The sequence below is a fragment of the Lepidochelys kempii genome, chromosome 1, assembly GCF_965140265.1.
Source record: "Lepidochelys kempii isolate rLepKem1 chromosome 1, rLepKem1.hap2, whole genome shotgun sequence".
Taxonomy (NCBI): domain Eukaryota; kingdom Metazoa; phylum Chordata; order Testudines; family Cheloniidae; genus Lepidochelys; species Lepidochelys kempii.
The window spans coordinates 336,757,800-336,864,268 of NC_133256.1; the positions used below are offsets into that span (position 1 = coordinate 336,757,800).

The following is a 106,469-nucleotide window of genomic DNA, read 5'->3' on the forward strand; positions in this document are numbered from 1 at the left end:
TTCTCCCCCTTCCCCGCTCTCCTGCTGGTAATAGCTCATCTTCAGTGATCACTCTCCTTACAGTGTGTAGGATAACACCCATTTTTTCATGTTCTGTGTGTATATAAATCTCCTCACTGTATTTTCTACTGAATGCATCCGATGAAGTGAGCTCATGAAAGCTTATGCTCAAATAAATTGGTTAGTCTCTAAGGTGCCACTAGTACTCCTTTTCTTTTTGCGACCACAGACTCGTTTGCCAACTACCTGAACAAGACATGTCCATGCTACTGCTCCAGAGCAGGGATAGGACAACACTCTCTGGACAATGCTCTCCTCCTCCCCTGAGGAGCGGACCTTCTTTACGCCTTTCCTCCTTTTCCCCTACTATTGAAGGTCCTGCTGAAAATAAAAAGAGATGAAGCGCACATCATTCTGATCACTCCTACTTGGCCGAGACAGACCTGGTACCCTTATCTGTCACAGCTCATGACGTTCCCGCTGATCCCTCTCCCACTCACTCTGTACCTCCTCTCCCAGGAGAGAGGACATACCCACAACCCAACTTGGGGTTTCTCCACCTCAAGGCATGGCTCCTTCTTGGTTCAAACACCTAGAAAGCTCCTTTTCGAAGGAGGTGCAAGAGGTACTATTACACAGTAGAAAGTCCTTGACATGACATATTTACCTGCAAAAATGGTTCAGGTTTCAGATTTGGTGTACTTCACAACAAATCTCCCCTACATCTGCAACTCTTCCACATATCTCAGATTGTGCACTGGCCCTAAAAAGATCAGGGCTGTCTCTAAAGCTCTCTCATAATCCACCTAGCAGATATAACAGCCTTCCACCAACCAGTAGAGGGATACTCAGTGCTGTCACACCTGACCACCAAAAGGCTCCCCAAGGGTATAGTAAACCTCTTCTCTCAAATTTGACTTCCTACTCCCACATGGGACCTCAACCTGATACCGAAAGGACTGACTAGGCCTCCCTTCTAACCCATAGCCACCTGTTCGCTCACATACCTCTCAATGAAAACAGCCTTCCTGATAGCAGTGACCTCAGCTAGGAGAATAGGATAAATAGTGGCTCTGATGGCACATCCCCCACAACACAGTATTCTTTCAGGACAAGGTTATGCTCAGGCCACATCCAAAATACCTTCCTAAAGTAACCTGCCCATGTCACATGAACCAATTGATACATCTTCCAACCTTCTACCCCAAGCCTCACAAAGACAACAGGGGGACTGAATTATACATTGATGTCAGGAGAGCCCTAGCCTTCTACCTGGACAGGACAAAGGTTTTCAGGAAGTCCCCCAGGCTTTTCCTCTCCATTGTGGAAAGACCCAAGAATTCAGCAATATCAGCCCAAAGACCCTCCAAGTGTGTCTCGAACCGTGTCTGACACTGTTACCAAATTTGCAGATACTATTCATACACACTCCACAAGGTCAATCTCCTCATCTGTTGCCTTCTTCAAGAATGTTCCTATCTCAGAGATCTGTAGAGTAGCGACATGGGTGTCAGTCCACACTTTTGCAGATCATTATGCGATCACTGGGGACTCCACCTCCGATGCCATCCTCGCTTCCACAGCGCTGTCATCTGTAACTTACACGATTCCAAAGTCCCAGCCCTCCAGAAGGGATACTGCTCAGGAGTCACCTACAGTGAAGCACCCATAGGGACATCACTCAAAGAAGAAGTTACCTTGTGCAGTAACGATGGTTCTTTGAGATGTTTGTCCCTGTGGGTTCTCCACAACCCACCCTCCTCACCTTGAGCTGTAGCTCACGAAAGCTCATGCTCAAATAAATTGGTTAGTCTCTAAGGTGCCACAAGTACTCCTTTTCTTTTTTGCGAATACAGACTAACACGGCTGTTACTCTGAAACCTTTATTTCAGCATTCTTGTCAGTGACTCTGCAGTAGAGCAGGAACCGAAGGGAGTTAGCCCATGTGTGCTGGCTAGCCTCGTGGCCAGGGCCATCCCTAACTATTCTGGGACCCTATGCAGCCCCCCTGCGGGGGAGGGTGTGGGGGCCCAGGCCTCCATGGGGCTGGAGGGGGCTGGCCCCAGGTCTCCACAGGGGGGGAGGGGCTGGCTTGTGGGGCAGGGGGGAACCACCCCCCAGCACTCACTGGCGGCGCAGCTGGGGCCAGGTCCCTGCACTCACCGGTGGCGGGGAGTGCAGGCCCAGCCCCGCTGCAATCCTCAGGGGTGGGAAGAGGTGGGGCGGGGGCCGTGGGGAAGAGGTGGGGCAGGAGCTGGAGCAGCACGCACTGCACAGGGAACCGGGAAATTTGGTGCCCCAAGTTTCCTGATGCCCTACGCAGCCGCGGACTTTGCCTATGGGTAAGGACAGGCCCCGCTCGTGGCCCAGCACAAGGAGAGACAGCACATATGCAGTGCTAGCAGACGCTGCTACTGATGTTCTCCAATCAGCAGTGCAGGGACACAAGCACACCTACAGCGGAGCACCCATAGGGACACACATCTCGAAGAGCCATCGGTACTGCACACGGTGAGTAACTTCCTCATGTTGGGCATAACATTTAAACATAAACTAAAAATATGTTCATGTTTGCAGGTCTCCAGCAGATGGTGCCAGTGATCTTTTCAGGTCAGTTGCAACAGTGTCGGTCAAATAGAGCAGTTTGGAAATACTGGAAATATTTAAAAACAAATCAGGACATATCTGTCCTTTCCCTTTGCTCTGTCTGAGTGTGAAATTTGGACCCAGAAGGCAACAGACGGAGAAAATGAAGTTTTTGGAATGCAGCACTATTGCCAAATACTGCAGTGTAATGAAAATAAAGACAGATCAATCAATGAATATTAATTAATATTACAGGGGGAAGGAGGGTAGTTGGCTTTTTGCTAGGGAAGATCACCGGGTAAAAGCTGGGATATTTTAGGGATGTATTAAGAAGAAGTGAAGAGGCATCTGTACAGGAGCATGAGGAAACAGTGTTCCAGGCCAGACAGAGAAATGTGGGAAGGGCAGGAACAAAGAAATTGCCATATTGCATCAGAACATTTGTCCATCAAGTCTAGCATTTTGCCTTTGGTAGTGGCCACTGGTTGATGCTTCAGAGTGTGAGGATACATGCACTGTTTCTTTAAAACAGGAATAGGAAGCCAGGCAAGAGTGGGGTTGGGAAAAGATACAGGCAGAAACTGCAATGAAGCCCAGATAGTGAGAGAGAGAGGGAGAGAGAGAGAGAACAAGTATGGCTTTAGGGCTAATGCAGTTTTTCCTTTATGCTATTAATGTTCCTTGTTCAGCGTTAGAAGAAAACAACTCTGGGATTCTTTACCACCATCACATGGCACATAGGAAGATGAACCCCTTCTCCCATAGCCCATGTTGACATGCAGATGGTGGAGAAATTCCTTCCTGGCCAGCGTGGGGATTAAGTTATGTCCAGAAGCATAATATGCAATTAACCTTATCTTAGAAGGCATTACATTATACATTATGGCTAGGAGTTTAAAAGGAACCTAAGAGAGTTAGGCACCCAATGAATTTTGTTGGAGTTAAATCCCTTTGAAAAATCCCAGCCTGTGTTATTGGTCATAAACGTATCCAATCTTTTCACAAATCCAGCTACAATATTTGGTCAACAACCTGCTGTGTCAGTGAATTCCACAGGCTGACTACATGCTGGGTGAATAAATGTCACCTCTGATTTGTTGTAAATGCAGTCATCATGACTTTCCATGGGTGAGTCCTTATTTACATGGTGAGGGGAGACACACAAAAAGAGGGAATGGACAATAATGATACCATGGTGAAGAGTGCAGTATGAACATTTTAGATAGAATGAGTGGAAACCAAAAGAGCAAAGCACATATCAGAAGAGATTGCAAACCACCAGGAAAACTATATTACAATACAAGCAAAAGATTGTAAGCTTTTACTTAGAATGTCGGCTCTTTGGGGCGGGAACCATCTTTTCACTAATATGCATGTACAATCCCTAGAACACTGGGGCCCCAATCCCCAGTATACATAATAAATACTGGTTTCAGAGTAGCAGCCGTGTTAGTCTGTATTCGCAGAAAGAAAAGGAGTACTAGTGGCACCTTAGAGACTAACCAAATTGGTTAGTCTCTAAGGTGCCACTAGTACTCCTTTTCTTTTTATAATAAATACTGTGTGAGATCCTGCAAATCACTAAGAAAACTTTCTGATCTCAGCTAGTGATCCAGATTATGGATAAAGTTTTCAAAAGTGCCCTAGTGAGCACTTAAGAGCCATTGAAGTTCATAGATTTTAAAGCCAGGAGAGACCATTATGATCAAATTGGACTTGGCAAATAGGATTAAAACTTCTAGATCACTTAGGCACTTTTGAAAATGTTATCCTATACAGCTCATCATACTGACCAATTTTTTCCTTGCAGTGATCTGTCTGTCCGTATCCATGTATTGTCTCGTGTCGTATTCTTAGACTGTAAGATCTTTGGGGCAGAGACCATCTTTTTCTTCTGTGTTTGTACAGCACCTAGCTCAGTGGGGGTCCTGGTCCATGACTGGGGCTCCTAGGTACCCCTAGGTACAAATAATATATAATAATAAAAGGACTATTCATAATGTATAACATCTACCACCTCTGGAGCAAAAATCCAAGGTACAAGTACAAGGACAAAAACTACCTTTACCCTCCCATGTGGAGAATGGCACACATCAGAAATGATAGGCTTTACAAGAAAGAAAAATGGAGATTTTCCAGAGACTATTTCTTCAAGGTAGCAAAACATACAGAAGTTAGAATTTTTCTGTGAAATCTTTCTCTGGGAGTTGAGGGGGCTCAGCACTTCTGGGCAGTTCTCAGCACATTAAAGCATGGACCCTGAGACATACCACCAAAAAAACATTGAGACTTGAATTAAAGATAACACTGCTTGGTTCACAAACCTCTACCAGAGATTAGAATCTAACACTATCAACAAATGCAGCTAAGAAGTAAAAGGCCTTAGCTTATTATCTCATTCTTGGATCAGTGTGAATTTAACACTTTAATTTTTAACACCATTTTAAAAGAACTCTTTGATCACTTACTTCCCTTAAGCAGCAGAAGTGCTTTCTTTTTCTTTTCTTTTTTTCAATTTTACAGTTTTGAGTCTCTCTGTGTGAAGTTAGCACTGAAGAAAATTGCCGGATTGACACCCCTGGATATTTATACTCTGAAGAAGTGTAGCCGGCGCTGTGGCAGGGTAAGTCTCTTTGTAATGTCCTATCAATGTGCTTCAACTCTCTTCTTTAGGGATCACCTCTAGGCATAAGTGTGTAGGGACCCACTCTTGGAATAGGAATCACCACGAGGAGAAGCAGCAAAAATGAGAAAAGGTTTAGAAAACCTGACTTATGAGGGTTTCAGAGTAGCAGCTGTGTTAGTCTGTATTCGCAAAAAGAAAAGGAGGACTTGTGGCACCTTAGAGACTAACCAATTTATTTGAGCATAAGCTTTCGTGAGCTACAGCTCACTTCATCGGATGCATAAAAGTGGAAAATGCAGTGAGGATATTTTTATACACACAGACCATGAAAAAATGCGTGTTTATCACTTCACAAGGTTTTCTCTCCCCCCACCCCACTCTCCTGCTGGTAATAGCTTATCTAAAGTGATCACTCTCCTTACAATAAGAAAATGAGTACTTGTGGCACCTTAGAGACTAACCAATTTATTTGAGCATAAGCTTTCGTGAGCTACAGCTCACTTCATCGGTGAAGTGATCACCGATGAAGTGAGCTGTAGCTCACGAAAGCTTATGCTCAAATAAATTGGTTAGTCTCTAAGGTGCCACAAGTACTCCTTTTCTTTTTGCGAATACAGACTAACACGGCTGTTACTCTGAAACCTCTCCTTACAATGTGTATGATAATCAAGGTGGGCCATTTCCAGCACAAATCCAGGTTTTCTCTCCCCCCACCCCACTCTCCTGCTGGTAATAGCTTATCTAAAGTGACCTACGAGGAAAGTTAAAAAAGCTGGGCATGTTTAGTCTTGAGAAAAGAAGACCCAGGGGAGACCTGATAACGGTCTTCCAATATGTTAAGGGCTGTTGTAAAGAGGGTGGTGATTCATTGTTCTTGTCCACTGAAGAAGTCAAGTAATTTGGAGAAAAAGTAATGGGTTTTAACTGCAGCAAGGAAGATTCAGGTTAGATATTAGGAAACACTTTCTAACTATAAGGATAGGTAAGACCTGGAATAGACTTCCAAGGGAGGTCGTGCAATCCTCATCATTGCATTTTTTTAAGAATAGGTTGGACAAACACCTGTCAGAGATGGGCTAGGTTTATTTCGTTCTGCTTTAGTGCAGGGGGGTGGACTTGATGACCGCTTGAGGTCCCCTCCAGCCCTACATTACTATGATTCTATGTACATCAGTCCTGGAGATGCCAAACCAGACTCCAAGAAAGTTGGAATACCAGCTATGGTGGTGGATTTTGTGACATGGACACTTACCACTAGGAATCCAGACTGATACCTCCCAAATTAATTTTGCATTGGCCACAGATAAGGGTTTTTTTGCATTGCAAATGCAATGCTCCTAATTTATCTTCCATACATTTATATAAGTTACTATGACCGCTAAAAATCCTCTGTGATCTTTCTTCATTCATCGATATTCTTTGGAAAATGCTCAGTTAACTAATCCTTGTAAGGCACTTTGGGATCCTCAGTGCTACAGAGGTGCAAATTATTATCAATCTTATTTCTCTTTGTACAATTGCCACCAGTTTCCTGTATAAACAACAAAGTTAAAATTATACTTGTTTCTTTTTTTTAAAAAAAGAGGTAAAATAATTAATTTTAAAATATTAAAAGATCTGCCTAGCTGGGCATTTCTTTCTGAGTCCTCAGGAAGAAGGATTAATCTAATTATAATGGCAATTATTTCTATTCTTGTTTCAGCACCAAGGGACAACTTATTTTAGGAAATGAAGTAATGAATGTCCCCATTTCTAATATAGTCTGGGTCAATTGTGACTGTGGGCTTAATTTTCAAATGCTGTCCAGTTTCATATCTGGAATAGAAATGATCAAATAGGCACTCATTTATCTCTTTCAGGTACTTGTGTACCAATTTGAGTACCCTAATGCAGAACCAGTCGAGGGGTTCAAGTATAAAAACTGGGTTCTGAAAATCACTTCTGTCTGGGAGTTAAGAGCTCCATGTAAAGAGTAGCACATATGTAGCCATTTTATAGTGCACAATAACAAAAAGTTTTATTGGCCCAACAAAACCCAGGAACTACGCTATATATTCTTAAGCAAAATCTACTGGCACATTACCTAACTATTTACATATACACGGAATGGAGCACTCCTGGGCTATTCTGTGCATAGAGAACTTTAGCCTTCGGGGCTCTTAATCTTAAGCATTACAGTGCATTAATTTAAGAGAAAAACTGTGTAAATGTTTTTAATGACTTGGGGTTCCAGAGGGTATGTTAGGGATCATGACAAACATTTTATTCATTATGGGATCTTTTGTCCTCTTTACACAGGGCACATAATTAAAATGAATGGTCACTTAGGTACAAGTGATCATGACTCAGTCACATTTATAATGAGCAAACAGACTAAAGTCCAAACGAGTAATATATAAACTTGGTGCTTTAAAGGGGCCAGCTTCACGAAGCCGAAAACAATTATGAGACAAATCAGCCGGGAGGATGAATTTAATTTAAAAAAGTGAATAATACTTGTAAATTGTTTAAGAACACTTTACTAGTTGCCCAAAAAGCCACAATTTCACAATCAGGAAAGGAGGCGGTATTGGTTTTAAAAAAACTGATTTTTTAATGAAGTGAAGGCAACTATAAAAATAATATATATGAAAAATACATATATATTAGGGCTGTCAAGTGATTAAAAAATTAATTGCAATGAATTGTGCAATTAAAAAAATAATTGTGATTAATTGTGCGATTAATCACACTGTTAAACAACAATAGAATACCATTTATTTAAATATTTTTGGATATTTCCACATTTTCAAATATAATTTATTTCAATTACAACACAGAATACAAAGTGTACAGTGCTCACTTTATACTTATTTTTGATTACAAGTATTTGCACTGTAAAAAAATAGTATTTTTCAATTCACCTAATACGAGTACTGTAGAGCAATTTCTTTATCATGAAAGTTGAACTTACAAATGTAAAATTATGTACAAAAAAACTGCATTCAAAATATAAAATTTTAGAGCCTGCAAGTCCACTCAGTCCTACTTCTTGTTCAGCCAATCGCTCAGACAAACAAGTTTGTTTACATTTGCAGGAGATAATGCTCCCCCTTCTTGTTTACAGTGTCACCTGAAAGTGAGAACAGGCATTCTCATGGCACTATTGCAGCCCACGTTGCAAGATATTTACATGCCAGATGCACTAAAAATTCGTATGTCCCTTCATGCTTCAGCCACTATTCCAGGGGAAATGCGTCCATGCTGGTGACGGGTTCTGCTCAATAACCATCCAAAGCAGTGTGGACTGACGCATGTTCATTTTCATTATCTGAGTCAGATGCCACCAGGAGAAAGTTGATTTTCTTTTTTGGTGGTTCAGGTTCTGTAGTTTCTGCAGCAGAGTGTTGCTCTTTTAAGACTTCTGAAAGCATGCTCCATACCTCGTCCCGCTCAGATTTTGGAAGGCACTTCAGATTCTTAAACCTTGGTAAGTGCTGTAGCTATCTTTAGAAATTTCATGTTGGTACCTTCTTTGCATTTTGTGAAATCTGCACTGGAAGTGTTCTTAAAATGAACATGTGCTGGGTCATCATCCGAGAATGTTATAACATGAAATATATGGCAGAAGGTGGGTAAAACAGAGCAGGGGACAAACAGTTCTCCTCCAAGGAATTCAGTAACAAATTTAATTAATGCATTATTTTTTAACAAGCTTCATCAACATGGAAGCATGTCTTTTGAAATGGTGGCTGAAGCATGAAGAGGCATATGGATGTTTAGCATATCTGGCACATAAATACCTTGCAGTGCCGGCTACAAAAGTGCCAATGCAAATGACTGTTCTCCTTCCTGCTTGTTTATAGTCTGGAGCAGTTCAGATTAGGATTCTCAAGGCATAGTTGACTAGTTTCCTGGATAGGCTGTGGCTGCACTTAAAAGTGAAGCGTCCCTCTCAGATATCTCTTCTTAATCTGTCATTAGGGTGACCAGATGTCCCAATTTTATAGGGACAGTCCCGATTTTTGGCCGGCACCCAGGAGTTGGAGGTATGTATCCCCATCTCTGAGTGCTGGGAATGGGGCTGCATTATAAAAGGGCCCAGCAACCCAACACATTTTAGGGGCAGGAAGCAAAGAAGAATAATGTACAGTATTTAGTTAAAGCAACAGAGGAAGTTGAACAGATGTGTGAAGACTGAATACAACTTTATAGATTAATACGGTAAAATAATTCAGTGTCAACTTGGACTATGTAGAAATGAATCGCTTTGATACTAGACCTTACTTCTTTGCTCCTTTGCATATCTGTTCAGTTTTTCATTACCAGGCACAGAGAGCAGAAATCAATAGTACTCTTGCATTAATTATTGATAGTAGCAGCCAGCCAACTGAATACAAAACTTCCCTAATTCAGAATCAGATCCATGACTCTCATAGTTTGAGCTAACATATCTGAAAAATAAGTGCAGTAAGAGGTCTAGATTTAAGGTGCAATAAACAACACTAACCCCCCCATAAAACCCTGCAAAGCAGTCAGAGCATGCTGTGATGTCATAGCGCTCACAAAAAGAGCTGCAGAAGTGAATAGTAATGCAGTCTCATATTTATTTATATAGCTCCTTTTCTTTAAAATGATCCCATAGAATTTTAGGCTGGGGAAACGATCTCCCACAGGATTTAAGAACCATCTCAAATGTCACCACATTCTGTTCCAAGTGCCAGGCACTCTCCTTGGATCTCGTCTTCGGTAACAAACACGCATAGCACAGTTCGCGTAACGTAAATTAGAAAACCAAAACCAACACTCACATAATTTTTGACTTGGAGAGAAATTGGGAAAAAAGGGAAAAAGAATCTAGTCACATTGCTTAATGCACTTCTGGAGGTTCTCAGATATGACCCTGATCAGGGTAGTAGATTTTACAGTGCATATGGGGTGGAGGTCACTTCACACACTGAAATGCAGCCACCTGTAGAGTGGAATGCAGCAATCCTTTAATATCCCACTGTAAAGATGCAAAACAGTCTGAGAACAGGCTGTCCTCTCCAAAACAAACTATGGGACAGATGCACAGTGCAGAAGGAGTGTTAGGTCATTTTAATCATGATACCCTTTGCAATTTGTGTAGATATTTCACTCATGGCTTGAGAGTGTGGAGGTGCTAAACCTGAAGGTTTTGTGGTTGATCAGGTTACAGAGACCGACATTTACTACACTACGTTTAAATAAAAATGTTGTAAACAGGAGATTCAATGAATAGCCTGGATTTTTAATGAAGGATTTATTTGGAATGTATGGATTATTCTCTATTGATGATTGTATGTATTATTGAATGTATGGATTCATGTATGGATTATTCTCTATTAATGCCAAGATGGCTATGACATGTGTGATGCAGAACTAAAGGACAAAAAGTACCAAGTAAAGATTTTCTTTCTTTCATGGAAAAACAACAAGGGGCACAAGGACTCCTCGTTGTTTTTGCTGATACAGACTAACACGGCTACCACTCTGAAACCTTTCTTTCATGGGAATCCCAGGAGGGTTTCTGCACAGCCTAGGTGGAAAGTGCTTAGAATTCTAAGTAGCTTTGGTGAAGGGGCCACAGGACCAATGGAAGAAATGGCTGAGAGAGCCAGAAGCTTCTTATGGCACCAGTCGAGAGGGACAGCAGAACAACTGAACAGCAAATTGGAGGTTACTGAGCGCCACAGATGGTGGTTAGCCTGCACCTGATCTGCACCTGTAGTGATCAAGGAAGTAAATGTGTCCAAGCACTGATGAGAGATGGGATGAATGAGCAGAATCATCAGACACTCTAGAGAAAAACTAAGGGCTTGGTTGTGAGAGATGTTAGTGACTTCAGTTAGGCAAGCATTTTGGGGTAAGGTATGTGGTGTACTGGTGCAATTCTTCCATAAATTCAACTGGTACACAGTCAGTGTGGTCTATAGAGAATCATGTGTTATTTCAAGAAGGAATAAGAATTGGAAAACCTTTTGCATTTGAGTATGCAAGAGTTCCACTTCCTGAGTCTCTAAATTCCACCTTGAAAGGGGAAAAATTGAATGAAGTTGTAAACTCAGTTGACAATACGTGGAGTTGATATACACAATTAGGGTGAGTTTCATGGGACCTCAGTAAACTATCAGTGTAGCCCTTCTGCTGGTTGAAGTTTGCATCCCCCTCTCAAACAACAGCCAGATCGGATTCTTTAATTTTCTTTTTGTGGTCTTTATTTACTGTCTGCATAGAGACAAGAATAGATGAAGATACTGTGATTTTAAACAAACACAAAACAAAAGTCTTGTTAGACACAACCCATCTGCCCCTCCTGTCACAATGTATTTTCTTCCAGCTTTCTTCCCATGGCCAGATGGCAGTGTGTACAAGCCCAGGAAAACTCTCTGTAACCCATTGGTATATCTACACTGTAATAAAACACCCTTGCTGGCCCATGTCCTCTGACTCAGGCTGGTGGGGCTTGGGCTCCGGGGCTATAAAATTGCAATGTGCTGCAATCGTTTGAGCTCAGGCTCGAGCCCAGGCTCCGGGACCCCACAAAGTGGGAGGGTTCCAGAACCTGGGCTCCAGCCTGAGCCCAAATGACTACACTGCAATTTTATAGCCCCACAGCCTGAGCCAACTGACTCAGACCAGCCACAGGTGTTTTACTGCAGTGTAGACATACCTTGAGTTATTTCTATGGCCCTCCTTTACAGTAGTAACTGAGCAAATCACATTCTTTAACATATTTAGCCTCACAACATCTCTGTGAGGTAGGGAAGTGCTGATATTCCCATTTTACAGATGGGGAACTGAAGGCACAGAGAGACTAAGTGACTTGTCCAAGGTCATACAGGAAGCCTGTGGCAGATCTGGAAATTGTACCCATGTCTCCTAAGTCTAGGGCTAGCACCCTAGTCATGGTCTCCAGTCCCTTTGCCTATGAATTTCCAAACTACACCAAGCACCGGCAAAGAAAGAGGAGCTAAAGGGAAGCAAATTTGAAAATCAAGGACCCGTCAGAGAGAATGGTCTGTCAGCAGCTCCCTCCATTATACACAAAGGGTCTTTCACACAAAATGCCTCTTCTGACCTCAGTTGTGGATGTATGGCCCAGAGAGCTGATCCAACTCACTTTGAAGTCAATGGGTGTCTTTCCATTGACTTCAGTTGGGGTTGAATCAGGCTCTTGCAGATTATTAAGATTAAAAACTCCACACAAGAGACAGTACAACTCGCCAAGTTCTGAATAAAGTGAACCCCACTCCATCCTACCTATAATATCACAACTAATCAAAGCCAGAGGGAAGCCTATCAGGAGGCAAAATTAAATGTGGTTGAAAGCAAAATACTGATTGTTAACTGGAATGGGACCAGAAAAACACAACTGAAAAGAGGAGAGAAATCTCAATTTTTAAAACTGGCCCTTGGTCCTATATAGCCAGTTTCAACCTATATAAAACTTGGCCAAAATCCTGTTATTAATTTTGATTTAACACAAGCAGACCTGCACTTTTTGAATACAAATTTTACAAGGTGAACAAAGCATTACCTATACACTCTGCGAGTCAGATTATACTATTGAGTCACATGGTCAACTCCCATTGACTTGAGTTTACACAGAAGAAGCTGGAAAGCTTGTCTTTTTCACCAACAGAAGTTGGTCCATTAAATAATATTACCTCACCACCTTGTCCCTCAAAAATCTTTGAATCTCTACGGCTACAACACCACTGCAAACAATGATAAAAGATATTACACTTCATCCACCTTGTCTTTCAAAATATTTTAGTTTCATTTGTAACAAAACAAATATTGGCCCATGTATGATCTGAGCCTGAACTTTCTAAAAATTAGTTTACCTTATTTCACTTGATGATAACCTGTCTGTTCATTCCCTCTGGGGCACCTGCCATTGGCCACTGTCGGAGGACAGGATACAGGGCTTGCTGGACCTTTGGTCTGACCCAGTATGGCCATTCTTATGTTCTTATCCGCAGGTGTGAGTCAGCATGTCTCTCCATTAGCACACAGTTATTTCAGCAGCATAAAGACTAACAGAGGTGTAATGACATTAAAAGATGCAGGATATTAGATATTGTAGCAACAAAAAATAACATCTGCCTTTATGATGGAGACTTAAAAACAAAGGCGCCATCTGCTTAATGTGGCCGTTAAGCACCCCATTGCCTAAGAACAGAGGTTTACTCAGGCCGGTCCCGTCCCCTGCTGTGTAGCTGGCTGACTGTGCTGCTTCATTGGTGCCCTCCACCCAAGAAGTGGCTGCTGTTCATTAGAGTTGTGTGTAAATGACCTGGATCCATCCCTAGGTTTTTCTGCCTTCTACTGGCATGACATGATTTTGGCAATTAATTAATCTTTAACTACTCATGGTAAATAGGCCCAATGGCCTGTGATGGGATGTTAGATGGGGTGGCATCTGAGTTACGACAGAGAATTCTTTCCTGGGTATCTGGCTGGTGAATTTTGCCCACATGGTCAGGGTTCAGCTGATTGCCATATTTGGGGTTGGGAAGGAATTTTCCTCCAGGGCAGATTGGAAGAGGCCCTGATGGGTTTTCACCTTCCTCTGTACATGGGGCACGGGTCACTTGCTGGAGGATTCTCTGCACCTTGATGTCTTTAAAGCACGATTTGAGGACTTCAATAGCTCAGACATAGGTGAGAGGTTTATTGCAGGAGTGGGTGGGTGAGATTCTGTGGCCTGCATTGTGCAGGAGGTCAGACTAGACGATCATAATGGTCCCTTCTGACCTTAATATCTATGACCCAGGATGCAGTGCCCTCAGCAGCGTAAATTCTGCATGGGAGGACTGTGCTGGCCCTTGCTGTAGTTGGACAACCGCAGCAGCTAGTACAACCCCTAAGGTGGGTGTGGCTAGCTGTTGAGGGGGCTTGGTAAGGGTGGGCCAGTTCAGTGAACGTGCAGGCAGCCCCTGCCTGCAGGGCTTCACTGCAGCCTAAAGTTAACCTACCCTGTGGAGGGCAGGAGTAGCAAAGCCACCTGACTTCCTCCCAGGAGTAGCTCCTGCCCTGGGGTGCAGCAGTCCCTGGTGTCTCAAAGGGGTGAGAATAGCCATTGGCAAGGCTGTGTCAACCAGAGTGAATGGAGCACAGTCGGCAAGATTTTCAAATGTGCTCAGCTCCCAGAGGCTTCAGCTGCTGGGAGCTGGGCACGTTTGAAAATCTGGCCAGTTGTTTCCAAAGCACTTTGGGATGAAAGTTTCTACGTTCATGAGGAATATTCTTCAATCAAATGTTTCTTTGTTTCAATGGGACAAATAGTAAAAGAGGATACAAAGCTGACCCTAAGGCTAAAGGATCCACCTAAATCCCATTGTATTAAAAACCCACACCAAACTTTCGATGCCTTTTTTAAGACACTCTTGCGAATCGCTCTAACGAGGGAATGAACCATCTGCCGCATCAAAGAGCAGTTACTATGGTTCCCACAGCAGGTAGCAGGACTGTACAATTTGTCTGTTACACTTTCCTCTCTCGAGTATTAATAAGACTTTTATCAGCACAGTGATAGACCTAGAGAAGCTAATTAAGCTTAAAGCAGAGTGAAGGAAATTGGGTATCCATGGCCATTCACAGCAACCTTTAAAAAAAAGAAAAGTTAACACCTGTGCCTGGCTCAACATGCCGTTTTTCAAGTTTGCAGTTGTTCTCCGGGGTATCAAAGTGACAGATTTATGCAGAGCTTCAGTTTGCATCTCCCTCGAGCAACACTTTTATCCAGTGTTTCTTTCCCCACCCTTAGTAACTCTTTTAAGAAGACGCTGACGAGAAATACATCAGATCTGAGAAAGGCAAAGAAAAAAAAACATCTTTCACAGCTGTTCCTAGCAGCTGGGATAAATCTAATGAGAATTGGAAATTAAAACACATCACAGCCAAGGAGAGAGTCTTCTCTTTTTTTCTCTATATAATGTTATCACATATACAGTGGGGTGAGATTCTGTGCAGCAATTGCACAGAAATTGCAGTCCCAGCGGTGGGGTTGTTTAAGGTGGCGTTAAGTCACCTTTGCACCATCCTGATCCCAGGCTGCTCTGGTGTAGTTTGGACGGTGTCTCAGGGCTGTCTAAATTATGGAAGCCTTGCCTGGCTGGCAGTGCTGTTCAAAGCCCCCACAATGCTACATGCTAAGACCCCGCACTTCTCCTGCCCCAGCCATGCCCCTGACATGCCCCTCATGCCAGGTCTTACAAAGGGGTCCTTCGAAGACAGGCTTATGGCCATCTTCTGCAGTTACGGTGCTGGGGAAACCATTTCCTGGAAAGATGCAAGACTTTTAGAGACCCACAGTGCTGTTCTTGCCCTTTTACCTAATTTTTGCGTGTTTGATTTTGCAACCATAATAACGTTCTTTTATCTAGCTTTTCTGTGTGTCACTTCCTAGATTTGTAAAAACAAACTGAAAAACCCCCTGAAATTCCATCATGTAGCTTCATATTGTCATCCACATGGATTATCAGCAGGATTGGAACTTTTAGATCCACCACACAGACCTCTTCCACTTGTGCTAACGAAGTAACTGAGAGCAATAGTAGGCTGCCGTCCTTTATGTGGACCAGCACGAGAGAGGGATGAGATACACTTTGCCCGTGGGCTTCAACGGTATTTGCTGACAGTAGAGGAAAGGTGAGATTCAGGAATCTTGGGTTCCAATCCAGGCTCTGGAAAAAGTAACAAATCCATATGTGACGGCCAGTGAAGACACATGTGCAGCAACAGAGACAGAATGCTGGACTGTCTGCTTCAGCCACACAGCCCTCCATTGCGTGAGCCAAAGGAGAATCTTTGTTAGGAAGCAGTAGCGTTAGGGCTCATAGCCTTGCCGGCCAGCTACTAATATCAGAAATTATCACACACTTAGAGCAGCTCTGACATTCCATCCAGCAGAGGGCAGTGGTGCTCAGTGCATTAGCCAGGAGATTTCAAAAGGAAGAATGAAGAATTCATATGCGGAACAGTACTGGACCGGTTCCGCAATGTTTGTTTCTGCTACATCGCACGTAGTGCCTACCGCATTCAGTTTCCTCTGCTCAGATTTGTGCTGCAGCATTACAAGAGTGCCCCATTTGGAGCCCTGATTGTCAGCACAGCGCGCTAACCATCATTTATTGTCCATTACACAGACCAATGCAGCTACTATGGAAGTACAACTAACCCCACCACATATAATAATATAACCGGGGTGAGTGTATTGATAAAGTGAGTGCAAGGACACTGTGCCACAATCTGTTTTTTAAACATGTTTTCTTTGTAAAGCACCCAGTGAACCTTGTTTAAAGGTGCTCTACACAAGAGCGGTATGTATTCCTGGCACACAAAGTAACAATAATACACCGCTCTCACATATAGCATCTTTCACCCAGTAGTTTCAAGTCCCTTTAGAGATATTAACGTCCTAAGCCTTGCAGGGTTTAGTTTTGTGCATCTCTTCACGCAAGAGATATTCACAGATTGGAAGGAGTCTAGAGAAGTGGGAATGATAGGAGGCTGGAGGGATAGATTATGAGGAATGATTACAAGAACTAAATGTGTGTAACTTGGCTGAATAACAGCCCAGTCCAGGTGGCAGAGGTGGAAGTGGTGGTGATGGCTGGGTGAGTAGGCGGAATATAATGAGTGCCAAAAATATTCAAATGCTGTCAAAACCAGTATAGAGGAGCTTCCTGACATTGAGATCTATTGGGTTGTGGAACAGTCAGCCCAGAGAACTGGTGGAAACCCCCCATCCTTTGGGATTTTTATTAAAAACAGACTGGGTCCAAACACTGGAGATGGGAGTAAATCTAACGATAGAGAGAGGCCTATGAGGCCACAGAATGTGGGGAGAGCAGGGCCATGGTAGGGCCATGTTCAGGATTTATGGGGGAAATAGACAGTGAGAGGTGGACTGCACATCTGCCCCACTCACCATGGTGCTCCCTCTCCTTCAATTCTGCCTGCCTATGTCTCTTTACTACAACCACTCCCCTCTCTCCGACAGAGATGCTTCTCGCCCTGCATTCTGTGTGGCTTTTGACCCTCCTCAGCCATCCACAGACCAGACACACGGACACACAGGCCTTTGTGCTGGAACCAACTCCAGTCAAGGGCACTTCCATTAACTTCACAGGCAATGGATAGTGCCCTTTGTGTGTTGACTGATACACACACATGACACATGTTAGTCACATTGCTCAATGCACTGCTGGAAGGTGCTCAGATAGTATAGTAATGAGACGGTCATAAGAACCTGTGTAGAATAGAAGAGCCTCTGCTGCTGGGTATGAAACACAGGCTGTCTTGGAATCTGAAAACATTTTAATAAAACCTTTAAGCATAATGTTTTTATTAAAATGCTTTCAAATTCCAAGGTGTTTTCAAATTCAAAGCACAGCTTTATAAGTAGACTATAATATGCTATGGGACAACTTTATTGGAAAGAACAACTGTAATGAGAAATAATTGTGGCTAACCATTTCTGCAGTGCTTGAAAGCACATTTCCGTGGAGTTAAGGGGATTAACTTGCACTCTAGCAGTGGACAAATTAAAACTTTTAAAATTTAACATAAACAAAAAGAGATTTAATCCTGATGCAAGCGTATTTGCTGCTCACTTAAAAAGTTCAGTAATTCCATAAGCAAGATGGACACTTAGGTTATTTGAATCTCAGCACAGAGGCGGGCAACAATATAAGGGACATTGAATGAAATTAGCTCACCAACAGTTTTGAAAACTGAGCACAGTTTGAATTCAATTGCATTAACTATATGTTGTGCCAAAATCACTCTAGCGATGCCTCTTCTCATTTTTAATCTTTTCCAGTCTGAGAGTAAGTGAAAATACTTGTTTGTATAGGCCAGGGTTGGGTAAACCTTTTGGCCTGAGGGCCACATCTGGGTGGGGAAACTGAAGTCAGGGCCATGGATGTAGGGCTAGGGCAGGACGTTGGGGTGCGGGGTGTGGGAGGGGGTGTGGTGTGCAGGAGGGGGCTCAGGGCAGGGGGTTAGGGGATCAGGGCAGGGGGCTGGGGTGCAGGAGGGATGTGTCAGGGGGCTCAAGGCAGGGGGTTGGGGTGTGGGGTGCAGAAGGGGTTTAGGGTGTGGACTCTGGCCCGGCACCACTTACCTCGAGTGGCTCCAGGGTGGCAGCGGCGCACAGTGGGGCTAAGGCAGGCACCCTGCCTGCCCTGGCCCTGTGCTGCTCCTGGAAGTAGCCAGCATGTCCAGCAGTGTCTCCTGGGGGTGGGGTGGGGCAGGCGGCTCCACCATGTGCTGCCCTCACCTGTGGGTACCACCCCCAAAGATCCTATTGGCTGCGGTTCCCTGTTCCCAGCCAATGGGAGCTGCGGTGGGTGGTGCCTGCAGGCAAGGGCAGCACACGGAGCCCTCTGCCCCCCACTCAGGGGGCCGCAGGGACGTGGTGCCATCCGCTTACAGGAGCAGTGCAGGGCCAGGGCAGGCAGAGAGCCTGCTTTAGCCTCGCTGTGCCATGGGGCTGGCAATCCCGTGGGCCGGATTGAAAGCCCTGACGGGCTGGATCCAGCCCACAGGCCGTAGTTTGGCCTCACCTGGTATAGGCTCTGATTTTCTGACTTCATGTTAGTGCACAGACACCTATCCTGAGCTCAATGGGAGGCCTGTACATACATATTCCAATCTACCAAAGGTTGTGGTGGATTCTCCATCACTGGCAATTTTTAAATCAAGTTTGGATTTTTTTCAAAGATATGCTCTAGTTCAAAAGGAATTATTTGGGAAAGTTCTCTGGACTGTGCTATACAGGATGTCAGACAAGATGATCACAATGGTCCCTTCTTGCGTTGAACTCTATGAATATCTGAGGAGGAAATTAATCTCAGTGCAGGGGCCCACACAAGGATCCCTGAGAGCAGAATTTGGCTCTTGGTGATGGAGGAGGAGGCAAGTGAGTGGTTTCTTGTAGAAACACCATTAGTTAGCCTGTAAACTGGAAGGCCGGCCTATCAGACCTACCATACATAGCCTATTCCCCTCCCTACAGAATGACAGCAAAATATCTTTCATCCTTGCTAGCACAGCATTCTACGAACAGCCTCGGCACAAAGGCAAAGATGGAATGGGCACAGAGACTTTACTCTCTTGTCCCCTTTCAGAGGTGGTCCCTCCCTCCAACTGAAATTTGGGGGGCAATTTGTTCTGCTGCTGCTCTTGCTATTCCTGTTCTGTGGAAAGATACAGAAATGAGAACTGTCAATCCGGTGCCATTTATAAGCACTCAATTCACTTTAAAAACAAGCAGTGTCAAGCAGGTATCTAAAAACTATAACAGTTTCAGCTCTTTGAAAATAGGATAATGGCAGGATATAAATACTAAAAGCTTGAGCAATAAAGACAAATGCAAAACACTACCCAGCTATGCTTTATGAACTCCATTCATTTCAGAACAGAATTCAGGGTTGTGGACTCAATCAACAATACTATAGATGGATTGCAACTTAAGTACTTCAGATACTGCTTTGTCCTCCAAGACAATTGGGGTGGCTAAAGAGAACCAGTAAGAACTATCCGATCCTGGGGCTACAGCTCTGGAACTCTTTGCCAGAAGGGGTTAGAATTGCCCTAGCTAGAGTGGATTCAGGTCCAAATGCAAAAGGCACCTTTTCAATAAAACTCAGTAATCTGGGAAAAACCCTGGGTGCCTCCAGAAGGCAATACTTCCCCTCTCGCAACCGCTGAGTCTGTGTAGGAAAAAGAAAACTTTTAATAAAAGGGGAAAGGAACCTGGCATTAATTTGGGAAATCATCACAAACATGATTAGAAGACATATGACCACGAGCCAAACACTCACCCCAGCATATGTTGGGCAATGTCCTTTTCCTCAGTCTCTTACCTTGTGGTGTGAAAGTCCAACAAACAAAGGTCTCTTTAACACACCACTCCCCTCTGCCTCCACCTCACCCTACTCATGGTTGTTGTCCTTGGTCAGAAGCAACCCAGAGTTCAGAGGTTCATTCGCATGAGCTCACTTCCCACACTGGAGGGTAGGGGGGAAGGCGTCGAGCAATGCATCATCTCTGCTGCCCTGCCGTTCACTCTGCATCGCTCACCCAGGCATCAGTCGCTCTGCTGTCAGCTGCTCCGTCACCGCATAGACTCATAGACCTTAAGGTCAGAAGGGACCATTGTGATCATCTAGTCTGACCTCCTGCACATTGCAGGCCACAGAACCTCGCCCACGGACTCCTGTAATAGACCCCTAGCCTCTGGTTGAGTTACTGAAGTCCTCAAATCATGGTTTAATGACTTCAAGGTACAGAGAATTCACCATTTACACTAGTTTAAACCTGCAAGTGACCCGTGACCGTGCTGCAGAGGAAGGTGAAAACCCCCCAGGGTCTCTGCCAATCTGACCTGGGGGAAAATTCCTTCCCAACCCCAAATACGGTGATCAGTTAGACCCTGAGCATGTGGGCAAGACCCACCAGCCAGACGCCTGGGAAAGAATTCTCTCTAGTAACTATCCCATTTAGCATCCCATCCGCAGCAGTTGGGGATTTTTGCTACTGGTAGTTGCCAATGGGCCACATGCCATTGTAGCCAATCTCATCATACCATCCACTCCATAAACTTACCAAGCTCAGTCTTGAAGCTAGTTAGGTTTTTTACTCCCACAGTTCCCCTTGAAAGGCTGTTCCAGAACTTCACTATTATAGAAAATAGTGATGGTTAGAAAATGTCAAGCCTAAACTTGTGGATGGTCAGTTTACATCCATTTGTTCTTGTGTTCACGTTGGCATTTAACTCAAATAACTCCTCTCCCTCCCTGGTATTTATCCCTCATAACTCCCTTCAGCCTTCTTCTGGTTAGGCTAAACAAGCGAAGAAACTCTTTGCGCCTCCTTTCATAAGGTAGGTTTTCCATTTCTCAGATCATCCGAGTAACCTTTTTCAGCAAGTGTTCCTGTTGGAATTTATCTTTCATAAACATGGGAGGCCAGAATTGCACACAGTATTGCAGATGAGGTGTCACCAGTGCCTTGTATAATTGTATTAACACTTCTTTGTCTCTATTGGAAGTAGCTTGCGTGGTGTGTACTAGGTCTGCATTATCCTTTTTCATGGCCACATCACATTGATGGCTCATAGTCATCCTGTGATCAACCAATACACGCAAGTCTTTCTCCTCCTCTGTCACTCCCAACTGATAAGTCCTCAGCATATAGCAAAAATTCTTGTTGCTAGTCCCTAAATGCATGACCTTGCACTTTGCACTATTATATTTCATCCCATTTCTATTACTCCAGTTTACAAGATCATCCAGATCTTCTTGTATGTTATTTCGATCCTCCTCCATATTGGCAATACCTCCCAACGTTGTGTCATCCGCAAATTTTATTAGCGCACAACCATTTTTTGTGCCGAGGTTAGTAATAGAAATGTTAAATAAGATTGGTCCGAAGACCAATCCCTGAGGAACTCCACTGGTAACCTTCCTCCAGCCTGACAGGTCACCTTTCAGTATGACCTGTTGTAGTCGCCCCTTTAACCAATTCCTCATCTACCTTTCAATTCTCATATTAATCCCTATCTTCTTCAATTTAACTAATAATTTCCCATGTGGAACAGTATCAAATGCCTTACTGAAATCCAGGTAGATTAGCTCTACTGCATTTCCTTTGTCTAAAAAAATCAGTTATCTTCTCAAAGAAGGTGATCAGGTTGGTCTGGCATAATCTACCATTTGTAAACCCATGTTGTATTTTATCCCAATTACCGTTGACCTCTATGTCCTTAACTACTTTCTCTTTCAAAATGTGTTCTGTAATCACTCATGCCTCTGCCTGCTCCATTGTTGTTCACTCCACCTTTGCCCTCTTTGTGAAATCTTTAACTCAAGAATGAAAGTCTTTCTAAGAGATATGGAGGACTTGTGGCACCTTAGAGACTAACAAATTTATTTGAGCATAAGCTTTCTTGAGCTACAGCTCACTTCATTGGATGCATTCAGTGGAAAATACAGTGGGGAGATTTATATACACAGAGAACATGAAACAATGGGTGTTACCATACACACTGTAACGAGAGTGATCAGGTAAGGTGAGCTATCTTCTCCAACCCACCATAAAGGATCTACAACCTATCCTGAAGGACGACCCATCACTCTCACAGATCTTGGGAGACAGGCCAGTCCTTGCGTACAGACAGCCCCCCAACCTGAAGCAAACACTCACCAGCAACCACACACCACACAACAGAACCACTAACCCAGGAACCTATCCTTGCAACAAAGCCCGTTGCCAACTGTGTCCACATATCTATTCAGGGGACACCATCATAGGGCCTAATCACATCAGCCACACTATCAGAGGCTCGTTCACCTGCACATCTACCAATGTGATATATGATTATATGCCAGCAATGCCCCTCTGCCATTTACATTGGCCAAACTGGACAGTCTCTACATAAAAGAATAAATGGACACAAATCAGACATCAAGAATTATAACATTCAAAAACCAGTCGCAGAACACTTCAATCTCTCTGGTCACTCAATCTGTGACCTAAAAGTCACAATATTACAACAAAAAGACTTCAAAAACAGACTCCAACAAGAGACTGCTGAATTGGAATTAATTTGCAAACTGGATACAATTAACTTAGGTTTGAATAAAAACTGGGAGTGGATGGGTCATTACAGAAAGTAAAACTATTCCCCCCCACCCCCGCGTTGTTCCTCAGAAAGTTCTTGTCAACTGCTGGAAATGGCCCAACTTGATTATCACTACAAAAGGTTCACCCCCTGCCCCCCACTCTCCTGCTGGTAATAGCTTACCTTACCTGATCACTCTCATTGCAGTCTGTATGGTAACACCCATTGTTTCATGTTCTCTGTGTATATAAATCTCCTCACTGTATTTTCCACTGAATGCATCACATGGAAGTGGGCTGTAGCTCATGAAAGCTTGTGCTCAAATAAATTTGTTAGTCTCTAAGGTGCCACAAGTCCTCCTTTTCTTTTTGCGGATACCGACTAACACGGCTGCTGCTCTGAAATCTAAGAGAGATGTTTTAGATCAACCAGAAGTTACCCGCTTGATACAGCAATTACTGGGTAAAATTCTATTGCCTGGGCTATGCAGGTCAGACTAGATGTTCACAATGGTTCTTCTGGCCTTAACATTTATGAATCATAAGAGTCCAGTGCAAATGGTATTTTCTCTCTCAACTCACTTGGATTACGGGGGAGCGTGACTTAGACAGTCAAGGATCTTCATCTGGCTCCATTCCTCCACAGCTGTAGGAATGATATGTTCAGATAGGTTTCCCCTTGCTAAGGCTGCCAGTTGTGGAAGTGATTTTTGTTATGTCGATGTCTGTCCACTGGCATCTAGGCTGAAACACAAACTTGGTTCACTTTGCTTAATGAGTAGACACCTGATTGCAACAACCTCCTGTCTCTGCTGACTTAGGCTGGATTCAATCTGGGAAAGTATAGGTAGAACTGAAGAGTCCGGAATTCACTGCCAGTTCCCTAATCCATCCTGAGCACTTTTACATTCAATTCTAAATTGTTTTAGGAGAAAGTCTGTTTATTGTCATTTATAAAATCATGCTCGGCTTTTTGCATTGCTGTTCATTGTAACAGGGTATTACAGCTGATCCCCAAAAGGCAGATCTTATTTCACCAGGTCATAAATATTGTCCAAAAGAAACAAAAAAGCTAACAGAAAATTTGGGGCAGCAGAATGTTTTGTTTGATGGGGGAAAAAATAACAGATGTTGGTAGAAAAATCGTGAAATGTAATGGAACAAATTTTAAAATGCACAAGAAGAATGAACCAAATTACGGAAACATAGTCATAAGAAGGTAAGGAAAAACACCACTTCCTTTTGGGAACTAAGAAAGCCAAATATTCATCTTTCTAGGTCACCCGGTTTAAAGGGGGGGAAAAAATCTGGGTCTGATATTTTGTACCATAGACTACAAAGGAATCGCTGAGGATATATAAATAAAAGACAGCTGAGTTGAGGTTTCAGGTCACCTACACTCATCCATAAGACAGCCAGAGTCTGATACTGTGCTCTTTTGTTTGGTACCTGGACTAACGCTCAACTCAGTCAATGCTTTAGAGACAAAGAGAGCAAGATCAGAGCTATGTTTATACTAGAATTCCTAAATCACCTGTATTGCCATAGAAACAGGAAGTAAAATGACAAAGCCCTGAGGGAGAAATCCTTGGCTTTAATGTTCATTAAAATGTGTGAAAAGGAAGGAGAGTTCCTGCCTGGGAAAACCACAAATCTGTTTCAAAGTCTACAAGACTATCTAAGAGGAGGAAGTGAATGAATAACCCATGGCACATGCATGAGTGGTTAAAAGCATGGACACAGCTATAATTGGCTCTATTGATGCTACTTTGATTAGTTAGTTTTGGCTACAGTGCTTGTCAGATCCATTCTGAGTTCACAGAAAAAAAATCACACTGCACTGAAGAATGTCTCAGATCAGCCTTAGCGTCCCTGAGGAGAAACAGCAAACAGGATCTTAAAGATGCAGACTCCTGGCTGGATTTCTTAATCTTTGCTTTATGTCACTAAAACCTTGTTATCCGGAGCTAGAAGAAGAGGAACCCTGGTAAGAATTTAGAAGGTCTCGCTACATTTCAATACATCTGCCGCTTACAAAAAAAAAAAAAAAAAAAAAGAGCTGCAGTGAAAAAATTAGAAGGAACATCGCATTAATTGTCATGTCCTGAGTCCAGAGAGCTAAACATATCTACTAAAATACTGATCTAAAAGTGGTTTATAAAATCCCTAACTGAAACAGAAAACAGTCTAGGGGAGCCAGTTTGGTTGTGATGGCTCTGGGATGAAAGGTCACCTACTGCTGATTATCAGGAAAACTTTCTAATAATTAAGCTAGCAAAATGTGGAATGCCTTCCAAAAGGAAGCCTCATTGTGTTGGACATTTAGAACTAGACTGGATAAATGGAATAGATACAGGAAATATGAGTCTTTAAATTAAAGGTATTGTTATTTTTATATATACATGGTTCTGTATAAAACTAAGGATATGACAACATTTGCACTCAATGAGTGAAATCCTGGGTCCATTCACATCCATGGATGTTTTGCCATTGACTTCAGTGGGGCCAGGATTTCACCAGATGTGTCTCCACAATGTATGCATCATCGCCACTGCTGGACCATGGAGAGAATTCCAAAGGAGAGTAATTATTTGCTTCTACACTGCAGTAATCACCACAGAAAAGGAAATCAGACAGCTCCAGTCTGAGCCAAAGGATGCAGGCAAATATGTCAGCACACACATGCATTTTGGGACTGCAGTGTTTCGGATATTCTGGTCACACAGCATATTTATTCACTTTATTAACAGTGGCATTAAGAAAACACAGCACTACAGTAGGGCTCCAAAAAAGAAAAGAAAAAAAAAAACCCCAAACAACCCAACGGTAACATTGTGGCTAAATGAAACGAAAGGAATAGCAGTGATGGAATCAGTCACAGCTCACATGAGATATTCCCAAAACTGGTTTGATCATTGTTAAGCCTTCGCCAATTAGGTATTTGCAACACATACGAAACAAAACAAAGAACAATGAACCTTCCACTGAAACTGTTCTCTATCTAGAAAGCTACCAATTTCTTATTTAGATGATTAATAAATAATATCTACATATCTATTCAAGTATAATAAAACTGCTCTAAATACACATGTATCTATCTAGGTATAAACACTTTCCATCAGCTACTTTTGTCCTATGCCAATGGTGCACCAAATACCCATATATGAACATGTGGATAATAATGCTGCACCAAGTACCTGTATATATATTCCTCCACAAAAAAACTGAGTTAACTTGGAGTTAAAGTTGGTAGACTCCATTTCCCAGGAATACAAACCAGACAAAGCAAGGAGGCAACAACAATCCACTCATCCATTCTCTTTCTCAACCTCAAATGCCTCCCTTCTATCACCCACAGACCACATACCTCCACCCTTGTCCAGGACAACTAACACAACAGACTTGACTCCAGCCGAGTTTAAGTTTATGTGTTTAGATTATTAATAGAATGGGTGTGGCATTGATGAAAAACACGCTACATAGTTCTGTTCACGGGTTTGCATTGGTGTGCATAAGTATGGTATGATGTCAGATTGCTAAAGGTTGCTGTGATATATGATTTTCTATAATGGTTAGGAAGAGTTATGTGAATAGGTCATCTATGCTTTTAATGGTTGTGAACTTGTTAGTAGTTTTTATGTAGGAATTACAGAACATAAATGTGCATGTGTGTACTGGTGCATTATACCTGTGTTTGAGTTAAGGCTGCACCTTGGTTGGATGAAAATATATGGGCTGTAGGCAGTGGGAGAGAGCCTCAATGGCTTATTTCCTTGCTCTTCGCAGTTTTAAAGATTTTTAAAGATTAGCAAACATCCATATTTATAATGTAGCCCCATTTGTAAGTACCACTGTTGCCAGATGTAACTGCTAATACAGCCAAACATTTCAAAGCTAAATGTCATTGGAAAGCAGGGGTGCATGGTGGGGTAGGAAGAGCATGTTGACAGAGCTGTGGAAGACCACGGGGACAATCTGGGGGGGGGGGGGAACGGGATGACATAGGATTCCCTGAATGGGAGAAATAGGATTTGGGGGAGAGGGTTTTTTTCCCATAGCACAGCTGCCTTGGCCCCCGGGTGGTGAGGTTTGGAGATTATGGTTGTTTAGCTAGAGGAACCCAAGCTGTGTTTTCCCCAAGAATTGAAATTAGGGGGGGTGTTCAAATTTATGGGAGGGGGTCAGGGCCGATGAGGGGTGAGACCATGAGGGTGAAAGTGGGCTGTATGGCACCATAGTAAAAACTGAAAAATGTTTCATGACCATTTTATTAGATTTTAAAATCATCACACAAATTAAAGTTGCGTACTCAAGCCTTCTATGAAGCATTACATCTACATCCTTCTTGGTTTCTTGTTATAATTTTGCACAACTCTGTTAATGAACTTCTTGAATGCAATGCATTCATCTTTGGTGGCTTCTCGTGTGTCCGGTACTTCCATTCCTTCAATTGATATGTTCATTAGTTCATTCACACGATCAGGCAGAAGGCGACTTCTTTCAAAACACAAAATTCTATTCAATGACGAAAAAGAATGCTCAACTGTAGCTGTTGTGACTGGGAGTAGCAAGAGATGAATTCCTACTTCTTTCAGCCCAGGAAACATGGCACAAAGATCAGGTCGAGCCACTAGTGATGATAAAAAAGAAGTTGAAGTCAAATCTTCGTTCATTCGTCATAGGATATTCCACTCTGTGTTCAAATTCTCTATTCTGTCCTGAGCACATGGCAGCCCCATTGCTGGTAGTGCCTCACTCCACTCAACTGTCAGTGTTTTATAAGACAGGGATCTGTAAAAGCTACGTAGAGATTGAGTAGAATCTAGAAGTCACTGTTGTAGATTTTTAAGAATCAAGTCTGTGTACTTTTTCAGTTGTCTTAATAAACACTTCTTGTCCTCTTCACTTAAGGATTCAAGATAAATGCCTTCATTAGTCAACTTCTGGACTGAAGTCTTTGCTTCTTCCAGTACTTTTTCAACAGATAGCTCTCTGATTGATCCAAATGTAGCTTCTATTGCTGGACAAAGATCTACTACTGTTGTAGCAGATGCCTGGATGCCATTGTTTAATGACCCAAGTGGCTTCAACAGTAGACTTACAAGAGAGAGAATAGCAATAGTCTTCTCTGAATGCAGCAGCAAAAGTAATCCACCAGCCTCACTACTTAGATCCATCCCATCTTGGTAGACACTTTCCAAAGCCAGTAATAAAGGCTGGAGTAATTTTAAGACAACAGCCAAGGATCGCTCATGAGAAAGCCAGAGGGCTTTCCCAGGTTGAACTAATTTGAACTTCAGTCCCAGTGTATCGTCTATATTTTCCAAGATATTCAGTCTTTTTGGATTCTTGCTGAAAACAAGAATATAATGAAGACATTACATTTATAGATTTTTAAAATTTTTTGAAGAGTCTGCAGCTTGTACTAGCACTAGTTGGAGTAGATGGCCTCTGCAGTGTGTATAGGAGAGATTAGGGTTACGCTTTTCTCTGAGCAAAGCTTGTGCTCCACCATGTCTTCCAGAGAAGTTTGCAGCTCCATCAAATGCACAAGCAGCCATTGGTTTGGGGTCCCATTGACAAGTATTTAACTCTTCTAAGATGTGGGTTGTCACAGATGCAGCCAATCTGTCTTTTATAACTTGAATATCTAGAAATGCATCTACTGGCCTACCATTGACATCAAGATAACGAACACAATGACTTAATACTTGATGACCATTTGCATTGGTGCATTCATCAGCCATGAATGCAAATTTTTTGAATGTGGTGAGAGAGTTCTTCACTTTTTCAACTGTTGAGTCCTTCACTGCTGCACCGCATGCGTCTAGCCAGTCAGCTGAGTTTCTTGCAGAAAGATAGTGAGCATTTGGTGGTCTTGTTTGGAAGCAATGTTCAACTTCAGGATGAACAAGTGACAATGCACTTAACATTGGCCTCCCAGTTTGTAGTGTGTGGTATCTCTTGGTTAAATAGAAAGTAGGATGCCACAGCCATGTTTGTTCGCATGAACTGTGTTGAGTCTCCAGCATTCTTAACAGCCTCATTAACACACACCGGTGTTGTCCTTGGTCAGTGGAGACTCAGAGTTCAGAGCTGCTTTCACATGAGTTCACCTCCCAGCTGGGGGGCAAGAAGGCGCCTTGCTCGTTCCTCCAGCTGCTCATTGTTCGCTCTGGCCACTGTTGTTCGCTGTGCCACCATTCACTCCATCGCTCTGTTGCCAGTGGCCCTGTGCTGTCACCTTCTGCTGCTACCTGCCACTGTGACCTCTGTGAGTTGGTCTCATGAGGTTCCACCCAGCTCTCAGTGATTTCAGCTGAGCTCTCAGTGGGGGAACCTTGCTGCTAGTGCAGACTGGGCCGTCTCTTCCACAGAAACACTGTCCCACAGCAGGTCTAAGCACTTAGACCTGATCATCAGTGATTTCAGCTGTTGTGGTCACTTAAAAGAACAAAAGACTATCTATGGAGCCTAATCAGCTCTGTCTTTAAACAGTGGAGAGGGGCAGGTCAAATAGTACTTCTGACTCAGGCAGACCATCAAGCAAAACACCTGTTCCCACCCTCTCTCTTTATGCCCTTAATCAGCAGAGGCTAAGTACAGTTCTACTGCCCTTTACTCATACAGTAAGAATAACAACATTTCTTTACCCCCCCCGCTTTCAAGTGATTTGTAACCCAACCCCAGCCAAAATCTATCACTTGGGCAACACAGCTCTGTTTGCTGGATACCTAGGTAGATTAGGTGTGAATGTAAATACAATCTGGTCCTGAAGCCTTTCCCCTCAGCCCCCAGCTCATCACTAGCTGTCAGGGAGAGCTCATTTAGGCTTTGCTTACAAATCATAATTTGAAATTATTAGGTTGGCCAACATCACCTAAATGAATGCACTGACATGGTCATAAAAACAACAGCTGTATAAGGAAGTTAGTCTATGTTCATACTTTTCAAATCTATTATACTTTTTCAGATACACGTATTTTATCATACACTGTATATGCTTTTAAAGTGTGTATTAATGTTTCAATTTCAATTCACATTTCCAAACAATCACTAAATTGGCAACACAGTATGTAACTAGTTCACAGAACTCGTGTGTGTGTGTGTGTGTGTGGGAGGGTGGGCGTTGGGGAAATTCAGGGGGGGTAAGCACCTCCATTGGGGGGTGTAGGGAAATCCCTAAACCCAAGTAAATGTGAGAAAAGCAGGGCAACATTTCAAAGAGGGAGTATTTTTAAATGTTTCCTTGGCAAATGTTAGTCAAGATTTCTCTTTAAAAACTACATGGACTATTCAAAGGTCCCTGGAAGAGTTACTGTGCTAAAAGTGGAGCCTAAATCCAACGACCGAAGTCTGACAGAGGGTTGAGTACTGTTTAAGTGCAAATTTCAATACAAACTTAACTAAGGGGTTACCACCGATGCCTTCATAATTGTTACATACAGCATTGCACAGCAATACAGTAGGGTCCAATTCAGCTCCTTTTGAACTCAATGACATCGAATCTTCAACTTCAGTGGGAGTTGAATAAGAACATTAGTTCTGATTTGCACCCAAAATCTGTAGAACAAACCTGTGAACTATCCCCTAATAATCACAGCTCTGGCACAGTTTGCAAAACAAGAGAACTTTGCCCTGGGAGATTACATTTTCAAAATCACATGTAGTTTGTTGATTCCTTGACCTTTGTTGTGTAATTTTTCTTATTATTATTTCTTATTATTGTGGCTTCCCCATCAAGCTTTTCTTGACAGTTATGAATCAACATGTTGCTCTCCAAGAAACAGATTCTGAAGACTGTTGAAAAAGGATTGAGTCTGTCAGTCAAATTTACTCTAGAATGAGGGGGGAGGGGGGATAAATTTTAAAAAATCTATTTCTAGGCAGATCTTTGCTGTTTTTCCATAAAATTTATGAAGAAGAACTAAGGTATAGGAGAACTGTCTACTAATGAAAAGTGAATATTGCATTTATTTAACATTCTGGACCACATTCCGCTGTCAGCTTTGTCAGTGTAAATCTGGAGTAACTCCACTCATCTTAGTGAAGTTACTCCAGATTTACACCAGTGTCACTGAGAGCAGAAGTTGAGCCACTGTTATTTAACTAACTTTGCATGATGTATAGCTGCTAACAAGACTTTTATAGGTGCCTTGGGCCTATTCTTGTAGGGTTACCATACCTCCAGGACATGTCTGGCTTTTTGGTTCTTAAATCACCGTTTGGGAGGAATTTTTAAATATCTAAAAACGTCCAGGATTTTGCCATTATTATTTTTCCGCAAAGAAAAGTTGATCATTCAAGAAAGAGAGTGAATGTTGATCATTCGAGAAAGAAAGTGAATGTTGATCATTTGAGAGAGTGCCTGCTTTTTCCCCCTAGCTCCCAGTGCTTGCGCCACGAACCAGCTGTTTTGTGCGGCTGGGAGGGAGGTGGGAGAAGGGGGAACGCAGCGCACTCAGGGGAGAAGGAGGGGTCAGGGCGGGGATTTAGGGAAGGAGTCCAATGGGGCAGGGAGGGGTTGAAATGGGGGCGGGGAAGGGGCGGAGTTGGGGCAGGCCAGGGGCGGGGGTTGCGCAAGGAAATAGCCCCCGCCCTGTGGAGTGTCCTCATTTTTGAATGTTCAAATATGGAAACCCTAATTCCTGGCTCCTATCAACTTTAGTTGATCAGGTTTGGGCCCTTTGAGATCCTCAGATAAAGGGCAGTAATAGTAAATGTAATTATTATTATAACAGAGTTGGGTGGTCTTCAGTGCCATTGGCCTCAGGAAATACTTGTAAGAGGTGTGAGATCCAAATGCTCCCTGGTAGATGTATCCTGTTGCTGAAGTGGTAGTCAGAGCCTTGGAGACATTCTCCAGGGCCTAGTAGTCCTGCTAACCAGAAGAGACCAAAATGTACCGCTAGACACCTCTAGGTTGTGATGTGATAGGATGAGATGGTAGGAAAGGGTTGATGTGCTTGGACCTGCCTTTCTATTTTTATCTTTCTTCTTGTGTGTGATTTAAAAAATGCCTAGAGCTAGGGATAGGCGCTTTTAAATATGTGTGACTGAAACAAATTAATATAGGTAAGCAAAGTGGGGAAGCAGGAGGTGGAGGAGAGAAGTAGCCTGGGGTAACATGTGACTGGTAAGAAAAGATGGGCTGACAGGAAGGGGTTCTCCCCTGCCCAGAAGTTGGTCTTCTTCCTCCTCATCTCCTGTGCATTGAATGAGAGAGGAAGGTTAAGGGGAATTCTTCCACTCCTCCCCTTCCCACTGGGTAGGGGAAAGGAGGATACAGGGAAGCTGCAGTCCACACATTCTCCTTTGCTTCTTCCTCAGTCGTCCCTCACTTCACCAACTCAATCCCACTTCCTCTCACTTCTTACCCCATTCCTCGTCTCCCACTCTAATTCTATGACTGAGTCTCTACTGCCCCTTATCATCCACTCCTCACCCCATCCTGCCTGCCTGCGTTCTTATGTAGGGTGCCCCCAGCACCACTGACTCCGAGTGCCTGACAAACACAGTCATTCTAGGCTATTATTTGCACCGCAGCAGCACCCACAGATCCCACTCCAGACCAGGGCCCCACCGTGCCAGGCACGGTACAAACCACGTTCCTGCCCCATAGCATTTACATTGTCTCCTGCTCCTGCAGCTGGCCCAGCATGGCGCCCTGTTGGCCTTGCCCAGGGGCTCAGCATGGGCGCAGGGGATCTGCCCACCCAGAACCAGCTGCAGGAGTGGGGACCAAGGCACCTTCATGCATGTTATCTTCACACGGGCGGATAGGGACGTAGCTTCCCCATTTGACAGATGGGGGAGCTGGGGCGCAGATCCCCAAAGGCAGGTGTTTGCCTTCAGTGGGAGTAAAGCACCTGAACACCTCTGAGGATCTTGGCCAGGGAGATTAAGTGACATGCTCAAGGGCACAGAAAGAGGCAGGGCCAGAGATTTGTTTGCAACCCAGATCTGCGACCAAGCCACAAGGCATCTCCCTTAGTCCCGCTTCTCCTCCCTCTCTCTCCCCTCAGAGCACAGGCAGGCTGCGGCCGGGGGCTCCGTCCCCTCCCCGCAGGCAGCGCGCAGACGCGCAGGGGCAGCAGACGCCTTGCTCCAATTTTGAAAAGTCCCCTGTGCGCCTGCGCTCCCGCTGCTGCCTGTAGCCCGTGCGAGGCTGGCTCTGGGCAAGGCGCGGCGGCCGGGCTGTCACGGCCCCTCCCTCGCTCCAGTTGGACGCCGCCTGCCTGATTGGTGGGGCTCGGCCACCAGCCCCTGCCGCACCAGTAAGCGGGGTCAGTGCGCAGGGATCCTGTTTCACGCGCTGCGGCAGCCTAGTAGCTGCAGTTGCTGCCTTGGGAAGCCAAAGTGTCGGGCGTGTACTGTGCGCTCATCCGTCATGCTGCGCATGCTGCTGCTGGCCCTGCTGAACCTTGGAAGGCAGCTCAGCCCATGCTGGGGCTGTCAGCTGCCCTCAGACTGGAGACCCTTGAGTGAAAGCTGCAGGGCTGAGCTGGCGGAGATCATAGTGTACGCCAAGGTGCTGGCACTCCACCAGGAGATGTACAGCATGTATAATTACCTGCCCTGGCAATATGAAGCCAGCGAGGGGGGGCTCTTTTACTCGGCTGAGATAGAGATGCTGTGTGACCAGGCTTGGGGAAGCATGCTGGAAGTCCCTGCAGGCTCTAGGCTTAACCTCACTGGACTGGGCTACTTCTCCTGTCACTCCCACACAGTCCTGCAGGATTACGCTTACTTCTTCTTTCTCAGGTGAGTACAAACGTGTGGCCCATGCCCTGCTTGAGAACGAGCGAGAACATTTTCTCGTTCATAAATGCGCTGCACTTCTAGAACACTTTCACCCCAGCATCTCCTTCACTTCATCTTCACTTTGTGTGCAGCTGAATCTCTAGAGCTTCTCTGAGCCAAACAAAAGTTAGTCCGGTATGTTTTCTGTAACTAAAATACATCGGGAGCCGCCAGAAATGACCGAGTATTGTATAGTGAGTGAATAAAAGCAAATGTTCTCTGGTGTGTAACTATATCATGGATGAGCCTTGTACATTTCTGTTAGAGATAATAGTACGAGCTGCAGCACATGTGGGAGAGCAAGTCTCCTCTCTTTGGATAGTGGAATTTCATACTTATTGTTGCTCAGGTAGGTACAAATTCACCTAGTAGAGAAGATGTGAGTGTACACAGTTCAGAGGAGAATACTTTCTATTGTGATTTTTCTTGGAAGGAGTGGTGCTTAATTAGTGCTTTCCTAGACTACAGAAAGTAGAAACAAACATGTTCAATTTACTTGAAATCTAGGGTGTGTGACAGATATATCTATAAATGATTTTATGACCTCAACAAAAATCGAACAATGCATTTTACTATAGCTTGTTTATAGTTGTTGTGGTTTGGATCTTACATTTCCAGTGTTGATATTTACAGTGTTCTGTAAATTTTAATCCTCTGTGTCAGTTTCTTTGATGTGAAGTACTGTATAACTAGCCAGCTGAAGTGTGAAGACTGGTAAAAGCACCATGATCTATACAGACAGTTTGGAAAGTTGTGCATCCGATGAAGTGAGCTGTAGCTCATGAAAGCTTATGCTCAAACAAATTTGTTAGTCTCTAAGGTGCCACAAGTACTCCTTTTCTTTTTGTAGAATATTTTTGACAGACAACTTGGTATGTTCATGGAGGATAGGTCCATCAATGGCTATTAGCCAAGATGGTCAGGAACACAACCCCATGCTCTGGGTGTCCCTAAACCTCTGACTGCCAGAAGCTAGGACTGGATGAGAGGACAGCTTACTCAATAAATTGCCCTGTTCTGTTCATTCCCTCTGAAGCATCTGGCACTGACCACTGTCGGAAGACAGGATACTGGGCTAAGAGGACCATTGGTCTGACCCAGTATGGCCATTCTTATGTTTGGGTTTAGAACTGAGCATGTTACTGTTTTTTTTTTCCAACTTGAGATAGAGGGTATAAAGTTTTTCAAACATTCTAGCTAATAACAGAGAGGCAAATCAAGTTATCTTTTGAAAACTAAACTCAGTAAAAGTGATTTTTTCCCCCCTCACAATATCTGTTTTAGAAGCCTGCAGCAGATAAAATACTAAACGATGAAGCACCGCTTTCTAAAGAAAAATAAACATCCCAGCAGATGGCATTTGTTCCCATCTTGTTGTTAATTTTTGCTCAGTGATTTGTGGTATTAACTTCTTACAGCGATCTTGCTCATTTACAAACCATGGTAATGTCTTTCATGACCAAAAAGATACAGCATTTCAAACAATAATTTGGTATTCCTGTGCACCGGATTTATTTTGAGCTGTTATTTAGCTGTGTACAGCTCAGCCTTTTTGTTTCTATGAGACCAAAGTAGGTACACTAGATTCTGTTCAGTTTTACAGACTTGATAGGTGCCAGTGTCTTTTCTCTCAAAAGTTTGGCACATGGGTTTAGCTCTGATCCCCAAGTATTTACTTACTTTGCTCTTCTGGGTACCAGCCAAATCCTCATTTTAAGGTCATCAAAATAATAAGAAACTATAATATGGGAATAAAGCCATCTCAGCAAACCTTTAAATACAAAAATATTTGTGAAATTTACTCAGTACTTGTTTAGAACCACTCAGTGTATCTCAGACCAGGGGAGTGGTGGCAGAGAAGCATAACAAAACGTGTTTTGATGGTGTCTGCTAATATCTCTAAAAGCTAATTTGTATTAGTTATTAATGGATTATTTTAAATTGTGCCCATCTAGATCTGTGGGTACCTGGAAAGAAATGGCAAACTGAAGCATAGAAAAATCAAACAATACCCAAAATATAGGACTATCCCAAATTATGCTTCCAGTCGTGCAATGGGCCCTTGGTGGGAGGAGCTCAATTGACATCTGTGTGGTTGCAGGGGCCTGCCTGTGTGGAACTCATTGCAGGTTTAGAGCCTATTGGGCAGAACCGCTGCTAGTGTACAATGCTGTCATGATAGCAGGTGTCATGGACCAATGGCTGTTTACACTCTCTATGAATATATGCCTAGGAGTCTCCTGCCACCCAGTGTAGCCCATTCAGGCAACAGTCCTGGTATAGGTGAGAAACACAACAGAGATGGGGGGGAAATACCCCATGATTTGACATGACGTAAGTACTATCTGATTTTTGTTTCAGAATGGATGAGAATTATAACCTCCTTCCTCACGGAGTAAATTTCCAGGATGCAATATTTCCAGACACACAGGAAAACAGAAGGATGTTTTCCAGTCTCTTCCAGTTTTCCAATTGCTCTCAGGCGCAACATGTCATAACTTTCTCCAGTGACTGGGAGATTCAAGAGGACAACAGGGTAAGCCGCAGTGGGTAGGTGTATCCCCACGTCACTTGCAAACACAAGTGTATGGAATATACAGCAGTTGCAATTGATGGTAGCTTTCTTTTAGATGGTCATGTAATGTTTTAACGTAACATGGTATTGCCACAAGCAGACTCCCTGCTCTGGTCTTATCTGAAATATGAACTTGAATGTTCCAAGTGAGAGATTGTTTCAGCCAGTGTTTTCTGTATTATGAAGCTTCTGTCCTCACTCTTGCTGGCACCAAATCTATGTCCTTGATTGGGCCACCCTGCACTCTGAAAGAACACACTTTTAGTAAGCAAAGTCTCAGATGCAGATAAGGTGATCACATGTCCCGATTTTAGAGGGACAGTCCTGATATTTGGGGCTTTTTCTTATATAGGCTCCTATTACCCCCCACCCTCTGTCCTGATTTTTCACACTTGCTATCTGGTCATCCTAGATGCAGATACCACTGGTGGGTGTGTCTACAATGGCTTTTGGCCTTTGCGGGAGGGGGTGGACACGTGTGTCACTTTCAGGTTTAAAATAAACAGGGGAAATACTTTGTTAGCAGTATTTGGTGGGGACGATTCATGCTTATTTACAGAATTAACACTTTTGGATTATGTTCTTTCTGCCAGTGCTGATAGTTTTATGAAGTTGGTGGTTTCTCCAAGGAGCTATGAGAATTGTAACTGTCTCTCTAGCTTAGGAATGACTGGACATTTGTCATTGGTTGTAACTTCTGTCATGTTGATTCATGCAAGGTTGACAAAACAGCACTGTTTACATGTAGGAGAAGGAGCTCTATTGCCTTGTTCGGGAGAATGATGGTAGAAGCTCAATAGCCAATTGAAGGTCTCTTATTTACAAGCTGGCTCATAGCCAGCATAGGAAGTTTTAGCTCCCAGTTTTCCAGCTGGCCAGTGATGCAAAATAATCAGAACACCACTCAGGTAACCATCAGGTGGAATTTTTATAGAACTAGTGGGGGTTTAACTGCATAACCCTAATTTTCAATCATGTATTTGGGATGGGCTATAGAAATCAGGTATTTTTTTTTAATAAACAGATCCCATAGTTACAGAAATATAAGGACAGGACATAGGACAGGCTTGTTGTCAAGGCACAGGGCTGGGAATCAGGGTAGTCTAGACCCAAACCTGCCTCAGTTTCTCCATCTGTAAATTGTGGGGAATATTTATAGGTTATAAAACACTTTGAGATTTGCCATGCAAGGGTGTAAATCCACCCACACTGGGAAAGCCTTGCTGGTCCTCTGCTGCAGATCAGGGATCTGGATTTGAGCAGATAGGGGATAGCTTCTATGTTCAGACTCCAGTCTGAACCTCCTCAGAGACTGAGATGTTTGCAGGCACGGTATTGATTTGGGCCTAACTCTACAATTAATTAATGGGGAGGGAGGTTTAACTGAATTTTCAACCCTGCAAAGGCTGCTTGGGGTGAAAGTTTGGCAGCAAGGAAGGAGGTGAAGGGCAGTTTATTCAACTTGTTTCACCCTTCCCTGTTAATACAGGGGGATAGTGCAGGGGGACGGGAGCTGCATTCTCCAGCCGGCAAAGGGCACTTGGCATGCAGGGGAACGCTGCGGGCATAAATCTTGCCAAGGTGGCTCCTACACCAGCCACGCCAGCACTGCTCCAGGTAATGAGAAAGCAGTGTTTCAAAGTGGGTGGGGGCATATCCAGGACAGTGAAGGGAACGGAGTGTGACAGAGAAGAGCTCAGCTACACCATGTCCTCCAATGGCCCCTGTACAGCCCTTAGTACAGCCAGAGCCTGAATCAAGGAGCAGCAACAGCCCCCTAGTTGCTACTGGGTCAGATATAGTGGAGAATCAGGGCCTGAATTGCTTTGGTCAAGAAAACCTCTTGTCAGCACGGCCTGTATTAAAAACTGTTGTTTTGATATGACCCTCCCGTGCCACACCATTTTCCACGTGCCCTAGAAGAATAGCTCCAACTCAACGTGACTTCCCTGGTGTAGCACCTGGCTATGCCAGCAGTGAATCTGGCCCATTCACTTTCATGGAAGTCACAAGGCAAAATCCCCAAAGGCCACTCCGGGAAACTTAGAAACAAATGTAGCAAAAGTATGTTTCAGCTGTTGCGCTCTCTGACCCTTTGCAGCTGTGAGCAGCTTCCAGAGTGGAATTATTTTAGCTGCTTGCTTTACAGGTTTGGACTGAGATTTTTATCCATACTTAGTAGATAAATTCTGTCCAGTTGACAGGCACCTTGTCTCCCATCCACCTCCCTTTACAATAAAAAGTAAAAGCTTCCTTTGCACAATTTAAAAACCATCCAGGCTGGCCTCTCTCATCTGGGGTCCCCTAATGTCTCTGTTCTCCAAGCTGAGTGCTGGTTTCCCTTTGAACTGTCCCTTCAGGCAGGTGTTCCCCACCCTTGGGAAGGGCTGCAGTGATGTGGAGTTGTCAGGGGTTCATCCTCACTCCTTCATGAAAAAGGAGGAATAGCAATGTCTACTTCCAAAGGCAGTACCTGATCTCCTCTGTTGACTGCATGTTTAGGCCTTGTGTACACTACCGCTTAAGTCAATGCAAGTTATGTCACTCGGGTGTGAAAAAACCCACCTCTGAGCAAAGTAACTTGCATCGACTTAATGCGGTGTCCACAGTAAATAAGGTTTTAAAAATGTTTAAGAAGCTTCATTTACAATTAAATTAAAATGCAGAGCCCCACCAGTAGACGCTCTCCCGCTGACACAACTTCTGCCTCTTGTTGAGGTGGATTAATTACATTGACAGGAAAGTGCACTTCCATTGACGTAGCGTGTCTTCACCAGACACGCTTAATTGATGGGCTGCAGCGCGGTAGTGAGGAAAAGCCCTTAGTGTCTTCTTCCCTTCTTCCCCATATCAGACAAATGCCATGCCTGTGATTTCCCTGTTGTTCTCTTCCACTTCCCTCAGTTGTACTCATCCTACCAAAATCCAAACTATTTCAATTTCCAAATCCAGCCAGCTGAGCAACCTCTTGCTCTCTTTTAAACTGAAAGGTGCTATATATGCTGAGTTCCCATTGCAGTGAATGAGTGAGTTTTTAGGAAAAATGGATATTGCTCCTTTAAGCTTTTAAAAGTAAAAAATTATTAAAGGTGCTCCCGGAGGGGGAAGGAGGCAACACAACAGGGGACTGTCTCTGTGACACTGTCAGGCTTTAGGATTCCTATGTGGAGGTACAGAGTTATTTTCTGGACTCACCCTGTTAGTCAGACCAGAGAGATCTCATTAGCTGATTTGCATTAGTGTAAATGGCTACACAAGGTGCAGGGCAGTGGAAATCAGGCACCAAGGGTTTCTCTGAGGTAACTGAGAGCCTGTCAGGGAGAAGTCATGGGAACAACCAGCCTTGAGGGAGGCTTGGGCTAAGGTCTATGTTGAAGTGTTAGTCACAAACCTGCACGCAGGCAACCTGGGATTCTGGTCGCTCAGCCTTGGATTCTCGGCAGCAAGGCTCTTGGGCTGCTCAGCCACTGGGGTGTTGCCATTTTTAGTTCACCAGTGCTCATTTTAGTAAGGGAAAGGGTTAGAAAACATAACCTAAACATTGCCTGCCCAACTTTAATTTGCCCAGTTCACCACGACTGGGGGATCATCCACACACCAGGCATTCTAAAAGAAAAACAAGATCTCAATGTGGTGACATGGAACATGCAGACTCTAGTGGACAGAGATAACACATCAAGACCTGAAAGATATACAGCATTAATTGCAACGGAAGCTACTAAATATAGGATTGACATCACTTCCCTTAGTGAAACCAAACTTGCAGTCGAAGGGTCCATAAAGGACCCTCCGGAGGTGGCTACATCTTCTTTTGGAAAGGGAAACCAGCAGAGGAAGACCGAATTTATGGCATTGTTGCTGTTAGAAACAGCCTCCTAAAATCACTGAAAGACCTAGCTGTGGGCAAAACTGAATGCCTTGTGACTCTACAAGTTCCCACTGGAAATTCATGCTTTGTAGCTCTTGTCAATGCTTATGCTCTAACCATGAACAGTACAGAAGAAATCAAAGATCAGTTCTATTCTGGTTCAATTATGTCATTCTACTCCTAGGGGAGACAAACTCATACTACTGGGAGACTTTAATGCCAGAGTCAGAAAAGACAGAGAGGCTTGAAGTGGTGTAATAAAGAATAGTGGAGTTGGAAAAATGAACAGCACTGGTCTTCTGCTACTCAGCAAGTTTGCTGAGCATGAGCTCATGCTTGCTTCAAGCTTTAGGAAAGCAGACAAATACAAAACTTCATGGATGCATCTAAGATCAAAGCACTGGTCTCTGCCTATGTCATTATATGGCAAAGAGATATCAGGGACATCACAATCACAAGAGCCAAGCAAGAAGCAAACAGTTGGGCTGATCACAGGAGGATTGGAGCCATTTTAAGTTTCCATATTGTTGCCCCTCAGTGAAATAAAGAATGCTGAACAGATTTAAACTGAAACTGAACATAGCAAAGTTGAGACATTGATTTAATCAAGACAAACTGAGGGGGGAAAAAAAAGGAAAAATTTGATAGTATTACATCCTCACCCAAGGACACACCCGAAAAGTGGAATATATTCACATCAGCCATCCTTCAAAACTTGGAAGACAGCACCAGGATAGCTTTGATGAAAATGATTTAAATAAAAAAAGATCCTTTAGGAAAAGAACAATGTGTTTATGTGTTGACAAAACAGCAAAGAATCAGTATCAAAGAAGGATAAAGTCAAATACGGCTTCATGTTCTTCAGGATAACTGGTGGGAAAAGAAAGTAGAAATACAACCTTACACCAATACAAACAACGTAAAGTTGTTTTATGACTCACTGAAGGCCATTTAAGGGCCATCGAAACGGACCAGCTCCATAAAGGTGTTCAGATGAATCTACCTTAATGAAGAAAAAGAGAGGCATCTCTGAAAAATAGGGGCTGCTCTTTGCTGAGCTACTCAACCATCCCTCTACTGTCAACCAACAAGTGCTAGAGGAACTAACCCAGCACCCCATACATGAAGAAATTGCACAGTTGCCTACCGTTGAGGAAGTGCAAAAAGCTATCAAACAAATGAAATCAGGTAAATCACCAGGCAAAAACAGCATGCCTGCTGAAATCTTTAAACTTGCGGGCCCCAAAACTTTCATCTATACAAAATTATTATGGATATCTGAGAAACTGAGAAAATTCCTCAGGATTTTAAAAATGCAATCATAGTTCCACAATAGAAAAATAAAGGCAACAAATCTGACTGTGGCAACTACCTGGGCATCTCCCTGCTATCTGTAGGTGGCAAAATCCTCAGTCGTACCTTGCTCAATTGGCTTGTCAAAATAGTATCAGAAAAGCTTCTATGAGAGACCCTATGTGGGTTTATATCAGGTCAGAGCATCATAGACATGATTTTCATTGAGAGAGAGACTCAGGAACAATGCATAGAACAAAACACAGAACTCTATGCTCTTCATTGATCTAAAAAAGAATTTGGAATGGTGAGCAGAAATGGCCTATGAAAAATTCTTGAAAAGTGTGGCTGCCCCACCAAATTCATTCTCATAGCTCAATTCCGCAAAGACGTGACTGGGCAAATACCCTCTGTAAACCATTCCCCATATCCAAGGGGGTGAAACAAGGCTGTGTGCTGGCACCAGTCCTCTTTGGTCTCTTCTTTGCAGCTGTTCTAAATTACACAACTGACAAAAGGGCATCTACATAAGGTACAGAACTGATAGAAAACTCTTCAGTCTCCAAAGGCTTGCTGCAAAAACAAAATTCCATGAGGAACTCATATTTGAAGCTCTTTTTGTGGATTATGGTTCCCTACTTAATCATGGTGAAAAGTTACTGTTTACGCTTGACCGGTTCTAAGAGGCCACTAAACAGTTTGGACTCGCCGTCAGCTTGGAAAAAACTGAAGTCCTCTTCCAACCAGCCTCGGCAACCACTAAACTACCACTGAACCAAATATCCATTGGTGGTAAAGATCATCAATCAATCACTTTACATACCTTGGCAGTACTGCTTCAAGTGATGGTTCCCTGGGTCAAGAAATATCAAACAGAACACGAAAGGCAAGCCAGGCTTTTGGAAGACTTAACCATAGGATACTCAACCAGCATACCATCAAACTGTCAACAAAACATGATATCCATTGCAGCAGTGATAACATCCTTTCTATATGGGTGTGAAATACGGACAGTTTACCGCAGACTCATCAAGCAACTTGAAAAATGTCACATGCGCGCTCTCTGTTCTGAGGGGCCACTGGCAAGACCAAGCATCAAACATTAACATCCTTGAAAAAGCCAAAACAACCAGCGTGGAGCCAATGAGTATCAAAACTCAGCTTATATGGAGAGGTCCTGTTATCAGAATGGACAATGGTACACTCCTGAAAATAGTTATCTGTGATGAGCTGAAACTGGGAAAGCCCTAGAGGGTCAGTCAACGTAAACGTTTCAAAGACACCCATAAGCAGAATCTCGGCTCACGATGCATAAATATTGATACCTTGGAAGACATAGCCAAGGACAGTCCTGAATGGAGAGCAACCTCAATTAACAAACACTTTGAGAAAGACAGAAATGAAAAACCAGTTGAGAAGGGCCAACTGTCACACCAAGTCTTCAGTGGGAGCCTGCCCATTCCTGTGTGTAGGCTTGGCAGAATTCGATTTTCATGTATTTATTTATTTGCAATTTCAATGATTAATATAGATTTCTATTTTTAATTTATTTTTATTTTTACAGTTGTGGGCCATTAAGGAGGGGGTAGAGATGGGGTTGGGGTTAGGGAAGCGCTGGCAGTGGGGCTGCATTGCTGGTCTCCCAAGGTGTGGGAGAGGCTGCATTCCTGGTCCCATGGAACAGAGACCCCAGCCCAGGACTGTAAGGAGGAAGACAAGCCCCTGGCTGCATGGGAGGCCACCCTGCTGCCGAACAGCTCCTGCCCGGGGATGGCCCCTCAACTCCTGGCTGGTGAGTGCGCGAGCGGGGCTATGACAGCAGAGCTGCAGAATGCTCCCTGCACAGCCACAGGGCCGCTGGCATCCGATCCCTGCAGGCACAAGGAGTGACGTTGGGCAAGCTGCTCTTGGGCCGACGGTTACCGATGGATATTTCTTTTTTCCCCGTTGATTTCAGCGTGTCAGCTGAAATCAACGTTTACTGACAGATACCAATTTAAATCTAATCCTGCCAAGCCTACCTTTGTGACATCTGTTCGCGATCTTGCTCCCTGCAGATCGGATTGCTTAGCCAGAAGAGAATGCTCGAGATGCTGTTACATCATTGTCAGATAGGATGGACAGCCATAAAGTCCTGCCTCAGGGCATTGCTTCTCAAATCTCTGAGACAGCAGAATACTGGGAAATGTCAGGTAGGGGGCGTGTTCTGACAAGAACAGTGTGTGCGCGATGGGAAGAGGGTGAGTGAGGAAACCTCTTGTTTACAGTCTCGGGTTCATTTCTTGTAGGGGGCCTTCTGAAATCCTAAATTTGCCTCTGGCCCTCCGTCTTACTTTTGATAGGTCTCTGGAGTGGACTTTTAAAGTTCTGAATTCAGTTGCACTGCATATTTATGTGAGTATTTACCTGATTTGCCATGTATATCTTTTTAGTGCTTCAAGTATAAGGCAGGTACATCCAATTGCAGGACTGCAAACGTGTATGCACATCTTCGGAAAATCTGGCTCTTTTTGACCGTCACTTAATGTAAGATCACTCCTAATGACTCAAGGGATGCCTTCTCCTGAATGCATTTGAGTTGGGAACTTGGTTGAGGATCTAAGCTTGCATTGTGGATTTTTGTTCTAGATCACACATACTCTTCTATGCCACTGTGTAGACTTGAAGGAAGTTGTACTCTGCATCCGTGCACAGAAAACGTTCATAACCATGTATTCAGTATATCCTTATTAAACTTTTAGGAATAAATTGTTGTCTTTCCTTTTCTCAGCTGTGCAGAATTTAAATCTAAAATGTATTTCTTTAACTGGACCTCACCCAGCTGCATAGTGTAAGTTACTTTGCAAAACTGACCAGGTGAACTTTGGAATTATCCTACCATTGTCTCATCAGGCAAATAGATTAGTATTATGGAAGTCAGTGCCAGGCTTGTGTTGTAGGCCACAATTGGAACTCAGGTGACAGTTTCACATATGTGATTGTGGGGGGACATAGGAGGCAAAAGGCGTGTGGGAGGGGATCTCTGAAAAGAGGCGTAGTAAACTGAAGGATAGCCTACCATTTGCACTGTGAGAAAGTGTTTGTCTTAGTCTACACTGCGGGGGGGATCGATCTAAATTACACAATTTCAGCTCCATGAATAACATAGCTGAAGTCGACGTACTTAGATCAATTTACCGTGGTGTCTTCACTGCGGTGAGTTGACTACTGCCACTCCCCTGTCAACTCCGCCTGCGCCTCTCATGGAGCTGGAGTACAGGAGTCGACGGGAGAGCTCTCGGAGGTCGATTTATCGAGTCTAGATGCGATAAATCGATCCCCACTGGATCGATCGCTGCCTGCCGATCCAGCAGGGAGTGTAGACATACCCTTAGAAACCACTTGGGCATGTAGTAGAGAGAACCCACTGTAAAGAGCCCAAACTTAGGTATGGCTGGTTGGGGATGAAGCAGAGACCTTCCTCCATGTGTGCTTGCCACTGTTGATGTAATCTGGGATGACTGAAGGACACGTGTTATCTATGGTTTTCAAACAGCCCTTGTATTCTCAGAACTTCACTCAAGTGGCTATACTCAGCACGAGGAGGAGCTGCAGTAGGTCAGGATGTCTTTTCTGTAGCAAGTTGCATTTGGTTTCTGTTGAGAGTAATTGGGCTTTGCCTTGACTCCTCCCAAAGACCGCTCCCCTTCATGATGTTTGTCGATCTCCTGCAAAGTACCGACTTGCTGCTGTACTTCTGGTCTGCTGTCATACCAATTCCCTCAACGTCGCTCATCAAGCGCCAAACTCCAGGAAGGGCTTGTGGCCAGCGCTTCGACTTCCGAGGCTGGATTTGTAAGAAGTTGCTATTTTTTTCTCCACTCTGCCAGGGGATGATATAGCCCTGCTGTAATTCCAGAACTGATGTAGGTGGAGATAATAATATATGTGGAAGTGCTGCTATTTTTCCTTTTAGTTACAGTTTTAAGAAGCGATTGTTAGAATCGGTCCCTTTGCCCTCCCCCCACCCCAAGGCTGGAATATTTGCCTTGGAAAAGGAATCTTGCAGTCACACCAGTTTCTTTTTATTGGGATCTGAGTATGCAAAAAATTAAAAAGTAATAATACTCTCAGTAACATTCTTAAAAGCTGCACACTTTTACTGTGCTCTCTTGTGGGCCCCCTCCGGGGAGAACCACAGATGTATCAAACAGTTGGTGAAATTTGACAACCCAATAAATAGACATACCAAACTGCTCCTGTATTGGCTAGCTAGCTCACTTCTGGCTCTAGAAACTGCCTCAAAAGGTCTCTTTTCATTTAACAAAACCCCACAAATAGTTCCCAGAACCTTGTATGTCACCCAGTCATGTGCATTGTCAGAGATCTGGGCAGCCAAGGGCCATGCTGTCAGTAGCAGTCACTTTACAGCTACCTTGTGCCACTTCGTAGACCCAATCCTGTGAACCCTCACTCACACAAGTAGACCTCACTCACACAAGTGAGACTCCTCACATGAGTCAGGGTGTGCAGGATTTGACCCTTACTCCCAGGGCCGCCCTTAGGATTTATGGGGCCCTACGCAGTATTATTAAACTGCCCGACTTGGGGCACAGCCACCGCTCCCATCCACGGACCCTCAGAAAAACTCCCCCGTGCAACCTCCCCCCCGCCCCCCATTGCTGACACACACCGACCTTTGTACGCAGCAGACACTGCGGCAGCCCGGGGCGGGGAGGGATGAGGCAGCAAAGGATACTGAGGCGCCCGGCCCGCCTCACGGCAGTGGAGAGTCACAATTCCCCGCAGAGACCCCCGTACCCTCTCCCTCACACAGAATGCGCCGCACCGGCTCATTCAGCTCTGGGAATACGGCCCCTGCCTAAGGAGATTGCAGCACGCGCTGGGTATGTGGGAGCTGACCCACTCTTACCTGCTGTCCTGGTGGTGCCGCAGATTTTCAGGTGCCCTATGCAGCCACGTATGCTGTGTGTGCCTAAGGATGGCCCTGCTTACTCCCTTCTCTAGGCTGCACTCAGTCTCCTCTTCATAACAGAGAATGTGACTACTCGGAAGTTCTGTAAGTTTCCCATCTCTGTAGAGGAGGAACTCCTGGTGTGATCATAGTAACCAGAAGGCATTAAGTGGCTGTAGAAACTTTCTACCTGTACAAATGCCGGTGGCACACCACTGAAGCTCAGACGTCTAAGGGTGTGTCTACCCTGCAGTCAGAGGTGTGACTGCAGCCCATGTAGACAGACCTGGGCTAGCCTTGATCTACCTCGCTTGAATAACCATAGCAATGAAGCTGCAGCATCAAGGGCCATACAACCCTGCCTGGGACCCTAGGTATGTACTCGAGTGGCTAGCCCAGGGGTCGGCAACCTTTCAGAAGGGGTGTGCCGAGTCTTCACTTATTCACTCTTATTTAAGGTTTCATGTGCCAGTCATACATTTTAACGTTTTTAGAAGGTCTTTCTATAAGTCTATAATATATAACTAAACTATTGTTGTATGTAAAGTAAATAAGGTTTTAAAAATGTTTAAGAAGCTTCATTTACAATTAAATTAAAATGCAGAGCCCCCCCGGACCCGGGCCCTGTGAATGCCACTGAAAATCGGCATGTGTGCCATAGGTTGCCTACCCCTAGGCCAGCCCATGCTGCTGTGGCTTCACGGTTATGGTTATTCAAGATAGCTAGATCAAAGCTAGCTCAGGTGTGTCTACACATGCCGCAGTCACAGCTCTGATTGTGGTGTAGACATATCCTCACATGCCCACATGCGCTGACTTTAATTGGAGTTGTTCTTGCAAATTGGAGCTAGTATTTGTCCTCGGGATTTTCACACTCTGGCAGTGCACACAGCTAAGCCTGTGGATAAGACACTGGGGTGGGTGTCAGGAGCCTTGGGGTGAAATCCTGGATCCACAAAAGCCCAGGAGAGTTTTGCCATTGATTTCAATGGGTCCCGGATTTCACCCCTGTTTTTTGTTCCCAGCTGAGCCACTTTCTTGTGCAACCTTGGGTGAGTCACTTAACCTTTCTGCTCTGAAAAATGGGAATAATCGTCCTAATCCAACCCTGTAAAGTGATTTGAGATCTAGGGATATAAAGTGCTGCCTGTGTGTTAAATATTTCTTTGAATTATTATTACGCTGAGATTTTAACTCCTGAGTTACTCACAGGAGGGCAGGAATAGCTCAGACTTTCAGTCTTTTTTCCATTTTGCTGAGAGTCTGCTGACCAATGCCTGATGACACACAATGCTTTCTTTACAAGCCAGGTTTCCCCCATTTTAAACATGGGAAATCCAAGAAATGACCTGACATGTATCGTTAAAGGGATCAATACGGATGCATTAACTTTGTCTTGAACAAGCTGTTAAAGTAGCAGGGGCCTGATCCAGAACCACTGATGTCAATGAGCATCTTTCCAGTGACTTCAATGAGCTTCCCATCAAGGCCTAGGGGAGAGAGAGAGATTCATCCCTGGAGTAAACCTTTAAAGTCCATGGTGTCATACCAGAGATGGATTTGACCCCTTGTTTCTATGTATCTAGTGGGCTCTTTGCAGACTCAGTAGGACAGTTCAAGGCCACAAGGATTCTTTACAACCATAAGGGCTAGACATTTAATATTTATAAAATGAAAGCTTAAAAAGAAGCTGATTGTGACACCAGAGGAGTACTTGTACATTTCACCATGGAGAACCACTCACTCCAACATCTGGCCATAAGTAGAGACTGCAGAATCTCCTTTAGTACTGCTCTTAAGCAGGATCCGTTGTGTTGCTAATGAAACTAAACTTAAAGACGTCTTTCTAAGAACACTGAGTAAATGATCATTTAGGAGTGGGTTGGGTTTTGCTGTTTAGACTTTCCCTCGCTCTACCCCAAAAGGAAGGCTTCTCATCTACTCAAAACATTTCAGGAGCAAGTTCAGTCCGAGTGAAAGTCTTGAGGGTTTCCACTAGTGTTCCCTCTTAATTTTCCCCACACTTGTGCAGAATGAATTTTGTTATGTGCACCAATACAGAGGTGATGTGAGATACATCACCTTCATATGGCTGCACATAAAATTCATGTCGTGGGGGTGGGGCCAAGGGGTTTGGAGTGTGGGAGGAGGCTCAGGGCTGGGGCAGAGGGTTGGGGTGCAGGGGTGTGAGGACTCTGGCTGAGGGTGCAGGCTCTGGAGTGGGGCTGGGAATGAGGGGTTTGAGGTGCAGGAAGGTGCTCCAAGGCTACAGCAGGGAGAGAGGACTCCCCCAGCTCTCTCCCCCTGCAGCAGCACCTGAGCTGGTGGGGAGAGGCACCTCTCCCCCACACCGTGGCAGTTCCGGGGATCAGGCTGCAGGATAAGTCACAGCAGGTCTGGGGCTGGGGCTCGCAGCAGGTCCGAGCCAGGTGGGTTCCTTGAGTGCCTGCACTGTGCTAAATAGGCAGCTGCGCAGCTTACAGGGGACTTAGGATTCCACCCGTCTTTTTCCCTCCTCCTAATTAAATCCCTTTCTTCAACTTGTGTTGGAGCTGTGGCTCAATATAGCAGCACCCATCTTTGTAGCCCAGAGCTGTGTCTTTCAGGGGGATTGTGACACTCCAGATGGGTGGCTACAGGAATCTACTTTGCCCCTGAGAGGATGAGAGCGTGAACAATGAGCAAGAGTGGACTGAGCATTGATTTTGTTTGTAGAGTTATAATGCTTCTAAAGATTCTATGATGGGGGAGCCGGTGCTGTAGGCTAGGGTAGCATGGCAACGTACCGTCATTTGCCAGGCCCTTTGGTACAGAGGGGACAGGGGGTATAGGTACAGGTTTAGGCCAAACTTTTTAAATGGGGTGGGGGAAGAGAACTAATTGAAGGCAGTGTGGTGTCTGCAATCCTCAGTCTCGTCTGTAGAAGCTGTATTTGCTGTGGAAGTGGGGTCAGCTCTCTAATATTTCCGCCTCAACAGCTCAGACTACGTGGCTGTCCCTGCGATGGCCAATCCTGCGAGTCAGAGTCCTAAGTTCGACCTGGGCTTTCCGCATGCCTGGGCAATGTGCTGTCAGCCATCAGACCAAGCCCATTAACCCTGCCTCTATCAACCTCAAAGGTCAGTCTTAGAGCAGACAATCTCAAAGGCTTTTAGTAGCAGGCTTTCTGAGAACCAAACCCACTTCGTAAATATAAGACCCTCTGTTCCTTTGTCTGCTTGGTGAAACGCACCCAAATAATGCATATAGGGTCAGGGCAGTGCATTTTCCCCCTCCCCCTGCACTATGAGAGTGATCATATCTGGCTTGAGGAAAAGAAGCCTGCCTAGAACTCCAGGTTCCAGGCTATCGCAATCGAGAACGGGCATAGCTCTGTGTCATGGACCCAACAGGCAGTTCGTACTTTAACTGTGTAGCTCTCTCCGTTCACAAGGTAGGCAGGGAAGCAGTAGAAGTCTTGTAGACTCATCGCACTGATTTGCCATGGCACACTGCTCAGAGTGCTGCAGTTGTGTGGAAAGGTTCCCATCCACATTCTTCTTAGAGAGACATTCCCCTCCACTAATTTCAACTACAGGTCCTGTTAAAAATAATAATGCTTTTACTCCTGGGCGGAATTCTGCACCATTGTGCATCCACAGAATTTATGTCCCCTGAAGATTTCTTTCCTTCACCGCAGAAAAATGACTCTCTGACAGGGAAGCCACAAGAGTGGTAATGCAACCCTCCCCCTCAGTATGTTTTGGATGCCCTGGGCAGCCGCAGAAAGGTAAATCACGGTGGGGAAGGGGACAGGACTGGGGAAGACCCAGCTGATGGCTCCTACCTCTGTGCTGGGCTGAGCTGCTAGCCCCAGCTGGGTAGGACAGGACTTCCTCTTCCTCTGCACAGGATCCGGGGCAGGGTCAGACCCACCCCTAGGATTTCTCCCTGAGCTGCCGGAAGCTTTGCAAACTCTTCCCCCCCCCCATAGCTTCCTGCACCCATGGCTCCTCAGCTGCAGGGGGCGGGATCCCTGTACAGGGAGCTGCTCCTGCATCCGCCCAACCCCTGTGCATCCAGACCCCCTTGTACCCAAAGCCTCCCACTGAGCCACACTTTCCCACACTCAGAACCCCCTCCCAATGAGCCTCACTCTCCCTGCACCTGGACCACACTGATGAGCCACCTGCACCCCCACCCCACTGAGCCCCAACCAGCTGCACCTGGACCCCACCTCACCGAGCCCCACTCCCTCAGCACCTGGCATGGAGGAACGGGGCTCTGGGTTGTTTCTGGGGCAGGCCCAGTCCTTTCGCTGTGTCAGGGTTGGGTGCAGCCTCACCGCTGAGTCCGTGTCCTGGAGGGGAAGCTGCAGGGTGATCTCCCGCCTCTGGGTGGCCACTGGCCCGTGCTCCCCAATGCCATGCTAGAGTGTCCACATTTTTTTAACAAATAAAATTTGCAGAATTTTTAATTTTTTGGCGCGGAATGCCCTCAGGAGTAATGCTTTTCACTGCTAGAGCAGTGGCTCGCAACCTTGTCACACTTCTGATTTGTCCCCTTTCCCTGATTTGTACACTTTCAGGAGTGTAATTTGTCTTGTGTACCCCCCAAGTTACACTTCACTTAAACTACTTGCTTACAAACTCAGACATAAAAATGCAAGTGTCACAGCATGCTGTTACTGAACAATTGCCGACTTCCTCATTTTTAACAATTCTAAAATACATCAAATTGGAATATAAATATTGTACTTACATTTCAGTGTCCAATATATAGAGCAGGATAAACAAGTATGAAATTGTAGTTTGTACCGACTTCGCAAGTGCTTTTTATGTAGCCTGTTGTAAAACTAGGCGCCTATCTAGCTGAGTTGATGTACCCCCTGGAAGACCTCTGCGTACCCCTGATTGAGAACGACTGTTCTATAGCACAGGAAGGAAGCAGCATTTCTCTTTGCACCAATCACTTGAACTGAGCCTCATGAAACACTCCTCTGAAACAGGTGTGCGGTCATTTCATCTGCCACCACAGGCAGGCTTGCCCATACATGATGGAACGTGGCAGCTGCATGGCAGGGCCCAACAGTTTGGACATCGATGAAGAATACCATTGCCAGCTGAATGACAGGGGAAAGTTAGAGAGGATCGTGAGCTGGACTCTGGAAAGCGAATGGGAGCGGACATCACAGACGGGTGTAATTTTAACACCTTCTTAACGAAGCAAAAACAATGGGACCTTTTATCACCAGCAGGAGCGAGAGCACTAGTTTACAGCTAATCTGAAAGATGGCACCTTCAACAGCATCATTGCCCCCTGCCACTCTGCTAGCATATGGGAACAATGCTGGGAATGGTGTTCCTTAGAGGTCTCTTTATTTAACTCTAACCGGGCTTGCCCCTGCTTGGTCTGAGACTTGACTTGGGTTGAACAAACCAGCTGGTATTGGACATTTAAACCGGTTTAAAACAGAATCGGTTTGCTTTATTTTCTGCATGGGAAGCCACTTTGTCATAACTGCCAGAAGAAAGACTATCATTAAGCTAGTTTGACAAGGTCGGAGAGGGAATATATTTTATTGGCCCAACTTCTGTTGGTGAGAGACAAGCTTTCAAGCTACACAGAGCTCTTCTTTTGGCTAATTTACCATGGCATTAGATCATCTAAATTAGTCATTGGAGGACCTGTGCACTAGAAAAATCGTCCTAGTAATGCCAGTGGCTTTCAGTTTAAAGACTCAAAATATCCAGTGGGATATACTAAAGAGTGAAAGGGATTAAGTTTACTTTTTTAGGAAGCTTGTTTTATAGACGTATTTACAACAGTCACCTCAGTGTTTGAAGAACTGCCTCACCGTCCAGGGTTTAGAATGGCAGGAATGCTGTGTGAAACAAAGGATAAGGCCCATCTCTTCTATACAGTCTCAAGAGGCAGCCTGAAGCTGGCCTGCTGTTTACATCTGGCTTGTTGGCTAGAGGTCAGTTAAGTTCAATGGACCTGATCCTCATGTATATTAAGGCCCCTCTGCATTGTCTGGTTGTATAAAAGGGCCCGGAAGTAGGTGTAAATAAATATAATTTGCTCTCACTTCATAGCCCACAGCAGTGCAAAGTGGCCTTGGTTATAAATCAGAATCAGGCCCAGTGACTTAAAAGCTACTGTTTTTTAATAAGGGTAAGCGGGAATAGCCCCCCGCCATCCTCCTTTCATTTGATAAAGCAAGAGTCACTACATTAGCCTAGCAGCATGAAATGCAACTGCGCACAGAATTTTTGTAGTTTGAACAGCAGTTTGAATAAATTGCTCAGCTTGATTTTCCTTCCTAATAATCCATCACAAAGACAGGACGCCCATTCCTACGATCTGTGTTTAATTTAAATGCATGCAGGCAAGATTAGGAGAAAAAAAAAAAGGGTAGCTGCTGGCAAGCGTCTGGGATGAGCTGAGACAAGGAGACTCAACATATTTGGGTGACATCACGGTCTTCTCGGTCTGGGGAAGTGACATGATTAATGTCTAAATAGTTTTCTTCTACAGAGGTAATCAACTCTTTCAGGGTTGCTTGGTATCTAATTAGGGGCTTATTCTCCTCCCACTTGCACACAGAGTGCTAACAGAAACACATTGCAAAAGAAAAACGGGCATTTAAGGGCACAAAATAGTCTCTCCCATCCATGGAAAACATACATTCCTTAAGTTTTTATTATGTTTACAGCTCCCCAAAGTGTTCTGGGTACTTACAATATAAATAGAAAGACAAGGTCTTGGATTTCCTTTGAGAATCTAGGCCCAAGTGACTTAGGAGCACAGGTCCCAGTGATTTTAAACACATTTGGAAATCTTACCTAAGATCCCAGCACTTAAAGAGCCTCCAGTTACAGTTTGAACGTTCTGCCAGAAGTGAGGGTTAGAAGTGGTAGAGAGGATTGGGAAAGGGATGAGGTTTACAGTGATAAGGTCATGGGGGTTATTCATCTCAGGCAAGGGCAAAGTCTGGCCCATCTATTACAAGGGTTGTTTTTTTTAAACTAAAAAATATTTCATGGACAACGCACTTCTTATGAGCATCTTGGAAGCAGCGAGTCTTCTGTCTTGTCAGTAAAGACATCACTGAAGTGGCTTGACACTTCACAGCTGAGAGGACATGTCATGCACATTGGTGGCATGGGAAGAAATGCAGAAATGTCTGTTTGAGAAGCACACAAATAGTTCACCAAGGTAGACATCACTTGCAGAGGAGAGACAAAGGGATAAGAGGCTAGGATGGATATGGAGGCAGAGGTGCAGTTCTGTAAACCCTCAAAGGAGCAGGGCATGGAGTTTAAACTTGATGTCGTGTAGAAGCATTGGGATACAGAGAGTGGGTGATGTGAGGAGATAAACATTTCAGCAGCCACCTTTTGAATAGAAGGGAGAATGACATAACTGGATGTCAGGGAGGACCCAGGGGAGTTGGTATGTATGTAACAAAGTAAACAAAAAAGTGCAGAATTTATTGTTATCCATCAGTGGAGCTTGGGGGACTAAAACCCTGGTCTGTCTCATGTTATGCCTAAACCGCCTTTAATCCTTAGAAGGTTGGCAATTTCTAGCCTACCAGCCCAACAGGTGCTGCAAGAGGTGAGGGTATATGCCTCTCTCTTGTCTCCAAAGGGTTAAGTGGGAATCCTTTCGCAATCCAGAGATGAATGAAGACAATGATTGCTTAAGGCTGCTTTTAATTATTCAGAGCCACATGTTAAACAAGTTCTGACAAATCCACAAAAGCACTTAGTATTTTGTGGCATGGTAAGAGCTGCTGTCCTGGGTCTTCACAGGAGGCAGGCAGGCTGTGAAATCTACCACAGCTGAAATACAGAGCTCATGCTCACCGATTGGGTTCTCCTTCCACAGCCACAGAGCGTGGGAAATTGCAGATGGCAGTGGGGACTCTGATTACCAATGTGCTCAGCTCCACATGTTTAGAGATTCAGAGACAGGCTGGCACTCATCAGGGGCTTAAGAAACCTGTTGTTTCCTCCAGAACTTTTCCAAGTCGTGTTCTGCACTGGCACTGCCCAGGTCCCAGGAAGGATGCAGTCAGCTGGAGCGCAGTAACGCTGCAATGATGCTGCAGCATTTCCTCAGGTGGCCTAGGTAACCTCTCTGTTCTTTCTGACCACTGATCTGCTCTCTCAGCCAAGGGTGGGTGGGTGTGAAGTGATCAATCTCCTTCAATTGGCAGGAAGATGAACTGGATTAACTAACAGAGGCTAACTTCCCCCTTCCCCACCATATTCCCTAAACTAACCTGTAGGATATGATTCAGCGACACCTCCTCCACCTCAGGGGCATGAAGGCTAGAACTGTCAATGTTTTTGCTCCAAGTGGGTGGGGTGTATTGCCCCTGGCCCCAGGGGAAATGCGGCCTCTCCCCCAGCCCTAGATGGAGAGGGACATTGTAGGACATGCTTAGATTTAAAAATGGTTGCATCATTTGTCATTACAAATTGTAGGCCTGTTCTGGGGCATCATTCCTACCGAGACCTTCTGCCCTGCCACATCTAATTAATGGTCTTTGATGAGAGCCATTCTCTGAACAGGTTTGCCTCCCCCTCAGGGAACGAATGTCAAGCTCCACCCCCACGTCGGAGTTAAAATAAGCGTTGCCTCCGCTGAGAGAAGTGTCCAAACTTTGGGGTGTGAACTGTAGCCTCTAGAATGTGAAGTTGGGTGGGAATTTGGCAAGAGCTGGTTCTCTCATGAGATAGGTCAGAAATACTGTGCAAAGAGCCTTTGTGTTATACACGTTTCTATCTGTATATAATATCTATATTATAAAAGAAAAACCCCAAATGCCCCTGCACACACCTCTCCCCTTGGGGAAAGCATGAGAAAACACAGCAGGACCAATGTTAGTCACATCACTTAATGCACTGGAAGGCGCTCAGATCCTACAGCAGGGGTGGGCAAACTTTTTGGCCTGAGGGCCACATCGGGGAAATAGAAATTGTATGGCGGGCCATGAATGCTCACGAAATTGGGGCTGGGGTGTGTGTGTGTGGTTGGGGGTGCGGGCTCTGGGGTGAGGCTGGAGATGAGGAGTTTGGGTGTAGGAGGGTGCTCTGGGACCGAGGGGTTCGGAGGGCAAGAGGGGGATCAGGGCTGGGGCAGAGGGTTGAGGCATGGGGAGAGGCTCAGGGATGCAGGCTCCGAGCAGCGCTTGCCTCAAGCAGCTCCCAGAAGCAGTGGCATATCCCTTCTGCGGCTTCTACGCATGGAGCGGCCCCCCCCAACCCTCAGAGCGGGGCCATGCAGCTGCTTCTGGGAGCCATGTGATGCGGCCCCCAACCCTGTGCCCTGGAGTGGGGTCATGCCACAGCTTCTGGGAGCAGTCCCCAGACCCTGCTCCCCAGGGGGAGCTCATGGGCCAGCTTAAAAACGGCTTGTGGGCCGGATTCGGCCCATGGGCTGTAGTTTGCCCACCCCTGCCCTACAGTGATAAGCGTGGTATAAGAACATGTGGAGAATAGAATAGGAATATTCCAGTGCTTCTGCATCTAGTCCTGGCTGGAATTGGGAAATGAAGAGTTCTACAAACAGGAAAAGTGAGAACCAAGAGCGTGCATGTGTCCACTCGTCAGGTCTCCAGGGCTCTGCACCGCGAGCCCTCCATTCTACACCCTGTGGCGTAGGAGTTTAGGGAGGGAGCATGGCCAATGTGAATCTTGGGCATGGTTGCTGGGATAGGGCCAGCCAATTCAATGAGTTTTCAAGGGCTCCCACGTTTTTCTGTGCCTAAACCTGGCTGCTGTCGCCACCCAGATTCTACATGGTCCTAAAAATCTGTAATCAAAGGCAGTGTTCTAGCGTGAAGAAGAATAGCTTAAACAGTCGGGAAGGATGATTCACATGGCACTCGATAGGCACATCTGGGCCAACTCCTTCTCTTTGATGCATGCACACAGCCTCTATCCCAGTGATCTGGAGCACCACACACTTAGGGTGGAATACAGTCTTTTGGTCAGTAATTTCCTGGGTGATTCCACAGTGAAAAGATTCTTCTATCGGTTGTTTTCTCTCTCTCTCTTGCTCCACATGTGAATTCAGAAACTGTGGAACAGGCCGTTTATTAAGAACAACTACCTCCAAAATCCAACTGGCAGCTGGCCATCAGGACACCTGTAATGTTGCCTGTAACCTAATCAGCCATTGTGGCTGAAGGGAGATGAGATCTTTCAACCCAAGACATAATTTATCCTGTTCTCTGTAGTTTGACGTTTATTTTCACAAATCACAAGCCAGCTTGGCTGAGGCAGAGCAGCAGTTTGTATCCCTAATGGAGGCTACAGATGGAACCTTTTAAAGCCTGGCCTCTCTTCATGAGTGAATAATTTTTCCAAATTCATCCTATGTAATTTCCTTTCCTTACTGTGCTTTTCAGAAGCAGCAACGATTTCAGAGACTTGGTTCCTTTATTTGCATCTGGAAATGCAGCGCACATTAAAAGGGTGCAGAAAATAATGAGACATGACAAGCGAGAGTAGCAGATTTCTGGGAGCTGCGAGTATAATTTGTATGTGTTTGTTCCTGACCAATAGTAGCTGGGTTCTGCTCCTGTCATTCCAGGTGCTTTTCACATCTGAGGCGATTACTAGCTCCATTCCCCAGCCCCCAATTCCTTGCACTGGTTTTGTTTTTTTGGAGATTATTACTAGGACAACAGTCCAGTCATCTGTAAAATGAATGAGAGAAGGAATGTGCATGCCAAAGTAGATGCAAGTCTCCAAGATTCATCTGTATAAAATCAAGAGGAAACAATACCTATAAAATAAAAATCCAGGTCTGAATCTATGCCCCAAAACCTCAACCCAAACTAAATGTGACCATTTTTCTTTGAGGTCTGAGACAATTCAGTTGATTTTGGCATTTCTCCTTTTCCTAGATCTGTCTTAAACCATTATTAACTACAGCAAGAAGAATTGTTACTGCAGTATTTCTGGCCCAGATAAAACTAGAAGGAAAAATTAACCTTGCACTTACATAGCTTCATCTTCCAAGCACCTTGCAAGTATTAAACTAATAAATCCTCACAGTGCTCTGGTGTGGCAGGGGCGCATATAATTATGCCCATTTTACAGATAGAGAAATTGAAGCAGGGAGATTAAGAACCATATCCCTGGTGCCATAGAAACTATGTCAAATGCTATTTGATTTCAGTGGGACCAGGATTTGCCTCTACTTGATTTATCCAAGGCCAAAAAGGATGTCAGAAATTGAGTTAGAACTCAGGAGTTCCTGGCTGGCTCCACGTCATGTGCTGTAACTACTATACCATGCCGCTAGAAGTCTCATAAGCCAAACATGTTTGCATGAGAATTCCAGCTCTGCTTCCTGATTTAGGTAAACTTCACACAAGCAGCCAGATTTTTGGTTGTTTATCCAAACTGAAGCTTTTGAAGCTCAACCATCAGTTGTGTTTACCCCAGCTCACTTCAAGGAGGAAAGAGTGACGTACAGTTGTTGCACTGAGCCACAAAATGTAATGAAGTTGTGGCTTTTCTTTCTCTTTTCTGTGAGCCTGTTTCAAATCATATTAGTTTATTGGGTGCTTATTTTTCCTTCCTCTTTCTTTTAAACTTGCATTGGATCTGAGCACAATTACTTTTCCCAGGATGTTTTTGATTATATGTTTATTGTGGGGGAAAAGTTATGCTAACTAATAGCATAACTAGACAGCATCTCAAGAGGTTTAAAAGAGAAAAGTCAAGATGACGGCACAGTTTCTATCAAAGGAAGACTAAGGATACGAATAGAAATTAGTGTACTACAAATACAAAAAGATTCACATCAAATTGGAAGAGGAGCCCCATTTTACACCCTTTGAAATGTGAATACAATGCTCTTGTCCACTGGAAGTCCCCTGTTTAGCCACGGAACAAGCAACCTACCTCCAACTCTCTATAAATGTTAACTGGGTTCTTGGATATATAAATAGGGAGATGTTGTGCAGAAAATTAATATTACTTCTGCATATGGCACTGGTGAAAACATTACTCGACTCCTGCATCCGATTAAAGTACTATTATACTTTAAAATAATAATATCTAGCTCTTCTAGAGCACTTTTCATCAGTAGCTCTCAAAGCACTTTTACAAAATAGGTCAGCATCAGTATCCCCATTTTACAGATGGGAAACTGAGGTACAGAGAAGTGAAGTGAGTTGCCAAAGATCACCCAGCAGAACCCAGATCTGTGTCAGATTTTGAAACAGAACACAGGTCTGTTCTCATCTAGTGCGCCATCTATGGGCCACATTGCCTCCACTTTTGGAAACCTGCAGGAGGGTTAGAGAAGAGCTAAAAAGAATATTAAAGTCCTAGGAAACATGCCTTATAGTGAGAACTGTAAGGAGCTCAATCTACTTAGCTTGTCAGAGGGAAGGCGAAAAAGACAACTTAATCAAAGTCTAGAAGTAGCAGCACAGAAAGAAGGTATATGACGTTAAGGGGCTCTTTAATTTATCAGACAAAGACATAAGATCCAAGCTGAAGTTAGAAAAATGATGCAATAAGGAGTAATATGTTATATATATATAAACAGTGAGGGTAAATAGCCATTGGAAGAATTTAACCACAGACTAATGTAAATTCTCCTTCACTTGTGAGACTTTAAATAGCGATTGGAAGCCTTTCTAAAAGACATCTTCCTTTTTATGTAAAAAAGAATAATAATTAATACCCTTCACTGACATAGCTATTGGGTGACATTCTACAATCCATCTTATGTAGGAAGTCAGACTATGTGATCATAGTGGTCCTTTCTAGCCTTAAAATCCAAGAAGTCATGACCTAGAGGGACTGCCACAAGGTGTCAGAGGGTAGTTCAGTCTGACTGTCCTCTCGGATCCTTTGTCTCCAATGACTGACAATAAAAGCGTGAATTGTGACCTGTCCACTAGAAAGTGGGCCTAGATCACCAACCCGTTTCGTTTAGGCTACTGAGAACCGTAAGGTGATAACAGCATTTGCTCTTTACCTCCATTACATAGATTTGAACCAATACCCTACAGAAGAAAGGCTCTAAATCCCATTACCTAGTCTGAGCCACAGAGACAACTGCAGTCATATTAGACCTGAAGAAAAATGTTAAGAAAAGGTTGCTAAGTCCAGTCCTAAAGGAGACTCAAGGGAAGATTGGTTACTAACATCAGCGCATTGGCTGTTTGCCATTTTACAAATTTAGGGCTCAGTCCTCAACAGGCATTTTGCTTAAGTGAAGACTACATGATCAATTCCTTAGAAACCTTCTTTGGGTCTACCGTAAAGTATATTTTCCACAAAGAGCAGAAGAATGTCATTCTGGGTTCCATTTCCAGAGGTGCCCAGCTGTAGATTAAATGGATTCAAGAAAGGGTACTGTATACTGGAGCCTTTCCTGCTTCGATCTAAATCATTCAAAAATAAATTCAGCGACAAAACTGTACTTTATTTAACCACGCTCAAAAAGCTGCTGAAATATGGACATGAAAAGTCCTGATGCTTCCAACTTAGTGGCATTCGGTAGCCACTGGAATGCATCCCACCCATTATAAATGATCTCTGCTCTGAAAACATTTTACAGATGTTAAGACGCAGGCTCCATCCTCCACAGTGTTGAGATAATTAAGGGATTAACCAACCAATCCCCCCGCCCCCATGACTACCAAACTCAAGGCATTCTTATGGCAATTGCAAAGCTCATCTGTTTGTGCTCTTCAAAATCAACCTCAGCTTTGGTTTCTGTTCAACCTCATAAAAGTTAAAGATGGAAAAAACGTACAGTGGGCACCACTAAAAAAGCTACATTTACTACGCCATGGTAATTGCACTTACCATGGTATTTCCTATACTTAGAATAGGAAATACCAGAGGAAAGACAAATATTGCCCTTTTTTTGGTTCTTCTCCCTCCCTCCCACCCCAACACTGCATTTGGTCATATAGCTTCGCTTACCTTCTGTAAAATTACTCATTAAGGGCAAAAATCAGCTCACAGAGGCACACAAGAGCTCTTAATTCTGCAAGATAGCCATGACTCCTCCGAACACACATGCATATGCTTAATTTTAAGCATGTACATAAATGTTTCCAGCATCAGGGGCCAATATGAACAGCACGTTTAACTATTTCCGTGGTGTATGGTATCGATATTGTATCAATGGGAAATATTTTGTTCCCTCTGCAGATCTGGGCAGTCATTTTTGTACTTACGTTGGGGGGGGGCGGGGTCTGAGGTGGAGGGGATAGATTGACACCTGCAGGCATGTCATGTGTGGTGTAGCTTCTGGGCGGTGAAGGAGGGATTGAAAGTGGGAAGTTTTTCGACCCTAGCCTGAAAGAGGGCTGTGTTAAGCCAGCAGAAGCTATTAAGAGCCCTTTAAGCTAGAGTAGGGGGTCACTGGAGTGGCTTTGTGACTACAGATGAGGAATCTGTCTTTCCCCAGCCCAACATACACCAGGAGGTCCCCAGGTTCTAACAAAGTTACTCGAAGGTTGCAGGCTCCTACTTAACCTATTAGAAACATGGCTCCAATTAGTGTGGGGTGTCTTTTAAAAAAAAAAAAAGAAAGACCAAAAAGAACCACCATCAAAATCACAATCAAACCAATTTCATGATATAACTTGAACCCCAGAAAATTCAGGGCTGAGGCTGGCTGCAGGTCATTGCTAGCTGTATCTCCACATCTTATTCAATAAATTTATTTTCGAAGACTCACAAAAGTCCCATTTGTGACCTGTCCAGGAAAAAGTGAGCTTAGATCACTAATCCATTTCACGTTGGCCACTAGAACCCAGGAAGCGATAACAGCATTGTCACTGTTATTTTGCACCATTTATGGTTTCTTTGCTCGTGCACTGATCTTTCGGTGTTGAGTGAAAGAAGCACAGAACATAAACGTTCCCTTGTAGCTGTATCACTGTGGCATGTGTAAAATCTCACAAGCTAGGCAGCTTCTGGCATGGACGTTATTTGGACAGGAGGCCTCTACAGAAAACCCATGTAACAAACTATGCATTCTTACAGAAACAACTGTCTTCAAAAGAGACTGTCTTTTTCGGTGCCAAAACCACAAGCTCCTGCTGTTGTAGTTAAAGGAACAACCTCTGTTAGATCCGATTATATAGCAGACTATTATCACAATTAGGGCCTGCCACTAGACAGACACCTGGGACTTGTCTACACAGGCCAGCAATGTGCACTAGAGGGGTGTGAAATCTAACATGCACCAATGTGTTGCACACTAGCTGGGCCATATAGACCTTGCTGGCACACACTAAAATTTCCCTATTGCACATTAATGCAGCCCTGTTTCAAACAGCACATGCACTAACCCAGTGTATGGGCTGGATGAATGCACTATAAGGTGGGTAGAAAGTTGGCTAGATTGTCGGGCTCAACGGGTAGTGATCGATGGCTCCATGTCTAGTTGGCAGCCGGTGTCAAGTGGAGTGCCCCAGGGGTCGGTCCTGGGGCCGGTTTTGTTCAATATCTTCATAAATGATCTGGAGGATGGTGTGGATTGCACTCTCAGCAAATTTGCGGATGATACTAAACTGGGAGGAGTGGTAGATACGCTGGAGGGCAGGGATAGAATCATAGAATATCAGGGTTGGAAGGGACCTCAGGAGGTCATCTAGTCCAACCCCCTGCTCAAAGCAGGACCAATTCCCAGTTAAATCATCCCAGCCAGGGCTTTGTCAAGCCTGACCTTAAAAACCTCTAAGGAAGGAGATTCTACTACCTCCCTAGCTAACACATTCCAGTGTTTCACCACCCTCTTAGTGAAAAAGTTTTTCCTAATATCCAATCTAAACCTCCCCCACTGCAACTTGAGACCATTACTCCTCGTTCTGTCATCTGCTACCATTGAGAACAGTCTAGAGCCATCCTCCTTGGAACCCCCTTTCAGGTAGTTGAAAGCAGCTATCAAATCCCCCCTCATTCTTCTCTTCTGCAGGCTAAACAATCCCAGCTCCCTCAGCCTCTCCTCATAACTCATGTGTTCCAGTCCCCTAATCATTTTTGTTGCCCTTCGCTGGACTCTCTCCAATTTATCCACATCCTTCTTGAAGTGTGGGGCCCAAAACTGGACACAGTACTCCAGATGAGGCCTCACCAATGTCGAATAGAGGGGAATGATCACGTCCCTCGATCTGCTCGATATGCCCCTACTTATACATCCCAAAATGCCATTGGCCTTTTTGGCAACAAGGGCACACTGCTGACTCATATCCAGCTTCTCGTCCACTGTCACCCCTAGGTCCTTTTCCGCAGAACTGCTGCCTAGCCATTCGGTCCCTAGTCTGTAGCTGTGCATTGGGTTCTTCCGTCCTAAGTGCAGGACCCTGCACTTATCCTTATTGAACCTCATCAGATTTCTTTTGGCCCAATCCTCCAATTTGTCTAGGTCTTTCTGTATCCTATCCCTCCCCTCCAGCATATCTACCACTCCTCCCAGTTTAGTATCATCCGCAAATTTGCTGAGAGTGCAATCCACACCATCCTCCAGATCATTTATGAAGATATTGAACAAAACCGGCCCCAGGACCGACCCTTGGGGTACTCCACTTGATACCGGCTGCCAACTAGATATGGAGCCATTGATCACTACCCATTGAGCCCGACAATCTAGCCAGCTTTCTACCCACCTTGTAGTGCATTCATCCAGCCCATACTTCCTTAACTTGCTGACAAGAATACTGTGGGAGACCGTGTCAAAAGCTTTGCTAAAGTCAAGAAACAATACATCTACTGCTTTCCCTTCATCCTCAGAACCAGTAATCTCATCATAAAAGGCGATTAGATTAGTCAGGCATGACCTTCCCTTGGTGAATCCATGCTGGCTGTTCCTGATCACTTTCCTCTCATGCAAGTGCTTCAGGATTGATTCTTTGAGGACCTGCTCCATGATTTTTCCAGGGACTGAAGTGAGGCTGACTGGCCTGTAGTTCCCAGGATCCTCCTTCTTCCCTTTTTTAAAGATTGGCACTACATTAGCCTTTTTCCAGTCATCCGGGACTTCCCCGGTTCACCACGAGTTTTCAAAGATAATGGCCAATGGCTCTGCAATCACAGCCGCCAACTCCTTCAGCACTCTCGGATGCAACTCGTCCGGCCCCATGGACTTGTGCACGTCCAGCCTTTCTAAATAGTCCCTAACCACCTCTATCTCCACAGAGGGCTGGCCATCTCTTCCCCATTTTGTGATGCCCAGCGCAGCAGTCTGGGAGCTGACCTTGTTAGTGAAAACAGAGGCAAAAAAAGCATTGAGTACATTAGCTTTCTCCACATCCTCTGTCACTAGGTTGCCTCCCTCATTCAGTAAGGGGCCCACACATTCCTTGGCTTTCTTCTTGTTGCCAACATACCTGAAGAAACCCTTCTTGTTACTCTTGACATCTCTGGCTAGCTGCAGCTCCAGGTGCGATTTGGCCCTCCTGATAACATTCCTACATGCCCGAGCAATATTTTTATACTCTCCCCTGGTCATATGTCCAACCTTCCACTTCTTGTAAGCTTCTTTTTTATGTTTAAGATCCGCTAGGATTTCACCATTAAGTCAAGCTGGTCGCCTGCCATATTTACTATTCTTTCGACTCATTGGGATGGTTTGTCCCTGTAACCTCAACAGGGATTCCTTGAAATACAGCCAGCTCTCCTGGACTCCTTTCCCCTTCAAGTTAGTCCCCCAGGGGATCCTGGCCATCCGTTCCCTGAGGGAGTCGAAGTCTGCTTTCCTGAAGTCCAGGGTCCGTATCCTGTTGCTTACCTTTCTTCCCTGCGTCAGGATCCTGAACTCAACCAACTCATGGTCACTGCCTCCCAGATTCCCATCCACTTTTGCTTCCCCCACTAATTCTACCCGGTTTGCGAGCAGCAGGTCAAGAAAAGCGCCCCCCCTAGTTGGCTCCTCTAGCACTTGCGCCAGGAAATTGTCCCCTACGCTTTCCAAAAACTTCCTGGATTGTCTATGCACCGCTGTATTGCTCTCCCAGCAGATATCAGGAAAATTAAAGTCACCCATGAGAATCAGGGCATGCGATCTAGTAGCTTCCGTGAGCTGCCGGAAGAAAGCCTCATCTACCTCATCCCCCTGGTCCGGTGGTCTATAGCAGACTCCCACCACTACATCACTCTTGTTGCACACACTTCTAAACTTAATCCAGAGACACTCAGGTTTTTCTGCAGTTTCGTACCGGAGCTCTGAGCAGTCATACTGCTCCCTTACATACAGTGCTACTCCCCCACCTTTTCTGCCCTGCCTGTCCTTCCTGAACAGTTTATAACCTACACTGAAATTAAACAATCCATTGGCCCAAGCCCATGAGCCCAAGTCAGCTGGCGCAGGCCAGACAAGGATGTCTATTTGCTGTGTAGATATACCCCGAGTACTCCAGGTGGCATTTCTTTCTCAGAGTCACTACTCCAGCAGGATATTAGAGATCACTGAGCAAAGGATCTTCTAGGAGGCCTCCAGGACCAAGGTCTTGACATTTATGATCCTCTGATGGATTTTACACAAGTAAGGGCATGGGTCAAATGTCCAGGCTATATTCAAATGTGGGTAGTTCCTTTCTTTCCACCTAAACTATCCTCAGCAGTGCACTTCTAGGACCTCATCCTCGTAATATCTGAACACCTGTCAAAAAGCTGCTACATTCCACCCCAGGAATGACTGCATTTCAGCAGAGGGTGAAGTGACTCATTTTGCAGCCAAATTCAGATCTGTAGTGGTCCATGACCGTCCCTCCTGATCAGGCTTGGAGGGAGGCCACTCTGCCTCACTACAAGATCCCACTCAAATTTTGCATGGAGACAGGTGTATATTAGGAGTGCAAAAGGAGTGGTGATGTGAGCCTATATTCTGATCCACACGACACAGATTTATTAAGGGCATAGTAGGTGAGTTAACACAGTCCTGGAACATGTGTACTAAAACAGTCTGACCGTTATCTCTGATCCAGTCTCCCAAAAGAGGAATTCAATCAGCAGTGCTGTTTTTGGTTCTGGGGGTTCCACAGGTTCTGGAAAAGCCCTGAACTGGTGTACTCCTGCTTGACTTCCTCTTTTCATGTGTGCAAAGGTGGCTTGAGTTTAGTCTATAGTTGGTAATGCCTTTTGGATCCTTGATCCTTTAGCTTGTAAAACCTTTTGGATAAGAGCTGCAATATGCCTGTGCACTGTGTTTTTTATTTTGTGGATTTAAATCCAATCTTCTAAATTGCTTTAAATCAGTTCCTTGTGTTACTAAATTCAAAATCTCTTTTTTTAAATAAACCTTTGTGGTCAATTACAGAATGGTTTAGGAAATGATGCAAAAGGTCTAAACAAAGTTATATAATCTTTTTAAAAAATTATTTTAAAACACAAAACACGTGTTACCAATAAAAAGGTAACAATTTCTCCATCCATTGACAACCGTGTGCTAAAGAGATGGAAGTGGAAATTAACCCTTGCTTGGAGTAGCAACCAAAATGAACTTTCCAGCCCATGAACACTGTTGCAACCATCATGTGAGAAAACCTCTTACAAACAGCCCGTTGTTGAACGACATTATAATTGATTTTAGAACTCTGTCTAATGGATGCACACATGTATTCTCTGGGTAGCTGAAGGTGCAGGTTAGAAGGGATTTACAACTCCTTTCCCCAAGCATTTGATGTATTAATATTCTCAAAGAGGGTAGTTTTAGACCAGTTGGCTGTTTTGTTTTTTAATTTTTGGTTGTAAAAAAAAAAGTTATGTGACATCTCTGAAAGCTCCAGCAATATGGTTGTTTGAAAAGAGGTGCTCATTAAGAAGCCATTCAAATTCACATACTAGGAGTGGAGTTCGCGTCACTTGGTACAGAGTGCATCGCCAAGATTTTCTTGGACATGGTGGTGTGTTGCTGGGTTTTAAGATGCTTGAAATTGAAAACAAATTGCTTTCAAGTGAGGTGAGCCATCAAATAGCATGATCTACTGTGCCTTGTAAATTCCACTTCTGGGGAACAGACTAGGGGCTGATCTTGTTCCTATTTTAGCTCCCACCGAGGAATCAGGCCTCAGGGGGCAAATCCAGCCTGTCCTGGCTGGCCCAAGTATCTGGAAAGGGAGGAATCCTGCAGAGCCACTTAGGCAACTTCCACTGAGCTGTAGTGGCTATGTGAGGTGCTTACAAAGAGCCCTCTATGTTGTGGGGGAACGGAAGGAGTTAAACAGCAGCACCCAACCCATGCTCAGCCCCCAACCCCCATCCACACACATCTAATCCTGGGCCTCTCATAAAGCAGCTTTCTGTGCCACAGGAAGGATACATGCCTTTGTGTAGATGCCCTCTGTGAAAGAAGGGGAAGGCTGGATGTGAGAATTGCCTCCTTCAGCCATGGAGAAAAGTACCAGCTTTGTCCAGGAGAGAAAACAAAAGGTTCTGTGCAGCCTTACTTTGGTGAGAGATGAAGATACATTGTTTATAACTTATTTGGGTTTTGTTTGTTTTGATTTAAATGACAATCGTGACATTTCTGGTTGGGCTCTCTGGGGAGATTGAGCCTGGGACCTCTGGATCTAAAAGCCCAGGTCTCCACTGGTTGTGCTAAAAGACTAGCTCCAGCAACTGACTCAAACCCCTATTTGTGGGCTAGTCACTAGAGAGGGTCAGTTAGTGACACTGTGTTAGCAAGGGGTCATAACAGCAGAGGAACAATTCCTACAATGAGGCCTACCCATGCAGTAAATTTAAATTTCTAAAAGATTGGGCCCAGTTTTTAAAATGGCTAATGCTGGGTGGTACTTGAGAGCTTCCTACAAGGTGTTCCCCCTAGGCCTGATCTTTTAAAGTGTGGAACACTTCCTCGAACTGGTGGTCGCTCAGCCCAGTTCAACTTCAGACCTTTTGTGTGCAAAAAAGCCTGTGTGATTGTAACCCACTGGTGAGCATGTGTTACAATCCCCTCCTCCCCCAGTGCCTGATCCACCAAGGATATGGTTGGCTAATGGCTCTATGTACTGATCTCTTTATCTCAAGCTGTAGGAGCTCATGCTTTTAATTCTGGAGAGCCCCATGTAGTAGGAAGAGAGCCTAAGACATAAGTAAGCCCTTGTATCAGAGGCCTGGTATGAGGCAGGACCTGCTCATAGAATCTGTCAAGAATAGGGCTGAGATTGCAAAAATACACATTCCTAAGAAGTGCTAAGCACAGAGTACTCACGCAAACACATCCCGCTATCAAGTGGTACCAGAACATCCCAATATCAAAGATGGTACAAAAACATTCCTCAAGAATAACGAGAACACACTAACCCCTCCTAAAAGATTAAGGTCAGGATGACAGTAGGTAATAAAGATGTTTAATTGAACCAACATGTACAAGGTAATAACTAGCCACGTCCGGGGGCAGTTACTAACTATGTCAGAGGCAGTACTAACTTGTTTGTATCAGGGTATAAAAATGTATCTCAGAGGGAGTATCTTTGTCCAGCCGAGGGGGGGGAAAAAGGAAAGTCCCACCATTCACTGAGCTGTGTCCATTGTCATGGGTATACATGTCTTAGTATTCTCATAGAGTCTGCCAAGTGCTATTACTGTGCTTTGCCGACAATAAACCTGGCCTGGCACCTTCGTACATTAATGGATCTTGTGGTCAATGGGCGGTTCGCTCAAGGTCTGCTGTGCCGGCTGTCTGCGCAGAGCTGGGGCAGCATACAGGGAGGACACACACAACTGAATATCTGACCATGCTCCAGTTCAGACCATGTCATGTATTAGTCCAGAAAGTGATCATCACATAACTAGGGACTTGCCCGTGTTTTGACTGCTGTGGGATGAGCTTCCTTTGTTCAGATGAACTATGTAACCCACTGATCAATGGTATGTGAGCCAATGGTCAGCCCAAGCTACAAAGCCCAACCCTTTAGCTCAAGCTGAAGAGACCCATGTCAGCTGTGTCGATCCCCCGTTCTATCCCTGGTGTTGATCAAGTAGTATTTTTTCTTGTTCATCTACCTCAAAAATGTTTCTATGGGATTTTTCTTGAACAGTACATTAAAACATAAAGTGCATTTGGCAGAGACCAAGCCTGAGATGCTACAACCTAAAATTCTTTAAAAAAAAAAAAAAAGTTACTTGTGAGTGAGTGTAAATGGTTTCCTGATGAAAGTGAATTTGCAACTTGAACTCTAACGAACTGTATTGAAAGCAGATTTTTAGATTAAATAATATAATTTCCATCAAGTAATGACTTTAATCTTCAGAAACTTCACTAAGTGAAAGTATGAAGTGACCGACTTTGAGGTGGTTGGTAAAAACTCATCACCTTTCTGAGAAACTGCCAGCTCAATGCTGAGTTTTGATGGGGTGCTAGACTATAGTCCCACAACTGTTCAAGGGCTTCATTAGGAAAATATTGTACAAAATCCAAGGCTAGTCCTTTTCAGAGTCTCACTCCTACCACTTCTGTTGCCAAGGAAACATACTGTAATGCAGTGGTCCCCAAACTTTTCAGGGTTGGCCCCCCCACCTTACCTCTGTCCATGCCCCCTCTCCGCCAAGCCAGGGGCAGGGCCATGGCTTGGTAGGGGGATGCAGACAGGGGATTGAGGCTGGGGCCACAGTAGAGGGGGCTGGGAGTAGAGCCTCAGCCATGGGGGGGGGAGGGATAGCTCAGTGGTTTGAGCATTGGCCTGCTAAACTCAGGGTTGTGAGTTCAATCCTCGAGGGGGCCATTTAGGGATCTAGGGCAAAAATTGGGGATTGGTCCTCCTTTGAGCAGGGGGTTGGACTAGATGACCTCCTGAGGTCCCTTCCAACCCTGATATTCTATGATTCTATGCCCCCTGAACATTCCACCCCAGAGGGGCACACACCACAGTTTGGGGACCTCTTCTGTAATGGGAGTCCATGGAAATGGTGGGAGTTCTTTTCTTGTATGTTGAGTAACACTTAAATTTGCTCCCACTATCCCTGTTTTGTTTGGTCTTCTAACTAAGTACACCCTGATCCAGATCCACAGAAAATGAATGCCCTTCACAGAAAGCAATTTTTTGCATCTATTCTGAAGGCACAAGTCATCCTTTGCTCACAGAGAACGGAGGGTAAGAGATCCTCAGTAGTAATTTACTGAGGAGTTTCAGATGAATATATATTGGTTCATCTCTCCTTGGATAGTTTTACCCAAGCTACTTTATCCAACTTGCCATTCTACCCATCAACTCATACCCCTCCATTTTCCAATTCTGTATCTGGTGCATACCTGCTTGGCCACCCATTCACCTGTCTTCCCCTACCCCAGTAACATGCACCATTGCTAATGCCCAGCCTGGCAGTAAGCCACAAGGTATGAATAGGTCAGGACTTCCTTAGGGTGAGTGTTGATCTACTCCATCTCAGGAAAGAATTCCCCAAAACAATGTTGCAAGAAATTGTTCAGGGCACCAAAAGACGTGCCATGTTTTACCAAGTGTGACTAGAGCTATAAACTATGGCAGGAAAAAGCCCTTAGCTGTGAAAACTCATTTTAAAGCAGAAGTCTTTTACGTTCTTAGTCAAAACTCTTTACAGAACAGCTTTAAACATATATATATATAAAACTGGGGGCCAGGATATATGCCATCACAGCAATGACATCCAAGAAAGATTAGTTGGACCCGAGTCCATCGAAAAACATAGACTGTGCTATTTTGTACCCTTTGGGCTGTTTGTTGAAATATTAAGGAAATGGGAGAAGTGCCAGAAAACTGGTTCAACTCATCAAACATTATGAAGCTAAAAAGAGAAACCCTAGGTAGGGAGAGTGAGGAGTATAGAATACCGCTAGCTTCCCATGGAAGTAAGACACTGCTATGCAGCATTCTGATTCACACCAGGAGCAGGAAGATGGTTGGAGCTGCTGGAAGTGAAGCTTTTCTATAAAACACACACTCTGGTTCTAGAGTTTTCAGCTTGCAGACAGAACAAAGACAAGGGGTTTTATGAGACACGCGTGGACTGCGATGATGCAAATGAGAGAGGATGCACTTGAACGCTACAAGGTTGGCTTCTAAGACATGGAGAATCTCTGCCCATGTGACCCACTCGTGGTTTGTCAGACTGAGTGGTGCTCATCTGCCTCCTCCAAACCCCCTCCCTCATAGTTCAAGCCTTGCAATCCCATGCCCCCACAGACTTTCAGCTGATATAACTCAATGGCCGCAGTCCCAGAAGGACTCCGCTCACAGGCTTACCTTTACTCACTGAATAATTCCATTGGCATCAGAGTGTGTAAAGTTAAGTCCAGGCATAAATCTTTGCAGGATCGAGGCCTAGGAGTACACTTCCCCATTTCCTAAAGATGCTCTCTATGCCACAGCATTTAAAGTTGTAAATGATCCATTTAGGGAAAAATGGAGTTTAAAGTCCAGGACACTAAACTGCATTTAGCTGTTTCACTATTTGGATTCTCAACACTACTGTATCTGAATTACAGACAGGAATACTTGAAGCCTGGTATTGCTGTGCAGTTAGCCAGATGCCATATTTCACCTTAGAGATGCTTTTGCTGTAGTGATGGAAGAAATATTTGTAAGTGACAGTATGTAGATAGTAAGCTTTCCACATTTGTAAAACACTTGAGGAACCTTTTGATGAAAGTTGCTATATAAATATAGTATATTGCATTATTATTAGAAATGGGTCTGAGATAGATGCTTTGGACCTGGGTCTGATCTTTCTCCAGGGCTTGTAACTGTTCAGAGCTGGGGCTTAGCTTTGATCCATTACACAGATAAAGTTCAGACCCAAGTATCCCTCAAAGGAAGCATCTGGACATGGGAATTCAGATCTGATGTTGAATCCGTTTGGGCACATCTCCGATTATCTCTGTAATCCTGCTTCGTGATCATCTTCATAAATGACTCTGTTCTTATGTAGCACCTTTACTCTGTGCATCTTGACGTGTTTTACAAACAGCTCATTAAGTTTTGACACACCTAGGAAAGATTGGTATAATTATCCCCATTTTACTGATCAGCAAACAAGGCACGGACAGGGGTAAGGCCTAAATTCCCAAGTCGCCACTAAATTTGGGTGCCCAACTTAAGATACTTAGGCCCCCCATTGCCTTGCACCTTGTGGAATCTTTTACACTAGTACAATTTGCCATTCTTAGTAGTACATTACACCCATGTTGCACTACACAAGATACAGGGCAGTGACAAATTGGGCCTCTTGGGATTGATTTTTAGAGGTGCTGAGCATCTGCAGCTCTCATTGAAGTCAGTTGGGCTTCTGGGTGCTCTGAAAAATCAGGCCCTTTAGAGTTATCCTCCCATACATGGCAGTGTGAAAAATTACTGGATAGTTTTTAGGTCTAACTGACTTTTTACAAGGTCATTAACTGTGGTGGGACTAGAACCCAGGAATCCTCAGGCCTGCTCACTTGCTCTTGCCCCTAGCCACATTCCCGTCTTTACACATAGCTCTGGAACAATATTACAACCTCTTCCTCTGTATTTTAACCTGTGGTATTTGGAGACAACATATTAAAGTTTAGCTCAAGTGTAGCCAGTATAAGTTACAAGGGCAACTACATTGTGAAAGTCTTTCTTGCATTAGTACCTCTCCAAAAAACATTATACCATGATAGGCTCTGCATTTTCCCGGTGCATGTTGATTCAACTGTTCTTAAAAATGTGGGAGTGAGGGAGGGTGTGAATGTCAGCACTGGTGGGAATTCTGAATGCATGTAGGAGGGGAAACCAGATCTAGCTGACTCGACCATCCTCTCCCCTCACGTGTAAGGATAAAGGCTCAGTTGGCTTCGGTAGCATAGTGTTTTGGGGGAGCTACCAGCTGCTACTTATGTTTTACAATTGGATTAACCAGGAGTCGAGTGGAATGTGCAGTGTGGGTAGGAGCGATTGCACATTCATCACCAACTTCTGTCCGCAGCAGTTTAAATATAACGTACAGGCCTAAAACCAGCTAAACAAATGCTACCTAAGAAGTGTGGGAGGGGAGAGCTGCCTCTGGCTGAAAACAAGAGAGGAAAAGCTGAATGGGCTGCATTGCAGCCATAGCAATGACAACAACCTACAGTCCTTATATACAGCATCATTTGATCTGGAGGTTCCCAGAGCCCACTGGAAAACAATGGGTCCCCATCCATTTCACAGTGCAGAGGGGAGCAAAGGTGCACATGGTCTGCACAAATGTAAGGAAAAGCAGGGGGATCAGCCTGGCATGTTCCAATCTCCCAGGATCCTCTGGAAACACCCCCTCACATGGTCAGGGATCTGCAAGCTTAGGGAGAGCAGACACTCTAAGTGGATATGGGTATGGTGGCAAAGCAAAGGCTGTAGCATTGCCCCTCAGCCAGCTGTGGCAGCAGGCCATTGAGCCACACAGCGGGACTGTCTAGCTTCATGAATTCCCGTCAGATCCACAAGGTTAGATGCTGGGATCCCCATAGGTCCAGCAGCTGTATGGGGCTTCAAATCTATGTGTGTGTGTTGGTCTATACTGGGGCGGGCAAACTTTTTGGCCCGAGGGCCACATTGGGTGTCTGAAATTGTATGGAGGGCCGGTTAGGGGAGGCTGTGCTGCCCCAAACAGCCAGGCATGGCCTGGCCCCCGCCCCCTATCTGACGCCCCCCTGCTTCTCGCCCCCCTGACGGCTCTCCCAAGACTCCTGCCCCATCCAACCCCCCAGTTCCCTGAGGGCCCTCCAGGGACCCCTGCTTCATCCACCCCCCCACTCTCTGTCCCCTGACTGCCCCCTGCCATCCCATCCAACTCCCCTCTTCTTCCTGACTGCCCCCCCCCGGGACCCCTGCTCCATCCAACGACCCCTTCTCCTTGACTGCCCCCCCCGGGACCCCTGCTCCATCCAACACCCCTTCTCCTTGACTGCCCCCCCCCCCGGGACCCCTGCTCCATCCAACACCCCTTCTCCTTGACTGCCCCCCCCGGGACCCCTGCTCCATCCAACACCCCTTCTCCTTGACTGCCCCCCCCGGGACCCCTGCTCCATCCAACACCCCTTCTCCTTGACTGGCCCCCCTGGGACCCCTGCCCCTGACTGCCCCCCCACTGCCCCATCCAACCCCCCCCTCTCCTTCCTGACCAGCCCCCTCCGGGACCCCTGCCCCCATCCAACCCCCCTGTTCCCTGCCCTCTGACTGCCCCACCCCCTAGCCACACCCCTAGCCACCCCCCCTCTATCCACACCCCTGGCCATCCCCCCTCTATCCAACACCCCAGCTCCCTGCCTCCTTACCGTGCTGCCTGGAGCACCGGTGGCTGGCGGTGTGGCTTCACCAGGACAGGCAGCCGCGCAGCACAGAGCACTGGGTCAGGCCGGGCTCTGCAAGGCCCCAGGAGCTCGCAGCCCCGCCTCCTAGAGCGGTGCTTCTCAAGCTATCTGATGTGGGGGACCGGCAATTCCCCCTCCCCCGCAACGTGCACGCAGACTGGCCTCCAATGGCTCGCGGACCGGCACCGGTCCACGGACCACCACTTCGAGTGCACTGGCCTAGAGCATTGTGCCGGCAGAGCAGTGAGCGGAGACTGCAGGGGAGGGGCCGGGGGCTAGCCTCCTGGGCCAGTAGCTCAAGGGCTGAGCAAAACAGGCCCGCAGGCCGGATGTGGCCTGTAGTTTGCCCACCTCTGGTCTATACATACTGTACATTCTGTTCACCCACCACTGAAATAGCGCCATCTGTGGTCTGAAACACAGCAGCTGTTTAACACTCCACAGCAATATTGCACAGCAGTCTGGATCAGGAATTACATAATAGCATACGTGATCGAAAGGCACAAGGAATTCAGGTCAGCAGAATGGAATTACTCATGTTAGAATTTACCAGGATGATTTCATTTCTGTTCACAGTGAAAATGTCAGGATGTATTTTGTGTGTTCCAGTTACCCTTAAATCAAGCCTAACCACGTCATCACTTTCCTTTCATTTCCTTCTTTTTTTAAATCTACTGACTGATGGGTAGCAAGTGCTTCTTAAATACAACAGCATGGAACTATAGACCAGTCAGCCTAATCTCAATATCGGGAAAGATACTGGAACAAATTATCCTCTATGTTTGTAAGCACTTAGAGGGTACTAAGGAATAGTGAGAATGGGTTTGTCAAGAACAGATTATGCCACACCAACCAAATTTCCTTCTTTGAGAGGGTTACTGGCCTCATGGATTTGGAGGGGAGGGGAGCTGTAGACATGATATATATTGATTTTAGTAAGGCTTTTGACACAGTCTCATAAGACTTTTTACTCGGCAAACTATGGAAATGTGGTCTTGATGAAATTACTATAAATTGGGTGCACAACTGGTTAAAAGACCATTCTCAAAAAGTAGTTATCAATGGATCACTGTCAAACTGAGAGGGCATATCTAATGGAGTCTCACGGGGTCAGTCCTGAGTCCAGTACTGTTCACTATATTATTAATGACTCTCCACTCCATTGTCCAAGTATGTGTATAACATTTCGGATGACACCATACTGGGAGGGGTTGCAAGTACTTTGGAGGACAGGATTAGTATTCAAAATGATCTTGAAAAATTGGAGAATTAGTCTGAAATCAACAAGATGAAGTTTAGTAAAGGTAAGTGCAAAACACTTCACTTAGGATGGAGAAATCAAATGCACAACTACAAAATGGAGAATAACTGACTAGGTGGTAGAACTGCTGGAAAGGTCTGGGAGTTATAATGGATCATAGAAGATTAGGGTTGGAAGAGACCTCAGGAGGTCACCTAGTCCAATCCCCTGCTCAAGCAGGACCAACCCCAACTAAATCATCTCAGCCAGAGCTTTGTCAAGCCAGGCCTTCAAAACCTCTAAGGATGGAGATTCCACCACCTCCCTAGGTAACCCATTCCAGTGCTTCACCACCCTCCTAGTGAAATAGGGTTTCCTAATATCCAACCTAAACCTCCCCCACTGCAACATGAGACCATTGCTTCTTGTTCTGTCATTTGCCATGACTGAGAAGAGCCGAGCTCCATCCTCTTTGGAACCCCCCCTTCAGGTAGTTGAAGGCTGCTATCAAATCTCCCCCCCCCCTCTTCGGCAGACTAAGTAAATCCAGATCCCTCAGCCTCTCCTGCTCTGGATCACAAATTGAATAGGAGTCAACAGTAATATGATGCAGTTGCAAAAAAAAAAAAAAAAAGAGGCTACTGTCATTCTGGGATGTATTAACAGGAGTTTTTGTATGTAAGACATGGGAGGTAACTGTCCCACTCTACTTGGTACTAGTCAGGCCTCGGTTGGAGGCCTGTGTCCAGTTCTGGGCCCCATGCTTTAGGACAGATGTGTGAGGAGGAGAGCAAGAAAAATGATAAAGGTTTAGAAAACCTGACCTATGAGGAAAGGTTAGAAAAACTGGGCATGTTTCATCCTGAGAAAAGATGGCTGAGGGGAGAACCTGATACCAGTCTTCAGATATCTTCAGGGCTGGTATAAAAGAGGACAGTGATCAATTGTTTTTGTCCACTGAAGGTTTGACAAGAAGTAGTGGGCTTAACCTGCAGCAAGGGAGATTTAGTTTAGATATTAGGAAAAAACTTTGACTATAAGGAGCGTTATGCTGTGGAATAGGCTTCCAAGGGCAGTTGGGAATCCCCATCATGGAAGGTTTTTAAGAACAGCTTGGACAAATGCTTATCAGGGTGGTCTAGGTTTACTTAGTCCTGCTTCAGTGAGGGGGTTGGACTTGATGACTTCATTTGTATGACTCTGGGAACATATGCATTGCTGATCACACAGCTCTTATGGGTGTATAACTACGAATAAGCCACAAGATCCTCAGATCAGCAAGGCTAGTAGACGTTAGTTTTAATTGTGGATCCAATTAAGCGCTTAGGATTACATGGGGTCCCAACACGGGCACGCTAGGGGTGAATCAGAGCTACCCTATCCCAGCTGGAGCACAAGGAGGTACAATGCCTTTTGGGACAGGGGATAGGGTAGGGATGTAGTATGGGCAATCCAGGTGAGAGAGGGGGTCAGGAGAAGCTCCTTCTATTCAGATCCTCTTGTCTCTGCAGGAGCGGGGAGGAGGAAAAAAGAGCACACAGCGACTACTTCAACCACTGGCATAATGTAACTTCTGGGGAGTAGCCCTGTAGCTTCAGCCATGGTTGGAAGGCATGATTCTCTCCTTCCTACTCCTGTCCCCTCTGCCAAGCACCTGGGGAAAGCTACTTGGGGCCAGGAGCTGTGCTGTGCCTTTGGCCATTCAGATTTGTTTTGTATGTCTTTCTGAGGCTGGAGGACTTGGGCTCAAAGGCTTCTAACAAGAACGATGTGGAATGCAGCAGTTTTGCTTGTCAGAGGCTCATGGGAACGATATCTCCAAGTTTCACTCAGTTTCCACCTGGAACCATTAGCTGACCCAGATTCACCTGGCTCAGCGGCATGTACAGGAATAAAAATTTGGCTGTTTGGAGGAGCTGCCTCACCCCCTGTCCCCCACTCCCCGGTGGCCAGAGGAGCCATGTCTCCCTCCCTGTCCCCAGTAAGCAGTAAGTAAAGGAATTTCCTGCACAGAGGGTTGAGGTGGAAGGAGAGAAACATAAAATGCTACAATTTCAGATACTTTTTGCATGCGCCGTGAACTGAAAATAGTCTATGAAGTGTATTGAGCAGCTTTGTTTCCTTGTAGATAACTGCATAGATTGGTTTGGGTTTTTTGGTAATGCCATTAGTAGCTTTAAAAAGAAAAAAACACACACACACATTGAGACATTATCTGTGAATACACTAATGCAGTTAGTAAAGGAATTGAACAGATCAGTGGAGATCTGAGAGGTTTATTTGGATTGGAATCAGACCTTGAACAAGTTTGTCATCCAATCCTTCCACCTGCAGTCATGGCCTGATTGCTTATAGGAACCCTAAGCCAACCCTGATAGATTGAGAGGCAGGCCTAGTCTCCAGCATCTCCTTTGGTGCCTCCTTCCTTTGCCTGGGGTTATGAAGTACTTCTCCTGCTCAAACCCTTCCCCACTAGTTCTTGTGCAGGCTGACTAATGAGAATAAATGGCTCTGTCTGTCCTGTGATATCCCTTTATGTATTCGTGGATAGTTCTTGAATAAAAAAAGAAAGTAAACTAAGTTTCATTTGTGTTCCTTGCAAGGCCAGTGCTGTTTCAAACCGAGGCATGCAAGCAAGCCCATCCCCTTTCCAAAATGGCCTCCCTGGACTAGCCTAGTGGTAGGTAATCCAGGACAACCACCTTCTCACCACAGATGAGCTCCCTTGGGTGGTGCCGAGCACCCCCTGCACAGACAGTATCAAGTGCCCTCATCTCCCACTGAAGAGGGGTTGAAGGCACTCAGCACCTCTCAGGACTAGGCACTGGAATAGGTCACTTTGTAATTAACTACAGCCCAGCCAGCTGTGTCAACTTATGGAGGCAATTCCTGGCCCCATTGAAAATCACTAGACTCCCCTTGACCCAGTGAGGCCAACATTTCACCCCAGTTTTCAGCATCCAGCCCAATTCAGTGCCCACAGAAGTCAATGGAAAGACTGCCTTTGACTTCAGTGGGCCTTGGACTAGGTGTCTAGTGTAGAGAAAATGTCCTTTCAGTCACCCAGAGGAAAGGAGAGGTCTCGTTTGGTTTGTGCTAGTAGCTTCAATTTCTGGACCCTAAAACCTTAACTAGGAAAAATTAAAAAGGTATTGTCACCAATAAAATATCACTGCCATTCTCCCCCAAGCCCATTGCCTGTCTATCAGAGACAGGTTCTTCTGGCAACATCATGCATCACAGCTTTCCCATGATTCACACTATACAATATAGCTCTTAGTGCTACTTGAGCATCATGTTTCAGGGACCGTAGCACAGCCATATTTCATCCTTCACCAGGTAGGTCTGAAGGCAAATAGAGAATTCGTTTCACTGGCTGGATGAAATTACTCATATACTCCCAAATGCCTGGCCCTAGGGTCAACGATCACACACCCAGCAGAGGACATGGAGGTCACGTGTTGGTCACAGAATAATGGTCAGACTGTGTTTAACCTATTAATAAATGGCGCATTGCTCAGCTGTCAAAGGAAGGAATTTTATTGCAGATGGTGAAATGACTGTCCCTCATTTCCTAGCCTGTTTGTCTCAGCAAGATGTAGACAGGTGTGGAGAACGTTCATTGTCACCCTTTCATTTGTCCTCAAGAGAAAAGGAAGGGTTGTCTCTTCTTTAGAGAAATATATTTTACATCTGGAAATTCAGCAAATAGAAGATAATTTAATACTATGGAGACCCCCTTTTTCAGGCATGTTAAGCTTTTGAAGTAGAATACATGGACCCTTCTCTACATCAGTTATTGTTCATCTCTCCCTTCCTTCTGTGCCACCTGGCAGCATAAAGATTAAAGGTTGTTTGGGATTTAACCACATAACCACTGGCTTCCATGAGAATTGGGAGGCTAAATACCATGCAAGACTGAAGATTTTCAGGACCATCTCGGGGATATAGACACATCATCAGGTGGGATTTTAGATGTGCCTAATTGATTTAGGAGCACAGCGTCCAGTGACTGTCAATGGCCTCTATGTTGCTAGCACCCATAGGTGCTTTTGAAAATCCACCCACCTGTCATTCATTTTGGTGGAATGTGTGTCTAAATCCCCAAGACAGTTTTGAAATATTTCAGTCCGCATATCCAAGGAGCACTGACCTGTCTCTGACTGAGAAGTTTCTCACACCGTGCACTCAAATGCCTTATACTGAACAGTGGGAAAGTCAAAGATGCAGCTTTCTGGTTACCGAGATCCATAGGTTAAACGCCTCAGTGCTGCAATGTGACTCCACAGCTACAGACCATGCTGTGTACTTGCTAATAAGGAGGCTCTGCAGCAGAAAGACTTAATTGAACAGCTTACAAACGGCAGACTACTGAGGGATGTGTTCTAAGTGCCCATGATTAATGTGTGCACATGGCACCAAATCATATTACAGTTCTCTAACTAAACTCCTATCCCAGAGCTGCCTTTGCATTTGCTTCCTATTATTTATAGCACCAGCTGTGTGCACGTAGAGGGACACTGCAGCATGTACTTAGCTTGAAGAAATGTAATGGGGGAGTATTCTTGAACAGAAGAAGTGACAGAGCACCTCACAGCCAGTTAGCTGTATCATGATTTACTGTATTTGTTCCATAAAAGCTCTGGCCAGACTTTGAAATAGGCCCAGCAGCATATGTTCCAAGTATTTTGGGTTGGTTTAGTAATTGATACTATTGTGGAGGGGGACAATTAAGACAGCAAGGAGGAGGAAGAAATATATGAGTCAACAATGTGATGCAGATGAAAATATAGGGTTTTTTTTTGCAGTAGTATCAGTTACTAAAGCAACATAAGATATGAATATATCTATTAGCCTTTTGCAAATGCACCCTATTGTTGACTCATTCAATATGTGATCCACTATAATCATCAAGTCCTTTTCAGCAGTACTACCTAGCTAGTCATTCCTTCTTTTATAGTTGTGCATATATTATATAAAAAAAATGTAAGGTGGGGCAGGGACTAAGGCCTCTTAGCCAGTCAAGGAGGTCAACAGAGCTGGGAGTGGGGGTGCAGGAGTCCATCTAAAATGAGAAAGATGAGTGGTCTGAAAACAGGACTGGGAACGAGGAATGCTCAAGTTCTAAAAGCAGACATGACACCCTCTTGGGGCCTTTTCCACATCCTTTACTCTTTTTGCCTCAGTTTCTCCATCTGTCAAAAGGAAATTATAACACCATAGATACTTGCACCCTTTTAGTCAGAAGAGTTTTAATTTTTTGATTAACTAAATGGCCAACATTTATTGAATTTTGAAGTTTCAAAAGTTGGAAAAAGATTGTTTTTAATTGTGAAATGTTTTATGTACCACCCTCGCCATCTCTAATGTAAGTAATTTTACAGACACCAGGATATAATGTATGTAATTTATTGAACTGGCAGAATTAAATTACACTGTGCAAGACAGGGAACAAAGAATTGCTGGAGAAACAAAGTTATCGCTTAAACTTTTCCATAGAGGCCTCTCCTAAGGAAATCATAGATTATCAGGGTTGGAAGGGACATCAGGAAGTCATCTCAAAGCAGGACCAATCCCCCAATTTTTGCCCCAGATCCCTAAATGGCCCCCTCAAGGATTGAACTCACAACCCTGGGTTTAGCAGGCCAATGCTCAAACCACTGAGCTATCCCTCCTCCCCAAATATATGACAAGTTTCATGAAAGGGCCAAATTCAGGTGTAAATAGAACCAGATATTTCAGTTAGTGGATGCATATTTCACTTTGGCATTCAGTTTTTCATCCATGTACTTGTCCTGTTGCCCTCTATGCCTGGAACTACCCTTTTCGCCTTTTGTGCCAAATAGCTTTCCCTCCTACATTCAAATCCTTCCTTATAACACATCTTCTTCCATAAAGCTATCAACTGAAGATACAGGAGATTATAAAAAACAAAATCCACACACCAGTCCCATAGGTTCAAAAGCATGAATCCAGTCCCCCAAAATTATGAAGTTTAAAAGAAAAGAAAAATTAATCTTGAGGTCTTTGGGTGCACTTTTTCATGTTTCCAAGCTTTTTGCTTTAATGATGGGGGCTAGAAACTTGCTTTCTTTTTAAATGAAAGTGGAGATTCTCATTCAATGATGATGATCCCAGTAGCTGGGGCCTTAATAGAAACACTGAAGATCATGAGACTCATGATAAAAGTCAGGGCAACACTTGTGTCCACATGATCAAACAAGATGCAAATTCTGCAATCATGTGCTCTTGCAATGACTCTACTGTAGAACCTTCTTAAGGTGCAGATAACTCCATAGTACAGAAAACATTAATACAAGGAAGAGCAAAATTAACCTGTATATAGGAATCTGTACTAGAAGGAAAAAACGTATTCATGATCTAATTTAAAAATGATAAAAATGATAAGAGTAACACCAAGTGACATGGGACAAATATCCTCAAACTTCTCTAATTACCTGGTCACTACCAACAGTAGGTATCACTAGTAAATGTATCAGAAAAGCAGGATTTACAAGTTCCTACAGATTACTATGTAACCATACTTAAAAGATCCCAAAGTAATTGCCATGTGACCTGTACACTGTCATTCTGAAGACATCAATAACCATGCATTTATCTTGTAATGGTGTGACATTTGCCATGACAATTAAAACTAGAATTAAATGGTCAAGAGTTACAATAATAATAATAACAATATGGGATATTATGTGTCCTATAATATACATTGTTTCCCAGATAAGTTCACCGAAGGGTACACTTCTGCTCACTGTTCACCCATATAAAGCAACCCTGCAAAGCTCCTCAAGCTTAAGTCTCAAACTCATCCTCTGAAATTAGGATAGAAAAATAACCAAAGACATTCTGTCTGAGGAGATAAAGGGTGAATCTTGCTCTTTCAATTATTATCTGTTAATCAGCATCAAACATATCATTATTGCAATCATGTAAACACATTCCTTCTTGTGGAGCACTTACAGTTTTCCAGCAAAAGGCTGCATTTGCTGAGGTTTATTTAACAATATGAAATATGTTCAAGCAGTTACAGTAGAGAGGGTCTTGAGCTGTAAAATTTGAGCATGGATTCCAAATATTCCACAGGACTTGCTGGAGGTCAAGGAGTCCAGGCTCTAGACTGGGCCCATATCTAATTTATGTATTTTGGGACCAATGTTCCTGGTGAAATAAATAGATGAACTCCCATTTACCTCACCAGGAGCAGGCCACTAGTAGCACTAATACTTAGGGCCAGTTTCTGCCATGCTTCCCACATGGAGTTGTTCTTCACTCCATGCAGAACCCCACTGTAATCAGCTGGATTACTTGCTGAGTAAGATATTGCTCAGAGTGTATCAGGGAGGCAGAATCTGTCCCCTAGGGAATAAGAATACAGTAAATCTAAGTCTGCATGTGGTGTATACAAGATCACTTTGAGTCTGGCACGTTGGAAGTCATTCCTTTTTGTATGCATTGGACACTGTCTCCTCCTTAACCAGAAACATTGTGGAACCTAGGAACACAGACTGATCCAAGACCAGCCTCCACAGTGAGCCTTCAACCTGGCACCATAAATCAGGCCCATGTTCTTCTGCTCCACTTTAATAGTCATAAGTGCATTCAGAGGCAGAACAGAGAAAGAAAAACCATTCCTGAGTCCTGAAGCCTAAACTATTTTGGAATTCTCCCCATTCCAACAGTGGTATGTTCTACCATTATCACACATAGGATTGTCCAACTGATCTTGAAAGATCTATGGCCCACTCACCAGGATGCAGTGTACTTAGCCCCATCACTTCCACAATCCACCATGAGAAAGGATATCTGTTCAATGAACTCCCAGTAGTCTGATAATTAGCAGTCTGAGCCTATTTTCCAGATCCCCAGTTCCAACTCTCAGAGCTTTACCCTTTTACTTCAGAACGATGGCATGTGCCAGAGGTATTTTACTAACTGCAGTCCTTTAATTTTCCATGTCTATGCACACTCTATTCCTACCTTACTGAAGCTTTCAGACTTCCTCTCTGCCAGCTCGTGTATCACAGCTAACACATTACTAACATCTTTAGTTTTGGCACCACCAAGTAACTAATCAAGCCTTCAGCGCCTATAGTGGGACACTGAAAGTAGACAGGCCATTGCTGAGGTCTCCTGGTTGCTGGTAGTTCACTGAGCCTCCTACTAACCAAAATAGAATGGCCTTTATGCTTTTCCTTACTCCTTGGTGTGAAGGGGAGCACAGCCATTCCAAAACCCCTGTGTGATGAGGTAAGGTGCTATGCAGAATGCTTCCATGGAGCCAGCCTTTCCCTCTCTGCAAGAAAATCCACATATTTCATTGTCCACATTTACATTGTCCAGTCTTATTTTAATGGAGCTTCCACCTGTTCTCTGGATGTTTCATACATTCCTAGACATTTATATTGAAAAGGCCCATTGGACCATCCTGTGCATCCATTGCCAGATTGCTCCCTAAAGTAGCCAGTGATTGTCCAGTCTATTTTCTTATTACGGAAACATTGCCTTTTCCACCCTCTCTCTGCAGCACCTATTCTACAGTTTAATAGATCTCAAGTCAGGAAGTTCCTTCCTACTACTAAACCTAAATCAACTATTGCTCAACTCCCAGTTATACCCCCGGCATCATCCTTCGTGGGACCGAGCTCACTATTGCCCTCCATCTGCATACTCCTTTACAAAGTACAAAATGCCAGAATGGTAGTGCTTTACATTGGTGTACGTGTCTATAGAATATGCAGGACAACCTGCATATTTATGACCTTTGTTTATCCGTAGATTGTTGTTGTGTCCCACTCCACTTAGACATTATTTAGACAAGCACTAAAAGTTTAATCTTTTCCTTGTATATCAGTCCCTCCAGCCCCTTTGTGTTTTGGAGCTCTTCCTTCCATTCCCTCTCAATTGAGAAGGTCCAGTATTAAAGCTATGGACAGAACTCGGTGTTTTATAGAACTGGGTACTTTTAGGACTTTCTTCATCATAGCATCTGTCGCATTATTGGTTTTTATGCTCACACCGCTCCTGTGAGGTAGGGAAGTTCTATCCCCATTTTAGAGAGGAGAATCTGGGTCACAGGTTAAATTAAGTGACTTGACCAGGGTTGCACAGAGTCTGTGATTAAGCCAGAAATTAAACCTGGGTCTCTCGAGTTCCAGTCCCATACCCTGTGCACTCAAGAAGCCTTCCTACCCTGTGTGTCCCTCACTGATTTCATGAGTAGAGCAAAATGAAAGTAGTAAATGCAACTTCACACCTGATTCTCAGACGCGATACAAAACTCTGCACTTCCTAATCACAGCCAACGAGCAGCAGGGCGCTCTGAGCATTTGACTTTCAAGATCTGAACATGAACAGCAGCAACACACGTATAGTATTCTGAGCTGAGAACGCAGCTAAGGAAATATTTCCTGAGCTACAGAGGCTTATGTGGGGTGCGAAGTCAAGAGGTCGGGTCATGGAGCATTTAGAAGGAATTAGGATATTTATTAACTGTGTTTTAACTTGAAACTGATGCCCTGCCTGACTTGGGTCCCTTGTCTCTCAGTCAATAAGCAGGAAGCTTCCAGAGCAGCTATTGCTGATAACTTTATTATCTTGCAACAAACCCTCCCCCAAAACTTATTTGCAGTATGCATATGGATGTTACACCACGCTTAAGGAGGTCTTGAATCTGACTGCAGCGCTGTCCTCTTACACTGGACCTTTCTTTCTGAAGAGGATTTAGCAACTCTATAGCACTGTCCAACCAAGGATCTCAAAACATTTAGCATTAAACCCGTGAGCTAGAGGAGTGCTAATTCCTTATGTTTGACTTAGCAAGCATTCCTCCCGGGGCTGTAAGGGGACACGCCCCCAGGGTAAAGTGTAGGCTGCCACCCTCGTGCAGCCGAGGAGGCGTGGAAGGGAGATGGGATCCTAGCCTTGCTCATGCCTCTCTGGGAATCTAGAGCCACAGACTGCTGTGGACATGCAGTCCTTCCACTCCCTAGTGGGATTGCAGCTGACCTGTGCCCAGGGTAACAAGGGGGTAGAGGAGGAAAGGCTCCTTGGACCCTCCCCTTGATGCACTCCCCACCTCCAAGGTCAGAGAGAATCCCTCCCTCAGGTGGGGGACATCATGGTATCCATGCTTTGTATTTGAAAGCAGTAAAGTATGAGGTAGGAGAGGAGTTGTTTATGGAAGACAAGGAGGATTAACTAGGGAGTTAAGTAGAAGATAAAGTAGGCTAACTATTAGGGGAAACTTCCTAACACAAACATGACTCGTTCTCCCTAGGGAAGCGGTGAAAGCCCCATTGCTTGAGTCACTTACAACTAGACAGGAGAAAACCCTGGAGAACGCTGTGGGAGGGGTGTGAGTCCTGAACTGGCAGGGAAGTGGATTCCTGCAGCTGACCTAGCAGGTCTGGTCCATCCCTGAGGGCTATGGGTCTGTGAAGATGGATTGCCTGCCTTGGGGAATGGAGGGGTGCAATTCAGCAGAGCAGTTTAGAAAAAAAAAACAGGTTTCAGAGTAGCAGCCGTGTTAGTCTGTATTCACAAAAAGAACAGGAGTACTTGTGGCACCTTAGAGTCTAACCAATTTATTTGAGCATAAGCTTTCGTGAGCTACAGCTCACTTAATTGGATGCATAAAGTGGAAAGTACAGTGAGGAGATTTATATACACACAGAACATGAAAAAATGGGTGTTTATCATGCACACTGTAAGGAGAGTGATCACTTAAGATGAGCTATTACCAGCAGGAGAGTGGGGTGGGGGGAGAGAAATCCCTTTGTAGTGATATTCATGGTGGGCCATTTCCAGCAGTTAACAAGAATGTTGGAGGAACAGTGGGGGGGAGGGAATAAACAAGGGGAAATAGTTTTACTTTGTGTAATGACTCAACTACTCCCAGTGTCTATTCAAGCCTAAGTTAATTGTATCCAATTTGCAAATTAATTCCAATTCAGCAGTCTCTCGTTGGAGTCTGTTTTTGAAGTCTTTGTTGAAGAATTGCCACTTTTAGGTCAGAAATTGAGTGACCAGAGAGATTGAAGTGTTCTCCGACTGGTTTATGAATGTTATAATTCTTGACATCTGATTTGTGTCCATTTATTCTTTTACGTAGAGACTGTCCAGTTTGACCAATGTACATGGCAGAGGGGCATTGCTGGCACATGATGACATATCACATTGGTAGATGTGCAGGTGAACGAGCCTCTGATAGTGTGGCTGATGTGATTAGGCCCTATGATGGTGTCCCCTGAATAGATATGTGGACACAGTTGGCAATGGGCTTTGTTGCAAGGATAATCAAAGGCTGACAAAGGAGGTGTTGTTGTCATCATGAATAGGTTGGAATATGAACAAGAGGCTGCTAGGCAGCTCTCCAACACCACTTTCTACAAGCCATTACCCTCTGATCCCACTGAGGGTTACCAAAAGAAACTACAGCATTTGCTCGAGAAACTCCCTGAAAAAGCACAAGAACAAATCCACACAGACATACCCCTGGAACCCTGACCTGGGGTATTCTATCTGCTACCCAAGATCCATAAACCTGGAAATCCTGGGCGCCCCATCATTTCAGGCATTGGCACCCTGAGAGCAGGATTGTCTGGCTATGTAGACTCCCTCCTCAGGCCCTACGCTACCAGCACTCCCAGCTATCTTCGAGACACCACTGACTTCCTGAGGAAACTACAATCCATCAGTGATCTTCCTGAAAACACCCTCCTGGCCACTATGGATGTAGAAGCCCTCTACATCAACATTCCACACAAAGATGGACTACAAGCTGTCAGGAACAGTATCCCCGATAATGTCACGGCAAACCTGGTGGCTGAACTTTGTGACTTTGTCCTCACCCATAACTATTTCACATTTGGGGACAATGTATACTTTCAAATCAGCGGCACTGCTATGGGTACCTGCATGGCCCCACAGTATGCCAACATTTTTATGGCTGACTTAGAACAGCGCTTCCTTAGCTCTCGTCCCCTAATGCCCCTACTCTACTTGCGCTATATTGATGACATCATCATCTGGATCCATGGAAAAGAAGCCCTTGAGGAATTCCACCATGATTTCAACAATTTCCACCTCACCATCAACCTCAGCCTGGACCAGTCCACACAAGAGATCCACTTCCTGGACACTACGGTGCTAATAAGCAATGGTCACATAAACACCATCCTATACCGGAAACCTACTGAGCACTATTCCTACCTACATGCCTCCAGCTTTCACCCAGGCCACACCACACGATCCATTGTCTACAGCCAAGCTCTACGATACAACTGCATTTGCTCCAACCCCTCAGACAGAGGCAAACACCCACAAGATCTCTACCAAGCATTCTTACAACTACAATACCCAGCTGCTGAAGAGAAGAAACAAATTGACAGAGCCAGAAGAGTACCCAGAAGTCACCTACTACAGGACAGGCCCAACAAAGATAATAACAGAATGCCACTAGCCGTCACCTTCAGCCCCCAACTAAAACCTCTCCAATGCATCATCAAGGATCTCAAACCTATCCTGAAGGACGACCCATCACTCTCAGAGATCTTGGGAGACAGGCCAGTCCTTGCCTACAGACAGCCCCCCCAGCCTGAAGCAAATACTCACCAGCAATCATACACCACACAACAGAACCACTAACCCAGGAACCTATCCTTGCACATATCTATTCAGGGGACACCATCATAGGGCCTAATCACATCAGCCACACTATCAGAGGCTCGTTCACCTGCACATCTACCAATGTGATATATGCCATCATGTGCCAGCAATGCCCCTCTGCCATGTACATTGGTCAAACTGGACAGTCTCTACGTAAAAGAATAAATGGACACAAATCAAACATTCAAAAACAAGTTGGAGAACAATTCAATCTCTGGTCACTTGATTACAGACCTAAAAGTGGCAATTCAACAAAAAAGTTTCAAAAACAGACTCCAATGAGAGACTGCTGAATTGGAATTAATTTGCAAATTGGATACAATTAACTTACGCTTGAATAGAGACTGGGAGTAGTTGAGTCGTTACACAAAGTAAAACTATTTCCCCTTGTTTATTCCCTCCCCTGCACTGTTCCTCAGACGTTCCTGTTAACTGCTGGAAATGGCCTACCTTGATCACCACTACAAAGTGTTTTCTCCCCGCCCCCCCACTCTCCTGCTGGTAATAGCTCATCTTAAGTGATCACTCTCCTTACAGTGTGCATGATAAACACCCATTTTTTCATGTTGTGTGTGTATATAAATCTCCTCACTGTATTTTCCACTGAATGCATCTGATGAAGTGAGCTGTAGCTCACGAAAGCTTATGCTCAAATAAATTGGTTAGTCTAAGGTGCCACAAGTCCTCCTTTTCTTTTTGAAAAAACTGTTTGCAGTGCTGCTTTGCTACATGTTTGGTGCGGAGAAGTGACCAGATTCCATTTACAGGAGATTACACTGTTATGCTTTCTTTGGAGAAACAGGCGACCATTTCCTGTGCGACACTCCCTGTCCACCTTCTGGCCAAAAGAACCTGCTGAAATTTGCTGTGCTTCTTCCCTCCCTGGTTTTAGCTTACAGGTGACAGACAATTCCCCGCTTTGTCATTTTGCTGTCCACAAGTAATAAATCCCAAGGCTGATAGAAAGGGGCTTAGGTGGGAGAGGGGCACTCTTGGTATTTCAAAGCAGGGATCATCCATTTACCTTTACTCAGCAGAGGGGGGAGACTTTGCTTTTTCTTACACAAGGTGAGACACTTCTTCTTGGCTGTGCGTTTTCCATTGGGAAGTACAAATTCACAAATCAAGCACTTTTTTGTCTGAGCCTAGTGTTGTAGGGGATTCTTATGGCTATAGGAATTGCCCAACTGGCTCAGACCCGAGGTCCATCTCGCCCAATATGCTATCTCTGACAATATCCTGTACCAGAGGCAGGCGGGGGGTAATTTTCTGCATTAAGTTTCCCACCTTTTTAATTTCATTTAACAGCCCCCTTTTCTCGTGTTGTGACAGATGGAGAACAGAAGCCCCCGCACTACCTTCTCTATGCCATGCATTATTTTTTATGCTTTTATCATGTCCTATTAGTCATCTACTTTCTAAGGTAAAGAGTCCCAGTCTTTCCACTCTCTCTTCATAGGAGTGTTTTTCCATGCCTGTGATCATTCGTGTTGTTCTGTGATCTCCCCACCCCAGCTGCAGACTATACACAACACGCAGTAGGTGATTGAAGCATTAAGAATTCTGTGTGCACAGAAACACAGACAACATCTCTTTATTTAGTCACCTTGCCTATCTTTATCTGCCAGATATTTTTACTTCACGTAGCATTTTAATTTGGCTGCCTTACAGTACATGTGTGGGCTTGAAATACATCTTTCGTATTTAGTCCATAAAGAAAAACTAAGGTTCCTAATAGGTGACCCAGATGGCATTTATAATGCTTTAGGTTGGATAGCATTTTCTTCACTTCCCACTCCCAAATTGTTGTAAAGTGCGGCCATATCTCACCTCAGAGCTGGCTGCATTTCTGTGGTTGATAAAGCAACCTACTGGTTCAATAATTCATAGGGCACTTGGGGACCAACAGCCCTGCATAAGCATGAGATTTTTATCATACCTCCAGAACAATGGCAGCCAGTAATGGCTAGGCAGGTGACAAACTCAGACAATTTACTAATCTACTTAATTGCCTCCACTAATAATCAAAACAACTCAATACCAACAAACTGTGCACAGTTTGTCGATGCAAAAATATGTTAATGTTTATCATCCCATCCTCCCTCACATTCAGAGCTTGTTTGCTCGCTTCATCCACCTGTTACATCTCCAGTTAATCTAAGATGTCAAACTCTGTGGGGCATGCTTTCTTACTAATTGTACAGAACCTTGCACAACAGAACCCTGCCCAGGTTGAGACTTCTTAGCACTAGAGTAATACAAAAAATAAAAGAATGAAAAACCCATCCTCATAAAAAAAAAATCTTGTGAGCCAAATTTAGCCCTGGCATAATCTGATGCAATTCCAGTGATACTATACAGATGGAGATGGATATTTAATTTATACTGATGGAGATATGTTGGTTTGTTTACCCAAAAACTAGATTTGTCCCTCAGTCTTCATTGCATTTAATGATGGTGACTTAGAATAATTTTGTATGCCCCCCTCCCCACTGCTGTCTAGTTATCCCAAGGTAGATAGTTTCACATCCCTATTATACAGATTAAGAGAATATGTAGCTTCTAGGAGCGGTTGTAATACAAGGCTCGCAGTAAGATAGTCTTTTAAAGGTCTGTGTAACGGGTCATTTGACTCACCACCACAGCACCTCCTGCTGGCTGTCCTGTGAATTAGCTCAGGGTTGCCAGTGCGCACTCCTCAGGTGGTATCTCACACATCATCACTTCTGTCTCCACCTCCAGGACCCGCATCAGTTCTTTCCCCCTTCCAGGGGACCAACAGTCCCCAGTCCAAGCACTCCCCTCAGTGGCAAACTGCAGTCCATTCACCAGCCACTCCCCTCAGTGGCAAACTGCAGTCCATTCACCAGCCACTCCCCTCAGTGGCAAAAGTAGGGGTGGATACCCAGGCCCACCCACTACTCTGGGCCCTGACCCAGGGACCATATAGCCAGCAGCCCCTCCTCCAACTCCACCACCTCCTTTCCTGGCCACTTCCCCACAGCCCCAGCACCTCCTCTGCCCTTGTATCAGGGCCTCAGTTTGGCAGCCTAGAGCTTTCTCAAACTCTGCAGACCCTGCCCAGCACTGCTCTGTCCATGGTACTCCAGCCCTAAGCAGCCAGTGCTCCTCCCTTGAACTCAAGGGAGTGACTGCCCTCTGCTCTGCTCAGCAGCCACTTCTTATATGGGTCAGCCTGGCCCTGATTGGCTCCTCCAGTAAACTTTCCCCTAATTGGCTGGCACTACAAGCCTTTTCCTTATTGGCTGCCTCCCATGCAGACTCCCTAGGATTGCTTTAACCTCTTACATACGAGTGAGGGGCAGCCATCCCATCACAGTCTGCCATGACCATCATGCTTTCAACAGACATTGATGCTAGTTTCTTGCCTTTTAGTTGCAAAATGCCTGGCTTTCCACACTGGTGCTTCCTAATTTCCATGCAGCCAGCGCTCTCAGGCCTTGTCTATGCCCCACAGGCTTTGCCAATACAGTGACACTAGTATAGCTATGCCAGCAAAGCCCCCTAGTGTGGACACAGCCATTACGTCAACAGAAGGAGTTCTGCTGTTATAGTAACATCATCTCCCCAAATGACATTAGTTCTGCCGACAGAAAAACTCTTCTGTTGATGTAGCTACATCTACGTGGGGGTGGGGGGTTGCCGGCATGTGGTGTTTTCATACCCCCACCAACAGAGCTAAGCTGTCAAAACTTAGTACTGTAGACCTGGCCTTAGTTTCAGTCAGTGATGATGAACACAACACACTTCCATTTCTAGGTCATTCTGTTTTTATTCCTTCCCTGAAATTTTGTTAATTCAGGGGGAGAGGGGAATCGTTAAACTAATCCTAGTGAAAGATGAGCGAAGTACTGTAAAACAAAACTTCAGTGTTGTCTAGTTCACACAGCATCTTTCAATCTCAAGCCATGAGTACACTACAAAATTATGTCAACCTAACTTACATCGGCATACAGCCACCGCGGTTTTTATATTGCTTGTGTGCGTGCACACTTGGCTCCTTGTGTCAGTGGTGTGCATCCTCACCAGGAGCACTTGTATCTATTGTATTGCCAGTGTGGGACATTGTGGGATGGCTCCTGAAAGCCAGTAACAGTCTACGTAAGCAACATAGTGTCTACACTGACACTGCGTCCACCTAATTACATCAACCCTGTCTCTACGCTGCTCAGGGAGGTGGTGTTTTCTAAATTGGCATAAAGAGGCACTTACATCAGTGGGAGCCAAATTTAAGTGGAGACACTTCTGCAGGTAGGTCAATGCAAGGCAGCTTATGTCAACCTAACCGAGTGGTGTAGACAAGGCCTCAGAAGATATACATAGGCCAAAGGACACGGACAAGTAGTTTTAGGCACAACCGAGCCTAGCTGGGTTTTGTAATAATAAATGAGTGTGAGGGAAAAATAACAGCATTAGAAAAGTTTATGTGAATTAAAAATAAAATGGATGGAAAGGTTTTATTATATGTTTTATAGAGTATATATTATATAGAGTCTTAAATCTGAGTTAGAATTGTACAAGTGCATAAATCTGAAATGAAAATGACTATTAAAAAGGATTCGGAGGGGTAGCCGTGTTAGTCTGTATCAGTAAAAATAACGAGGAGTCCTTGTGGCACCTTACAGACTAACAAATTTATGTGAGCATAAGCTTTCATGGGCTATAACCTACTTCATCAGATTTTCCACTCCATGCATCTGATGAAGTGGGTTATAGCCCATGAAAGCTTATGCCCAAATAAATTTGTTAGTCTCTAAGGTGCCACAAGGACTCCTCATTGTTTTTATTAAAAAGGAGGAAACATTAGCAGTCTAATTTCAGTACCTAAGCTGAGTGAAATGCAAAAAGTCAAGAAACAGCATATAATGTAAATTAGATTATAAAAATCCTTTAAATTATCATCAAAGGTGCTTTTAGTAACAGAGGGAAAGGTTTTATCTTTACTCAAAATGTGATTTTTATCTTGACAATGCCCCTTTAAGTGTAGTTCACACAGAAGCAATCAACCTAACACATACATCCCATGCCCTGTGCTATATCTTCCTTTATTGCCCTGGGGATGGGGCAGGACAGGGAGGTACCTGGTATATTCATCATCCCTGCCCTGCCCCACCCCTGATGGGACTCCATGCAAAAGGCTGTATTACCCCATCCAGGCTGTGGACCCCCACTTTACATGGGCAGCCACACTGGAAGAGAACCTGGAAATGCAGCTCCAAGGTGGGCCTTCAAAAGGCCCGGGCTCAGGATGGAGGCGAGAGAGATGGGAATTAGGCACTAAATGGCACTGGTACCTTTGTACCGCAGCATGAAAACAAAGTGCTGGCAGGGTGCTAAATTATCATCATTACCCGAACTTGGAGGTTAATAAAAACATCATAGAAAGTGTTATTTTACTATAAATTACGAGTCAAGACAACACTAGGAATACAGATCTCAACAAACAGGTATGCAAGACCTCACCTACCCTCAGGGCTAAACCTATGGGAATGTTCATGCTAGTCTCCTGCCCAACTCCATACATTAAAATCCTTAACGTGTGGTTCTCAAGCTACAGCACAGGGGAAGCTGCCAAACAACTGGAAGACTGTTTTAAATCCAAAAGGCAATAGGTATTCCTTGCTTCAGCTCTCACTGGGTGCTCAGCACCTTGCAGGATCAGACCTGTACACTGTAATATGACCATGATACAAATGTTAATACGCGCAAAAGGAAGATGAGTGCTTTAGCCACCAGCCCAAATGGAGACTCCAGAGATCTAGGTTCAGTTCCCAGGTCTGCCACTGCAGTCCTGTTGGACCTTGGGCAAGTCATTGGTGGGCAACAGATAGCAACTGGGCACCTAAGTCACAACTGAGCCCTGGAAAATCAGCTTAATCTCTCTGGGCCTGAATTTTAAAGGCTCCCATTGAACATTCAACTCCCATTGAAATCAATGAGAAATAGATGCCTAAATACCTTTAAAAATCTGGCCCTCCACGTCATCTCTGTAAGATGAAAATACTTCCTTCCTCCCACTCTTTGTCTTTCCTGTTAATTTAGATTGTCATCTCCTTGGGGGAGGGCTTATCTTTTGGTTTCATATCTGTATAGCGCCTTGCCCAGTGGGTTCCCCAGTACCTGACTGAGTGCAACTGCGATACAAGTAACAGGAAACTGATATACATGGAGACAATTGTGCTCCCCTGCCCCAGTCTCAGCAGAGGAGCCACAGGCTGAACAGGACCTGGAATCTGTAGAGTTGTCTCTTCCGTAGAAGTGCTCCTTGCAGCTCAGGGTTCAAAACATAGTGGTAAGGCAGTGTTGGGGACCCCATCACCTGTGTTGTACCTATATGATGGACAGAGGGGGCTCTCGGGTTGTCAAGCTAGCTCCTTTCATCAGCACTAAATCCACTCAAACCCAGCTGTACTGTCCAAAGCAAATCACTGTTTAGTCATAAGAACTCAGAAACCCTGGGAACTTGAAGACAAAGATGAAGATTTTAACATTGGATGTCTCCGATATTTACCACAAACAAATACCCACCCAGAATCCAAACACCGCACCAGAAATGAAGGTTGTGCTTTCAAATTAATGGGCTCTTTGCTGTAGTTAAGTTTTTCAAGAAGTTCATAGCTGAGTTTAAGAACATGGTTAAAACAATAACAGCAAGTTGTGGAGTTTTTGCCCTAGCAACCAACTCCCCCCTCCCAAGTCCAACAACCCCCGTCTTCCCCAAAGCAAAACAGTCCTGCCTGCTGAGTCGGTGCATTCTGGTGAAGCAGCTGGCACATTGGCACACTGGAAAGTCCGTTTTGTCACAAATTGTAAACAGAGATTGCATTTTCCATGGAGAGTGCAGGCGGCAGGAATCCTTGGCCTTTTCACAACCTGCAATAGGAATGCCAGCAAGCACAAGAAGTGCCTGGCAAAACTGCGCTTTGGTCCATGCTGCCTGCATCAGGCTCATTAAGTTATCACTCAGGCTGCTTGTTGCAGCTACAGAGGGGGGTTAGCCCCAACGATCAGCTTTAAGAGAATTTTAAAACTTTATCACACATGGAACCTGAATTTAGGTTCAGCCTCTCTGCCCCAGCGTTTTCAGCTTCTAGGACAGGGCTGAAAGGTTGGGGGTTTTTTTTATTTGTTTTTGTTTTTTGCAACTGTAACAGTGAGAGACACACCCACCCCTTTTTTCATAAGAATGGAAGCTGGTCTGCTGGCGAACAGTTGAAAAGGCTGTCCTTGCTCCTGGGCTAGTTCTTCATGACTCACGCTTTGGGGAAAGTGAATGCTTCATATTACTCTTCAGTAACCTGCTGATGGCTGGAAGCAAAGACAGCAGTCATAGGAAAGCCATCAGCCATCACACTGTCAAAGCTGATGAGGGCTTCTTCCACTTGGAGGGTTATCACAGGAAAGGGCCTTAAATCTTCCCTGACAAACACATACATCTGCGCCTAGGATTCGGTGACAGGCCTCCATATAGCAAGCATAACCATCAAACTCCCCTCCCACGGACACAAACACACCCAGTCCCCAGCCAGTCTCTCCGTTTGGTACTTTACATAAGTTTCCATAACCCTCCCCACCTGCCAAAACCCTCCTTCACTCCCTGCATCAGTGATAAGCAAGCTGTCACAGTTTCCTCTCATTAACTGCTGCTGACAGGGGCTGAGTCTGCTGAGGCAGCAGCATCCTAAGGCCCACCCATGGCAGGAGGCAGGGCTGTGAGCACATCAGCAGGATTGTTTACAAAGGAGTCCCCCATCCAGTCTTCTTCAGACAAGGGATGGGGGAGTATTTTGTGAGTGATCTGTATCATGTCTTATTTACACTGTACTGTTCCATGGGGCACAGAGAGAGACCTTTTCCTTGCTGGGCAGACTGACGGGGCTCAATAAATATATCCTGTATAGAATTAAAAAATAAAGAGCGAGGTTTGGCTCTCAAATCTCTCTAAAAAGAGTGAAACAAATAAGGAGCCAGAGGTAAGCGTCTGGTGCTGGCTAAGGTTTCACGAAGCACCTAAGCAACGTGCAGTCAATCTGACCAGCTTCTCACGTTCTCTGTGATTTATAGCATGGAAGGCAACTGGAGATAAATGCTGGGATACAACAAGATCTGCTGCGGTGAAGATACAGCATGTGCAGTGCTTAATTTGTAATGAAAGAGGTCTCGGGGCTCAAGCAATTCAATGTTGGGGCTCAAGCAATTTTTTTACTTTCATAACTGATGCAGCAAGTCCAGGGATGCCGGGGCTCAGCCCTGGCACAAATTAAGCACTGAGCATGTGCAAAGGGAGCGGCCAACCACTGCAGCTCCTATCTGTAGCATTTGCCCAGCGTTCCCAGAGAGCACAGATGTCATTTCTTCCATCAAGCACTCCAGATGCCGTTGGTAACTTGTTTTTGTTGGTGTGATCTTGGTTTTGGAACTCTGTTTTGGGAAGAAAAAAATTCTGGACTGTGCACACTGCTTAAGGGAGAGGCTGAAATCTCAGCCAGAGCAGTTACTTACATGTGCTCCGTTTGAGCAGTGCGGATATCAGGGAAGTAACCGTCTCATCACTGTAACAGCTGTGGGATGAGAAGGGTGTGCAGTTCTAGAGAATTCAGCCGTAAGAGAGAAGGGGGGCCTACTTTTTAAAGCTAGGAATTACTGTGGGGGAGGCCCTGATTCCTTTTTTAAAAAATGAACCCCATAGTAACAGAATGTAATAATAACATAAGCATCCGTAGACATCATGCCAACGAACAACGTGAGTAGGGATGGGAATTTTTGGCCCAGGACACCATGGCAACCCTCCCCCCACTCTTAGAAAGAGTACCAGAGTAGCTTTATTATCCACGGAGAGCAGAGGAAACCTCGTTTCATAGGTTTTAAGGCCAGCAAGGACCATTATGATTAGGGGTCTACTAAATTCACGGCCGTGAAAAAACACATTATGGACCATGAAATCTGGGCTCCCCCATTAAATCTGATCTTTTGTGTACTTTTACCCTATACCATAGGGTAAAGTATAGGGTAAAAGTATACAAAAGAACACAGCATTTCTCAAACTGGGGAGTCCCAACCCAAAAAGGGGTTACAAGCCTATCGTAGGGTGGGTGTAGTATTATCACTCTGACTTCTGTGCCGCCGTCAGAGCTGGGTGGCCAGAGAGTGGCGGCTGACGGCTGGGCACCCAGCTCTGAAGGCAGTGCCGCTGCCAGCAGCAGCGCAGAAGTGAAGGTGGCCTGGAATATACAACTTTATGAACACATCTGCGAAATTTTACTCTTTATGCCCTGAGCAACCCGCGAAAAATGTGCGATTTTGCCACGATTGAAGTAGACCCCTAATTATGATCATCTAATCTGACCTTGTGCAAAACACAGGCCGAAACTTCTGGCTGAAGGGAAGCATATCTTCTAGAAAGACATCCGGGCTGGATTTAAAGACTTCAAGTGATGGAGAATCCACCACATTTGAAAATCTTGTAAGTTCATGGTGTGTGGTTCTATCTGGAACTCATTTTATCTCCCTCAAATAGGTGAAGGGCTGAGTTGGCACTGCTGGGGTTTGAACTTGTGGCTAACCTACTTGATCTCTTCTATGCCAGCTTAATCATTTGTATACCATTCATAATGTATAAATGCTACCATTGTGTCCCATTGCCTTTGACAGCAGAGCGATCTCTGATCATTATGCCGTTACTACAAAGCATCTTTGTGATTCAGCCATAGGAGAACAGAGTCCAGTGCTTCGGCCATTCAGAAATCAGCTTATGTATGAAGTACAGATTTTATAAATAAACGTAACCTGTGTGCACACGCTGTAATAGTGCTCATTCCTGCAATTGCATTAGCAAAAACACGTGTTGTTTGATATAATACTGGTTTTTATTGGCTTGAATACATTTTGTTAAGCCTGTGGACGGAGTGAGGCTTAAAGGCAGGATACATTTTTAAGACAAAATATTTCAGATCAATACTTAGACAAATGAATCTCTGATTCCACAACAATAGACTCTCTGGGCTAAATCCTGAGAGGTCCTAGGAACCTGCAACTCTCAGGAATTTCCTATGTCCATGCTACCTGTCCTTACCTGGGTCCTGCAGTAGATTTGACTTCAAGCCACCCTGGAACTTTGCGAGCTAAAGAAACTATGGAACAGAGAGAGAATCCTAGCAGAAGTCATCTCAAGAAGAACAAGTTGTTCTGAAGTGTTATTGGCTAGAGGGGGTAAACACAATACCAGCAGAGCCCAGCGGTGTAATTCGTAAACTGTTCTAAGCAATGCCCTCAGTCTGGGGTGACTTGGCTGCATCGCTCGGTTCCATTAGAATACATTGTAACTAAGTTTTCCTTTCAAAAGTGGCCTTAGAGGCTCCATGGCACCGGTAAGCTAGCCACTTGATTGCCAGCCCTGACACTAAAGCTGCCATTCACTAACAGCTTCTTAAGACAGTTTTGCTCTTTCCTCTCTAGTCTCCTCGCCATCCTCTGCTCATTCCACTATCCTCCCATGAGCCACATTTGATTCTTTCACAGCATACTAGGGGGGTCAGCATCCCGCTCAGCACACCTCAGGCCAGATGGAGCAGCTTTCTGGTTGGCGGTCATTCCCAAAACCACCCTCCTTAGTCATAGGGAGGAAGGGAGGAGCCTATGCCAACTCAAATATAGACACTGGAGTGTGCTGCTGAAGCCTGAAAAGGGCTTCAGATTCCTTCACTTTGGCACACCTACCACTTTCCCTCTAGCCCTCCGCAGAACTCGTCCTTGTGCTGGAAGTGTGTAGGACGGCTCTCTTTAGTGACTCTTACTGTGCTGTATTGTTCTGCAGGAGACTTCAGTGGCCTGTTAACTGAATCTGATGGGCAGGAAAGAGCATTTTACTTAGCTGGGTTGCAGCACTTCTTAAAAACATAGCTCACAGAACGTACGTGGTCACGTGTGTTTCAAGTTTTATACCTGAGGTAGCTTTCCATGCACAAGGAAATGGAGCCTGCTGGTGGGAGATGCAGAATGAATGAGGCCACAGAACCTGCCCAAATGCAACATCCAGTTCTCTGTGGTTTTCAGAGGTGTGAGTGGTAATGAGTGATCCCATTTACACTAGTGTAACTCTGTGGGACCTAAATGGGATCACTCTACATTTATACAAGTATAAAACTGGGCAAAATGTGGCCCGAAACCTGTCTATATTAGTGAAAAGCTCAACGTGTTTGGAAACCACTTTTAACGGAGGCCCTATCTATGCTGCAACTGGATTTTTCTAAACAGTTGGCAACACAGTGGTGATTTCCAGGCTCCTTGTGTCTCAGTGATTTCCATATCAGCTCTGCATAGTTTACAAGTAAAGAGATGATTTTTCTCTCACTCAACAATGCAAATGCAACCATGGATCAAACTGTCAAGCTGGTTTCTGTCTATTACGTGCCTCCACAGCAGCAATAAAAAGTTCCTCAGGACCAATTCTGCACTAGTTCCTGTACAACCACACTGTCTTCAGTAGATTTAGATAGGGCTGGAATTTAATAAACAATCCTGTCAACGATGCACAAGGAGGCATAAGATCCAGCTCGTACACATAGGTGTTTTGGCTCTGACAGCCTAGCAGAAGTTCCAGATACTCAGATACAAGTCAGCCCTTATAAGAAGAGAGCGTAGATGAATAGTACTCAAATCTTACTTTTGTCACTAACGCCAGCCGTCAGGGATTCTGATACACAGCGTGCACATCTCTTGGGTAACAAGGTACCATTCTGACATAGTTGTTTCTCACATTAGAACCATACTTCTACATAGGAATTGCCAGACTGAGTCAGACCCAAGGTCATTCTAGTGCAGAACCTGTCTCCGGCAGAGGCCAGCACTGGATGCTTCAGAAAGAAGGTGCAAGAAACTTCACAGTAGGTCAATATGGGATAATCTGCCCCCCCCGTGAAAGTCATGTTGTAATCCCTAATAGCTAGGGATTGTTTTAAGAAACTGCAAGTGAAAGCTGTACACTCGATTTAAGATTATTCTTAAATGTTCAGGTTGAAGCTTCGCAGGAGACTGGGAAACATGAAAGCCAAGAATAACTGGCTGTTTTCAAATAGCTTGTGGATTTAGCTTGCAATATGCATTATTGGAAAAACAAACAAACATTCTCTATTTCTGAGCAGAATTTGGCCCTTTGTTTTGGGGTCACCATTCTCCTTTGCATGCATTTATAAAGCCACTTTGGTGGGAGTGTGGTCACTGCGAACGGTTCCGTACCCAACGAAGTCTTGGGTCTCATCTTGGGTCTCGTCCGTAAAACGGACTGAAGCAAAGTAGCCAGCTGCAAATGGAAGCTGCTGCAATGTTGTCCTGCAGAGGTTTTCGATGGCTGGCAAGTTTCCAAAGCAAATGAAACGTTACCCATCCACCCACCACCTCCCGGTTTGCTGAAAAACATTTAAAAACAAGATGGAAAAAATAGTATATAGCAGCATGTAATTATTCATTATCTCTGCAAGTATTCACTTATTTATTTAGATTTCAGTCTTATTAAACTCCACACCAAAGGAAGCCTATCCAAAGCTCTAGGAGCCCTCAATGCCTATTTAAAAAACAGAAGACGATTGGAGATACAAAGTAAAATTTAATCAAAGAAAAAGCATTTCTTTCTCTCCCCCTCCTCCCCCTGGCCCCACAACATTTGATGGCCTGTCGTGACCAGTGCAGCTTAAAACTCCAATCACACTATTAAAATTTAAGAGAAATATTTTCCTAGAAAGAATGGAAAGAAACAAATGCTCTAGAAGGGACTTCACTTCCTCCAGTCGCTACTGTACTCCAGAGTTTATTGGTAAGATGTACAGATTTACTAACATGATACATTAGGAATTTAAACCCTTTGTTTCTCTAAACTCTGCCCTGAAACAATGCCTGGGTTCTAATTTTTGTTAGCACTAGTTTTCATTTTTAACATTGATTTTTATAACCCTGTCATGACAGCCATGACATGGGAGGTGAAACCTAAAACAAAGGCTGAAATAAGAGGAAAAAAACATACAGTGAGCCTATAAACCAGAGATACAACGGCACTGTTGAATCATGATAGGAGAATGACACAGAGGGATATGCCCATGTGATAGTATTTGATACATTACAAACCAGTTACAGACCTAAAAGTCGCAATACTACAACAAAAAAACTTCAAAAACAGACTCCAACGAAAAACTGCTGAACTGGAATTAATTTGTAAACTGGACATCATTAAATTAGGCTTGAATAAAGACTGGAAGTGGAAGACACAAAGTAAAACTATTTCCCCATGCTTATTTTTCCCCCGACTGTTACTCACACCTTCTGGTCAACTGTTGGAAATGGGCCATCCTGATGATCACTACAAAAGGTTTTTTTTTTCTCTCCTGCTGATAATAGCCCACCTTAACTGATCACTCTCGTTATAGTGGGAATGGCAACATCCATTGCTTCATGTTCTCTCTGTGTATATATATCTATATCTATATCTTCCTACTGTATTTTCCACTGCATGCATCCGATGAAGTGGGTTTTAGCCCATGAAAGCAAATGCTCAGATAAATTTGTTAGTCTCTAAGGTGCCACAAGGACTCCTCGTTCTTATTGCTGATACAAACTAACACAGCTACCACTCTGAAACCTTAAATATTTGATGCTATCTTTAAAAAATTATTCATCAGTCCATTCCTTAGCTTTACAGTTCTACTCAGACTCTCTCATCCTGGAGGATTCCAAAGACTGCAAATTAGGGGGCATTCCTGTAGTTGTCCTGCTGAAGTCAGTGGGAATTTTGCCTGAGTAAGGACTGCAGGAGTGAGAGGAGATTTATACATTCAGGAGCACTAAAATGCAGCAATCAACTGGTGCATTGCACAGTGTGCAACAATGGGGTTGGATTGGGGAAGGAGAAAATTTTTGACCAAGGGCAAATTTCTACTCTTAAGAATAAGGCCAGGGGCACTTTAATATCCACACTGAGATGACATGATCTTACTTTTTAAGGTCTCATCTATACATAATAAACTGCATAAAATTGGGGGAGCGGGGGAGGGAATTTAAACTTTGGAAGGGCAGAGTCCAAACTTGCCAGGATTTGACCTTGTGGTTCCAGGCAAGGTGGGCACATCAAGTGTCAGATTTAGATCATTGTGCCATCCCCTTCTGTCTCTATTAGAAAGAACAAGGATAGGCTTGAACCAAAACCTGGAACTTCAGAAGGGTTTAAAAAAAACAAAAAGAAACCCCTGGGTCTGATTATAAATTTTGCAAATGGCAGAACTCAATAAGCTGAATTCAAATCCCAGATCTGAAACATGGAGGAGAAACAGGCCAGATCTCCTTCTTAAGTTCAACTAAATGCCACTGATGACATAGACCAGTGATTTCCACGCTGTGGTCCGCGGACCCCTGGAAGACTGCAGATTATTTCTAAGATTTCCAAAGGGGTCCACACCTCCATTTGAAATTTCTTAGGGATCCGCAAATGAAAAAAGGTTGAAAACCACTGATTTAGGTTAACCTCTTGTAGAGCTCATTAAGGTGATGTTGATAGCTAATGTTATTAAGATCTGAAATAGTTTGTTCTTATATTCAGAGAAGACTAAGGGGTAGAGGATTTTAGGAGAAAACTGCAAGATGAGGAGGAGCTTCCAAAAGCAATCGTGCAGTTGTGGGGTGTTCCATCAATAGACTGTCTGGGGAATTTACACACACATTCATAGTGCAAGTGGCTTCCTGGCTTTGGTTTAGAGCTCATGTGTCCTGTTTCCTTTCTACTCTTCCCTCAGCTCATGTGTTCTTCGGTCCAGAAAGCCCTATTTGAGGAAGAGGATCAAGTGAAGAAACTGCAGCAGAAGGTGGCAACCTTGGAGAAACGCAACAAGCAACTGCGAGACCGGGTGAAGAAAGTCAAGAGGTCCCTCCGGCAAGCCAGAAAGAACAACAGGCACATGGAGCAGATAAACCGAAAGCTCAGTGAGAAGCTCTCCTCTGCAGGAGGTCAAATCCCGCATATTAACTCTTTAAAGCAAGAGAACTCTCATGCTACCTACCTTAAAGTATAATGCAAGGTTTAGGGTACAAGCCAATGATATTGGTGACTTAGGGCCTGATCTCATGCTCCTTACACAGCCAAATACTCCAGTGGGAGTTTTGCCTGCATTAGAGTGCAGGATTTGGCCCTCATACCTTGTCTACACTGGCATTTGAACCATGTATGTAAAACAAATGGGAACTCTGTTTAGATACAGTTCTAGATAAACAGGATCAACACCAGATTTGGCTGGACACTAGACTGGACCAAGCTGTCTGAAGAGTGCTTCCAAAGAGTCTGTTTGAGCCTTACGGGGAAAGCAGCATCAGTACGCTTTGGGTCCATTTTCACTGCCCAGCCTGGCAATATTTGAAACCAGGTTACCTGGACCTGTGTCTAGGATCGGATCCAGCTCTCACAGTCAATGGGAGTCTTTGCACTGACTTTCCATGGGAACTGAGTCAGGACCATAAAAAAGTAGATTTCAGATCCAGTTTTCAAGCATGCTTCAATTTTTAGGGTAGACAAGGTCTCCTGTCTTGTAATCACTGTTTTGAGACATGATGGAGGTTGCTGGGCAACCTCATTTACCTAGGTTTAGATACTGTAAAGATCACATCAATATCAACAGGGCATTAAAATTAAGGTAGTTTATATGTGTATATATTTTAAAATCCTATAGAAAATATTTTTATTACACATTTGATATAGTCTAATTTCTTAAAGTATGAAGTAAATCCTGTTTCTTTGAGGCAGTCATCCCTTAAAATATATTTCCCAACATTCCTTCTTAGGCACTGCCAAAAGAGATTAGAAACTGAATTATTAAAACGGCTTAGGTTAAGGCAGCAATCTCATTGGTTGACAAAGATGCCAACCTTGTGTGTATATATATATATATATATATATATATCAGTTCATGGCTTGGAACTTGTTTGCCAAATCACCCCTCTTCATATCAATACGCCATGGAAGAGTAGTGAAAAAAAATAAAGGAAGGCATTCGGTGTGTTTCCCCTTTTTGGTTTGTTTTTTTAATATTTATTTTATAATCAATTTATGTGACCTGAATACAAATACGCTTAATACTTGCAACTTTAGGACAGGGGCAGACAGACTTTGCCCTACCAAGGGCAACGTTGACAATTTGCCAGGGCTACACCTGACTTGCATAAAAATGTCCAGATAGCAGCTTATCTTTATTCCAGAGATGGGGCCCAGGGAGGAATAGGTCCCTGCATGCAATGCTTGATCTGAACCCCCAAACCTTACTAGACTATCTAGATCCTAGCGGAACATTGCATGCTGGGACATGTAGTCGCCACAGGCTGCACCTCTGTACCGAAGAGAAGAGCAACCACAGGCCGCATTGGGCTCATGGACCATCCTTGCATTAGGACCTAGAGGGAGGCTGTACCAGCTTTTATACAATCATTTGCATCAAACCAAGATGAACTTGAGACTTAACTGTTGCTTTGGCTTCTAGGAAGCAGCTGAAGCTTAATTATCTTCCAACTCTGCTCCGCTTGGAAACAGAAGCATATATTTTTCTCCTGAAAAATACTGGCATTTCTTAAAAGTCTGACTCTTCTATAAGCTACAGCATTTTCAAAGCATCTGCCTGTCGGGTAGGCATAATTCAGGTTGAAATAGTACAATTTCTGGACAACTACTGCAGACCGGAGGTTTTCTTAGCATCCTAAAAACCATCAATAGATTTTTATTCAGTCAAAAATAAAATCCAGAGGAAAATATCTAGGTTTTGTGTTGTTTCTATTTTTAATCTGTTTGAATAAAATTAACTGTTTTCTTGGCATTCGTACTAAAATCCTGTGTTTACTTTTTTAAAATAAAAATGTTCTTTGTTAATCACGTATGTTTAGTAAGGCCGATAAGATGTTACTAATACAACTAGATTGTCGTTTTTAAATGAAAAGGTGATTTTCAATCAAACCAAAATTTTGCAGAATATCTTTGTTTTGGTCAAAACTTTTTGTTTGTCAAGAAGAATACTGAAATTTCTCATTCTGTTTTGGTGGGGGAAATCCCACTCTTTCATTTTTAAACTTTTTTCTCTCCTTTTCTAGTGGGGAAAAAGTATAAAAAAGCAAGAGTGTTTATTTCCCTCTAGGAATTTCAAACATTCATTGTATGTTTGATCAGTTGATTGAATTTTTCATTGAAAAAACAAACAAATTTGTGCAAGACAAAACATTTTTCTTTTGAAATTTTTCACTTTTTTTTTTTTTGGACCAGCGCTAAAGATGTGGTCTAGCAGCCTGAACACTACACTAGGAGGCAGAAACTCCTTAGTTCTGATCTTGGCTCTGATCCTGACTCCCTTCGGGATCATATAGCTTAGACAAGAGTTTTTAGAAAATTGTGTGTGCATTTTGCACATGCAGACACATGCATACAATTCATGCCTTGTTTGTACATGGTTACTACAGTCAGACTTTGAATCCCGATAACTAAGCGTACCAATTTGGGTGTGTAATTGTAGCACACATGATTCATAGAGTTTAAGATCAGAAGGAACCATTAGATCATCTAGGCTGGGTGTAATTTAATGACCTGCAATATACAGGAGGTAGGTTACCCCTGTACTGAGCCCAATAACTTGTGTAAATGACCTTAAACTCTACCTCATTCTCTCCTCTGTAAAATGAGGATACTACTACTTACCTATCTGGCTAAATAGTGAGAATTACAAACGTTACCTAGACTTACTGAAGTGATACGTATTATTAGCAGACTACATCAGAGTATGCAGATACTGGGAGATCCACATTTCACAAATACCCACTAGCTTCCTAGCTTGCATTACTTGTGAGATATGTGCATGCACTGTATTTAGTAAGGGCTGATACGTAGAGTCCAGTGATGTGTGTGTGTGTCTGCATTAAACAGAAATGCACTGTCACTATGCTCATGGTCATGCACTGTGGTTGCAAGGGACAGAGTTTGTAATGCATGTAATGACAAAAGTACTGTCCCTTTCCATCTGAGGAAGGTACCTGGTGGAAACATGTAAAGCCAAATTGTGACTGGCCCTTACACAGGTACACAATATGGGTGTAACATCCTGCCTAAGTGTGAGTGCCCATCTCCAGTGGGTGATCCACAGAAGATAAGAGCATACTACTACCAGATAAAGGAGGTACTCCTTTAGCTCAAGGAGTAAAGCCGGCACTAAAGGTCTTGGGTTCTTTCCCTGATGGTCATTAGACATTGGTAGATTTGAAATGTTCAACCCCTTGGCTAAGTGTCAGATTATTACATAGGCATAAGGAGCAGGGAACAGGCACAAGTGCAGTGCTTGGTAGTGGCAGTGTGCACACTAGATTTCAAATTCACAGGCTGACAACCATCAGGGCTAGAACCTCAAGAACAGTGGAAAGCAGGTTGTCTGCTGCTGCCACGTGATCACGATGGGGACCTCACCCTCCTAAAAGCTGGAGCAACGCCCCTCCATTTGGGAACACAACACTTCCTGGAAACACCTCAAGAGTAGTGCAAATTCTCCTTCTTTCCAGCCAAAGCTCTCAGATGTACTGTATTTTGTGGGATGTGCTACATTTCAGTCAAATCAGGCTCCCTGTCTCACTAATTTAGGAAGTAATCCACAGATGAGAGCACCTGCCCCCATCAAAATAGCCCTTAGCCTGCAGGAAGGTGCCCTGGAATAGGATCCAGGAGACCACAAGATCAAGCCTCACCTTTTTTACTGACTGGTGTTAATAATGTGCACTTCATACCCCTGTACTGTGGATGTGAGGATCCCAGGTTTAACCCCTGCTGACAACTTCCATGGGGGACCTTAAAATTATTGTACTTCAGTAGCACCTCTGAGCCCCGGTTATAAGCCAGGACCCCCTTGTGCTAGG

At 44.4% G+C, this 106,469-nt stretch overlaps 1 protein-coding gene across 1 annotated transcript; it reads left to right on the forward strand.

Moving 5' to 3' along the window:
* Nucleotides 1–33,128: 33,128 nt before the first annotated feature.
* Nucleotides 33,129–104,398, forward strand: CCDC3 (coiled-coil domain containing 3). Its single transcript, XM_073328747.1, has 3 exons — nucleotides 33,129–33,616; nucleotides 36,017–36,191; nucleotides 102,338–104,398. Exons 1-3 carry the CDS (start codon nucleotides 33,243–33,245, stop codon nucleotides 102,611–102,613), a joined length of 825 nt encoding a protein of 274 aa, XP_073184848.1. The 5' UTR covers nucleotides 33,129–33,242; the 3' UTR covers nucleotides 102,614–104,398.
* Nucleotides 104,399–106,469: the final 2,071 nt, after the last annotated feature.

What these genes read in the sequence shown, in the direction of transcription:
- CCDC3 (XM_073328747.1), top strand. Translation starts at nt 33,243, where the DNA reads ATGCTGCGCATGCTGCTGCTGGCCCTGCTGAACCTTGGAAGGCAGCTC. An exon ending in GCTTACTTCTTCTTTCTCAG is followed by an intron (nt 33,617 to 36,016) that starts GTGAGTACAAAC and finishes TTTTTGTTTCAG; the next exon opens with AATGGATGAGAATTATAACC. An exon ending in AGATTCAAGAGGACAACAGG is followed by an intron (nt 36,192 to 102,337) that starts GTAAGCCGCAGT and finishes CTCTTCCCTCAG; the next exon opens with CTCATGTGTTCTTCGGTCCA.